The 144,179-nt window shown below is 48.0% G+C and overlaps 1 protein-coding gene across 1 annotated transcript; it reads left to right on the top strand.

Moving 5' to 3' along the window:
* Window positions 1–37,759: 37,759 nt before the first annotated feature.
* On the top strand, window positions 37,760–133,768 carry ndst1b (N-deacetylase/N-sulfotransferase (heparan glucosaminyl) 1b). Its single transcript, XM_078551199.1, has 13 exons — window positions 37,760–38,761; window positions 49,732–49,819; window positions 55,864–56,018; window positions 72,021–72,206; window positions 73,242–73,370; window positions 84,005–84,187; window positions 85,353–85,449; window positions 97,793–97,916; window positions 101,932–102,106; window positions 104,320–104,490; window positions 111,718–111,827; window positions 120,764–120,866; window positions 132,371–133,768. The coding sequence occupies exons 1-13, from the start codon at window positions 37,766–37,768 to the stop codon at window positions 132,488–132,490; spliced, it is 2,637 nt and encodes an 878-aa protein (XP_078407325.1). The 5' UTR covers window positions 37,760–37,765; the 3' UTR covers window positions 132,491–133,768.
* The last annotated feature ends 10,411 nt before the right edge of the window (window positions 133,769–144,179 follow it).

Raw genomic sequence — 144,179 nt, 5'->3', positions numbered from 1 at the left:
AGCTTAATTGACCTCGCTGCACCTGTCCCTGTTACATTAACCCCTGTTGTCATCGACTTACAAATGATTGATTGACTGGAAACAGCGAAACCCATTCTGTAGCATGATAATATCACAATAGGTCTCACTTTCAACCTGGACTTTCTAATGTGATAGTGTCGTTGTTGTTCACACAGTGATACTATTGTGCCAGATTTCAGTCAGGTGGGAGCCTCATATATTTATGCAAATCGCGGCCCCATTACACGAATAGCCATGGAGTCAACAAGGTGATGAAGACAGTGGCTTCTCCAGTATCAAGGGCCTGGTCAGACTGATCCCAGGAGGGCCCCACAGGAGGGCTGTACAGGGGAAGTGTTGGCTACCCCGACCTGGATGCTTTGAGTCTCTCCGCTCTAGCCCAGCGCCCCCACTCCTGAACCACTAAGCACCTTGGAGCACCCTCCCCACCCCTGCACTACCACTGCACCACAAGACCGTCTCCCATTAACTGCACCATTCCTTCCAAAACACTCAAAATTTCATATTACAACTGTTCTGCTCTATTAGGATTGCTTGTCGTGTGTGCTACAAGATAGTGAGATTGTGCCCCCAGTTTTAAACTCGTGCACCCCTTGTGTTGGTTGCCGTAAGTTGGGGGCAGAGTGTCACAGGAGGGGGTTCTGGCGAGGCAGATAGGAACACCTGGCAGGGCTGTGATTCTGGGAAGCTGGGGTGAGGGGTTGACGGGGTAGGGGACTGAGGGTATGTGAGATTGTGGGGAGAGGCTCGATGGGGTTTGGAGCGCTCCCATCACGGGCACAGCCATTTCAGCTAACCTTCGGCAGCTGGCTTTAGAGGAGGAGCCGGCAGCTCTGGTTTGCGGCAGCATCAGCCAAGCTTTCTCTGTGGAACATGTGGCGTTTTCACCGGAATCTGAACCAGGCGTTGGAGGCCAAGGATCAGCTGCAACCATCCAACTGGGACAGCCCTTGTTTGCTTCAATGCTAAGGTGCCTGCACATTGCAATCTGTCAGGTCGGTGCAGTACATGCAGTAAAGAATGTACAGGCCAACCTGACAGTTGCAACGTCCATGTATCCCTGCATCTGATTTTTCATTTTTTGTGAAGAAACGCCTGGAGATTTTTTCCGCTCAAATTTGGAAGGAATAATTTTTTAGCAATTGAACACGTGAAAAAAAAATCCGGTAATTTATTTGTAGAGATCAGCAAAAACGAATTTGAGTTATCGCTATTAAGTGATTTTTTTTAAAAAAATGACGTTTTTCTTATCTAATGTAGCTGCCAGTGTTTCTCCTGCGCCCACCTGAAGAAGCTGAGCTGCGGAGACATAAGTGGTCACCATTGCTCCTGTGTCAATCTGGGCAGTCGGTGTTAGGCAGCAGTTTGATTGTGGGTGTTTATGACAACCAAGTCAACCTTTGTCCTCACCTAGTTCCCCACACATTCTTGTCTTTACAGTTTTTAGGTAATAGGAGCAAAATCTGCAATTAATTTTCACTTTCCAAGCAAGGACAGTGTGAAAATAATTCCAATATCTGCCTCCCTTCATTTCAGTTAAAATCAGCTGAGTCAGCATTCAAACCTGGGATCTTCCTATTCCGGATTTTAAAAAATTCTTTCATGGGATGTGGGCATCACCGGCAAGGTCAGCATTTGTTGCTCTTGAACCGAGAGGCTTGCTGGGCCATTTCAGAGGGCAGTTAAGAGTCAACCACATCGCTGTGGATCTGGAGTCACGTGTAGGCCCAGACCGGGTAAGGATGGCAGATTTCCTTCCCTAAAGGAGCTTAGCGAACCAGATGGGTTTTCACAACAATCGATGACAGTTTCACGAGAATGATCCCAGGTTCACAAGAATGATCCCAGGAATGAAAGGCTTAACATATGAGGAACGTTTGAGGACTCTGGGTCTATACTCGATGGAGTTTAGAAGGATGAGGGGGGATTTGATTGAAACTTACAGAATACTGAAAGGCCTGGATAGAGTGGACGTGGGGAAGATGTTTCCATTAGTAGGAGAGACTAGGACCCGAGGGCACAGCCTCAGAGTAAAGGGAAGACCTTTTAGAACAGAGATGAGGAGAAACTTCTTTAGCCAGAGAGTGGTGAATCTATGGAATTCATTGCCACAGAAGGCTGTGGAGGCCGGGTCTTTGAGTGTATTTAAGACGGAGATAGATAGGTTCTTGATTGGTATGGGGATCAAAGGTTACGGGGAGGAGGCGGGAGAATGGGGTTGAGAAACTTATCAGCCAAGATTGAATGGCGGGGCAGACTCGATGGGCCGAATGGCCTAATTTCTGCTCCTATGTCTTATGGTCTTATGGTTTCATGGCATTATTACTGAGACCAGCTTTCAATGCTGGATTTTGTTTTACCTAAAATTTTATTAATCAATTGAATTCAAATTCCACCAGCTGCTCTGATCGGTGCAGGCGGTGGCGTAGTGGTATTGTCAGTGGGCTAGTACTCCAGAGACCCAGGGTTAAAGCTTTGGGGATCTAGGTTTGAAACCCCACCACGGTAGATGGTGAAAATTGAAACTACTGCCGATTGTTGTAAAATACGGGGTAGACCATTGAGGACTGAGATGAGGAGAAATTTCTTCACCCAGAGAGTGGTGAGCCTGTGGAATTCTTTACCACAGAGACCAAAACATTGTATGTTTTCAAGAAGGAGTTAGATATAGCCCTTGGGGCGAAAAGGATCAAAGGGTATGGGGAGAAAGCGGGAGCAGGCTATTGAGTTGGATGATCAGCCATGATCATAATGAATGGTGGAGCAGGCTCGAAGGACCGAATGGCCTACTCCTGCTCCTAATTTCTATATTTCTATGGTTCATTAATGTTCCTTTAAGAAGGAAATCTGCCGTCCTTACCTGGTCTGGCTTACATGTGACTCCAGACGCACAGCAATGTGGTTGACTCTTAAATGCCCTCTGAACAAGGGCAGTTCAGGATGGGCGATAAATGCTGGCCCAGCCAGTGATGCCCACATCCCATGACTGTACAAAAAGGATTCAAGCCCATGTTACCCGGGGTCTGGTCTTTTGGATTTTTAGTCCAGTGGCTTTAACAATATGCCACTATCTCCCCACCCTACATGATTCAGTGTCACAGCATCTCCTCACAGAAATTGGGAGTTCTGTGACATCTATTTTAATTATTATTTGTGCTTTTTAATGAGTTACAGGATTAATTCAGAAATGCCATATGAAATACATTGCTAGAGAACCCTGCTATGCCTTATTTGATTTACAAAGGTTCGTTGTAAGAAATTTGCAACTTTAATAATTATGGGATCCTTTTGTTTCTCTTGCCAACTTTCTTCCCTTTTCTTCCTGCCCTCGAGATGTTGTTTCCTGCCTGGGCGCTGGAGGGAATCTGCTCCCCTGTGGCAAGTGACCATTGTACCAATGTTGCTGGTGGGAATCCAGTGTGGGCTATTAAACAATGTCGCATGCAAACCTAATCGGACCCTCACGCCACACACATCTTTACAGAACAAATCACTGGATGTGATTGGGAATGGAAACCCTAGTCCCAGTTTTAATCTAATCCACCGAGCAGGCCGTGACCAGTTCAGTCGGATAGTCGTTTTACACACGACCTGATTGAATTCAATGGAGAGTAACATGAACCATATGTAAAAACAGTGTCTTACTCACACTCACTGTCTTTCACACCAGGCAGCTTTTATTAAAATATGGAGCTGTCGCTGGGATTATTGTTTTTCTTTCATTGCCTGTCCCAGAGGAGCTGAGGCAACTACCATCCTATGAATGGTTAATGTGGCGTCAAACTGGAACTGCACCATTTGATGTTCCTGCCCTTCATGAAACAACTGATCACTGGATTAATGCATCCGACAGAGAGCCTGAACTTTACATTTTCATTCAGCTTTTGAAAAAAAAAAATCTGCTGTGATCCAGACTATTCCTGGTCCCGCTATGAACCAGACTATTCCTGGTCCCGCTATGAACCAGACTATTCCTGGTCCCGCTATGAACCAGACTAGATCCTGGTCCCGCTATGAACCAGACTAGATCCTGGTCCTGCTATGAACCAGACTAGATCCTGGTCCTGCTATGAACCAGACTAGATCCTGGTCCCGCTATGAACCAGACTATTCCTGGTCGTGCTATGAACCAGACTAGATCCTGGTCCTGCTATGAACCAGACTAGATCCTGGTCCCGCTATGAACCAGACTAGATCCTGGTCCCGCTATGAACCAGACTAGATCCTGGTCCCGCTATGAACCAGACTAGATCCTGGTCCCGCTATGAACCAGACTAGATCCTGGTCCCGCTATGAACCAGACTAGATCCTGGTCCCGCTATGAACCAGACTAGATCCTGGTCCCGCTATGAACCAGACTAGATCCTGGTCCCACTATGAACCAGACTATTCCTGGTCCCGCTATGAACCAGACTATTCCTGGTCCTGCTATGAACCAGACTAGATCCTGGTCCCGCTATGAACCAGACTATTCCTGGTCCTGCTATGAACCAGACTAGATCCTGGTCCCGCTATGAACCAGACTATTCCTGGTCCTGCTATGAACCAGACTAGATCCTGGTCCCGCTATGAACCAGACTATTCCTGGTCCTGCTATGAACCAGACTAGATCCTGGTCCCGCTATGAACCAGACTAGATCCTGGTCCTGCTATGAACCAGACTAGATCCTGGTCCCGCTATGAACCAGACTAGATCCTGGTCCCACTATGAACCAGACTAGATCCTGGTCCCGCTATGAACCAGACTAGATCCTGGTCCCGCTATGAACCAGACTAGATCCTGGTCCCGCTATGAACCAGACTAGATCCTGGTCCCGCTATGAACCAGACTAGATCCTGGTCCCGCTATGAACCAGACTAGATCCTGGTCCCGCTATGAACCAGACTAGATCCTGGTCCCGCTATGAACCAGACTAGATCCTGGTCCTGCTATGAACCAGACTAGATCCTGGTCCCGCTATGAACCAGACTAGATCCTGGTCCTGCTATGAACCAGACTAGATCCTGGTCCTGCTGTGAACCAGACTAGATCCTGGTCCTGCTATGAACCAGACTAGATCCTGGTCCTGCTATGAACCAGACTAGATCCTGGTCCTGCTATGAACCAGACTAGATCCTGGTCCTGCTATGAACCAGGCTAGATCCTGGTCCTGCTATGAACCAGACTAGATCCTGGTCCTGCTATGAACCAGACTAGTTCCTGTACCTGCTATGAACCAGACTAGATCCTGGTCCTGCTATGAACCAGACTAGATCCTGGTCCTGCTGTGAACCAGACTAGATCCTGGTCCTGCTATGAACCAGACTAGATCCTGGTCCTGCTATGAACAAGACTAGATCCTGGTCCTGCTATGAACCAGGCTAGATCCTGGTCCTGCTATGAACCAGGCTAGATCCTGGTCCTGCTATGAACCAGGCTAGATCCTGGTCCTGCTATGATCCAGACTAGTTCCTGGACCTGCTATGATCCAGACTAGTTCCTGGACCTGCTATGATCCAGACTAGTTCCTGTAACCTGCTATGATCCAGACTAGTTCCTGTACCTGCTATGATCCAGACTAGTTCCTGGACCTGCTTTGAACCAGACTAGTTCCTGCACCTGCTATGATCCAGACTAGTTCCTGGACCTGCTATGATCCAGACTATTCCTGGACCTGCTATGAACCAGACTAGATCCTGATCCCGCTATGAACCAGACTAGATCCTGGTCCTGCTATGAACCAGACTAGTTCCTGGTCCCGCTATGAACCAGACTAGATCCTGGTCCCACTATGAACCAGACTAGATCCTGGTCCCGCTATGAACCAGACTAGATCCTGGTCCCGCTATGAACCAGACTAGATCCTGGTCCCGCTATGAACCAGACTAGATCCTGGTCCCGCTATGAACCAGAATAGATCCTGGTCCTGCTATGAACCAGACTAGATCCTGGTCCCGCTATGAACCAGACTATTCCTGGTCCTGCTATGAACCAGACTAGATCCTGGTCCCGCTATGAACCAGACTAGATCCTGGTCCCGCTATGAACCAGACTAGATCCTGGTCCTGCTATGAACCAGACTAGATCCTGGTCCCGCTATGAACCAGACTAGATCCTGGTCCCGCTATGAACCAGACTAGATCCTGGTCCTGCTGTGAACCAGACTAGATCCTGGTCCTGCTATGAACCAGACTAGATCCTGGTCCTGCTATGAACCAGACTAGATCCTGGTCCTGCTATGAACCAGACTAGATCCTGGTCCTGCTATGAACCAGGCTAGATCCTGGTCCTGCTATGAACCAGACTAGATCCTGGTCCTTCTATGAACCAGACTAGTTCCTGTACCTGCTATGAACCAGACTAGATCCTGGCCCTGCTGTGAACCAGACTAGATCCTGGTCCTGCTATGAACCAGACTAGATCCTGGTCCTGCTATGAACAAGACTAGATCCTGGTCCTGCTATGAACCAGGCTAGATCCTGGTCCTGCTATGAACCAGGCTAGATCCTGGTCCTGCTATGAACCAGGCTAGACCCTGGTCCTGCTATGATCCAGACTAGTTCCTGGACCTGCTATGATCCAGACTAGTTCCTGGACCTGCTATGATCCAGACTAGTTCCTGTAACCTGCTATGATCCAGACTAGTTCCTGTACCTGCTATGATCCAGACTAGTTCCTGGACCTGCTTTGAACCAGACTAGTTCCTGCACCTGCTATGATCCAGACTAGTTCCTGGACCTGCTATGATCCAGACTATTCCTGGACCTGCTTTGAACCAGACTAGTTCCTGCACCTGCTATGATCCAGACTAGTTCCTACACCTGCTATGATCCAGACAAGTTCCTGTACCTGCTATGATCCAGACTAGTTCCTGGACCTGCTTTGAACCAGACTAGTTCCTGGACCTGCTATGATCCAGACTAGCTCCTACACCTGCTGTGATCCAGACTAGTTCCTACACCTGCTATGATCCAGACTATTCCTGGACCTGCTATGATCCAGACTAGCTCCTGGACCTGCTATGATCCAGACTATTCCTGGACCTGCTATGATCCAGACTAGTTCCTGAACTTTTTCTCATTTTCAAACTGCAAGAAGACAGCTCCCATGGTGCTCCCTACAATCAGAGACTTAACTTTATGCAAATACCAGACCTTGAAAAGAGAGACATGTCGCTGAAGCTTTTCATCTTGCACTCATCACGACAATCACAAGAATGCCAAATTTCAAACAATCACAACAATTTATACCACAGGAGAACAGGGTGCTGATTGGTTGGCAAGTCGTCTCTGATTGGCTAAGGCAGTGCCATGGGGATTATTGAATGGCAAATAATGTGCCCTTGAGTGCTTGCCAGGCTGGAGGCCGAGAGGTTGTTTCTCCTGGCTGGGAGTCCAGAATTAGGAGCTCACAGTCTTAGGATAAAGGGTCGGCCATTTAGGACTGAGAGGAGGTGAAATTTTTTCACTAAGAGGGTTGTGAGTCTTTGGGATTCTCAACCCCAAATAAATGTGGTTTCTCAGTCATTGAATATATTCGAGGCTGAGATCAGTTTTTTTGGACACTAAAGGAATTAAGGAATATGGGGAGTGGGTGGGAATGTGAAGTTGAGGTGGAAGATCAGCCATGATCATATTGAATGGCAGAGCAGGCTCGAGGGGCTGTATTCCTGTTCCTGTTTCTTATTTTATGTTCTTAATTCCACCGGGTAGCCCATCGGAATTTCACTATATTTAAAGTGACTTCCGAAAATTGGTACAACTAGCCTTAGAAGGCAAAACTGTTCACGAACAGGAGTTATTAATAGCAACAATCAATAGGTGAAATATTCAAATCCATCCAAAATAGAGCAGCCTGGGGGCCAGTGCAGATCGGGTTAAATAGACGAACCAGTTGGTTGAGTTTCTGAAGAACATGAGAAGGTATTTTTTCAGGGAGGAATTAACAGTTTTGCTCCTCCCAGAACAGAGCGCACAGTATTTGCAGGAATCACATTAGTTTCCCATGTTTTGTCGCCAGGTGTTTGAGAAACTTCTTTTAACAAAGCCTTTGAAAGCCAACCCCTGGCTTTTGAAGCAGTCTGCCCAGTATATACATGGACGTAGGGCCTTAAACACAAAGGCCCGAGTTTGGCAGTTTTTGAAGAGGATTTGATGTCTTTGAGGTAGGGAACATCTCTCATTGCCTGTGACTAGACAATGCCTGGGGGGGTGTTCCCCCTCTGACCCCTTCAGTAACACTTGCTGGTCATGCTGTGTGATAGTGGCGTGTTACAGTTCACTCAGGGAGTCCAAGTTGCTGTAACATGTGCTTTTTCACATACATGTTGTACGTCTGGAGCTGTGATAGAGGCTTCAATTATTTTTCCATCACATGGCTGACCAGGAATCTCTCCCGCTCTTCCTGGAAGGGTCTATGGGTTGGCACTCAGCTGTTTGGCTAGGTTACGAACGCACCTTCCTTGTAGCCTTACAGGTGGGACTCGTACCAAGAACGTCTGGCTCGAGGCTATGGGCCAGGGGCTGGTAAATGGGGTTTGGTAGGTAGGTCGGTCAGGTCTTTCTCACCTGTCAGTGCAGACTCGATGGGCCGAAGGGCCTCTTCTGCACTGTGTTGATTCTGTGAAAGTCAGGGATGCCGCCCCACCCACAAGAACTGGTACCCAAACCACTTTTAACACCTGCTTTTTAAGTGAGTGCACAAACTTCTGCACAGCGGCATTTTCAAATTGACCTAAGCCAAGAGTCGCGACAAATAACAGAACCAATCGACAAAATAACTCCATTGGTGGGTCAAGACGATTTTACATTCACAGCCTTCAGTGGAGCCAGTAGTGTTGCCTTGTGGCTTTGCCTGGAATGAGTTTTTGTCCTTTTATATCCCAGCTTTTCCCACGTGGTAGTTTTCAGGTTTTGAGGGGCTGATACACCAGTCAGCGTGTGTTGCCCACCCTCCCAGCCACCCTCCTCCTGCTCCCTATGGTTGTGGGTGAATTAAAAGCAGGGGGGTGGACACTGTCAAGTGGTTTGCACCCCACCCCCCCAAGTGAATGACTTGTTTGTTAAATATTTATGCAGGTCTCCTGTGTTAACAGGAGTGAGGTTGTGTTTTTAACCCAGTTGCCTTTTTTATTGAGGAGCTGGGTGGTGTGGTACAGTTTGGGGGGGTGGGGGGGCGCTGGTGGTGGACAGTGTCCAAGGGGATTGGACAGGAGTCACCTCTCCTGTCTGTCTGTCTGTGTCTGTGTCTGGCAGGGTCTCAGTGAGAAAAGCCATCTCTCTCTCTCTCTCTGTCTCTCTCGCTCTTCGCCATGAATAATTCATTGGGATCGTGGGCCGGGCAGGAGGAGCCCGCTCTGTGCGAGAGTTGGACCCGTTCTTCCCCCAGATCCGGCAGAAAGTGCCTGGGGAATGTGCGGGGAAACAAGTTTGGGTTAGAGGCGCCGCACAGGAGCAGAGCTTTTGAGCTGCCTGTTTGAAGGTGTGTGTGTGGGTTGTGTGTGTGTGGGTGGGTGATGGTAGTGGGTGGGTGGGGTGGGTGGGTTGGTTGGTGGTGGGTTGGGTGGTGGTGGGTGGGTGGGTTGGTTGGTGGGTGGGTTGGTTGGTGGTGGGGGGCACCCACACACATTTGTAGCGGCAATCACTCGCTTATCAGAGGGGCTGAGGCTGCTTTTTTGTAACACAGTGTTAGATTGCTGCCAGCCTGTTTTTGGTTTGCCAAATGTTTTTTTTTTGCTTTTGTTGTGGTTTTTAAACTCCACTTGCATTTCTTACTTGACCAGGGCTTTGTGGTAGAATTTAGCTGCACCGTCTGTTTCCAGGGCACGCTTTCTAGTGCCAGTTGTCATTTCAACAGAGAGTGGCCCCTTTCAATCCGATTCCCTCCCCTTCCTCTCCCCTCCTGTCCTGACACTGAGGTGCAGTTTGACCTGAGAGATAATGCTTTGGGAATGGAGGGCAGACCCTGGAGAATCTGAACACTCTCCATCCCTGAAGGAGCATTGCAGCTGAACCCTGTGTGTTTTTAATTTTGCCCACACGTGCACAACTCATCCCAGCACAGAGGGGAGATGAAAGTACAGACTTTCTCCCTCTGATCACACTGGGGGTGGGGGCAAAGCATCTGCTAATGAGCCCTAGAGACCTGGTGTGGCAGCGGTTTTGGGGATTGTACAAGGGCAGCTCAGGTCCACAGGCTATCTCAATGCACAGTTGTTGCATAAGCACTTTCGGGGGTGGAGGTTGGAAGGATGATGTTCGACCTGACGCAGGGGGCAGGAGTTTCATACACAGTCCCATTTCAGAAACTTGCCCTATGCTGGGCACAATTTTTGTGACCGTATTTTAAATGGTCCTGTGAAGCGTGCACTCAAAACCCCTCTGTCAACCCAGAGGACGAAGCAAATACCTTACAAAGCAAAGTAGCACAGTCAGAAATGGTGACACTTGTACGTCAATTGAATTTCCCAATGCAACTTGCGGGGGTGGGGGTGGAGGAGGGAGGAGGGAGGGGTGTGGGGAGAAGAGAGAGAGAACATGATTTGTAAATACAATTCAGTGATTAAGGTTTTCTTGGAACACAATTATGCCTCCTTGTGTTCCATGTATTGAGGGAAGGGGAGTGTATGGTGATAATGTCCTTACCATGAGCAACAGCCTGTGCTGTCAGATAGGGCACAAGCTGACTGGCAGATGGTGAGGGCTCTGGGTAGTAGGTGCCTGTCGAACACCAGCACCCAGGACAGTGCTCTCGCTTATTACCAGTACAGCCCGCTGCAGCCGAGTTTACATTGTGACAGAAATAAGAACATATGAATTGGGAGCAGGAGTAGGCCACTCGGCTCCTCGAGCCTGCCCCGCCAGTCAGTAAGATCATGGCTGGTCTGACTGTGGCCTTAACGCCACTTTCCTGTCTGGCCCCCATAACATTTGACTCCCTTTTTTAAAAAAAATTCATTCATGGCTTGTGGGCGCCACTGGCTGGGCCAGCATTTATTGCCCATCCCTAGTTGCCCTTGAGAAGGTGGTGGTGAGCTGCCTCCTTGAACCGCTGCAGTCCATGTGGTGTAGGTACACCCACAGTGCTGTTAGGGAGGGAGTTCCAGGATTTTGACCCAGCGACAGTGAAGGAACGGTATATTTCCAAGTCAGGATGGTGAGGGGCTTGGAGGGGAACTTCCAGGTGGTGGTGTTCCCATTTATTGCGGATCACACAAAGATTGGCCGGGTGGTTAACAGTGAGGTTGAGTGCCTTGGGCTACAGGAAGATATAGATGGGATGGTCAAATGGGCAGATAAGTGGCAGATGGAATTTAACTCTGAAAAGTGTGAAGTGATACACTTTGGAAGGAGTAATTTAACATGGAAGTATTCAATGAACAGCATGAGACTAGAAAGCTCTGAGGAACAAAGGGACCTTGGAGTGTGTGTCCATAGATCTCTGAAGGCGGAGGGGCATGTTAGTGGGGTGGTGAAAAAGCCTTATGGGACATTTGCCGTTATAAATCGAGGCATAGTTTACAAAAGTAGGGAGGTCATGTTGGAGTTGTATAGAACCTTGGTGAGACCACAGCTGGAGTACTGTGTGCAGTTCTGGTCGCCACATTACAGGAAGGATGTGATTGCACTGGAGGGGGTGCAGAGGAGATTCACCAGGATGTTGCCTGGGATGAAACCGTTAAGTTATGAAGAGAAGTTGGATAGACTTGGGCTGTTTTCGTTGGAGCAGAGAAGACTGAGGGGTGACCTGATCGAGGTGTACAAGATTATAAGGGGCATGGACAGGGTGGATAGGGAGCAGCTGTTCCCCTTAGTTGAAGGGACAGTCATAAGGGGACATAAGTTCAAGGTGAGGGGCAGGACGTTTAGGGGGGATGTGAGGAAAAACTTTTTTACCCAGAGGGTGGTGATGGTCTGGAATGCGCTGCCTGGGAGGGTGGTGGAGGCGGGTTGCCTCACATCCTTTAAAAAGTACCTGGATGAGCACTTGGCACGTCATAACATTCAAGGCTATGGGCCAAGTGCTGGTAAATGGGATTAGGTAGGTAGGTCAGGTGTTTCTCACATGTCGGTGCAGATTCAATGGGCCGAAGGGCCTCTTCTACACTGTAATTCTGCGATTCTGTGATCTGCTGTCCTTGTCCTTCTAGATGGTAGTGGTTGTGGGTTTGGAAGGTGCTGCCTAAGGAGCCTTGGTGAATTCCTGCAGTGCATCTTGTAGATGGTACACACACTGCTGCTACTGTGCGTCAGTGGTGGAGGGAGTGAATGTTTGTGGACGGGGTGCCAATCAAGCGGGGCTGCTGTGTCCTGGATGGTGTCCAGCTCCTTAAGTGTTGTTGGAGCTGCACTCATCCAGGCTTGTCGATCAAAAATCTGTCCAACTCAGCCTTGAGTATATCCGATGACCTAGCCTCTACTGCACTGTGGGGTTAAGAACTCCAAACACTAAAGACTGTCTGAGAGAAAATAATTCTCCTCACCTCCATCTTAAATGACAGATCCCTTATTTTCGAACTGTTTCTGAAACCACCTCCCCCCCCCCACCCCCCCCCCACCCCCCCCCCACCCCCCCCCCCCCACCCCCACCACCCCGCCCCGCCCCGCAACCCCCAGGAGGGGGATACATCCTCTCAGCATCTACCCTGTCAAAACCCCCAGAACCTTATATGTTTCAATGAGATCACCATCATTCTTCTAAACTCCGATGTGTATGGGCCCAGCCTGCTCAACCTTTCCTCAAACACTTCAACTACAAGTGGCGGGTCTTGGATCCGGGTACAGTAAAGTCTGACAGATTATATATCATCAGACCAACGGAAAAAGATAAATAACTGTGTATCCACACGCTGGCAGATGTATAGTTAGAAAAAAAGAAAGACTTGCATTTATATAGCGCTTTTCACGACCACCGGACGTCTCAAAGGGCTTTACAGCCAAAGTACACTTGAAGTGTAGTCATTGTCGTAATGTGGAAAATACAGGGCAGAGTTTTACCCCCACCCCACCCACCAGCGGGATATCCGAAGTCAATGGACTTTTGAACAACTCGCTGCATCTTCTGGCCCACCCCCCCCCCACCACAACAGGGCCCTAAAATTCCGCCCACTGTGTTTGTCAGAGCCTGGTTGTGGAGGGGGGTGGGGGGGTGGGTCGAGGGGGTGGGGTGGGGCGGGAGGAGGAGGGGCAGGATATCAGAGCTGTGACGAGTGCTGCCTGCGCCTGCGCGAATTTTAAAAGATCGGATTCCGGGAAAAACGGCATCCGGGCAGCATTCGACCCGGAACACACGGAGGTGACTTCAAATATGGGCCTAATCCCGTAAAGTGAGGACGGTTGGCCACCTTGACCCGAGCAGGGATCAAAGTTCAGCCTTTCCTCTCCTGACTAATGGGGAAACAGTGCGTCCTTTATGGAGCCATGGCGATAGTATGGAAATGTTTTGGATTGTACAAGAATTAAAAAGAATTGGGCCTTAGTCCTGGTGTCGAACCCCTCTCATGTTGAAGGGTCTGTGTGGAGACTGGGGTCCACCTATTGGCGCCATTTAGCTGGACTCGGCTTCACGATTGGTGTTTGAAACCTTCTGACCGCTGTCGGAAATCAGCAAAGAGAAGGCCTCACAGCCTTTACCTGAGGCCTTTACCTCAGCTGCAGCTATGCCTATCTTGTCTTCTTCATGGACCTGCGCTCAGGAGACTGGTGGGGGTTGGGGGGGGGTGGGTGCGTGGCATCAGGTGGGTTCCAGTTTTGTGAGGTGGAGGGTATTTTGCCTGACTGGCAGCCAAATGGAGCAGGATAAACTGGATCGAAATTCATGGGGTCTGGCAGTCCGCTTCGCTCCAGGATCAGCTCAGGCTCCATTCCTGGATTTACAAGGGGCATAATTTTTCTGTTAGTGGGGGTTTCCCGCCCCTCCACTGGAGAAGTCAGCGGGGAACGCGTTTCTACCCATCAGGGCTGCTCTGCGGTCATTTAACCCCTCATGGAGTGTTAATTGGCTGGGGATGAGATTTCCATCCCTCCCTTGGGCAGAAGTGCTGCCTCAGAGAGCTGCTGGCCAAACCGATTGGCCGACAGATCTGTCCCCAGCAGTGCCACCGTGAGCAGTGGCCACTTCTGGAACTGCAAGCGCCAGGGCCCACGGGACAGAGGGAGGGAGGGGAGGGGAGGCCTTGTCAGTCGGGGGCTGAGGCGGGTGGGAGTCTTGATTTGAAGGTCTGGCGAGGATAGAGCACCTGGTGAACCCAGACCTTGGAGGGAGGAGGGGGGCGGAGAGTGCTCAATCTGAAAAGAGCGCCCGTAATTGAGGCTTCTCGCCCACCCAAGGCCCGAGCAGGATAACCTGTGGGACTTGCCCCATCCCTGGACCCTGCCATTGGCCTTAAAATTGACCCTAAATTGGCCACTTAAGAGCCTGAATTGGGGCATGTACCCCCTCGCCCCTGTAAAATTGCAGTCATCCGAGGAATGACTGCACCAACACCTCAAACCCCATGAAATCCTGTCCAAGGTCAGGGTTCATGCAAAGCCCCATGAGTGCACTAAAATGGAATGATGTTAGCAAAATTGACTTTTTTTTTAGAGTTTTTGTTTCATTGAAGAAGTGGGACATGAATAATTTAAAGAACAATACATCATCCAGAACAAAGCAGCCAATTCATTGCCACCTCATCCACCACCTTAAACGCTCACTCCCTCCACCACCAACGCACAGTGTGTACCATCTACAAGATGCACTACAGCGTTTCCCCCAGCCTCCTTGGAAAGCACTTTCCAAACCCGTGACCGCTGCCATCATGAAGGGCGAGGGCAGCAGACAGATGGGAACACCACCCACCTGCGTGTTCTCCTCCAAGTCACTCACCGTCCTGACTTGGAAATATATCGGCCGTTCCTTCACTGTCGCTGGGTCAAAATCCTGGAACTCCCTCTCTAACGGCACTAACTACACCACGTATTTTGCAGCGGTTCAAGAAGGCGGCTCACCGGCACCTTCTCAACAGCAGCCAGAGATGGCCAACAAATGATGGCCAAGCCAGTGATGCCCAGATCCTGTGAAAGAATAAAAAAAAAAATTCCTGTCATTTTATACAGATTATAACCTGTAGTCTGGGCATTGGACACAGTAAATGAGGAAGTTTATAATTTAACCACAGAAGGATCAAATTTATTTTCTGTGTAAGGCTGAAGAACAGAAATAAATGTGTTTGGGTTTTGTATTTGTATTATTAATTTCCCTATAGTGAAAGTTGCTATTGGATGCAGAGGGATCAGAGTAAAGTTTTCTACCCGATTCTGAATCCAACGTGACGGTGGAACGAACGTTACTCCACAGCCTAGGATAATCTGACGTATTGAGCTTCGTCTAGACATTATCAGCCCTGCCCCACGAGCTCAGCTCCCTCCACATGTCTCTCTGTAATGTGATCCTAATTAGCGGCAGTGAGTGATTTGGAGGAGCAAGAAGCTAGCGTTGGAAATAGAAACGTCACCTAACTGCACAGGAATGTCGCTCGATGGAGTCTCCCTGCTCTCACTGATTCCAAAACTGACCAGAGAGTGTAGCACAGGTGCTGGAAATCTGAAGTAAAGATAGAAAGTGTTGGATATACTCAGCAGACCAGGCAACGCCTGTGGAGAGAGAAACAAGAGTGTAACGTTTCAGGTAGATAACCTTTCATTGGAACGAAAATCTTAACCCTGGGTGCAAAAAGTGGAAAATCTTTTTCCTTTTCCTGCCGTGACATCTTGCAACTTGAGCCGCCCAAGAAATGACTCAGGTTCTTTTGTCTAATAATTGTGGTTCACGATCAGGTCGGCCAGAGGTCAGAATGAATTTCATTGAGCCCTTGGCGTAAAGGATTTTCATGTGCTAGGTTAATGTGTGAATACATTCAGATGCATTTTTTTGCCCTGTAACAATTTTGCTCTAGATCTGTTTAAAAGCTGACACCTGTGGGAGATAGTTGGGCAGTGTTGTAATCTACTGTCCCATCCGATTTCCTCACAAAGGTTTTTTTTTCCGCAGAATCGCTGAATTGTTCCAGTGCAGAAAGAGGCCATTCAGCCCATCCTGTCTGCACGGGCTCTCCGAATGAGCATTTCACCTCGTCCCTACCTCCTGCCTTCTCCCGTAACCCTGCACATTCTTCCTTTTTAGATAACAGTCTAATTCTCTTTTGAAAGCTCCGATCAAACCTGCCTCCTCCACACTCTCCGGCAGTGCATTTCACACCGTTACCACTCGCTGCCTGAAAAGTTTTTCCTCATGTCACTTCTTCTACCAATTACCTTAAATCTGTGCCCCCTCGTTCTCGATCCTTGCACCAAAGGGAACAGTTTCTCCCTATGTACTCTGTCCCAGACCCTTCATGATTTTGAACGCCTCTGTCAAATCTCCTTTCAGCCCTCTCTTCTCCAAGGAAAACAGTCCTGACTTCTCTAATCTATCTGCGTAACTGAAGTTCGTCACCCCTGGAACCATTCCCGGGAATCTTTTCTGCAGTCTCTCTAATGCCTTCACATCCTTCCTAAAGTGCGGCGCCCAAAACTGGGAGCAATACTCCAGCTGAGGCCAAACTAGTGACTTGTCCGAGCTCAGGATTAATTTTAGATTCAGTTTTAGTCAGCTCAGGCAAAGTGACTATCTTTCAGCTGGCTTTAAGAAATAGAGAGATGTTGGCAAGAACGAGGCCACTTGGCTAATCGTGCTTATGCTGGTGCTACCTCTGCATATAAATTCCCTGCATTACAGGGCTCCCTGCTCTAACCTCTTTCCCTACTCTAAAACTTTAGTTATTGGATGTGGGTGTCACAGACTAGGCCAGCATTTATTGTCCATCCCTAATAGCCCTTGTTCAGAGGGCAGTTAAGAGTCAACCACATTGCTGTGGATCTGGAGCCACATGTAGGCCAGACCAGGTAAGGACAGCAGATTTCCCTTTCCTAAAGGACATTAGTGAACCAGATGGGTTTTTACGACAATCAGCAATGGTTTCATGGTTATCATCACCTGTTGTGATGGGATTCGAACCTGGGTTCCCAGAGCCTTACCCTGGGTCTCTGGGATACTAATCCATTGACAATACTATGCCACCACCTCCCCTATATAGTCCAATCCAAAGTTCCTTCTGTTTACCTGTAACATTTAATATCCTTCCTTTTTCTGAAATGTCATGATTAGTTTTGCATAAATAACCCAATGACCCACTGCAGGAACTCCCCAAGGCACCTTAGGCCGCACCTTCCAAACCCACAACCACTACCACCTAGAAGGACAAGAGCAGCAGACACATGGGAACACCGCCACCTGGAAGTTCCCCTCCAAGCCATTCACCATCCTGACTTGGAAATATATCCGCCCATTCCTTCACTGTTGCTGGGTCAAAAACCTGGAACTCCCTCCCTAACAGCACTGTGGATGTACCTACACCACATGGACTGCAGCGGTTCATGAAGGCAGCTCACCACCACCTTCTCAAGGGCAACTAGGGATGAGCAATAAACGCTGGCCCAGCCAGAGACGCCCACACATCCCATGAATGAATTAAAAAAATGGAAAATAATTCTTGCCACTATGTGCCTCCTTATTCTAATACATAACTTTGACTAGCTGCCTTTTCACAGATTCCCCAACCAGTGAAGATATTCACTCACTGTTCCGATGCTCAACATATTGAACAGATCTTTCTTCACCTTTACCGTCCCCTGATGCTGCCAGTACAGTTTCCCGATTATCCCCTTTGTCTCATGACAGTATTCAGGGTTCCAGCTCCAGGTCTTGAGCACAAAAATCAAAGCTGACACTCCAGTGCAGTGCTGAGTGGGTATTGCACCGTTGAAGGTGCCGTTTTTTTTGGATGAGGCGTTAAACCGAGGCCCCACCTACCCGCTCGGGTGGATGTAAAAAATCCCGTGGCCACCATTTTCGAAGAAGGACAGGGGAGTTCCCCCTGGTGTCTTGGCCAATATGTACCCCTCAATCAACATCACAAAAACTGATTATTACATTGCTGTTGGTGGGAGCTTGCTGTGTGCAAATTGGCTGCTGCATTTCCTACAATACAATAGTTAGTTTATTGCTGGACTAGTAGTCCAGAGACCCGGGCTAATGCTCTGTGGACATGGGTTCGAATCCCACCACGGCAACTAGCGGAATTTGAATTCAATTAATAAGCCTGGAATTGAAAGCTAGTCTCAGTAATGGTGACCATGACAACAATCATTGATTGTTGTAAAAACCCACCCAAGTTCACTAATGTCCTTTAGGGAAGGAAATCTTACCTCTGAAGAAGAGCCATACGGGCTCGAAACGTTCACTCTGTTTCGCTCTCCACAGATGCTGCCAGACTTGCTGAGTTTTTCCAGCATTTTCTGCTTCTTTAAATCTTACCTGGCCTGGCCAACACGCGACTCCAGACCCACAGCAATGCGTTTCATTCTCAAATAGCCCCTGAAGTGGCAGTTCAAGGGCAATGAGGGATGGGCAACAAATGTTGGCCCTAAAGCTAATGATGCCCACATCCCATGAAAGAATAAAGAAATGAAACAGTGACAATGTTTCAAAAGTACTTTATTGGTAATAAAACACTGTGAGACGTCCCAACGTTGTGAAGAGTGCTTTGTAAACGCAAGTCTTTCTTTCTTTTTGACATAATTGGTCAATTAGTGAAACCCTTCCCTTCCTTGACCTCTCTATCTCAATTTCTGGTGATAGACTGTCCACCAATATCCATTACAAGCCTACTGACTCCCACAGCTACCTCGACTACAGCTCCTCACACCCTGCTTCCTGTAAGGACTCCATCCCATTCCCTCAGTTCCTTCGCCTCCGTCGCATCTGTTCTGATGATGCCACTTTCAAAAACAGTTCCTCTGACATGTCTTCCTTCTTCCTTAACCGAGGTTTTCCACCCACGGTGGTTGACAGGGCCCTCAACCGTGTCCGGCCCATCTCCTGCACATCCGGCCTCACACCTTCTCCTCCCTCCCAGAAACATGATAGGGTCCCCCTTGTCCTCACTTATCACCCCACCAGCCTCCGCATTCAAAGGATCATCCTCCGCCATTTCCGCCAACTCCAGCATGATGCCACCACCAAACATATCTTCCCTTCACCCCCCCCCGGCGGCATTCCGCAGAGATCATTCCCTCCGGGACACCCTGGTCCACTCCTCCATCACCCCCTACACCTCAACCCCCTCCCACGGCACCTTCCCATGCAACCGCAGAAGGTGCAACACCTGCCCCTTTACTTCCCCCCTCCTCATCGTCCAAGGGCCCAAACACTCTTTTCAAGTGAAGCAGCATTTCACTTGCACTTCCCTCAATTTAGCCTACTGCATTCGTTGCTCCCAATGTGGTTTCCTCTACATTGGAGACACCAAACGCAGACTGGGTGACCGCTTTGCAGAACACCTTCGGTCTGTCCGCAAGCATGACCCAGACCTCCCTGTCGCTTGCCATTTTAACACTCCACCCTGCTCTCATGCCCACATGTCCGTCCTTGGCCTGCTGCAATGTTCCAGTGAAGCTCAACGCAAACTGGAGGAACAGCACCTCATCTTCCGACTGGGCATTTTACAGCCTTCCGGGCTGAATATTGAATTCAACAACTTTAGATCATGAATTCTCTCCTCCATCCCCACCCCCTTTCCGATTTCCCCCCCCCCCCCACCACACTTTTTTTTTCCAATAATTTATATAGATTTTTCTTTTCCCACCTATTTCCATTATTTTTAAATGTATTTCCATCCATTGTTTTATCTTTGCCTTTTAGCCTATTTCGATTCCTTCACCCCACCCCACCCCCACTAGGGCTATCTGTACCTTGCTCGTCCTGCTTTCTACCCTTAATTAGCACATTCCTTAGATAATATCACCACCTTCAACACCTCTTTGTTCTTTTGTCTGTGACATCTTTTGGTTATCTCCACCTATCACTGGTCCTCTATCCAGCTCTACTTGTCCCACCCCCCCTTAAACCAGCTTATATTTCACCTCTCTTCTATTTTTACTTAGTCCTGTTGAAGGGTCGTACGGACTCGAAACGTTAACTGTGTTCCTCTCCGCGGATGCTGAGTTTTTTTCCAGGTATTTTTGTTTTTGTTTTGGATTTCCAGCATCCGCAGTTTTTTTTTTTGCTTTCATTCTACAAGGAAAATGTTGCTTTTGCTGTTAATAAAGTTGAATCCAGCAGAAAGCGGAATGGGAGTGTGAGGATTTACTGGACTGAGAAACGGAGAGGGGTTTGGAGATTTAGCTCAATTAGAGACAGGGTTTACCCTACACATTCCGCACAGTAAGTGGTGGGGGGAATATGGAGACGAGAAAGGTTCAAATCTTCAGTTCCCTCTCGTCAGCCACTTGTTTCCTCCGCTCCTTTCAGCCTATAACTGGCGGGTTAATCCAATCTTTGTGATTGAGCGGTTGACATTTGCTTTCTGCCAGCCGTCAGAGCAATAACTAAATCCTGGCCCGACTTGTAATTGACTGTTAATTGACAGAGACTGTTGACGCTTTAAGAACTCCCCATTGTTCGGTCTTAACCGGTCGGATTTGTAAATGTTTGTCCCCCTTCGCTGGGGCACTAGGGTTTTCTGCACATTCTTGTTCAAAGCAGCCATTTCCTCTTGAGTTGCTCTTTTGGCCAGGGCCGCACCTCAGCAGTTTTTCCATTTTACATCCTCAGCAGGGAACAGAGGCAGGCCACATACAGCCCTCAGTTGACTCCGACAGCAGTAAATATGTTTTTTTCCCCCTCTCTCTCTCTCTCTCTCGCTCCTTTGACCTTGTTGTGCTGGGTCAGTAGGGTCAGAAAATGGCAGGGTCACCGGGAACAAAACGGACCTTGCTGTAAAACGAACCTGACCAAATGTCCAGCCGTTACAGCTTTTCGGCGAAGGATATCATCCAGCGTGACACTGGGATTTGGTTCTCAGTCCATGCTGACTTTGGCTAACCCTCAACCCGGTAAAAAGTCGGGACACTGCAGTTGGGTTCAGCACCCAACGAGGGAATCAAAAAGAAAGGCTTGCGTTTATGTAGCGCCCTTCAGGTTCGCCGGACACCTCGAAGCGCTTTGCAACCAGTGAAGTTCCGCTTGAATTGCAGTCGCTGCTGTAACGTGGGAAACGCAGCGGCAAATGTTTCGCACAGCAGGATCCCACAAGCAGCAATGTGATAATAACCAAATAATCGGTTGACATGGTGCTGATTGAGGGGTAAATATGAGCCAGTTCACCAGGCTAACTCCCCTGCTCTTCTTTTGCATCCACCACAGCACGAAAAGAGGGCCTCAGTTAAACAGCTCGTCTGACATCTCCAACAGTGCAGCACTCCCTCTGTACCACATTGGAGTGTCAGCCTAGATTTTGGAACTCAAGCCTGGGAGTGGTGGTACTTTAACCCAGAACCTTCTGCCTGAGAGAAGAGAGGGCTACCAACTAAGCCACAGTTGACACAATGGAAGAGTCAGCTAGGATTTTCATACCTGATTGATAATCCAGTGCACTCTTCTACCATTTTTGTGTAAGGCTGAGATTATTTTTTAAATCATTTCCCGGGATGTGACAAGGACAACAATTTTTGCCCATGCCCTCGGGAAGGCAGTCCTGACCACTAATACAGAACATGCTGGGAAAACTCAGCAGGTCAGGCAGCATCAGTGGAGAGAGAGAGAGAGAGACAGAGTTAACATATCGAGTCTGTATGACTGTTCTCCACATAGTGCAAGAAGCCAGCCAATCCCATGCAGCAAACAGAAATTAGAGGAAACATTGGTCACAGGAGTGTGCTGATCAAGCGATTGCTCTGTCCTGAAAGAGCGCTGTTTATGGCGTACCACCCAGGAAATGCTTAGCATTCCATTACTCCGCTGACACTTTCATGCCATTCTCTGCAGAATTCAAATGACATCGTGCCAGCATTGCTGAGAGCATAATGGGTTATACAATCTTAGACCAGCTGTCTAGAGGTCATGGGTTCAAATCCCATCCCGACGAGCTGTGAGTTGAATAAATCTAGTGATGGTGTGGACAAGTTCCAGAAATACGGGCTGATGATCTTCAGCTAAATAGCCTATTGGCAACCCCCCATCCCCCCCCCAACCCCTGTTTAGACTCAACAAAGTTTTGCAGTGACTGTGGATTGTACAACAGAAAAAGTAAGTAAGAGAGAGAAACTTGGCTTGGCTGTGGAGGCTTGGGGGGTGGTGGGGGGAGGGAGAGAGAAAGTGTGATTCTAATTCCAGTAGAGAAATTCTGTTTCTGTAAGGGTTAATGGTCTCGGTTTGGACAGATGCTCATGATTCCTGTTGGTGGTTTAGAGGGAGATTCTTTCAATGGGAAAGCTAATCTCACCTTCAGTCTGCTCCAAACCTCTAAACCAGAGCATTGTGTTGTCCTACCAGCAGAGAAGTGATGCAGCTACTGTGCTGTCATGGAGACCAAGAAAAGAGTTCATTCTTGCCAATTTGTTGGCAAGGCTTGCATAGATTCGGTGAGCGTAGTCATATGATGCATTGTCAACACCGCAGGACTCTTTAAGACGCTAATTTTCTTCCCCCTTAACCACCACCCCCCCACCCCGACCCTCCACACACACACACTGCCAAGCTTGCATGTGTAGTGTTAAACCCTAGCCCTGCTGAGAATATAAAGCTTTGATCGAGATGTTGGATTGTTTGCTCTGTTTTGTGTCAGGCAAACCCAGTGTCACAGTTTCTACTGCTGTTTGAAGCGACAGTTATCATTTTTTGCCCAGTGACTGGGAAAACAGGAACCAAGTCCACAATGCAGACCCTTCCCCACCATCCCTAGGTGTCCCTGAGTGAAGAAGGTGGGGCGAGGAAACGCCAGGAAGTTCTGTCTTCATTAACTCTTTTTTTGCAAGATCCACGTGTGTGGACAGCTGGTGAAAGCTGAAAACCCGGAATTCGTCGGGTTTCGAACTCTGAAACTTAAATTCTGTCCCTCGCACCTGACTGAATGTCAGCCTGGATTATGTGCTCAAGGGTGGGATTCGAGCCCACGACCATCTGGCTCAGAGCTGAGAGACTGGACCAAGCACAATGCTGAGGAGTGCAACACATCAGCCATGTGTGAGCCAGACATGTTTTAGAGCTTTGGCTCCTGCAAGTCTGCATAAGACCCATCAGATTTCTGACCCTCCACCATCAGGTTCCTGTACTTTCCTGTACGTATTCACCTAACTATATAATCGTGAAGTGTGTGTTCTATGATGAGTGCTGTTACCTTTTAGGCAGTCAACTGTCTTTTGGACGTTAGGAGATCTATTCCTTAAGAAATGTGTCAACGTTTGCAGTAGATTCCCCACACAAAAAATTGAAACCTCCCAGATCAGATACAACATAGTTAACTGCAGAATCACTCTAACCTGATAATGTGCCTTTGTCCCAACCACAAATGAATGTCCTTCACCAAACATTGTGGATTTTTCCATGCCAATATTTCTCTTGGCCTCTTCATTTAGTGTTGGAGCAGTACTTGTGCTGAGCTCATACCAAGAACTAGGTGAGAGTGCCGAAACTAGTGAGATGCAGAATCCTTATTTTCATCAAACAGGATGCACTTATCACTTTAGGGCTTAGTACTGGAGGGCCAACAGCTAACACCAGTTTCCTAAGTTCCTAAGAAACTATCATTGATTGTCGCAAATACCCGCCCATCTGGTTCACCAATGTCCTTTAGAGAAGGAAATCAGCCGTCCTTACCCGGTCTGGGCCTACATCACTCCAGACCCACAGCAATGTGGTTGACTCTTAACTGCCAAGCCCCTCACCATCCTGACTTGGAAATATATCTCCGTTCCTTCACTGTCACGGGGTCAAAATCCTGGAACTCCCTTCCTAACAGCACTGTGGGTGTACCTACAGCGCATGAACTGCAGCGGTTCAAGAAGGCAGCTCACCACCACCTTCTCAAGGGTAACTAGGGAGGGGCAATAAATGCTGGCCCAGCCAGCGAAGCCCACATCCCGTGAATGAATAAAAAAAATGTAAAAAAAAGGGAAGGCCAACAAATTCTAGCCTTGCCAGCGATGACTACATCCCATGGAAGAATTTTTTAAAAACTACTGGAGAAAAGGATGCTGATTGGTTGGCAAGTCAACTCTGATTGGCTGAGGTGTTGCCATGGAGACAGCAACACGGAACATTGTTACTGATGGGAGCTTGCTGTGTGCAAATTGGCTGTTGTGTTTCCTATATTATAGCAGTAACTCCACTTTAAGTGGTACTTCACTGGTTGTAAAGCACTTTTAGATGTCCAGTGGTCATAAAAACCACTTAATAAATGCAAGTTTTTCTCTTTTATCTTTTATTTCTCATTAAAAATAGAATAAATATGTAGCAACTTGCAAGAGTATTGACATTTCCTTCGTGAGGTCAAAGAACAATTAAGCTGGTCGAGAATAATGCGTGATCTGTGTTTGCAACTGACAGCTGTAATAATTTTTCTTTTTTGCAAATGTGCCCACCGTTCCTGTCACATCGTCTTGACACATGGAGCAGCAAGTTCGCGCAAGCGAGGGCAATCTAAAGAACTTGGCGTCAGATTCTGTCCAATGAGATGGAGCCACAGTCTGACATGGATCCTCCATGTCAAACCGCTGCTCCCCCCCTTCCCATCCTGACACCCGCAACGAAAGAGAGTGTTGAACTTCTAGAGCGCCTTTCGTGACCTCGGGGTATCTCACAGCCAAAAAGTACTTGTGAGGTGTAGTCAACTGTCGTAGTGTAGGAAATGCAGCAGCCCATTTTGCGCACAGCAAGCTCCCACAAACAGCAACAGTGTTGGTGGCCAGATAATCTGCTTTTTGTGATGTTGGTTGAGGGATAAAGGTTGGCCCAGTACCGGAGACAGGCTGGGTACCTGATAGTCCTGCCTTCACCTCCAGCCAGGCTGCGGGGGACCATCTGTGGGCACACCCTCAAGTATTACCTTCAAGGGGGTGGAAAGATATGTCTCGCTTGACCATAAATATCCAAGCCGGCGGAGAAGGAATCAAACCCCAGCAAGAAGTCAAAGCCATCAGGAGAGATTGGGATGTGAGATCTGTTGCTGAAAAAAATCGATGAGAAGAAATGAAGCCAATGGCTTGGATAATATTATAACAAACATTGAACTCATCAACCCAGCAACGATTTACCTTCTCAATGGGGCAATTCCTCTGATTATTGATTCCTGATCTTGGACCCACCTTCATTAGGGTATGTCTGATCTTATGGGTTAGCATGTGAGTTGTATTGCCTGGTATCACATTGAAAAAAAAATATATAGCTTGCAATTATATAGCGTCTAGGGAGGTCCCAATGTGCATTACAGCCAACAAAGTCTTTGTGTTAAATGTCTTTTTTTTCATGGGAAGTGGGCATTGCTGGCAAGGCCAGCATTTGTTGCCCATCCCTAATTGCCCTTGAACTGAGTGGCTTGCTTGGCCATTTAAGAGTCAGCCACATTGCTGTGGGTCTGGAGTCACATGTAGGCCAGACCAGGTAAGGGTGGCAGATTTCCTTCCCTAAAGGGTATTAGTGATCCAGATGTATTTTTATGACAACCAATGATAGTTTTACAGTCACTATTACTGAAACTAGCTTTGTATTCCAGATTTTATTAATTGAATTTAAACTCTGCCATGGTGGGATTTAAACCCTTGTCTCCAGAACATAAGCCTAGATTAATCTGAATGACTAGTCCAGCAATATTCCCACTGTGCCACCATCCACTTCCTTACAGTGGTAATGTTGTAATTGTAATGTAGGAAACAGGGTAGCCAACCTGTGCACGTGACAGTCCCACAAAAGCAATGAGACAGTGACTAGATCATCCGTATAAGTGATGTTGGTTGAGGGGTAAATATTGGCCAGAACATTGGGGAGAACTCCCCTGCTCTTCTTTGAAATAGTGGCCAGAGGAACTTTGGCCTTGAGAGGGCAGATGGGAACTTGGTTTACTACCTCATCTGAGTGATAGTGCAGCACTCCCTCAGTGCTGCACTGGAAATGTCAGTGTAGATATCAGGTCCCCAATCATTACATGATACATTATCCCTCCAGTCACTGGGGCTTTAATTCACTTGAGATGAGAACATAAAGTCTAAGAGGTAAAACTTAGTTTGCAGAATGCTATCTCAGAGCAATGCTGCACTGACTACATCAGTTCCCTAGGGACAGAGCATGGTATGGTACTCTTGCCCCTGAATCACAAGCTTGATTCACTCCAGGGCTTGTCAAAAATCAATGTTGATACTCCAGTGGAGTACTGAGGGAGCACTGCACTGTTGGAGGTGCCATCTTTCAGATGAGATGTTAAACCAAGGCCTTATCTGCTTTCTCAGGTGGATGTCCAAGATCCCTTGGCACTATTTCGAAGCCGTTTCTAAGGGGAGTTCGCCCTGGTCAACTTCACGAAAAACAGATTATCTGGCCATTGTGGCGTTGCTGTTTGTGGGAGCTTGCTGTGCGCACTTGTGGCTGCCATGTTTCCTACATTGCAACAGGGACTACACTTTGAAAAGTGCATCATTGGTTGTAAAGCACTTTGTGATGCCTGGTGGTTGTGAAGGGCCCTATGTAAACATAAGTCTTTTATTTATATCATTGAGGAAACACACCCTGACCATGCAGATAGTGGGCAGCAACACTGCCTGCACTCACCCACCCACCCAGGGAATCTACATAGCACTGCTTGAAATTGGGTTTTAGGCAAATTAATATTTACCGCTAAAAATTTATTAAGCTAAAACAGTGTTGAGCGCTGGTTCCTGACTCTTTTTTTGGAAGATTGTGGTTCTATTTACCAAACAGCAGCTGGGATCCCTTTGTGTTAAAGAATTGGAGCCGTGTTTGCTGGCAGATTTCTGTCCCACAAGAATTACCTGTATCACCAACAGAGTCTTTAGCTGCCAGTAATTAATGAAGCTAACCGGCGCGAGCTTGGAATATTGATAGCCGGAGGATTTTTATGATGCTTCAGGGACTAAACCCTATCTGTCAGGAGCTGTACTTCACGGAGATGAGACTAACCCAGCAGGGCTGATGATACCTTCAGTGTGACATTTTGTAAGATAAATTGGTGCTGCTCCTAATTGCCATTCCGAGGTTCAAATGGTTGAGGAAGTATTCGAATAGGCTGCATATGATGTATAAAGCACTTCCTCCCATTGCACACTCACTCATGTGTTTACAGAAGCTGCACTTCCACTTATCAGAGGATTTGTATTTTAATGGTTTTGGGATGCTCTTATAGAAGTATAGGACTCTTCCCCACTTGACTCCCCACCTGAGTTTTAAGGCAGTGGTAATTTTTTAAAAATTCGTTCATAGGATATGAGTTAGGCCAGCATTTATTGCCCATCGCTAATTGCCCTTGACAAGGTGGTGGTGAGCCGCCTTCTTGAACCGCTGCAGTCCACGTGGTGTAGGGAAGGACATGTTGGAGTGATTTCAAAGGGAAATGCTTAAATTTAACAAAGCAGCTTTATCGTTATCTCCCAGAGGTTGTCTGAAGCCACTTCATGTGAGATGAACGACTTAATGTCTGGCCGTTCTTACGTAGACAAATGCAGTGACCTTTTTGGGCATAGCAACATACCACAAGGAGCAGTGCATGAGATCAAAAGGCAATTGCTGGCCTTGGGAGGTGGGATGTGTTAATGGAGGAATGTTACTCAGGCCTCTAGGAGAGCTCAATGCTCTTCAGACTTGTAGCAATTATGGTTTTATTTAGTGCGTAATGTACGTTTAAGGATAATACTTGTTAGGCAAGATCACACGAGCTGTAGTAACCAATAGGAGAGTAGCGCAGGTGACCTCAGCAGTCAGTGTAGAGATAGAAAACAAAAACAAAAATAGCTGGAAAAACTCAGCAGGTCTGACAGCATCTGCGGAGAGGAAGACAGTTAACGTTTCGAGTCCGTATGACTCTTCATCAGAACTAGGGAAAAATAGAAATGAGGTGAAATATAAGCTGGTTGAGGGGGGTGGGACAGGTAGAGCTGGATAGAGGGCCAGTGATAGGTGGAGGCAAAGAAGACATTGCCAAAGATGTCACAGACAAAAGGACAAAAGGGTGTTGACAGTGGTGATATTATCTAAAGGATGTGCTAATGGTGACATTAAGGGTAGAAAGCAGGATGAGCAAGTGACAGATGGCCCTAGTGGGGGAAGGGATCGAAATAGGCTAAAAGGTGGAGATAAAACAATGAATGGAAATAAATTTAAAAATAATAGAAATAGGTGGGAAAAGAAAAATATATTAAAAAATATGTTTAAAAAATTATAAATTATTGGTAAAAGGGGGATTAGAAAGGGGATGGGGAAGGAGGAGAGAGTTCATGATCTGAAGTTGTTGAACTCAATGTTAAATCCGGCAGGATGTAAAGTGCCTAGTCGGAAGATGAGGTGCTGTTCCTCCAGTTTGCGTTGAGCTTCACTGGAACATTGCAGCAGGCCAAGGACGGACATGTGGGCATGAGAGCAGAGTGGAGTGTTGAAGTGGCAAGCGACAGGGTGGTCTGGGTCATGCTTGCAGACAGACCGAAGGTGTTCCGCAAAGCGGTCACCCAGTCTGCGTTTGGTCTCCCCAATGTAGAGGAAACCGCATTGGGAGCAGCGAATGCAGTAGACTAAATTGAGGGAAGTGCAAGTGAAATGCTGCTTCACTTGAAAGGAGTGTTTGGGCCCTTGGGCGGTGAGGAGAGGGGAAGTAAAGGGACAGGTGTTGCACCTTCTGCGATTGCATGGGAAGGTGCCGTGGGAGGGGGTTGAAGTGTAGGGGGTGATGGAGGAGTGGACCAGGGTGTCCCGGAGGGAACGGTCCCTGATAGAGATGGAGTTGGAGTTGAAAGCACACGTGTAGTTGCTGCTGAATATATTGTAAATAAACTTAATGTTTATTAAGTTAATAAACTTAATGAAGTGTCTCTATCACTAATAGCACAATTCGGCCGCCCTGCAACAAAACTGTACCTTGGGATGGTTGGTGTGCACACCGCGACAGGCAGACAATGCCGAGGGTGACCAGACATCACCGTTCTGTCGGTCCCAAGTTTTCATTTCAACGCCCCAGCGCTGCTCGCTGTGGGCGGAGGATGTGAGGCGGGTGGTGCAGCTCCAGGTGAAAGTGCTGAGTGAGGGAGGCCGGCCGGGGGAGAGAGAAACAGCTCAGTGATGCACCGGAGTGAGGCACAATCACGCGGGCTCTCAGACCCCCCCCTTAACGGGAAGCTCGATATTACTGGCAGCTGCAGCCTTAGGTGCCAAAGGATGGCTGTGCGCCTGCAACCGCGCAGCTGTGCCGCAGAGCTGCACAAGAGAGTCAGCCTGAACTACGTTCCCAAATTCCTGAAGCGTGGAGTGAGAGTGCTGCCAAGTGAATCAGCCGGCTGGAAGCAAACACTGAGGTGCAGAAAATTGACATTCAACACTGCTGTCAAGCTGCCTGATGGTTTAGCTGGTGTGATCACTGCCCATTGGAACAAGGCTGTGTAAAGTGAGAAGATCCAATGTGTGGCCGGCGCTGTGTGCTAGTCAGAATTGAACTTGACGTTCCTGGGCTGTGGTCTGGCGCTATCAGTCAGGGTTCACACCCCTCCCTATGCTTTGACTCTTGCTGGGAATGTGTGAATGTCAATGAGAGACATGCTGGAGTTTGGACCTTGGCAGTCCTGCCCCTCCCCCATCATTATCCTGCTGACACTCGGCAATGAGCTCAAACATGAAAAATGACCAGCTCAGTGACCTTGTGGAGCCAGCACACGTCCTTGCTTTCTGAGAAGGAGGGCCGAAATTTGAGAGAAAAAAAAACATTTCTAAAAATATCATAACTTTCTGATCAAATGTCAGAGATTTTGCGCTGCAGCTGGTTAAAGTCACGCTGAATATAACCCCAATGATCTACTCAGTTTTCCAATTTATACTTGTCTTAACTGGTTATCCAGAGAAAGGGGATGGAAAATACAAAACCAAAACAAAAATACCTGGAAAAACTCAGCAGGTCTGGCAGCATCTGCGGATAGGAGCACAGTTAACGTTTCGAGTCCGAATGACCCTTCAACAGGACATAATGGCAATTGCTATACTGCCTGGCTGTCTGTCACCTTGCGCAGATTAGAAGGGAAGGACTGAAGTCAAACCAATCTATGTCGAATGCCCACAACAGCTGGCTCAATGAGAGCTCAATTCATCAATTTGTTATCTTCTGTCAATTAAACTTTTTAATGAACTAGTTATCGTCAATTAATTAGTACAGTTTAACTTCTAAATCTGGTAACCATCCCAACCTCTTGCATAGCCTAAAGCAGCGTTGAGCTCCTCTTGATTGCACAGGATTTGACTCCAAAATAACGGTGAGGCTAATGCACTCGCCGCTATTTATGTGTAAATGGTTCAACAACTTCGGGCAAATTGCAGATGCGCAGTGAAACTCAAATGCCCAAAGGTTCCTGTCCTTGTTTTTCTCTGCTATTAACTTTGTGAATGCAGCATCTCGATATCCGCCTCATCAGTGAACTGCACTGAATGGTGTGAAAAGGCTACACTTGTGCGGGTGGATACAAACTAAATTTGCCACAGAAAGTTAGCGGTGGTCTGGTGTGAGGTGAGGAGCTTGTCCTGAAGCCATTTATGGTCAACGCATGTTTAACTCGTCTGGGTTTGGATAGAGGGATTTTTTTAGTCTTCAGCGATTCTTTGAACAATGTGCCAAGGGCTCATTATTGCAAATCTCTCTGGCACTGAAAATGAACTATTACAAGTGGGGTCTCATTCCATCAGGTATTAATTGTCATTGGAGATTGTTGAAAAGGCCAAATTTATCATTTAAAGAAATTTTTTTTCTTTCTGTCTCTTTTGTTTCTCTTGCTCTTTCTCACTCCAATCTTCCTTTTTCTCTCTCTTTGGGCTAAACTTTCCAAGAAGGTCAGGATTGAAGATGGGCAGGTTCACAATTTGCTGTGGCCAGCTGTTGTGTCAGGTGTGATGCCACCCTGGCCTCCAAGCAGGTCATGAACGCAAACGGAAGATAGCCAATTTAGATCATATTAATGTAATTAGGGAGCCTATTAACACCCAGTTAATTAGCTCCTTCATTACATTAATATGATCTAAATTGGCAATCTGCAGCTTGCAGGCAGCCTAGATTGACCTGGAACGTAAAAGCAAAATACTGCGGATGCTGGAAACCTGAAACAAAAACAAAAATTGCTGGAAAAACCCGGACTCGAAACGTTAACTCTGTCTTTCACTCCACAGAGGCTGTCAGACCTGCCGAGTCTTTCCAGCAATTTTTGTTTCTGTTCCGAACCGGAACACGTCCAGGCCAACGTGGTGGGTTCAGGTCAGAGAAAGGTGGCCATGCACAAACCCCCCCCCACGAGCGACACCCTCCCCGCGCTCTTAATGGCCACCGGACCCAGAGCTGCAGCCACTGGCCATCCCGTGAAGGGGTTGTCACTCCGAGATCACAGGCTGTGGCCATTTTACAAACAAAAAAAGACTTACTTGGCCTTCTCTCTCTCTCCCTGTTCAGATCAACAGCTTCCACCTCAATGAGTGGGGCTGCCAATCTGTGAGTACTCAGGGTGGGCCCTAGGATCCTGCCTGCTGGCCGTGATTGGACAGCGAACCCACCCCCTGGCCTTTAATTGGCCATTCCTTTAAAAATTGTGGTGCAGGGTCAGGACCCAGAGCTGGTCCTGACATCAGGTTCCCACCACAAAATGAAAATTCAGCCCTTTACGTTTCTTTCTGCATCTGATTTGACATTGAGTTCACCCATTCTACTTCACACCTCCTACTCAAAGACAGCGCTGTTTATATTTCACAGCCTTTCAATGTGATCGGTTAAGGAGATGCATCGCTGCTCACCCTGTTCACTGAAGTCCCTGAGGGTTTTTCTCACTGCCCTGTACAACACTTTCAGAACACCGTCAAGCAAAACACTTAAAAACCTCAACTTGCAGAGTCGAGTCTAACTAGCGACAGATACTATTAGGTGCCCAGCCGCAGCAAATTATGGCCCTTTGTCCCAATGCACCTCTGAGCACAGCTACAGAGAAGTGTCTGTCTTGAGAGCTGCCTGTATTCCTAGCAGTGTTGATTTGAGCTTGAGGGAAGAGGTTTTGTCTCTTTTATGACCGGTACATATCTCTTATTTAACATTCAAATTGGTGGCATAGCGGTAATGTCACTCAGCTAGTAATCCAGAGACCCAGGCATATGCTCCAGAGACACGCGTGCAAATCCCAATTTAAATTCAATAACTCTGGAATTGAAAGCTATTCTCAGTAATGGTGGCCATGAAACTATCATCAATTGTTGTGAAAACCCATCTGGTTTACTAATGTCCCTTTAGGGAAGGAAATCTGCCGTCCCTAACCTGGTCTGGCCTGGATGTGATTCCAGACCCACAGCAATGTGGTTGACTCTTAAATGCCCTCTGAAGGATGAACAAAAACTCACCTCTGTTTCCATCCCACCTTCCCACCACTGTTCAAACCGAGCCCCGTGCCTTTATAACATCGTGTCCTGGTTCACAAGGAAAGCAGACGCACAGGACCTGCAAGTTCCCCTACAAGTTGCATAACCTGGAACTATAATCGCCATTCCTTCACTGTCGCTGAGTCAAAATCCTGGAACTCCCCCCTCCCTAACAGCACTGTGGATTTACCTACATCATATGGACTGCAGCGGCTCAAGAAGGCAACTCCTCGCCACCTTCTCTAGGGACAATTGGGGATGGGCAACAAACGCTGACCTTACCATTGACGCACACATCCCAAAGAAATACTCCCAATAATGCTCTGATTGCCACGTCCAGTGTCTTCACTGCCCAAAGCCCTACCATAACCCATGTCCTCACCAAGCACCACGGGCTTCTTGTGTGCCCAGTGAATTGATTTTAAGAACTTTTGTTTAGAATATTACTGAAAAGAGAGACGTTTTGCCATCTTTTCTCATCAGGCTAAACACAAGAATGTTTGACATTTGTCAATCGGAACAATTTATATACTAAAATAGAAATAAAATACTGTGGAAATCTGAAATAAAAATGCTGGAAGAACTCAGCACGTCGGGCAGTGTTGGTGGGGAGAGAAACAGACTTAACGTTCCGAGTCCAATATGCCAATATTTCCCCATTGCTTTCTCCATGGCAACACCTCGGTCAATCAAGTCGACTTACCAACCCTTTTCCCCTGTAATATAGATTGTTGTGATTGTTTAAAATTTGGCATTCTTGTGTTTGTCCTGATGAGTGCAAGATGAAAAGCTTCAGTAACATGTCTCTCTTTTCAATAATATTCAAGCTCTGTATGACCAAACAGTGTTTTTTTCCAAATCCCTCCATGTCCTCACTCCAGTTATTTTGCAAGCATACACTCAGCAAGCACCCTCTCCTCTCTCTCCATCTGTGGCATTCTGTCCGCTGTTATGCCCCTACACTCTGGGAACTCTCTAAATCCTCCCTACCCTGCTTTCAAAAGCTTTCTAAAAGTCCCTCTGTTCAAACTCTGTCCCTCGACAGCACCTTCCAAAGCCGCGACCTCTACCATCTAGAAGGGCAAGGGCAGCAGACACATGGGAACACCACCACCTGGAAGTTCCCCTCCAAGTCGCTCACTATCCTGACTTGGAAATATATCGGCCATTCCTTCACTGTCGCTGGGTCAAAATCCTGGAACTCCATCCCTAACACCACTGTGGGTGTACCTACACCACATGGACTGCAGCGGATCAAGCTCACCACCACCTTCTCAAGGACAATTAAGGATGGGCAATAAATGCTGGCCCAGCCAACGACGCCTATGTCCCATGAAAGAATAAAAGAAAACAAACCTTCAGTGATATCCCCACTTTCTTTTAACGCGTCTGTTCCGCCAAGTCATTTGAAAGTTTTATTTGAAGAATTGTGGAACAAATAAGAAACCTTGATAAATGCACCATAAATTTAAATTTCTGCCACTTAAAGCATCTAATACAGTCGCTCGCCTCTCCGCAAAATTAATTTTGCATGAAAGCGCTGGTAGCTTTGGGTGATGCAAAGTATTAATTGTGGGAAGGTTTATGGATTGACAGGATTTGTGCCTCAGGATTAAACGTTGGGATGCAGAGGACCCGGGATGCTGGTGGGGTTTCTTTGCCACTCGTGGGAATGGAGCGGAAGGATTTATGAGCGAAATAACAAAGGTGTTGTTTGCGATTCCGCAACGCAGAACGGAATCTCATCCTGTCGAAAGCACAGGATGGAGAGCCAGGATCGTTCACCCACTGCAGAGTGTTTTCCCAGCAAAAAATGGTCCTTTGAAATATAACAGACTTGATTATCCTCAGGGAGGATAAGAAATCTGCATTTTCCAGTTGCCGCATGTGCTGTGTCAGCTGAAGAGGTAATATCAGAGCCGGAGCTAACCCCAGCTTTCCTGGGAAGGAATTAATGCTCTTTATGTCGTCTGCAGACGCTTCTAATCATTTACAACACAAAAACAGAATTACCTGGAAAAACTCAGCAGGTCTGGCAGCATTGGTGGAGAAGAAATCAGTTAACGTTTCGAGTCTTCACGACCCTTCAAGGGTCGTGAAGACTCGAAACGTTAACTGATTTCTTCTCCACCGATGCTGCCAGACCCTCTGAGTTTTTCCAGGTAATTCTGTTTTTGTTTTGGATTTCCAGCATCCGCAGTAGCTTTTAGCTTCTAATCATTTCACTGACAGCGCCGCAGCTCCCTCATTCATCTTAAATTATTATTGCGCATTTATCCCTCCAGACTAAAGTTCAGTTTAACTCAGGATTGTCTAATTGGCGTCAGAGGCTAGTTTGGCCGGTTAAATAAGCAAAAGCAAAAAAAAAAAGCTGCGGATGCTGGAAATCCAAAACGAAAACAGAAACAGAAATACTTGGAAAAACTAGTTCTGTTGAAGGGTCATGAGGACTCGAAACGTCGACTGCGCCCTTCTCCGCCGATGCTGCCAGACCTGCTGAGTTTTTCCAGGTATTTCTGTTTCTGTTTTTGTTTCAGTTAAATAAGTGTTTCCCCCCCTGGCACTGGAGCCAATGCAGGACAGGGGTTCGTCTCGCCTGCTCCGTCCGTCTCAGCGTTCCTCTTGGAAGGAGTTTTATTAAAGGGAATGGCGGAGTGATCGTCCGAGAGATGCATCGTCCTGCAGCCCACAGCAAACCTGAAAGTGCCTTCCTTGCAGCTCTCGTCATGACCTAGCCAGGCGATTGGAACCAGCCCAGGAGATGACGTGGACCAAGATTTACCTATAAGGACACTTAACCATCTACAGTACCAGTTAGGAACAGGCCCAAATTCCTCTTGGATCGGCACCTGGCCACCACACCACATGGGGATGTATCCTGGAGGCTCATCGTCCTCTGGGGGAATGAAGAACTGCCCGATGTATTCCCACTCTCACTCAGTTTAAACCTGTGTCATGTGATCTTCCCCCCCTTGATAACCCACCAACAGGGACTCCAACTAATCCTTTAATTACTTTATAGGCCTCTATCAGATCAACTCTAAATCTACACCGCTCTGAAGGACATAAACCAAGTTTCTTGAGGCTATCCAAGTAGCTGAGGTTCTTCAAGCTAGGGATCATTCTTGTATTTCTCCTCTGCGCCATTAACAAGGACACTCAGTGTGTCAGGGGACCTAAATTGCAGAGGCACAGGATTCCAGAGGCAGGCTGACCAGCAACCTGTAGAAGTGTCAAACGTTGTCCTTTCCATTTATACTAAATGGTTCTATTATCACAGCCCAATATCTTGTTCGTTTTAGCTACAGTTTCTCTACATTGGTTATGGGCCTTCAGCGAGACCCTCCTTCTCTCCCGACCTTATTGTGCATGTAAATGACACATATATTCTCTGTTGCCTGTATGTTTATCTGGAGCAAGAGCCACTTGCCAAGGTGTGGCCCACTTCCCTGAGCACAGAGAAATCTCTTTGGATTTGCCTGCGCTCCTCCACTCTCTTAATATCCTCGAACAGATTTTGCTGTCATCGGTGAGCATTTGTACCATATCCCAAAAACTACCGCCCAGATAAAGATTGCGAAGAGCAGCGTAACCGAGGACTGATCCCTGGGTTGGGGTGGGGGGGGGAAAGGGGGAACACCACTAGCAATACAATATCTGATTACTGCTTCCGAATGACACACAGAAGCAAAGTTAGAATTTGCTTTTGGTCAAGCTGTTTAATAAATAGAGCTTTTTAAACCGTGTTTAACAGTTTGCTCTGCTCTGTTCTAAATATGTCAGTAACCAAGAAAACTTACGTGATTAATTCTGTGGTGCGGACAGATCTGTTAGAGTGAAATAAGCGGGGCAGAAGAACAGAATTGCACAGAATACAATGACCTAATTAAAAAAACAGACCCACTCTACGCTGTACCTTAGCTGCCCTGTACAGTGTATATGTTTGAAAACAAAAATAGCTCATCGACGGGAAACGAGTTAACTCCTTGGTTTAACTGGGTCATTTTTTTTACAAACCGCTGTGCATCCCAATAAATAATGATAATAATGAGATTTGGCTCCCACACGGAGGACCCTGTGGACTGGGACAGATGTGGTGGCAAAAAGCCTCCCATTGACACCTGGGCCAGGTACTTACTGAGAGGCTGTCAGCGCCTGTAGAGTCCAACCCACAAACAATTAACACGTTGATAATGGATGGAGGGAATGATTGAGAGTGAGAATTCTCATTTCCTCAGCATCGTTATCAAGAAATGTGTAAATGCACGTCCTCCTTTTGTGTAGCTACAAAGAAATAAACAGGATGTTTGTTCTTTAACTGGAAAACCCTTAACATTAACCTAAACTGTGCAAAGTGTGAAGTACTGTGGATGGCTGGAAACCCAAATTGTGACTAACTGATATTTGAGCATTGCTGAAAAAAAAGAGACATGTCGGAGCTTTTTGTCCTGCACTCCTCAGGACACTTCACAGGAGTTCCAATATAGGGGGGAAAACAAGGATTTATCCTGTACGTGACTGGTTGGCAAGTGGACTCTGATTGGTAGCGGCGTTGCCATGGAAAACACATCAGTGATGGTGACTGATTTAACCGCCAAGCATTGTTTGTAATTTAAGCCAGTCCGTTTGACCCTAATTGGTCAAGGCATTGCTCTGAGGAATGAGTCAGAGAATGGCTGTCACTCTTTTTTTTTATATAGCTGAAACAGGGGCAATGTGTGACTTTCTGTCTGCAAAGGTCAGGGTCCTGTGTGTTAGTATATGTAGTTTCCTGTACTTGGAAATGCACCACACTGCGAGCCCGAATGACAGTCCTAAACTGGTTGCTTTTTCTCAGCAGTGTTCAAGTCCTGTGCCAACGAATGCCTGACTAGCTGATATCTTGTGTGACTGATATCTTGTCTTCCTTCGTTTCAGGGTGACCGTTTTCATTTCTTCCCGCTGTGAAATATCTCACCGATGGTTGAGATTTGGAACTCCCACCGTGGTTCACCCTCAGCCGAGAGGGTCCGGCTCCAGGCTCAATGGGCGCAGCTGAAGGTTCGGCCTGAGGGAGCGGCGGGAGCAGGCACTCGCGCGTATCAGCTCCGTGGCAACCTGAGGAAACCTCGTGCTCCCGGCTTTTGAGTGACCACAGATGATTTGCGATGGTGACATGAAACGCAAGAAAGGGCAAGAGGGAAGATTTTTATTTTCTTAATTAAGGCAAAAAAAAACAAACAATTGCGCTGTTTTAAATCTGAGAGTAGGGAGGGGGCATAAAGCATGAATTTGCTGAGCCGGTTCCGCCGAGTGTTTCGACAGCTTACACTGCAGGGCGTGCTGCTGTTGCTCTTTGCCTTCTGTATGTTGACTGTGTTTATTTCAGCCTATTACCTGTACATTGGCACGAAGCAAGAAACTGAGCCTTCAAGCGAAGCACAGCATCCGGATTGCGATGATTCCCGAGTCACTCCATCCAGGCTATTCCCAACGAAACCCGTGAAGCCTGTGGACGTCTCGCGGACTGACCCCGTAGTCCTGGTCTTTGTTGAAAGCATGTACACCCAGCTGGGCCAGGAGATCGTGGCGATTCTGGAGTCCAGCCGGTTCAAGTACCACACAGAAATCGCCCCCGGCAAGGGCGATATGCCCACCTTAACAGACGAGGACCGAGGCCGCTTTATCCTCGTTATATATGAGAACATTTTAAAGTACGTGAACCTGGACGCTTGGAATAGGGAGCTGCTGGATAAATATTGCATTGAGTACAGCGTTGGGATCATCGGGTTCTTCAAGGCAAATGAAAATAGTTTGCTAAGCGCCCAGCTGAAAGGTTTCCCTCTGTACCTCCATTCTAACCTGGGCCTCAAAGACTGCAGCATAAACCCCAAGTCACCGCTTCTCTACATCACGAAAGCGAAGGAGATCGAGAAGGGCTTCCTGCCGGGAGACGACTGGACGGTTTTCCAGTCCAACCATTCGACTTACGAACCTGTCCTGCTCGCCAAGACCAAGTCCGCCGAGAATATCCCTCACATGGAGGTGGATGCCGCTCTCCACACGACAGTGGTCCAGGACCTGGGGCTCCACGATGGCATCCAGCGAGTGCTGTTTGGAAACAACATGAACTTTTGGCTCCACAAGCTAGTCTTTGTGGACGCCGTCTCGTTTCTAACCGGGAAGAGACTTTCTCTCTCGCTGGACAGGTACATTTTGGTGGACATCGATGACATCTTCGTTGGGAAGGAGGGGACCAGGATGAAAGCGGAGGATGTGAAGGTGAGCACTTGTTTCATTACAAAGTAAACCCACAAATCAGCTTCCTAGCAACGGTTCAAGCCCTTATATCACGATGCATTGAGGCCTGGGGTGATGCTTTCTGACCTTTCACCTCTGGATTTTGGGTTCCGATCTGGCTCGGAATGATAGAACTAAATCCTTTCTGCTGATCCAAGGGCCTTTGGTGAAACATCACAACATCTCAACCCGGTTCCTGGAAGACATTGAGCCAAAGGCACAAAACTGCCTCAGATCTGAACTAAATTGGTAATCTTGCTCAGGCTATAGATCTTGAGTGTTTGATGCTATCCCTAAGGGGAGGAATTTTAACACCCCCCACCACCCCCCAAAAAAAACATGTGTTTGGGTTGGCTGAAATGTGAAAATTAGAAAATTTCAATCCGTCCACCTGGAGTTTGAACAGAGCCGGGGACCACAGGTCAGTTACCAACCCCTTCCCCGGAGGTGAGCTGGTCATTTAAATATTATAATGATGCCGTGTCCCTCAGATTTAACCTATTTCCCAGGTTTAACCCAGGATGACCAGGTTTCCTGGCAGCTAAAGGGAGATGAGGACTGCTTCGTGGGAGAGATAAATGTCTTTACAGCACGGCTTGTGGGCCAAGCGTGGCAGGAGTGTTTCCTCCCAGCCCACCGAACCTCCTTCACCGTCTGTCATCAGAACCTCCTGCCCGGGAATCCCAGATCGGGGCCCTGACCTTCCCCTCACCCCCCCGTGGGGTCAGAATTGAGAACCTTCCCCTCAAATCCTTGCCAAAGCTATGAAACTGCGCCCCCCACCCCCATGCTCCCTTTAGCCCACTTGCCGGCTCCTTACCTGGTTTCTACCCTGAACACAGTGTGCTCGGAGTGAACACAGTTGAACACAGCTCAACGGTGACCGGCTAATGCGTGATCCAAGTTTGGAATCTGTGCATCAAATCAGACGGTCTGGCTGTTTGATGTCACAGTCTGACCGGTTGGCAAGTTCCTGGCACCCACGCACACCACATACCTTCGCAGGTGCCTTTCCACCTCGTGGCACTGCATGGGAAGCGTTGCACGCCTCACTCAGAGGGCCTCGGGCTCCCATAGCAACAGAAGCCTCGGCCATACTAAGTAGCCCAATTACAAGGTCATAGAATCTACAGCACAGAAACAGGCGGTTCAGCCCAAATGGCCCTGGAGAGGGTCCAGAGGAGGTTCACGAGAATGATCCCAGGAATGAAAGGCTTAACATATGAGGAACGTTTGAGGACTCTGGGTCTATACTCGATAGAGTTTAGAAGGATGAGGGGGGATCTGATTGAAACTTACAGAATACTGAAAGGCCTGGATAGAGTGGACGTGGGGAAGATGTTTCCATTAGTAGGAGAGACTAGGACCCGAGGGCACAGCCTCAGAGTAAAGGGAAGACCTTTTAGAACAGAGATGAGGAGAAACTTCTTTAGCCAGAGAGTGGTGAATCTATGGAATTCATTGCCACAGAAGGCTGTGGAGGCCAGGTCATTGAGTGTATTTAAGACGGAGATAGATAGGTTCTTGATTGGTATGGGGATCAAAGGTTACGGGGAGAAGGCAGGAGAATGGGGTTGAGAAACTTATCAGCCATGATTGAATGGCGGAGCAGACTCACTGGGCCGAAAGGCCTAATTTCTGCTCCTATGTCTTATGGTCTTATCAATGCCAGAGTTTATGCTCCACACGGGCCTCCTTCAAAGTGTTTTCCACTCCAATAAATATTGGCGCCATGTTGTAAATCGGCAAATATTCGATTTCCCCATACTAACACCAGTAGATTCGGCAGGTGAGGGGGTGGTGGCAAGACATCTTAGCCCAATATATTATAAAATCAATACAGAGGCAGTGAAGAAAGTGCAAAAAAGATTCATAAGGATAGTACCAGGAGTGAAAGGATAAACTTATCAGGAAAGGCTGAACCAGGCTGGGGCTCTCTTCTCAAGAAAAGAGATGGCTGAGAGGTGACCTGCACAAGATCTTTAAGGTTTTTAAAGACTCTGATAAGATAAGGTTAGAGAAAATGTTTCTACTTGTGGGGATGTCACAAACTAGAGAATATTGCTGAGAAAAGATATTTTGTCGAAGCTTTTCGTCTTGCACTCATCAGGACAATCGCAAGAATGCCAACGTTAGGGGAATCAACAACTTGATACTGTGTGAGAAGAGAGTTCTGATTGGTTGGCAAGTGGACTCTGATTGGTAGAGGTGTTGCCATGGAGAATGCATCAGTTAATGTTGACTGACAGTCAACTGCCATTAACTGGTGCATTTTCCTTAGCAATGCCAATCAGAGTCTACTTGCCAACCAATCAGAACTCTCTTCTCACACAGTATAAAGTTGCTGCTTCCCCTGACATTGGTATTCTTACATTGTCCTGATGAGTGCAAGACGGAAAGCTTCGACAAAATGTCTTTTCTCAGCAATACTTAAGTTCTGTACTACCAAACAACTACAAGCTAGAGATTATAAATCTAAGATCATCACTAATAGATTTAATGGGGAATTCAGAGGGAACTCCTTTACGCCAGACAGAGATTGAGGTGAGTAACATGTAAGAAAAAGTTAGATAAGCCATTGAGGGAGAAAGGAATAAAAGGTTATGCTGAACGGGAGTGATGAGGTAGAGATGGGAGGAGGCTCGTGTGGAGCATAAACTCCGGAATCTATCTCTTGGGCTGAATGGTCTGTTTCTGTGCTGTACATTCTATCGCCAAGTAATTGGGCTCCAAAATGTGGTGGGGTTGCTGAGCAATCTTAGGAAGCTGTGCTGAGAATTGTAAAGTCTGGAAGTTGCTCGTGATCTTGGTGTACATGAGGTAAAAGTACTCTCCGGTTCCTTGCATCAAGGGGTATGGGGAGGGAGCGGGGGTTTGGCGTTGAGATGGAGGATCAGCCATGATCATATTGAATGGCGGAGCAGGCTCGAAGGGCCAAATGACCTACTCCTGCTCCTATTTTTTATGTTTCTATGTTGCACTGCAAGTGAAAATTACCGGAGACGAGCAGTATGCTTTTGTGACGTTGTGAATTGAACATGAGGGTTATGGACTATGGGCTATGGACTAAGGACAGTAGGACTAATTGGATAGACCTTTCAAAGAGCTGGCCCAGGCACAATGGACCTCCTTCTGTGCCAGTAATGCAATCGATAGCAGAGTGTGGGAATGCTTTGTATGGTTACCAGGGTCTGTATTTTCCCACGGTTTTTGGGAGCCCAACTTTGGAACCATCTCCAGGTCGCGACCCCGGACCTTGCAGTACCACATCTCATGGCTTAATTTTACGAGAGGCAACCAATCAGTAGCAGCGGGCTGCACACGGGCATGGGGCGGCCAACCAGAGGGGCCAAAGGGACAGCAGGCTGGCTGCCACACTGAGAAAGGTGAGTGCCACTCAGGCAGACAGAGAGCGAGAGGGCGCCGTAAGATAGAGACAGTCACCTAATGGTAGAAACGCAATCCTATAAATAGCGGGCAGAACCATTTCGGGGATCAGTCCATGGGCAATGCCTCCAAATGATGGTGTTTGCCTGCAGGTGTGCTGCATAAGACCTTTCTGCCCTCCTTAAACATGAGTCTGCAAACTTAGATGATAGTGCTCCAAGCTCCTGCTGTGTTCTCACACCTGTTGTGTATTTTATCAATTTGGTTTGCCCCAAAACAATGCAGAGATGATAATGGTTTCTAAATGAGCAGGAACATTATTGACAAATTTTTATACAATGCTTTAAAATGTCTACACCATGCTTCAGATCTTAGCTTCTAGTAGCACCTGTGTGTCTGCTTACTTTTCCTCTGAGTAATCACCCAGGCTTAACCAATCAAACACAGTGAGCATAAATCAGTTACCAGACTCACATAATCAAAAACAGAACAATTGAAGACCACATCCTCCAGTGAGGAGATGGGGTGCAGATATAGCGAGGGTCCCGTTTGCCTTCTGCAAACTATCTTCCTGCTATGGAATCGCCAGTTAATTGCCATAGAGATCAAGGCTGATGATCCAGTGCCGTACCAAGGGAGTGCTGCACTGTCGGAGATACTGACTTTCGGATGAGGTGTTAAACTGAGGCCCTATCTGCCTGCCCGTGTGGATGCAAAAGATCCCATGACACTATTTCAAAGAAGAGCAGGGGGAGTTATCCCTGGTGAATATTTACCTCTCAATCGACATCACATCGTTGTCACATTGCTGTTTGTGGGAGCTTGCTGTGCGCATATTGGCTGCTGTGTTAGTGACGATGCTTCAATAAGTGCTACATCAGCTGTGAAGGGCTTTGAGATGCCCAGCAGCCATGAAAGGCGCTTTAGACGTGCAGGTCTTTCTTTCCCTGTTTACTCATTGGCCTTAACTGGCATCCCGGCATCCACACACCCAGCCCACCCGCAGGAAAAGGGGGCCGGAGACGGGATCTCATCGGGGAAGCTGGGTAACGTGCTTTTCCAAGATTGTCGCGGCTTCTTGCCTCGAACCCCTCCCCTGCCCAAAAGGAAATTTCACCCCACCAGAATATGAAAAGCGGTGGGGGGGGTGGGTGTATAATCATTGACAGGTAAAAGTGCCTGTGTGACTGAAGTTCGAACATGAGATGGGAGTGTCGAGAAGGATGTAGATTGGGGAACAGAGGCTAATGCCTCCCCACAACCCAAGAGCCAATCCTGGGGGATTTTATCTTTTGTGTGAGGAAGGTTTAAGTCCACTTGCTCAGAGTGTGGTCTGCTGCTATTCCAGGTGAACTCTCCTCCATTACTCTCTCAAGCAAGAATAAGTTTCTCTATGTAACTGCCGTCTTACAAAAAGAAATCCATAATTCATTTTTAAGAAACTGGAAAAAGCATGTCCTCTGTACTCTCCAGTTCGAAGGGTTTACTCTGGGTTTTCAGCACCGATGCTGTAATAACAGATAGTACTGTACGCTGCTTAGGACTGAGGGCTGACAGTAGCTCAAGTGCTGTTCTACCATCTGCCTGAGGTTCTGGATTCAAAGTTCAGGAACCAGGAGAAGAACATTTTAGTTGACAAGATCTGCCGAGTGTAAGATCCATTTCACGCTATAGCCTGGATCCTGGAAAGGGCTGTACATTGTGTTCCAAAGTGCAGCAGATTCGACAAAGTGCCTCCAATTTAAAGTAACCAGCACAGGCGTTTTCAATGTAGAATCTGGCGTTTTTTTTTGTTGTTGAATTGCGTTTTCATTTTAATAATTAACAATTATAAGTTTCCAAAACCTCCTTTAATGCCACCAAGTAGCAATAAAGCTCAATCATTTTATTTTTGAAAAATATACTTTATTCATAAAATATCTGGAAGAACATTCCAAAACATTTCAAAATCACCATCACATAAGTACAATCAGATTCAACTTTTCCACATGGATCCCAAGGTGCATCAATACAATCAATGAATGTTACAATCATTTCAATATGGTCAATGCATACAATCAGACAATGGTATTGGAGTTATCCACATACATCATGTTGCACTCTGAGGTGCTTCAATACAATTATAATACAATTAGTATTCACTGCAGACGTACATTGTGAGCCGTACAGCCCGAGGGGCTCTCAGCAGTTCCCAGCCCCTCGGTGCACTATGGCAGAAAGGTCTTAGACAGCGACCTTTCCCCATTGCGCCTTTTTTTTTTTGTAAAAATATACTTTATTCATAAAAATCTTCAATCACATTCAAAACCATTTCAAAAACAACATTACAAGGGTACAATCCAGGTTAAACTTTTACAAAATGTATCACCAGGTGCATCAGTACAAACAATATTACAGTCATTTACAGCCTTTCATTTTGATCTGTACAGCCCGAGGGGCTCTAAACAGTTCCCAGTCTCTCGGTGCGCTGTGGTAGAAAGGTCTTAGACAGCGACCCTTCCCCATTGCGCCTTTGCGGCAGCTGCCCCAAGCTTTAGTGCGTCCCTCAGCACGTAGTCCTGGACTTTGGATTGTGCCAGTCCGCAACAATCGGTCGGGGACAAATCTTTGTGCTGGAAGACCAACAAGTTTCGGGCAGACCAAAGCGCGTCTTTCACCGAGTTGATGATCCTCCAGCTGCAGTTGATGTTTGTCTCGGTGTGTGTCCCTGGGAACAGCCCGTAGAGCACAGAGTCCTGTGTCACAGAACTGCTCGGGATGAACCTCGACAGCAACCACTGCATCTCTCTCCAGACTTTCTTTGCAAAGGCACAATCCACAAGGAGGTGAACAACGGTCTCTTCCCCACCACAGCCACCTCGAGGGCATCGTGCAGAGGGGGTGAGACTCCTGGCGTGTAGGAAGGATCTGACGGGGAGGGCCTTTCTCACCACCAGCCAAGCTACGTCTTGGTGCTTGTTGGAAAGTTCTGGCGATGAGGCATTCTGCCAAATGACTTTGACAGTCTGCTCGGGGAACCATCCCACAGGGTCCACCCTCTCCTTATCCCTCAGGGCCTCTAGGACGTTACGTGCTGACCACTGCCTGATGGACTTGTGGTCAAAGGTGTTTTTCTGCATAAATTTTTCCACCAGGGACAGGTGGTACGGCACGGTCCAACTACTTGGAGCGTTCCGCGGCAGCGTGGCCAGACCCATCCTTCGCAACACCGGGGACAGGTAGAACCTCAGCACGTAGTGACACTTGGTGTTTGCGTACTGAGGGTCTACGCACCGCTTGATGCAGCCGCACACAAAGGTGGCCATCAGTATGAGGGCGATGTTGGGCACGTTTTTTCCCCCTTTATCTAGAGGCTTGTACATCGCGTCCCTGCAGACACGATCCATTTTCGACCTCCAGATAAAGCGGAAGATGGCTCGAGTGATCGCCATCGCGCAGGAGTGTGGAATGGGCCAGACCTGCGCCACGTACAGCAACAGCGAGAGTACCTCACACCTGATGACCAGGTTCTTACCCGCAATGGAGAGGGAGCGTCGCTCCCACATGCCCAGTTTCCTTTTCACCATAGCCACTCGCTCCTTCCAGTTTCTAACGCATGCCCCGGTCCCTCCGAACCATATCCCCAGCACCTTCAGGCCGTCAGCCCTGACAGTGAAGGGGACAAAGGATCGGTCAGCCCACTTCCCAAAGAACATGGCCTCGCTCTTCCCACGATTTACCTTGGCTCCCGAGGCCAGTTCGAACTGGTCGCAGACGTGCATCAGTCTGCGCACCGACAGCGGATCCGAGCAGAAGACGGCGACGTCGTCCATGTACAGGGAGGCTTTTACCTGAGTGCCTCCACTGCCTGGGATCGTCACTCCTCTTATGCCCGGATCCTTCCTGATGGACTCGGCAAAGGGTTCTATGCAGCACACAAAAAGGACAGGCGAGAGAGGGCAGCCCTGCCTGACTCCAGATTTAATTGGAAAGCTATCTGTTTCCCACCCATTGATTGAGACTGCGCTACTGATGTTAGTGTAGAGCAGTTGGATCCAATTTCGAATTCCCTCCCCAAAGCCCATTTTGGAGAGCACATCCCCCATGTAGGTGTGCGATATTCTGTCAAAGGCCTTCTCCTGATCCAAGCTGATGAGGCAGGTATCCACACCCCTGTCCTGTACATAGGCAATCGTATCCCTGAGCAGCGCCAGGCTGTCAGAGATCTTCCTGCCTGGCACAGAGCAGGTCTGGTCAGGGTGAATCACCAATTCCAGAGCGGATTTGACCCGGTTGGCGATGACCTTGGACAGAATCTTATAGTCCATATTCAACAGTGAAATGGGTCGCCAATTTCTAATTTCCTCCCTTTCCCCCTTCTGCTTGTAGATGAGGGTGATGATGCCTTTCCTCATGGATTCTGACATGCTGCCGGCCAGGAGCATACTCTCGTACACTTCTAGCAGGTCTGGGCCGATCAAGTCCCACAGAGCCGAATACCACTCCGCCGGCAGGCCGTCGCTTCCGGGGGTTTTACTCTTCTCGAAGGACTCGAGGGCCTTAGTCAGTTCGTCAGGAGTTAGCGGTTTGTCTAGGCTCTCCCGCGTACTGTGGTCTAGGACCTCCGTGATAGAGGACAGGAAGGACTGGGAGGCCGTGCTGTCCGTGGGCTTCACGTCATACAGTCCGGCATAAAAGGATTTGCTGATCCTCAGAATGTCGGACCGTGATGACTTTACTGAGCCGTCTTCTTCCTTCAGGCTGCTGATCACAGAGCGCTCTCTGTGTACCTTTTGGAAGAAGAAACGTGAGCACGTCTCATCCTGCTCCACGGAGCGGACTCTGGAACGGAAGATGATCTTGGAGGCCTCCGAGGCAAAGTGCGAGGCTTGCTGGCCCTTCACCTCTTGGAGCTCCTCCTTGACATCGACCCCCATCGACCGCAGCCGGAGCAGATTCTGCATCTTTTCCTGGAGTCGGGACATTTCCCTCTGTTCCTTTCTAGCTTTCTGGGTGCCTTTGAGGATGAAAAACCTCTTGATGCTTCCCTTGATCACTTCCCACCAGTGTGTCAGGGACTCAAAGAGGGGTTTCACGGTTCTCCAACCTTTGTAATCCCTCTTGAGCTCCTCAATGTTCTCTGGGGTCAGCAGTTGCACATTTAGCTTCCATGCCCCCCTGCCCACCCTCAGGTCTTCCTCCAAGTGGCAGTCCGCCAGTAGGAGGCAGTGGTCAGAGAAGAACACCGGCTTGACGTCGGTGGATCTGACTGTGAATGCACGGGACACAAACAGGAAGTCTATCCTGGAACGAATGGACCCGTCTGGCCGCGACCAGGTGTATCTACGCTGCGCTCCGTCTGCAGGGTTGCTGAAGACGTCGTGCAGCTCCCCCATTGCGCCTTTGCAGCAATAAAGCTCAATAAATTGTGACAAATAGCAGTGTTGCTAGTGATATTCAGCACAAGGTATTGTCTGGTGCACAGTTTATTCCATGTGACCCTTGACATGTTTCCTCTTTGTCTATTTACTTGAAACCTGCGTACTAATTAAGCAAAAAAAGAAAGACTTGCATTTCTAAATCGCGTCTCACAACCGTAAAACGTCCAAAGCGCTTTACAGGATCACAGAATGGTGATAGGATAGAAGGAGGCCACTTGGCCAATGCCAGGTTGTTCCACTCAACTGCCTTTTCCCCACAGCCCTGCAGCTTTTTCTCTTAAGGTGCTTATCCGATTCCCTTTCGAAAGCCATGATTGCCGCTGCCTCCTCCACACTCTCAGACGGCGCATTCCAGATCCTGACCACTCGCTGCGTGAAAAATGTTTCTCCTCATGTCGCCATTGCTTCTTTTGCTGATCACCTTAAGTTGGGTGTCCTCTGTTTCTCGACGGGAACTGTTTCTCCCCCTATCTAACCTGTCCAGACCCCTCAGGATTTTTGAACACCGCTAACAAATCTCCCCTCAACCTTCTCTTCTCCGAGGAGAACAGTCCCAGTTTCTCCAACCTATCCACGTAACTGAAGCCCCTCGTCCCTGGAACCATTCTCATGAATTTTTTCTGCGCTCTCTCTCCAATGGATTCACATCTTTCCTAAGGTGTGGTGCCCAGAATTGGACACAAAACTCCAGCTGAGGCTGAACCAGTGTTTTTTTTACAGGCTCATCGTAACTTCCTTGCTTTCGTACTCAGTGTGACTGTCTATAAAGTCCAGGATCTCGTTTTTAAACTTTCTCAATCTGCCCTTTCACCTTCAACGAATTGTGCGCTTGTATCTCACTGCTGTACCTGTAATAGGTTATATGTTGTCTCGTGAGGAGGCCTAAAGGCTTGTACAGTTGAGCAATAACTTATTTATTAATAACCCATAACAATATACATATATATAGGATACAGTCCTAACTAGGTGCTATCTTCATGCCGACTTCTACCAGACATACTGTACACTCTGCTACTCCCATGCGACTCCCTACATCATCATGTAGGCAGTGCTGTTTCCCCAGTCCCACATTAGCCCTTGCAGTCCCACATTAACCCTTGCAGTCCCACATTAACCCATGCAGTCCCGGTCACCCTATTACTACAGTACTCTCTTTAGAATTGTACCCGTTATTTTATATTGTCTCTCTGTGTTCTTCCTACCAAAATGAATCGCTGCACACCTCTCTGCCACTTGTCTGCACATTTCACCAGCCTGTCTATGTCCCCTTGAATCCTATCACTATCCTCCTCACAGTTCACAGTACTTCCAAGTTTTGTGGCATTGGCAAATTTTAAAATTGTGCCCTGTACACCCAAGTTTAATTCATTAATCTAGATCAAGAAAAGCAATGGTTGTCGTGCCAACCCCACTGTGTATCTGCCTTCAGTCTGAAAAAACGACCGCTCAGTACTACCCTCAGTGTCCTGTCACTCAGCCAGCTCTGTATCCACGCTGTCAGTGTCCCTTTTATTCCATGGGATCTAAATTTGCAGACAAGCTGATTATGGATAGGGGGATAATGAAGGAAAATGGTGTCAAAGTAGAAGGTCAGCCAGGATCTCATTGAATGGTGGAGCGGACTCGAAGGGCTGAATGGCCCACTCCTGTTCCTATTTCTTATGTTCTTATGTTACACTTTGTTATTTTTTTTAAAAGTTCATTCGTGGGATGTGGGCATCGCTAGCTAGGCCAGCGATGGAAGTCCATGTACATCACATTAACCGCATGACCCTCATCAACCCTCACCGATACCTCATCAAAAAACTCAATGAGGTTCGTTAAACACAATTTGCCCTTAAAACCAACATTGATAGGGTTGAAGAGCCATATGTGAGAAAAAGCATGTGTTTCCTGAACTGGGGGTTCTCGACTGCTGTGTGCTGCAGTCGGCAATATCTTTTATTTCCTTTTTTTTAAAAAATGCACATAGCCTGTATTCTCGCTGTAAGACGGGGCTTATAGATGTGTTGTAGAGGCACAGATGCTCAGTGTTCAGTTGGGGAAGACCATGCCAGTGCCTGGAACTCATTCTGTACCTTGCTACGTTTAGTTACTGAACTTAAATTCTCTCTGACCGACTCATTCTTACTATGTTCTTTACAGGCTTTGCTTGAAACCCAGAAGCAATTGCGAGTCCATGTTCCAAACTTCACCTTCAACCTGGGCTTCTCCGGAAAGTTCTACTACACTGGTGGGTCACTTTTTCTCCTCCTTGCCCAGACTGTTGGATACTAATTGCCTCAAAATAAAGGAGCGTTGGTAATCGTCACTAAGCAGCACCTGAATCCAGACTGACAGGCGTGGGCAGTGTTAGTCAGTCCATTTGCTTCAATATTTTATTGAACCTGACAAGTGTTTAAGAGCATAAAAGAAGAACATAAGAAATAGGAGCGGGAGTAGACCGTGTGGCCCCTCGAGCCTGCTCTGCTATTCAATAAAATCATGCCTGATTATACTTTTATACTTCAAACTAATGCACTGCCTGACCGCTTAATTGTTAAAAAGTAGATCTCTGCTTTAACCCCTGGTATGTATTAAGTTAGTGAATGGTGGATCTTTGCTGGAGCCCTTCTGACTTAGAATAAAACATCCAAAGTTTCCCATTCAGAGGAACAAGAGGCCATTCAGCCCCTCAAACCCTATTCCACCATTCAGTTAGATCATGGTTGATATATGGAATTACCATCTACTCACCTTGGTTTGGTAACCCTTAATCCCCTTTCCCAACAAAAATCTTATCAATCTCAGCTTTGAGATCTGCGGTTGACCCTGAGTATCAATGGATTTTACCAGGGAGAGTCCTCTCCCCTCTGTCCTCTCCCTCCCAATATTTTCAAATTGGTCTCATCAAAGACAAAGATTGTCCCCTATTTATATGTGCTCAAAGTACTTAATTAAACAATGCCCTTCACCTGTGTATCCTAACAATACAATGAACATTTGTTAAACACCTCACTTATATTGTCTTTCTTAATCTTGTATATTCAAGGGAATAGAAGTCAAGTCCACCCCCATAAGTTAACCCTTTTAGCCCAGGTATCACACCCAATCATTATCTGATGACTCCCGCAGTATATTCTACACTGTTTGGATGTGGACGTGATTCAGTTGGCTGTCATGCCCCCTTAAGTGAAGAAGCAAGTTGGCATTGATGCACTGAAGCATGGCATCTTAGGTGCGATGCTGGAGGGCATCTGGTCTGTGTGGAACTGTACCCTGCAGGAAGAAGTAAATAAAGAGCTCCCTACCCTCTACCCAACCCCCTGCCTCCACCTCACCATTGACATATTGGACAGCAAGGGACTGTTTAAGTATCCAGTGCCTCTTTATAAATCATAGAATGGTTACAGCACAGAAGGAGGCCATTCAGCCCATCGTGTCTGTGCCGGCTCTCTGCAAGAGCAACTCATCCAGTGCCACCCCCCTCCCTTAGAATTGTTTTAAAGATACTGGCAAAAGACAGTGTAGGCCACCTTGTAGAATGAGAGAAGGCTGCTTTTAGCTTTGTACGCTAACTCAGTTGCAGTGGGGGGGAATTTAAATCTCGCCCGCTGGCTGAAGAGTTGGCAAAAGCCCCACGTTGCCTCTTTTCAGGAAGGCCCAATGCATTAAGTGCCAATCAGGCACTTAACTGGGCAGTGGGATTAAGGGTCCCAATGGCGGAAGTTCAACCCTGGCCAATCAGAGGCTGGCAGCTCCTTGTGGCTCGGCAGCGCCACCAGCTAAAGGGTGGCTGCTGCCGGTAGTACACCCTCCAGAGGCCCAGGATCGCTGAGGAACCCAGGCCACAGGTGAGCGATGGCGAGAGGGGCTGGGGTTCACGGCAGGGGGTGGGGGGGGTGGGGTGGAGTTGGATGGAAAGAGTAGGGGGGGGTGGCTGTCATTGGGCCCTCCCTTCCTGAAGCCAGATGGGGCACCGAGTGCCTTTGAATGAGGGATCCCCTCATGGTAGCTCACAAAACAACCCCGACCGGCTTTGCTTATCGGGCTTCCCGCCTGGCAACTGCCCTGCCCACCGCTGGGTGAGTACCAGCAGGGTAAAACCCTTAAGTGAGCCTTCGCATCATGGACTTAAGAGGCGCAAAGGCGGCAGGGACCCCACCTGCCACCCTCCTGCCCAATTTAAATGCCGCACCCACCAAGGCTACCCATGGGGGAGGGCATTAAATTCCTCCCCGTATACCCATGATTGTTGATGCCTACAATTGACACTCACCTCAGGAAGTCCTGCTCAGCCTTTTCTTTGGTGCATTCCTCTTCTGCTGAAACTTTGGCTGAGATTCACCTCCCCAAATGTTGTCAGCCGCCTAATACCTCTCTGCTGTCTGCTCCATGTGTGAACCTGGAGGGTGAGTATTGTAAGTTATTTCATTGTGAAGGACATCCTTAACTAGCCCTGATCCTGTCCGCACAACATTCACACAAGCCTGCTCTCCAGGAAGAATCACTTACTGAATAGTGATGGACAGTAGATCCTCAGTTATTTTTTTTTAACCTCCCTGGTCCAGGGTAGGTGATACTAACTATCACTGACCACACCTAGAGCAAAGCTTGAATCTAGCTTTATTAGGGTCAAAATGGTAGTTTGTCAATGGGTTACATTTTTCCCTTTACGCCACCTCAATCCTTCCATCCTGTCTCTATGCCTTCTTCCATTTCTCTGTGCCTTCAACTGCCAAGGCCCTTGGCTCTACAATACTCTCCCAAAATCTTTCTGTCTCTCCAACTCTCTCCTCATTTGAAGACACTCATTAAAACTTACCTCTTTCACCAAACTCTTGGACACCTGTTCTATTTCCTATGTGTGTATTGCTGAAAAGAGAAGCTTTTCGTCTTGCACTCATCCAGGCAAATGCAAGAATGCCAAATTTCAAGCTATCACAACAATTTATACAACAGGATCAGAGTCAACCTTTTGAAATTTGGTATTCTTGTGTTTGTCCTGATGAGTGCAAGATGAAAAGCTTCGACAACATGCCTCTCTTTTCAGCAAGATTCCAGTTCTGTACTACCAAACGTCCTCCTGTATGGTTCAGTCTCAAATTTTGTTTGATAATCGTTCCTGTGAAGCGCTATGGGATGTTTTACCACATTAAAGGTGCTATATAAATGCACATTGTTGGTGTTATATGTTGTCACAACTCACGATCACAACATCTTTACCGGCAATGTGAACAATCCTTACATTGAATGGTTGAAACAATAGACTTCATCTAAACAGTCTTGCATTTTGAGTTTTAAACTTTTCAATTAATGCCAGTGGATTATGGTCAGTGTAGATTAGTGGTTCTTTGTTATTGTGTTGGACATAAACTTCAAATCGTTAAAGAGATAACAACAATGCTATAGAGTACTTCCTCTGATATTGATTTAGTTTCTTCGAAAAGTACCCCACCGGCTTCCCTATCCCGAATCGATCATCTTATAATAGGACTTCACCTACCCCCCCAAAGTCACTAGCATCAATTGCCATTTTAAAACATTTGGTAAAGTCAGGGGCGGCCAACACTGGTTCATTTATTAAGACTGCCTTCAGCTTTTCAAAGGCTGCTTGGCATTCTGCTGACCATACCGCTTTTGCCTGTTTTCTTAACAAATTGGTGAAAGGTACAGCTATTGCGCTGAAGTTAGGCACAAATCTCCTATAAAATCCACACATTCCCAAAAACCTCATAATTTCTTGTTTGGTTTTAGGAATGGGAAATTCTATTAGGGCATTCACTTTTGCTGTTAGCAACACTTGCCCTTGTCCTACGATGTGACCTAGGTAAGTTAACCTTGCTTTTGCAAATCTGCTTTTGGCCAGATTTATGACTAAGCCAGTCAACTGCAATTGCTTAAACAGGTCCTCTAATTGCTTTATATGTTCTTCCCACGTGTTACTATATATTATGACATTGTCTAGATAAACCACACAGTTAGGTACTACAGCTATGGCTTGATTCATAAATCTCTGGGATGTAGCCAGGGCGTTTTTAAACCCAGACACATGATTAGACATTGATACAACCCACTTGGTGTAACAACGGCAGATATTTCTTTAGCCCTTGATGTTAATGGCACTTGCCAGCACCCCTTCAATAGATCAATTTTAGAAAGGAATGAGGCACTGCCAAACTTATCGATACAATCTTCTAACCGAGGCATTGGGTAAGAATCTGTCCTCATTACTACATTCAGCTTCCGTCAATACATTCACTTTCCTGTAGTTAATACAAAATCTAGTGGATCCATCTGGCTTAGGAGCCAATACTACTGGTGAACTCCAGCCACTTTGACTAGGCTCAATCAATTGATTGTCCAGCATATGTTGGATCTCTGCTTCTAACTGAGCTCGTCTTTCTGGGCTCAACCTATAATGATATTATTTTATCAACACTGGGTCTCCTACTTTCGGGATCCCTTGTAAAATCGTCAGGGACATCTCTTCCACTCTCCCAGGGAAAGCTTTAGCAGTTTCCAGTGCCATCTTATTTTTAACAGCACAAACCCGGTGTTTCCTTTTAGCTTTTATTACTTACTAAGTCTACATCCAAATTGTCATTGCCTTTTGTTCCGAAATATCCCAGACCCGAGCCCCAAAGTTTGTCATGACTCACCGGGAATAGTGCGCTATAATATCAAGCTCCACTGTTCCCCGAGCCGTGATGAATGTGATAAGTTTGACCAAACCACCAGATTTCCCCAATTCCACCTAACTGTTTAATTTAGGTTAACAGAATATGAGTACCAGGTTTGTAAACTTAATGGGCAACATTTTCCCCCATCCGGGTGGTTGGGGGGTGGGAAGTACAGGAGCGGGTGCAGGCGGGCGAGCTTCCGATCGGCACCCCCGGTTGGGGGCGCACCGCCATTTTATGTGGGTGAGCCAATTAAGGCCCACCCAGCGTCACGCCGTCCACTCCCTGTGCGGGCGAGGCGGGGGGAGATTCCCTCAGCCGGGAGTGCACTCTTTCGCGCATGCGTGTGAAAGAGCGCACAGATCTCCCTGAGGCAAAGTGCTGCCTCAGGGAGATGGGCTCCGATTTAAAACTTTCAATAAAGGTGATAAAAAAAAATTCCCTGCCATGTCCCCTCATGTGACACTGTCACATGAGTTGGGACATGTCCATAACTTTTATTTAAACATTTAATAAAAATTTAAATACCCTCATGGAACCTCATCCCGCCCGTGGATGAGGTTTCATGTTTTTTCCGAAGCCCGTCAGGGCTCCCGGCCTGTCCGCCAACCTTAAGTTTGGACGGGCAGGTCCATCAATCATGTTAATTAGTTTTTTAACGGCCTTAATAGGCCGTTGACAGTTTGGCAGTCGCACAGCCTGAAAATCTAAATGACGCGGGGGTGACATCGGAACGCATGCCCGACGTATCCCCACATCATTTTACGCATCGGTGAGCAGGCCCCGCTTCCACTTGCCGACCAGAAGATGCTGCCCAATAAGTAAATAACTGTTTATTGAACAAATTGTCTTTAACTAGTGGCAAAAGAACGGAATATGAACGACTAATTTCGATATCTATAACCTAAAGTCTACCCCTTCTTAAATCCTGAAACGCACACATACAAGACACATAAGACACACAAAAACCTCGATTTTGAGGGTGGGATTAAACAGTTCAATAGCACCAAATCCAGAGTACAGGATTCGATGGGTTGATTTTGATCGATGCCTTCCAAATCCCTTTCAGTTCTTGTTGATGACACAAGGTGGGTCTTCCAGCACTTTCAGTCTTTATTTCACTGGCTGAGCACTTGCCTTTCACTGTCTGTAACAGTGATTTTCCCCTATGCCTCTTGACAGGGGTTTTCAGAGAGAGAGCAGGTTATAGAGATATGAGAAGAAAAAGCCAGCTAGCTATTATTGTGGAATTACTGGAATCTTCCTCACACAGGGGAAAGAGGCTTTAGGCCTTGTTTCTTTCCGGTTAGGAGCTATTCTGCTGCATTGCTCTCACACAAAACCTGGTCACCTGGTCAGGAGCCAATTAAAACGTTGTTGCCAGGCAGCTCCCTTGGTCCAGGACTCCTTTCCAACACCGTCCTGTCTTTCATGGTATACTCTGTTCCAGGATTGCAACATTGTATACATTTCTCATCCTGTTCCAGTGGACATGTCTTTCAACCTGCAGCCATTGTAATTTTAATCCACAATCCAACAGAAGTAAAAGATATATTTCTTGCAACGTACTAATTTTGCAAGTGACCTTGTTAATTATTCATGGCTTTTCTTTCAGGAACTAATGAGGAAGACCAAGGAGACAGCCTTCTACTGGCCAATGTGGATGAGTTTTGGTGGTTTCCGCACATGTGGAGTCATATGCAGCCGCACCTCTTCCACAACCAGTCTGTTCTGGCAGAGCAAATGCTCCTCAACAAACAGTTTGCACTGGTGAGTTGGAACAGGTACAATTTTTATTTCTTTAGTGGCCCTGAACGTGTATTTTATAAAATTTAAAAATGTCGATGTAGATGAGGAAGGTCACTTGTTCCATTCCGGCTCCTCCATACTGAAAGACCACACAGTTTGTTCCCTCTTACGTCCCAACTATTCTTTACGTGATTCCAAAGTATTTTGTCTCTGTCACTCTCCCTGGAAGTCCATGCCAACTTTCGATCACTGTTTCATGAAGGTCAAGTTCAATATTGGTCCTAAATTTGTCTTTCGCTTATCTTAAATGTGTCCCTTATTCTGTTTGTTTGCGATTTAATTTAAAGTAATATTTTGTCTGTGCCATTCACAGTCTTGAGACCGCTTGTCAGTCTCCTCCTTCAAAGGCTTGAGAGCCTCAAATCTCCCCAGTCTTTTCTCCGACCTCTAAAGTTAGGGACCATCCTTATTGCTGTTACCACCACCGCCTTCAAGACTTGAATGTTGCTCTTGTGTAGAAGTGACCAAAAAACACTGACGACTGAAGCACATCTCTGTGCCCAAACTCTGGAGCTTGCAGGCTGCTGGTTTGATTGTGGAGTCCTGGTGTCCCTCTCCAAGTTGTTTTCCTTACTCTCCAAAGATATGGGCTGGATTATACACTGAGGGGGAGCTCCCCACAGCCCAGCATAAATGTTGGGGACAAGCCCACCTCCACTCAGACAGCTCTCCCTGCTTTAATTTTTCGGGTGACGGCGAGACTTCTGCCCGTGTCCAGGACCAGGTTCCACCTCATAGAGCTACTGGCCAATCGGAGGCTGGCAGCTCTGCACACCAGCAGCGCCAGGAGGAGCGATGGCCGCTACTGGTACGGCATGTAGATCAAGGAGGTGGCGTTCAGCGATGGACCCGCCACTCACCACCCTGCCTTGGAAATATATCGGCCGTTCCTTCACTGTCGCTGGGGCAAAATCCTGGAACTCCCTCCCTAACAGCACTGTGGATGTACCTACACCACATGGACTGCAGCGGTTCAAGGAGGCAGCTCACCACCACCTCCTCAAGGGCAGTTAGGGACGGGCAACAAATGCTGGCCCAGCCGCTAACACTCATGTCCAGTGAATGAATAAATTTTTAAAAATCAGGTACGTCCGGCATCTTGCTGTGACCAGGCTGTCACGTCCTGTTGAGATGGGGACTGGCAGGAGGCATGTTACCCAGGACAGGGGGAGAGGGTGGCTGTTGGGAGGCAAGGCTACAGGGAGGTGCCCCTGATTGGCACCGGGGGCCCAGAAAGAGGCACCCCATCCCCTTTAACTGGCCAGCAGGCGGCAGGGTTAAATCTGCTGGGTTTGCGTGTTGAGTGCCGGCATCTCCCGCTGCCTGTTAAACCAGAGCGGCAGTGGGATCAGGTCCTTAATTAGGCATTAATTGCCTCAATTGCATTAAGGGCCTCAATTGCATTAAGGGCCTCAATTGGGCTCCAGCCTGGTGACCCACCTGACGTGTCTCCCGCCGCTGGTAAGATCGGGGCTGGGCAGGCCGCCGATGGCAAGGGGCCCTCATTTATGGGTCCACCTACCTGCTTTCGCACCCGAGGGCGACCAGTAAAAATTCAGCCCACGCGTTCTAAAGTCGAGCTTGTGAAACAGAGAGAACTGTTGAGGGTAATGCGAGCGGTCGTTCTGAAAACAAAAAAGTCTATCTTGGTTTGAGAGATGTCATTGTGATTCTAAGCTAGGGAAGCAGTACAATCGAATCTTGTGCTCAGTGAAGTATCTGTGATGCACGGTGTTTTCTTTCAGTGCCTCGTGTCTCTTTCCGTGTGCTAACATCTTTAAGAGAAGCTGTTCCTACATGAGAAAGATGTTTGAATGCATGTTCTCTTCCAAACAGCAGTTAAGCCTCTATTATTGTAGATCCACAGGGCTCCACGTTACATTCTCAGAATGTTGATGTGAAAATTCCTGAATTAGGATCAGATCCAACACTGAAAAGGTCACGTTAAAGAATCTAGGAGGTTTAATACAGCCCTTTGCCCACTCATCGCTACTCCTCTGCTTCCCTTACTCTCCTGCCACTGCACCCCAGGCTTAAACCCTCCATGAATAAGCCCAAAAATATCCTCTTGTTTCTTGGCATTCTCTAAAGGACCCACCAAGGAACTTGTTGCTGGCTCTTTGCAATTAGCAACCCAAAGTGCACCATCCGTCTCTCTTACTGCCCTCGCTGTCCTGTTGGCCAACTAGGGGCTAGCCTCACTAACCTCTCTCCCACCCCACTCATGCCAAACCACCAATGCATACACCCACACACCGCCACCTCATCCCTCCCCACCCACTCCTTGTTATTCTCTTCTCCTATACTGTAAGAACACAAGGAATAGGAGCAGTAGTAGACCATCCATCCATTGAGCCTGCTCCGCCATTCAATGCGATCATGGCTGAACCTCTGCCTCATTTCTACTTTCTCGTCCATTCCCCTTTGATTCTCTGAAAGGCCGAAAATCTGTCTATCCCAGCCTTATATGCATCCAATGATGGAGCATCCATAACCCTCTGCGGTAAAGCATTCCAAAGACTCACAGCTCTTTTGAGTCACGGAAAGATTTACAGCACAGATGGAGGCCATTCGGCCCATTAAGTGCATGCCAGCTCCCCACTGAGCCATCCAGTCAGTCCCATTCCCTTGCTCTACCCCTGTATCCCTACAAGTTTATTTTCTTCAGGTGCCCATCCAATCTCCTTTTGAAATCATTGATTGTTTCCACTTAGAAACATAGAAACTAGGAGCAGGAGTAGGCCATTCGGCCCTTCGAGCCTGCTCCACCATTCATTATGATCATGGCTGATCATCCAACTCAATAGCCTGCTCCCGCTTTCTCCCCATTCCCTTTGATCCCTTTCGCCCCAAGAGTTATATCTAACTCCTTCTTGAAAACATACAATGTTTTGGTTTCAACTATTTTCTGTGGTAGCGAATTCCACAGGCTCACCACTCTCTGGGTGAAGAAATTTCTCCTCATCTCAGCCCTAAATGGTCTACCCCATATCCTCAGACTCTGACCCCTGGTTCTGGACTCCCCCACCATCGGGAACATCCTTCCTGCATCTACCCTGTCTAGTCCTGTTAGAATTTTATAGGTTTTTATGAGATCCCCCCTCATTCTTCTGAACTACAGCTAATATAATCCTAATCGACTCAATCTCTCCTCCTATGTCAGTCCCACCATCCCAGGAATCAGTCGGGTAAACCTTTGCTGCACTCCCTCTATAGCAAGAACATCCTTCCTCAGGTAAGGAGACCAAAACTGCACACAATATTCCAGGTGCGGTCTCACCAAGGCCCTGTACAATTGCAGCAAGGCATCCCTGTTCCTGTACTCGAATCCTCTCACTATGAAGGCCAACATACCATTTGCCTTCTTTACCACCTGCTGCACCTGCATGCTTACCTTCAGCGACTGGTGTACAAGGAATCTTCCACCACCTGTGTGAGCAGCGAGTTCCAGGCAAGAAATGAAGAAATTTCTCCTTATCTCAGTCCTAAATGCGTGGCCCCTTATCCTGAGACTGTGCCCCCTTGTTCTAGATTCTATAGCTAGGGGAAACAACCTCTCAGTATCTAACCTGCCAAGCCCCTTCAGAACCCAGGAACCAATCTAGTGAACCTTCACTGTACCGCCTCCAATGCAAGTATATCCTTTCTTAAATGTGGAGACCAAAATTGCACACAGTATTCCAGATGTGGTCTTATAAAAACCCTGTACAATTGTAGCAAGACTGCTGTATTCTTGTATTCCACTACCCTTGCAATAAAGGCCAACATGCCATTAGTCTTCCTAACTGCTTGCGTACTTGCATGCTAACTTTCTGTGTTCCTTGTATGAGTAGATGCTAACCTCCTTGGATATCAATATTTATAAGTTTAATAATGATAAATAATATTCGGCTTTTCTATTCTTCTTACCAAAATGAATAATCTCACACTTCCCCACTACAGCTGTCACCGTGAAGCCCCTCTCCCCTCCAAACTCATCCTACAGCAAGTATGAAGAGTGCATGCACTTGTTTGTCCCTCTGAGCTGGGTGGCGAATGGCAGGCATTAGGGAAGGGTTGTGTGATCGACCATGTGGAAGGGTCACTGAGGCCATGGGGGCAAAATGCACCGCAATCGTAGTCAGGGAAGACGTCATTTGTGACCTGTGTTAGGACCTCTTTGGAGCTGTCAGCCATCATTTAACGCGACGCAGATCAGGGAGTGAAAGGATTTAAGAGATACGCCCTTGCTGTTGCCTGCTTCCCATGAAACCTCAGTTGATTAAATCTGTCTGGTTCCGCTAACCGTGTGAATTATTTGTACGACAGTGACTGCGCCATTAATTCTGCGTGTGCTCTCAGTGCATTCTTTTCTTTTTTGTTAGTACAGATAGCCGCCTATCCCTGTACGACGGCAGTTAGATAGGTGCTTGCTGAGTGTTTACTACAGTGTTCTTTAGAACTGCAGGAATTGATATTATAATTACTGGATTATACGGATGTTGCACAGGCTGTTCTGTAAGCAGCCAGTGCCTTGAGTTTCTAAGACTATATCAGACCAGACTATAACCAGGCTTTGGGAAGGTTTGCTTTTCCCTTCTATCCCCACCCCCTCCAGACACATTATTTCCCTCACTGCCCCCCCCATTGCCACAAATACGACTAGACTTTTATAAAGACCTGCGAGCTCATTAACAAGTCTGGTTAGATTCAGTTATCTGCAGAGATCTGTCATCGTTCCACAGGTGAGAAAATAGCAGGTTACCAAACTGCGGCTCCTGCAAAATTGGTGCCAAATTGCCTCTGCTGTGCGCTAAGATCTAAATCAAGGCAAAAAGTCTTTTCAAAGTGAAAACCCAATGTGGCTTGACGCATAATAATCTCTCCATATGTCCTTGTGTTTTCCTGCTAATGGCGAGGGATTTGTGAATTAAAAACGCACTGAGGGGTAGGAATTGGGCCGCATTGTGTCAGTTTTACAGGTGTAAAATGGTCCCGGCAGAGCCTAAATTTGGGAACCAATATGGGGAAGGTGGTTGCATAGTTGTATTGTCATTGGACTAGTACTCCAGAGACCCAGGGTAATGCTCTGGGGACCCAGGTACAAATCCTACCTATCGGCAGATGGTAAAATTTGAACTCAGTAAAAAATCTGGAATTAGAGGTCTGATGATGACCATGAAACCATTGTCGATTGTTGTAAAAACCCATCTGGTTCACCAATGTCCTAATGTCTTAAATGGCCAAGTAAGTCTTCTCACAATTAGGGATGGGCAACAAATGCTGGCCCGGCCGGTGACGCCCACATCCCGTGAACGAATGATTTTTTTAATGATGGTACGTCCAACTGTGAGCTGGGTCAGGCCAGTTTTACAGATGTCCCTAGCAGTACTTGGTCCCTTACATGACGGGCCTAATGGTTTAGAATCAATTCGTAATCGGATGAGTGGGGCAGATCTGTCCTGCTCAGAGTACTCCAGCAAACGGTGCCACCAACTAAACAACAATTGCTTCTTTTGTTTAATTCTTTCAAATCTTTAACTTAACACCTACCTGAGGAGTTAGGAGTAGCTGGAATGTTTCCCCAGCTCCACATTCACTCTTCCTTCTCCGGGCAGTGAGGGATGGGCTATCAAGGCTGTAACTAGCCTTGGGCATTGTGCCAGTGGTACAAACCGCAACGACCTCCACGTTCCAAAAATGGATAAAGGTTCTAAGGGCAGAATGTTCAGCTCGATGTGCGGGTGTGTGCCCAACCCGCTCAGGTGTAAACATAGCGCGATACTTTGATCGGCGGCGCGTGTGAAAGTCAGAGGCCCGCCCGTCGACAACTAAGAGGGCAATTAAGCCCATCAAAGATCCAATTGTCCCCAATTTTCCACAGTCCGTCCAACCTTACGGTTGGCGGACGGGTGAATATGCCGGACAGGCTTTCCATTTTTGATGAAACCTCATCCAAGGGCGAGATGAGGTTTCCATTATTAAATTTTTTAAAATTTAAATATAAGGACAGGATTTTCATCATGTATATACATTCAGGTGACTGATTCTGATGCATGGACATTATTTTCCGGATTTTAAAATCTTTATTTCTTGCTTTCAGATTCTTCAGTTGCCTGAGGCAGCCCTCTGCCTTCAGGGAGCTTTCATTCCGCGCTCCCCTGCGCCCGCTCTTACGTCAGTGCCCGCCCTCCTCCCACCCCCCACCTTGGGCAGCGCTAAACGTTTTCAGCGCATGTCCCACGCTCACTGGCCGTTAATCGGCCAGCCAGCGTGAAATCGCGGTCGGGGGCCAATCGGGTGCGGTGGTCTGTTCCCCGATCGCTCCCAGGCCTAAAAATCCTGCCCTAAGTTTCTAATAACACACTGAGGGGTAGGAATTGGGCCGCGTGGTGTCAGTCTTACAGATGTAAAATGTGCCCAGCAGAGCCTAAATCTGGGGACCAGTATGGCTGACGCGGTGGCATTGTGGTATTGTCACTGGACTAGTACTCCAGAGACCCCCCAGGGTAATGCTCTGGCGACCTGGGTTAGAATCATTATAGTCAATCCCTATTCTGCTTTATCCAGAAACCCACACTACGGATGGGTGTATCCCTGGAGGTTCCAGCACATGACTTCTCACCATGAACCATCCCTTCCCCCACTCGCTCCCCTCATTAGTCCGTCCCCTACTGCCATCCCAAGGCCAACTGGGGAGAGAATAAACTCTGTTACCCAATTTTGTTTTATATATATATATAATTTTTCATGGGATGTGGGCATCGCTGGCAAGGCCAGCATTTATTGCCCATCCCTAATTGTCCTTGAACTGAATGGCTTGTTCCGTCCAGTTCAGAGGGGCAGTTAAGAGGCAACCACGTTACTGTGGGCCTGGAGTCACATGTAGGCCAGACCAGGTAAGGACGGCAGATTTCCTTTCCCTACAGGACATTAGTGAACCAGATGAGTTTTTACAACAATCGACAATAGTTTCCTGGCCATTATTACTGAGACTAGCTTTATATTCTAGATTAATTCAAAATTCCACCAGCTGCCTTGGTGGGATTTGAACCCATGTCCCCGAAGCGTTAGCCTGGGTCTCTGGGTTACTAGTCCAGCAACATTAAAACCATCTCACCCAATTAGGTCAGTCTCAACCGTTGGTGAAACAACTTTTCCCCCCTCCCCAAATATTTTTATATCCTAATTAATTAAAGTGTTGAAAGAAAGTGGGGCAAGGAAACAGAGTCTTGTTTAGATGCTTTTAATATTTTTCTCCCGGGTGTTGCTCACTGCAGCGTCCTGCAGACCAATCTTCCGATTCCCGGTGACTCCAGGGGTGTCCTGCAGGATTGGCAACCTGGACTCCGCACCAGAGGTCAGTGTACAGCAACGTGGAGCAGGAGCACTGGCCCCAGCGTTGCTGAAGTTTTGTGAGAATGCATCAACGAGTGCCGCGCTTGAGCAAGTTAACTCGGCACCAGGCTTTTTCATCTGCCTACATGGAGCGCAGTTTATGGGAGGAAAGCCAGCGTGTGCTGTGAATGTCATTAACAGCACTCAGGTGTGATGCATCATGAAACCACACTGAAACCACAGGGCAATGCACAGGCCTGCTGGGTGTTGTGTGTTCAGTGCCTAAGTTTCTCTCGACAGTTTTGCTGTGATTTCTGCTGTGGACCTCCTGTGGCCCTTTAACTGATGACTTGAGCAAGTCCTGTCGCTGCCTTTGGCAATAGAGAAGCAGTTTATTTTAGGATGCAGCTTTCTCTCTTTACTTTGAATTGTCCTCTGGTGCAAAGGGCCCTAAGATCATATGTAGTAAATTCATTGGGGGCACGAATTCATTTTCATTCCCCCCTAGAACCATAGAAAAGTTACAGCTCAGAAGGAGGCCATTCGGCCCATCTTGTCCATGCCAGCCCGAGGACACCCAGGTGCCCTTTCTAATCCCACCTTCCTGCACCCGGCCCATAGCCCTGCAGCTTACAGCACTTGAGGTGCAGACCCAGGTACTTTTTAAAAGAGTTCAAAGTTTCTGCCTCTACTTGGGCAGTGAATTCCAGACACCCACTACCCTCTGTGTAAAAAAGTTCTTCCTCATGTCCCCCCCTACACTTTCTGCCACTTATCTTGAATATATGTCCGCTGGTTCTAGAATTCTCCACCAAGGGAAACAATTTTATCCTGTCCACTCTATCTATTCCACTCATAATTTTGTACACCTCAATCAAGTCACCTCTCAGCCTTCTTTGTTCTAAGGAAAATAACCCCAACCTATCCAATCTCTCCTCGTAGCTACACTTTTCTAACCCTGGCAACATTCTTGTAAACCTCCTCTGCACTCTCTCCAGAGCTATTACATCCTTCCTGTAATGTGGTGACCAGAACTACACACAATACTCCAGTTGTGGCCTCACCAGTTTTTTATACAATTCCAACATTATATCCTTACTTTTATATTCTATACCTCTGCCAATGAAGGAGAGCATTCCATATGCCTTCTTTACAACCTTGTCTACTTGAACTGCTGCTTTCAGGGACCTGTGTACTTGTACGCCAAGATCTCTCACTTCATCTACCCCTCTTAGTATATTCCCATTTATTGTGTAATCCCTGTAACTGTTTGACCTCCCTAAATGTATGACCTCACACTTCTCTATGTTAAAATCCATCTGCCACTTTACCGCCCACTCCACCAACCCATCTATATTGTTTTGGAGATTATGGCTATCCTCTACACTATCCACCACTCGGCCAATCTTTGTGCCATCTGCATATTTCCCAATCGTGCCCCCCACGTTCACGTCCAAATCGTTAATATATAACACAAACAGCAAGGGTCCCAACACCGAGCCCTGTGGAACAACACTTGAGACAATTTTCCATTCCCAAGGGCATCCATCGACCATTACCCTTTGTTTCCTGTTACAAAGCCAACCTTTTATCCAGTTTGCAAGTCCACAGCTACACCTGCCGAAAACAGGTACTTTGGATGTTTTTTTTCTAACGTAAGATAACTGGGACAGTTTGCTAGTTATGGGCACAGTATAGTCGTTAACTCCTTAGGCAGCCCCTCGGGATGGAGGCTGACTTGTTTCCACTCTGGTTGGAAGAGTTCTGAAATGTCTGATAAATCTGGTCTGCAGACTCTGCCACATGGGGCAGGTGGTGCTTGGAGGGTGGGGTAGATGGGGTATTTGGAGGTTAGTGCACTCCCTCCAACGTCTAGACTTCACCTTTACACATTTCCAACAAAGTCTCTCGATGTGCTCACTGCCTTCCTGAATGAGCCTTCACCATTTTGGTTGGTCACAGGCCAGGGTCTCCCACTTTTGATGCTTTGAGGACATCCCTACAGTGTTTCCACTGTCCTCCTGGGAGCCCACTGCCGTGACCGAGCTTCAAGTAGAGCAGTTGCTTCAGGAGTCCAGTGTCAGGCACACGGGCAACATGTCCCACCCAGCAGAACTGGCTTTGAGTGCTGGGCGAGTTGGCTTGGGAGAGGACGCTGCTGTCGGACCCCCCTTTCTCGTCACCGGATTCGGAGGATCATGTGAAAGCCCCGCTGGTGGTAATTCTCCAGTGCTTTGAGGTGCCTCTGTAGGCTGTTCAAGCCCCTGAAACATATAGGAGCACAGGGAATACTGCTGCCCAGTAAACCAGGATCTATAGTTGATATGCTCTTTATCTTGGCTCCTCTCTTGTTGAGGAAGCCATTTACAAATGGTATTGACCTGCCCGTGCAATATGACACTACTTTACTGCGACAATACATTAAACGACCTGGATAACATCACTGTGCGGAGTGAAGCACTGGTTGGATTATCTACTGGCTGCAATGGTTGTTGAGCTTGCATGCAGACAGATTGACCAGAGGGATCGGTCACAATGGTACCATATTCGCATTGACAAATATTTCTTCACGGGTCCTTTAATAGGGTTTAAACAGACTTAAGAATCAAGTACGATCTGGAATAACACGGTTGCAGTCCTGTTGAATCCTTGGCAATGTGTTGTGTTAGATGCAGCTAGAAATGCTTGTATTTATGTGGCACCCGCACAGCAATCAGGAATTTGCTGTCCAAGGAACAAGTCCAAGCACGCAAGCCACATTCCTTTTTAGTTGTCTGTACGCACGGTCACACTTCAATCTTAAAGGAACCACCAGGTGCAACAAACTCAGACCACACACAGCAAACAGGTGTTAGAGGGAACATTGCCCCTTCTCGCGTTTCTCTATATTTCACATACAGTGAATTACTCTGAGGTGCAGCAGCCAGGTTACACACAGTGAAATCTTGCAAAAAAAAAATGGGATTTTTTTTAAAAACCCCTTTGTGGTCTGAGTATTTGAGGGAGAATGCAAAGACCGAGCAGAACTCCCTGTTTTTTCTCTGCATAGCACCATGAGACCTTTAACGTCCACCCAACCATCAGAACGGACCACAGGATCTTGCTTTCGTGCTTTTAGATCTGAGACGAAATTAATTAACACTTGGGAAATGATAGTCTCATTAATGAACGTCAGTAAAGATTTATTAAAGGCAAATCGTGTTTGACTAACCTATGTGATGACTTTTACGCTTTGAGAAAAGTCTGTGGGCAGCATTTTCCCCTCCATCGTGGGGGGGGTTGTGTGGGAGCAGGCGCGAGTGGGCGGGTTCCCCAACAGGGGAACATTTTACGCGGGCGGGCCAATTAAGGCCCGCCCAGCGTGACGTCCGCCCTGAAGCGCTGTGAGCTCCCGATGCGGGTGGGGGTGGGGCGGGGATTCCCTGAGCCGGGAGTGCTGCCCCTTTAAGAACGCACAGATCTCCCTGAGGCAAAGTGCTGCCTCAGGTACATCAGTGTTACTTTTAAAATGGGAAAAAAAATTAAGGACGCGTCCCCTCATGTGAAACTGTCACATGAGGTGGGACATGTCCATTACTTTTGTTAAAAAATTTTTGTGAAATTTTAAATCTTACGTGAAACCTCATCCTGGCCGTGGATGAGGTTTCGTACATTATCCGAAGGCCACCTGGCCTCCTCGCCTGTCCGCCAACCTTAAGGTTGGACGGGCAGGCCCATTAAGTTCATTAATTAGTTTTATTAATGGCCATAATAGGCTGTTGACAGTTCGGCGGGCAGGCCGCCAATGTCACCCCGCATCATTTTACGCACCCGCTCACCGTCTGGAAAATGCTGCCCTGTATTTTCCTTTTGTGAGGTGTCCCTTTAAGTCCAAAGTGAAACTGAGACAATTCTGGAAGGGGGAGGTAAGGGATTTGGATATTTGAACTTCTTGAGTATGACACAATTTCAGGGAAGTTAAACCTTGGCTGAAGTTGCTATGGAGACAAAAACTAATTGTAGGGGGTGTCAGGTTCCAGCCTGTTTTGTGGCAGCGGGTCTGGGCAGACACAATTCAGAACACAGAATTTGTGTGAGCAGAAGCAAGCAAAGCTCTCTAAGAATAGATCAGCTTTCTGCTTAGCAGTAAGAAGAAAATACAACTCCACATGCTCGTGGCTGCTTCACCAAAAGGACTGAATCCTGAAAGTGGTGTGAATGGTTCAGGCATGGTAAAGAGCTGACCATTTGTGTCAGAGGACCATACTGTGAACTGGGTGTGTTCATTGGTCTGTTGAACAGGAACTCTTGAAAGCTATACCATCAAGACTGTCATGACCTGAATGAGAGAGGACTCATAGTCGTGCCCCTGGCCAATGTTAACCATATCTGGGGATCCTGGATAGAATACAACCTGTGGAAGTGACTCGAGTGCAAGATCCCACATACCAAAGGGCAAGTTGGAAAGACTCTGAGATTGCACGTGGTGGCGCATTTGCTCAGGAAGTGATGCGAGTGCTTGTAGCTATGTGAGGCACATCTTTTGTTGCATCAACTATCTAAAGTGAAATTTATCTTTATATTTGAAATATCATGCTTGAATATGTTGATTTTAGCTGCTTTGTTACAGTAAAAGTTTCAAAAAGTGAAATTTTGTCCAGCGGTCTCATTTCCGTTGGCGTTGTGGGAATTCTTTTGAAAGCTATCGGTCTCCACAGGAATTATAAGACTCGATTAAGTTCTTCGATGAAGTAACAGAGAGGGCTGATGAGAGCGGTGCAATAGAAGTTGTGTAGATGGGCTTTTAGAAGGTGTTTGACAAAGTGCCACCTAATAGACGAATAAGAAAACTTAAAAAACCTCCGGGACAGTGGCGGCACGGTTACAAAATTGGCAAAAGGTCGGAAAACACAGCAACGGTGAAACAGTTGTTTTTAAGACTGGAGGGAAATGGTTGGGGTTCTCAGGGGTCAATATTAGGACCGTTGCTCTGTCTACTCCAGACCAGCTCAGCTAAAAAGCTACTGACTCAGAGACAAGGGACTGGATTTTCGTTCCCAAAGTGGGGTAGCTTGGGTTGACATATTTCCTGGTTCAGGGAAAAATCTCCAAAATGGTGCAATTTTTGCAAAGGGGAGGGGAGCAGGTGCAGGATGGGTGGCACCCCGCACTGCAGGTGAGACCCTTACTACAGCAAAAATGGGGTCAGTGTGAATGCAGCACTAAGTTCAAATGGCCCCACTGAGTTTAGGTTTCCCAACCGTGTGAGGGACGCTCCATCCCCTCCCCCGCCCACCCCCCCTCCCCCGCTGTCAGGAATGGGTCCCAGCCGCCATTTTCAAAGGGCCGCGGAGTCCTGGAGACGCCATGAAAATCCAGCCCAAGAATCCCGCCGGCTGAGGGTGTAAAACTTAATAATCAACTGAGACGCTGGCGTTTGATTCGTAGATTTGTGGTCATTTACCTCCCAAAGGGAACGAAATAGGTCGGAGCAGGTTCATATAGAAGCAAAAATACTGCGGATGCTGGAAATTTGATATAAAAACGGAAAGTGCTGGAAAAACTCTGCGGATCTGGAAGCCCCGGTGGAGAGAGATGCGGAGTTGGTGTTTCAGGTCGATGGCCTTTCGTCAGGGCAGGGCGAATTCATGTTGGCCGAGGACTGGATATTGTCCAGAAGATATAATAATGTCAATAATGTTATTGGAAATTATTTTAAAGTAGAATTTAGTGGTGCCTGTGTCCAAGTGCGTACGTGTGTGTGTGTGTGTCTTAATTGGATTAAAGCCAGCTGGTCGAGAGGTTTTGATGTATAGAAGAGAAGTAGGTCTGAAATGGTAATTAGATAAACATAAGGAAATAGAAGGTGAGGTGTAAAGGGGGCAATTTGCATTTTTAAATAGACCATTCAGAAGAGCGGGTGAAATATTACACCTAACCAGGTGAGGCTCAGAAACAATGGCCAGCATTTTCCCCTCGGCGATTTGGGGGTGGGGCCCACTCGCCGAGGGGAAAATGACGCAGGATGACGTCGGGAGGAATCCCCGACCTCATCCGGGCCCCTTTAAATTTTTAGGAAGGCGGGCGGACAATGAAATCAGCTGTCCGCCCGCCGACCTGTCAATGGCCAATTGAGGCCATTGACAGGCTAGTTTAGATAATTAAAGACCTGCCCATCCAAGCTTAAGGCTGGCGGGCAGGCCAGGAGCCCCAGCAGGCTCCAAATTGTTCATGAAACCTCATCTACTGGCGGGATGAGGCTTCATGTCCGTTTTTTTAAAAATGTAATCAATTTTAAGTTTATTATTAACATGTCCCATCTCGTGTGACATTGTCACATGAGGGGGACATGTTAATAATTTTAATATTTTTCTATAAACTATATAAACTATAGAGTTTACTTACCTCTCACGAATCTCCCTGAGACAGGACTTTGCCTCAGGGAGCAGTGCGCTCTTTGACAGATGGGGATTCCCTCCCCCCACCCCGCACAGGAAGCGCATAGCGCTTCCCGTCGGGCAGGCCACTGGGCGGGCCTTAATTGGTCCGCCCACTCAAAATGGCGGCGGGCCCCGCCCAATTCGGTGGCGGGAGTCGGCTGTCCGCCCGTCACCGAGCCAGTGGGGCCCTCACGCCATCCGAGGGCAAAGTTCTGCCCAATGTGTTTATTTTTTCCCAAAGCTTACTAGTAAAGTGGGTATTATGAAAGGGTTTTATTGTTAGAAGGTTTAAAGTTTTAAAAAAAAACCTAGTGACATTGAGAATTTGCATTCAAAGAGGAAAATATGTATAATGGAAGAGAAGGCTGTTGGTAAAAGGAGGAGGTGTTCTAAGATCTAAAGCCTCCAGCTTGTAAGCCTCAAGTCTGTCTGCAAGTACCCAGAGCTGAAAGAAATTAATTTTGAATGTGACTGTCTAGGGCGTGCTTTGCCAAGGGTCAATTTAAATCTATGAGTTTTACTGTTGTCTTAATGGGGGTGTAACTGAGAGTCAGATTAATTAGAGGATTTTTGTAGTTATATGTCTGTGCTTACAAACTCCTTGTATTAATAAATGTTTCATTTAATTTTACAAAAAAAAACCCTTGAGACTCAGTGGTCTTATTACTATTGAATTCAAAGCCTGCATCTTAAAACATAAAATTTGCAAAAATAGGTTATGACAGTTGTTTCAAGTTTCCCTCTAGGATTTGAAAAACTCAGTCTTTACCGTCAGTTGTGTCATAATAATATATTGGGCTAAATGACTTTTCCTCCTCTCATGCTTCATTCGAGGATCTTCCAAGGCTGTGTTTTTGTCCATTAGTTATTCATCAACAAACCTCCAGTGTAGGAACATCCATATAAATAGTTCTTCATATCTTTCTGCTGTGAAATATTAAAAGCGAAACCCGCTGGACAACTGACAGCTTCTACCTCATCCATTTGCTGTCACCATGGCCTTAGTGGGGCCATTGACATTGTCTTGCTTCTTCGCTGGCTTTCTTCAATCCTCCCTCAGTCCACATCTCACCATTATTCACCCGTCCAATTTTTCTTCTTCCTCTTCTGTTTTTACCCTCAATTTCTCCTTCAAGTGTTGCTGGGACAAGGCTGTTGGGTCTTTGTTTCCAATGCCTGTACCTGGCTAGCTTTCTCTCTCTAACTGTACTTAGCAACCATTGTGATTCCTGAGCTTTTACTCTTGATCTAACGCTGTTATTTGTCTTTCTGCCCCCAGCTGATTCTGAGCATCCTCCACCATATCCACATTTCAAAAGCTGCTCTCCTCCTCTCACCCACTTTGTTCAGAGTCCAACTCTCGTTTCCGTAGAGCGGCCACACTCCACACTAGTGACTGGACTAAATGTTTTTTTTTCAGTTTCATGCTGATGCTTGATAGAACAGATTGTATCTCATCAGCAGAATATTCACAGCAATTTGATAAAGCATTGTTTGCATTTTCCTGCATGGTGGGGTAGTGATAATGTCACTGGATTAGTAATCCAAGAGGCCCAGGCTAATGCTCTGGGGGCATGGGTTCAAATCTCACCATGACAACTGATGGAATTTAAATTCAATTAATAAATCTGGAATATGAAGCTAGCCTCAATGATGGTGACCATGAAACCATCATGGATTGTTGTTAAAAACCCATCCAGTTCACTAATGCCGTTTAGGGAAGGAAATCTGCCATCTTTACCTGGTCTGGCGGACATGTGACTCTTAAATGGCTTTACAAGCCACTCAGTTCAAGGGGCAATTAGGGATGGGCAACAAAGGCTGGTCTTGCCAGCGACACCCACACCCCACGAAAGAATACATTTTTAAAAGTTCTATTGGTGGGTCAGGTATCTGTGAAGCCATGTGATTGGAGTGGGCAGCACCAAGATGTTACATAAAGGATGAGAGGCAGCTCACCACCACCTTCTCAAGAGCAACTGGGGATGGGCAATAAATGCTGGCCTAGCCAGCGATGCCCACATCCCGTAAATGAATTAAAAAAAAGATAAGCGTGGGTACCCTGGGGACAACAGAACAGCCAGTTGGAGAATATCGTTGTCAGAGTCCAAGGTGTATCTGGAGGAGTAAAGGGACTTTCAGTTAAAAAGTAAGGAAGATAGATTCATAATCTTTGTTTCATTTGGCTGTCCAATTACAAACCGAGGATTCTATTTCTCTCGCACAGGAGCATGGTATTCCTATCGACATGGGCTATGCAGTGGCACCTCATCATTCTGGTGTTTACCCAGTTCACATCCAGCTGTATGAAGCATGGAAGCAGGTCTGGGGGATGAAAGTAACAAGTACGGAGGAGTATCCACACTTGAAACCAGCAAGATTCCGACGAGGGTTCAATCACAACGGCATCATGGTAAGAGGCCACTGAAGTGAAAGGTTTTAACCCCCTGTCCCACCTCTCCAATCGTTCACTCTTACAAGGATCGTCTGTACCTGGACATTACAGCTTTGATTTTAACTCCCCCCCCGCCACCCTCCCTTCAACTTCTCCCATTTCCCCCATTGGACACTTGGGGACTGGGCAGTTAAAATGGAGAGAGGAGAGTACTCAATCCTTCATTAAATTGCAAGCAACAAGGGCACCCACTCCAGGACTGCGGGATGCTCTTTAACTGTGCAGGCCGGGCTCCCAAGGTGTAATTGGAACCTGAGCCTTGAGAGTGGGAGCAGAGGTGACTCCTCCAGCGGCTCAGACCTGCTGGGAGCAGGAGCCAAGGCCTGAAGAAGCCCGGTAAAGTTGGTACCATGTATACCAGGGAGGAACAGGAGTGCTGGGATATGGACGAAACACTGCTGTCTCCCAGTATCTTACCCAAGGGACTATCCCATGTGAGCTCTGAGAGTGGACTTATAAACTGCAAGACCGGTCAACTGCCAGCAATCGGAAAGGTAGCAAATGAGGCTGGGGGGGGCGGCGTGTGGGGTGGTGGGGAGAGGCCTGGGATCTCCCTGTGTAGCTCGGAACCCCACTGACAGGTTCACTCACCCACTGAGCCATTGTGATGCTCTGAGATGGAACCCCTAATGTGAAGCGGGATTATTGCCAGTCATCGACAGTTTCTTAGAATGAGGTTGTCCGTGCAGGCCTACCTCTCCCAGCCTCATTTACATCGACAGTTCCCCTGTCCCCTGTTTATTAGAGTCGAGTTGCCAGATCTGAATATCTGAATTTTTATTTTTACCAAAAACCCTCAAGGGATTCCTGTCAGAGGGGCCCCACTGGTGCGGCTCTGCAATTGTCACTAATAAACTTAACAATATGGTGGTGGCTCCCTGTGCTATAAGCTGATCTGTGCCACTGTACCAGTTTCCCTAGAAGTGTTGACAGCGCTGTCCCCAGGAGACTCTTTGAGGCTGACATTGTTTTGTCTTCTTCCTCTCTCTGAAGGTTCTGCCTCGTCAGACTTGTGGCCTTTTCACACATACTATATTCTACAACGAGTATCCTGGAGGACCCAAAGAGTTGGATAAGATTATTAATGGCGGAGAGCTGTTCCTCACTGTCCTCCTTAACCCTGTGAGTACTTGAATTACAATTCTTTCCTTAGTCAAAATCCAGTAATTGGTGAAGTAAGGGACTAATTATGGGAGATTAGCTTGATTGACAGGGTTTCCAACATCAGCAAAATATTTGTGAAATAACGTCAAAGGCTGAGATATATTTATAAAAGCTGATGTCAATGAACTTCATCATGAAGCTGTTGGATCATTGTAAAAAAAACCCAATTGGTTCACAAATGCCCTTTAGGGAAGGTGATCTGCCGTCTTTATCCCCTTTGGGCCTAGACGTGACTCCACATCAACAGGCTTGACTCTTAATCACGTTCCGAACAGGCAGTTATGTTACTATGAGCCTTCCTGCATCACCCTTTGTTACAGTCCCAACTGATGTTCATAGCGGACAAGTCAGATCCCAGAGTGAAATAGATCCTAACTTTCATTTTAGAAACCGTGGAGGAAAGTTACTGAACAAACTCACAGGAATCTGCTGATGAACTTTGAACACAAAGATTAAAATATTTATTGAAACAAGAAAAATGAACTGTATCACACCAGACAAAAAGATTGGAAAGTGCACAAGAAGATTATTCAATTTCCCCATACTCCTTTACCCAGCAAAATCTTTATTGACACGTAAACCAGTGAAGAGTTACCACCAGCTTGACACAAAGGCTACTTGCTTGGGACTGGCACATTTGCAAATGGTTTTCTTCCAGTAAATTCTTACGCATTCATTTGATGCTTCTCACCAAACTTGTATCTCTCCCCCAGACACCCGAAAATAGCCGCAGTTTCATCTCATTGTTTCAGTAGCAACGCTGTTAAGCTGATCACGTTACTGAGTCCTATAACTGACTACACAGTTAACTACTGCCCCATTAGCCTTGTAATTTCTCTTCTCAGAGAGCTGAGAAACTGTCTTCCCTCTCTGACACACACCGACTGAACTGCCTCTCAGCTCCTGTCCTTCTCTGCGTCCGTGTCACCTGACAACAGCAAGGCTTTTCTACTTTGCTTTTGAACCCCTGAACTCTCAACCCCCTCAAACCATCTCTTAAACCTCAGGGGTTGTAAAACCCCTTTAAAAATGTATGTATATAAGTGAACCCAAAAGACTGACCTTTCAGCTACAGGTCCATCCAGACTTCTAGGCACCAAGGTTCATAAACCAAATTTACATGAAACTGGAACCACTCCACTTTCCTTAACACGAAAATATATATATAAATTCAACGTGAAAATTATACATTGTTCATCGCACCTTTCAGGCAATGCTTTCCAGGTCAGAACAACTTGCTGCATAAAGAAATTAAAATTTCTTCATCGCCGTTAATATTTTTTGCCAAACACCTGAAACCAGTATCTTCTAGTTGCCAACCCTATCCACAGTATTAACGGCACAGAAACAGGCCATTCAACCGACATATCCATGCTGGTGTTTAAGCTCCACACAAGCGGCACTTGCTTAGCAATAATCTGCTCACTGACGCTCAGTTTAGGTTCTGCCAGAATCACTCAGCTCCTGACCTCATTATAGCCTTGGTTCAAACATGGATATAAGAGCTGAACTCCAGAGGTGAGGTGAGAATGACTGCCCTTGACCTCAAGGCAGCATTTGACCGAGTGTGGCCCTAACAAAACTGTACTCAATGGGAATCGGGGGAAAACTCTCCACTGGTTGGAGTCATACCTAGCACAGTGGGAGATGGTTGTGGTCGTTGGAGGTCAATCATCTCAATTCCAGCACATCACTGCAGGAGTTCCTCAGGGTAATGTCCTAGACCCAACCATCTTCAGCTGCTTCATCAATGACCTTCCTTCCATCGTAAGATCAGAAGTGGGGATGTTCACTGATGATTGCACAATGTTCAGTACCATTCACGACTCCTCAGATACTGAAGCAGTCCATGTCCAAATGCAACCAGACCTGGACAATATCCAGGCTTGGGCTGGCAAGTGGCAAGTAACATTAGCACCACACAAGTGCCAGGCAATGACCATTTCCAATAGGGGAGAATCCAACCATGGCCCCTTAACATTCAATGGCATTACCATCGCTGAATCCTCCACTATCAACATCCTGGGGATTACCATTGACCAGAAGCAGAACTGGACTAGGCATATAAATACTTTGGCTACAAGAGCAGATCGGAGGCTAGGAATTCTGCTAGGAATTCTGCGGTGAGTAACTCACCTCCGGGCTCCCCAAAGCCTGTTTATCATCTACAAAGCAGGAGTCAGGAGTATGATGGAATAATCTCTACTTGCCTGGATGAGTGCAGCTCAACAACAATCAAGAAGCTTGACACCATCTAGGACAAAGCAGCCCACTTGATTGGCACCCCTTCCACAAACATTCACTCTCTCCACCACCGCTGAACAATGTGTACCATCTGCAAAATGCAATGCGGAAACTCACCAAGGCTCCTTAGGCAACATCTTCCAAATCCACAACTGCTACCGTTTAGAAGGACAAGGGCAGCAGATAGATGGGAACACCACCACCTGGAAGTTCCCCTCCAAGCCACTCACCATCCTGATTTGGAAATATATCGCCATTCCTTCATCGTCGCTGGGTCAAAATTCTGGAACTCCCTCCCTAACAGCACTGTGGGTGTACCTACACCATAGGGACTACCGAGGTTCAAGAAGGCAGCTCACCACTACCACCTCAAGGGAAATCAGGGATGGGCAATAAATGCTGGCCTAGCCAGCGATGCCCACATCCTGTAAACAAATTTTTAAAAATTCTCCTCCCGCTCCCGCTCACCCTATTAGCGTATCCTTCTATTCCTGCCTCCCTCATGTGTTTATCTCGCTCCCCTTGAATGTATCTGCATTGTTCATCTCAATTACTCCCTGTATTCACGAGTTCCCCATTCTCAGCACTCTCTGGGTAAAGGACTTTTTCCTGAATTTCCTATTGAATTTATTACTGACTGTCAGTAAAAACAGTTTCTCCTTGTATACACGATCAAAACTATACAAATCTCATCACTTAATATTCTGAAATCTCTAACTGAAGTTTCCCCATCCATGGTACCATTCTCATAAACCTAAAGGACTCCTGGAATGTTAATGCTGGGTTAACTATATTATCAAGGTTATGAAGAGCATTGATCGATTAAGCATCTTGAGCAGATTTAAAGAAAGACTTTGGGCTGAATTTTGCCATCGGTGAGCAGGGGGCGGGGCCCGCTCGTCGACACATAAAATGTCGCGAGATGATGTCAGGGGGAACCCCCGACATCATCCTGCTCCATTTAAATTTTCAGGAAGGTGGGGGCACAGCCAAATCAGCTGCGGGCCCGCTGACCTATCAATGGCCAATTGAGGCCATTGACAGGATCATTGAAACAATTAAAGGACCTGCCCATCCGACCTTAAGGTTGGCGGGCAGGCCAAGAGCCCCGGCGGCAAATAGAGAAAACATGAAACCTCATCCACCAGCGGGATGAAGTTTCATGCAGGGTTTTAAACGTTTTAGTGTAAATTATGAACATGTCCCATCTTATTGTCACATGAGGGGGACATGTTAAGGAATTTTTTTTTCTATTTTTAATATTTTTTAAATTGTCAGCGATCTCCCTGAGGCTGCACTTAGCCTCAGTGAGATGTGCGCTCATTCATGCGCATGCGTGAAAGAGCGCTCTCTCGCTTTTGGGGAATCCCCCCTGCCCACACAGGGAGCGCATAGCGCTTCCCACCGGACGCCACGCTGGGCGGGCCTTAATTGGCCCACCCACGTAAAATAGGGCCTGCTTCTCCGGCAGGGATTGGCTCCCCGCCCGCCCGCCCGACAGGCAGAAAATTCTGCCTTTGGTGTTGCAATGCAGCAGTCCCTTATAACATAGACCAAGATGCTTCATGGACTCCCAGGCCAGCTGTATTTTCTGCTTCCATGGGGTGTCCATGTTCCATGTTTATGAAGCATGTCCGACGTTGCAGCCTCTTTTTAGTTATTTGAAGAGGCTGCTCCTCAACCTTGGGGTGCACATCAGCCCCCTGCTCCTGATCTCGGGTCGCCCTGTGGGGAGGAGGGGGTGCAGGGAGGGAGGAGGACCTCCTCGTCCGCCTGCTCCTCGGCCTGGCCAAAGTGGCCATTAACAGGTCCAGGTTGAGGGAGTCATCTGGCCCGACTGCCTGCCCCTTTTCTGCAGCCATGTTCATGCCTGGACGGCCCTGGGGAGAGGGTATGCGGTGTCCATTGGTGCACTTGAGGCCTCCGTGACCGACGGGCACCGCGGGGGCTGGGATACTCCATCAGCCCCGGAAGTAAAATTTTTATTTAATCATCCACGAGTCATAATGCTCACTCGGGGAGCCGATAGAGACACGAGGGGTCGAATGGCCTCCTTCTGCAACATAACAATTCTGCGATGTAAGTTTCTTTTACATTTATCTCCTTTTGGGGTTACAGTGCCCCTTTAAGGGGCTATCACTTTAATCACATTTACTATTTTTTTCCCCTTTGCTAGTTTTCTTTAAAGTTTTGTTTCCTGTTCCAGGTGCCCTTTTAAGGGGTGGTCCATTATTTTAATTAGTTACTGTTGCTGAAAAAGAGTCTGAAGTCTTCCCCTTTTAAAAGGTTGTTCATTTGTTTAATTGTTTATTTGATTTTTGTTCTTTCAAAAGAGCATAAGGGACATTTAAAGGGGTCGATCTTTAGTTAATTGGTTTAATGGTTCGTTGTGTGTCAGAACAGTCTAAAGAAAGACTTATGGGACACTGGGTGTTAGTAGGTAGGAGGCAAACGTAGGTAAAGCTGCGTTCTGTAAATAAACCAACTATCAATTTGTGTCTAGTTCTATACTTCACCATCTGGCTTGGGATCTAATTAAGACGGAGAACCCCTGAAGTTTAAATGGAGTTGTGTGTGTCTCCATTTGAAATAAAAAGCAAGCTTAGACGTATTGAGGATTCACACCTCAGTCCTGTACAGATGGATAGGCAGCCACATATAGAGAGAGCTAACCGTATGATGAACCAGAGAGATCCCCACTTTATTCTAGGCATGGAAAGGAAGGTCGGGTCACAATAAACTGACAGTCGCAATGATTCGAATGTTATTTCAACTGCAGGTTGGGAGAGTTACATTGAAGTCTAAGTACAAAGCTCTGACAGACAGTGATTCACACTCTATCCCAACCGCAGATGGGGAGATAAACAGGGAGTTCTAATTCTGGTGCTCCCAACAAGCAGCCATGGTTGCAGCTACAGATGGAGCAATGTAAAATGAGAGCTAATTGCAGTGCCTGAACAGGAGGATGTTCACAGCTTTGTGCCAAGTACAGCCGGAGGGGGCAAGGTGGGGGGGGCGGGTGAGGAGACGGCAGAGTGAGGTCTAATTGCAGTTCTCCAAGAGGCGCCAAGGTTCACACCTTATTCCAGAGACAGCTGGGGAACATTCATCAATCTCGCACCAGAAATCCTGTGACTTGCATATCAACTGAAGTTCACAGCAGGAAGTTCCTTCTATTGTCACTGGATCATGAAACATACCCCGAGCAGAAGCCCCTACTTCAAATTTGCACAGCTGTATTTTTAATAAAATCTAAATTCATCCCATTTTGCCAGTGAGTTGAAATGCGTTCCTCCAAACATTATCTTAGACAAAGAGTTTTTCTGTATGCAGCATGCACCCAGGGTGATCAACTCTCGGTGGGAGGGGGCAAGCTAAGGGAGACTAAGGCATGAGGGACCGTAGGAGCAAGGTGGTAGTGCTGGTGAGACTGTGGAGGGGGGGAGGAGTGGGGGGGAAGGGGGGCATTGCCAAGACCACGGTGCTGTGCGTGTGCAAAACTCAAAGATCTCCCAAACACAAACAAAAAGAAACTCACAATAAGTCTTTTTAAGACGCAAAGACCCTGGTATGAAGGGCACAGGCCCGAATTATGTTTAAAATCCGGCCTAGTTGGTCACCCTGGATGCACTCCAATGACCATGTTCCTGTTGCGCATCCTCTAATTTGTTGTGTATATTTTATATATCTGATTTACCTCAGAGCAATGCAGAGATGACCCTAGTTCCAAGTCTACAATCGTTTTATTTATAGTGCGTTAAAATATCTCAGCGGCCACAGGATTTCTACACACATAAATAAAAACAGGAAGTACTCGAAAAACTCTTTTAGGTCCCTTTGAAGAAGAATCATTTTGGACCTGAAACGTTAACTCTGTTTCTCTCTCCACATACGCTGCCAGACCTGCTGAGTTTTTCCGGCGCTTTCTTTTTTTATTTCAGATTTCCAGCGTCCGCAGTATTTTGCTTTTATTTTAGTTTCTGCACACATTGTTCACAGCTCTGGCTTCTCAGGCCTTGCTGGAAGCTTCTGCTTACTTCAGATGTCAGAGGCTGTACCCAGGCTTAAACAGTCAAGCACGGTTAACATAGATCAACCAAGAGACTAATGTAATCAAACACAGATCAATTAAACTGTTGAACACTATACAGTTCCTGAATCTAGTGTGATCCCTAGACTGTGGCTGCCTGACTCGAGAAAGGCAATACTGTGCCATTGCGCCAAGCTATCAAACGCCAAAAATAACTCGCTCAAGTATCATTGGTTGAGTGTCATCCGGCTGTCTGTCGCCATCTATGATTGGAGTTTGATCTGGAAGTAAAGCTGTCTGCCAAGCTACAGCTGAGCACAGCATGCCTTCCAACTCCCTGTTGTGTGAGAATGTTCAGTTATTCTAGAGAATTCCTGCCAGTAACTATTGGCTGGATTTTACCACCCATCTGAGAATGGGTTGGAATGCAGGGAGGCCTGTAAAATAGCCTGGAAAAGTGGGAGGGAGCGGAGACCCCTGTTGTTTTCCTGCCGCCATGCCATCTTACCAGTGGCCACCCCAGAGGCCATTTGAGTCACTGACGTGGCCAATAAAAGGCCCCTTCCCACATTTTGATGGCGTTTTACCAGTGCCGGCTATGCCCACTGCTGCGTGAGGAGTCCGCCTGGTGAACCCTAGCAGATTCCCAGCCAGCTCTGGGGTGGGGGGGTGCAGTGATGTGGGTAGGTGCCCTCCTATTGGGGCCCTCTTTGACCGGGGCCCTCTTTGACCGGGGACCCCGGGCAGCAATGACTGTCGCTGTGATAAAGGTGTCATCTGCCCTGTGGCAACCTCCTTTCATCCCAACCTCCACCCTATCCACTCCTCACCAGGGCCTGTATGACTGCTCCCAATGCCCTGAGTTTCCACTTATCTGGGTCGGAAAAGCACTACCCTTCCATGGTGTCCTCTTCAACCAGATGCAACTCCCATCAGTGGCCACTTCTCCCAGTGGCGCTGCTGAGCTGCCAGCGCTCTGATTGGCCAGAAGCTCCTGGGGTGGGGTGGCCACCCTAAAAGGGGATGGCAGCCCTGATGACAACCAATCAGTTGCCACCCTGTATATGGAATTCACCAAGGCTCCTTAGACAGCACCTTCCAAACCCACAACCACTAACAACCAGAAGGACAAGGGCAGCAGGTAGATGGGAACACCACCACCTGGAAGTTCTCCTCCAAGTCACTCACCATCCTGACTTAGGAATATATCACCGTTCCTTCACTGTCGCTGGGTCAAAATCCTGGAACTCCCTCCCTAACAGCACTGTGGGTGTACCTACACCACATGGGCTACAGCGGTTCAAGAAGGCAGCTCACCACCACCTTCTCAAGGGCAACTAGGGATGGGCAATAAATGCTGGCCCAGCCAGCGAAGCCCATATCCCGTGAATGAATAATTTTTTTAAAATGCGGCTCCAGGTCCCTCAGACAGCTGAGGAAGGGTTACCCCTCCCCCACTTGTCATTGGGACCCTTGCTGGCCTATGTGTGTGATTGTTAACTCCTTCATGACTACGAGGGAAACGCTGAGATTGTTACCAGTTATAACAAAGAAGATTAAGGGGTGGTTTGGTGTGAGTGTGTAAAATTGATGAAGAGATTGGACAGAGTGGTTCAAAACAGACTGCTTCTGCTGATTAAGGGGTGTAGACCTAGGGGCTTTGGTATAAGAATAAACATAAGAGATTTAGGACAGAGAGTAAGAGAAACTTTTTTTACACAGGATTGTGAGGCTATGGAATTCACTATAATGTGAATTAGTAACCCACTACAATGACAGACTAGAGAGTGAGTGAGTGAAGTAGGGGTCTCATAGACTTATAGATGTTTACAGCACAGAAGGAGGCCATTTGGCCCATTGTGTCCATGCCAGTCAACTGACTACACTAATCCCATTTTCCAGTGCTTGGCCCATAGCCCTGGAGGCTATGGCAATGCAAGTGAATATTTAAATACTTCTTAAATGTTACAAGAGTTTCTGACTCAACCACCCAGTGAGTTCGAGACTCCCACCACCCTCTGGCTGAAAAAATTTCTCCTCAGCTCCCCTCTTAGCCTTCTGCCTCTTACCTTAAATCTATGCCCCCTGGCTATTGACCCCTCTACTAAAGGAAAAAGCGCCTTCCTATCCACCCTATCTATGCCCCTCATAATCTTATACATCTCTATCAGGTCCCCTCTCAACCTTCGCTGCTCCAAGGAAAACAACCCCAACCTATCCAAACTTTCCTCATAGCTCAGACCCTCCAGCCCAGGCAGCGTCCTGGGAATTCTCCTCTGCACCCTCTCCAGTGCAATCACATCCTTCCTACAATGTGGTGACCAGAACTGCACTCAGTACTCCAGCTGTGGGCCTAACCAGCATTTTATACCGTTTCAGCATAACCTCCCTGCTCTTGTATTCTACGCCTCGGCTAATAAAGGCACGTACCCCATATGCCTTCTTAACCACCTTATCTACCTGTTCCACTACCCTCAGGGGTTTGTGGATATGCACACCAAGGTCCCTCTGATCTTCAGTACTTTCCAGGGTCCTACCATTCACAGTGTCATCCCTTTCCTTGTCAGCCCTCCCCAAGTGCAATACCTCACACTTTTCCAGGTTGATTTCTGTTTGTCACTGCTCTGCCCACCATGAGCTGAATATTGTGGAGATGGCAGGAGTCTCATCGCTGGAGCCAAAAGCGGGCACTGGCCCCGTTTCAATGTGTACTGGGACCCGGGGAGACGTATTGCCAGGAGCTGCCACTACAATGGCCATCCGATGAAGGACAGCGACCCACCACGACCCCCCTTCCCCCTGCCACACCGCGCGCCCCCCCCTCCCCCCCCACCCCCCAACTACACCCCAGCAAAGGGCTGCCATCCAATCAGAGGGCTGAGATCTCAGCAGCACCCCTGCTAGTGCTGGCTGTTGCTGGGCCTGCAGATGGAGGATGAGAGGGCACCCCAGTGGCTGTGCTCCCTCATGGAGGGGGTGAGTGGGCTTGATGACCACCCCCCACCACCACCCCCCCCTCCACCCCACAACCCTTGGAACTTGCTGGGAGGCAGGTTTCACCTGGTGGTCTCCCCAAACAGAGTCAGGTCCTCCCAGTGGGAGCGAATGGCCATGGGGGCGGGGACATGCCCTTAATTAGCCATTTCATTGGCTCAGTTCGATTCTTGGGGTTGGGGGGAGGGGGGAAATCGGTGGTGGAGGGGTGGGGGTGCGGGGGGTGTTGGGGGTGGGGGGGGGGGGGGGGGGTCAGGTGGAGGCCAATCTTCCAACATTCCTGCCACTGTCAAAATAGTATGGTGGTGGAAATTCACCACCCCACCCCCCCATGCCTTCCCACATCATTTTGCCACCCTTTCTGTCTCTGAAGGGTGAGAAATTCTGGCCCACGAACGCATTTAACAAGGGGTCGGAGGGATGACCGATGGGAAAAGGGGATATGGGAAGAGGGCAGGCACCAAGGGTACCAGCTCTTGTAGAAAACCAACACCAACACGGGCTGGGTTGGGCCAAACCCGTCTTGTAATTTTGATGTAATTTTACGGGAGCTGCTCCTGGGAGAAACTGCCCCTACGCTCCAACTACGTTTCACGTCAGGAAGAGTCTTTGGATTTAAGAATTATTAGGCACAGGTTAAAGGTCGCAGGTCCACCTTTTGATCAGTCAGAAGCCCACTGTTGTCAGATGATTAAATCCGTCACTTGCCATTGCTCGGGGAAAGTGTCAGTCGTTGAGAGCATTCTGCTACTTTTCACCTCCCCCCACCCCCAACCCACCCCCACCCCCACCCCCCCGCACCACAGCTGTCAGTTTAAATTTGTTCTGATTCGCAACTCACATTCTTCAGTCCCTGAGGGGAATGTTCCTGTCAGTATAACCCCCTCCTAAGGTGGGTAGTGTTACAGAAGCTGAACCGGGACCACAGTACGGTGAGAGGGGGGAAAAAAAAGCTGCGAGTTCCACATTCCTGGTGGCCTATTATATTGAGAGGGTAACACTAAACTACAGTGTTCTCTCTCTCTCTCTCTCTATTTCAGTTGTGGCTTATAGCAGTGAGCTACGTTGGAACAAAAGCTCATTGAGCTCAGCTTTTTTTTTAATTCCAGGTTTTGCCTTTTCCCGCTTTTGTGACGGGGGGGTGGGGTTGACTCGTTTGTGACACGTGTATCGGTTGGGGACCGCCTAGGGCTAGCTTTTCAGCACCCTCCCCCCTTCCCCCAATCCCATCCCCCAATCCCGTCAGGGTCAGGGTCAGAGATAGAGTGGCGTCTAAAAGTGGCCCTGCCGGCTATTGATCAAACCCTTTTCCCTCACCTTCCAGATTAGCATCTTTATGACGCATCTGTCAAACTATGGGAACGACCGCCTGGGTCTGTACACCTTTAAGAACCTGATCAGCTTTGTGCAGTGCTGGACAAACCTAAAGCTGCAGACGCTCCCGCCTGTGCAACTCGCTCAGAAATACTTCCAGCTCTTCCCCGAGGAGAGGGACCCCCTCTGGCAGGTTAGTAACTGCTGCGCTGAAACTATGGGCATCGCGTCAAGACTGTGTGGGAGGAAGGAAATACTTTAACTTTGCAGACAAGCTACAATTCACTCGAGCGGATGTTTTCCATGTCATGTTTTTCCTCTCCTCTGCTTTCCTCTCCTCCCCTAAAGGTGCTGGTTCTGCTTTGCTTCAGTTCCATGGGCACCTTGTTCCAATTACCCTCCTCCCCTTTCTCTAGGGTTACCAACCCTCCGGGATTGGCCGGAGTCTCCCCGAATTGAAGATCAATCTCCAGGACACTGCTGTGTGCAAACCCTGGAGAAAGGTCATCGGGACATCGAAACAGATTGTTGCTTTTTGTCGTTTTCTTTGAACATTTCTCTTTACCAGATATAAAAATATTGAAAATGGGGGGGAAGAAAAATTAAGGCTGTTTGGCTGACAGTCAAGCATCATCCGATTGGGTAATGAGTCTTTTTGCTTTCCAATGGGTGTTGGAAGGGTGTATGTCAAGAGGATAGATACTAATGGCTGGAGCGTGGGGGCATGTCATGTGATGAAACCTCCAGGAATACATTTAGTCACAGTTGGCAACCCTACCTATGTCTATAATCTCCTACAACCCTCCGAGGGGTGGTGATTTAATCCAGTTTCACATCCCTATGTCTTATCCACTCTGGTTTGCAATACCTGTATTGCTGAGTGGCACGTTATTGATTTCTGTGCACTCATTAGAGAATATCACTGACTTAATACTGCAACTTGGATCCCTGTTCAAGGGTTGAAAGCAGGAGGAGTCAGTTTATATACAGTCCATTATGTTGAGGGTAAAGGGGGTGGGGAGGCAGGGGGTGGACACTGTGACTCATGGTGTTCCTAATCGCCTATTCTGGATTCTGCATTGTCACCCCCCTCCCTCCAACCTCTGGTCTCCCATTGCCCTCTCTCCAGCTGCTGACCTCCTCCCACATCCTTTCACTGATGTGATGCTGGGAACACAGTTAGCCCGTATTAAATTCAGATTTCCCTGGAGAGCCCCAGTGGACAGACATTAGAGTCACAGATGCTTTTATTTCCACCTTTTTTGGGGGGGTTGGGGGGTTGAGGTGGGGGTGGAGCTAGCGCGCAGTGTGCTCACATTACACACAGGGATAAGAATGTCGTGTCTGCTCCTTTTCAGGATCCTTGCGAAGATAGGAGACACAAAGACATCTGGTCAAAAGAAAAGACATGTGATAGACTTCCGAAACTACTTATTATAGGACCCCAAAAGTCAGGTAATAGTATAAACCCAAGGTCCAGGAGTTCTTAATATTAACTTTTCTCTTTCCTTGTTGTATAAAAATTTATAATTCTTGAGTACTGCAGAAAAGGAGACGTGCTGTTGAATCATTCCATCTTGCACCCATTAGGACAGATGCAAGAATACCAAATTTCAAAGGGAACAACAATTTATACTGCATGAGAAAAGGATGCTGATTAGTTATTATAATTCGCCTCACACCACACGTCAATTCATGACCAAGAGGGACTGATCTGGTTACTGGAAGGCACACGGCACCCAATAGCCCTGAAGGCCCATGCTTGGTCAGTGCTCTTGTGTACCCTCACCCACTCCTCAATATTGCTTTGGGGGGGAGGCCATAGGCATGGGCTGAAATTTTCTGGTCCGCGGCGGGCCGGCCAAAATTCCACTGACCTTCGGCGGGACCAGAAGGTCCCCGCGGTGGGCGGGGTCGGAAAATCCCGGCCATTGTCTCGAGACAAAATCCTGCTTTGCATCCATTTTCGGTTGCGTGGTGACACACATCATGTCCTCAAATGTACATTAGTTAGAAAGTAATCAGTGCAGTCCTTTCAATCCTGGCACTGAGATTTCAAACCAGCCTAGACGAATGTGATGAAAGACTCCTGGGTCCGTTGGACGTAAAAACACGACGTGCAATGAGTTGTACCGCCTCCTTCTGGTTTGTTGCAGGCCGGAATCAGTTAAAAAGAACTGCTTTCAGTTGGGCCCAAACCAGCGTTTCCTGGTTTTGCTCGGAGAGGTCCTATTGGGTGGTTGGCGTGGGGCAGATTTCCACTGCTGCAGCTATGCAACTTTTCTGTGAGACCTGGGGACCAAAGCAGGCTGTTGGGGCGGGAAATTCACTGCGTGACGTAGCAGTTCCCAGTCTGGCTGCCAAAAGTTTGGGGGTCAGCCATAGAACCATTGAAATGTTACGGTGCAGGGAGAGGCCATTCAGCCCTTCACGTCTGTGCTGGCCAAAATGAGAGAAAAAAGAAACCAGCCGCTCATTTTAATCCAGCACCTGCTCTGTACCTTTGCAGGTTCCAGCACTTCAGATGCAGATCCAGGTACTTTTTAAATGAGCTGAGCGTTTCAGCCTCAACCACTAATTTAGGCAGCGAATTCCAGACACCCACCACCCTCTGGGTGAAAAAGCTTTTCCTCATGTTCCCTCTAATCTTTCTATCAATCACTTTAAATCTATGCCGCCTGGTAATCGACCCCTCAGCTAGGGGAAACAAGTCCTTCCTGTCTACTCTGTCTAGTCCCCTCATAATTTTGTACACCTCAATTAGGTCACCCCCTTAGCCCCCTCAGTTCTAAGGAAAACAACCCTAGCCTATCCAATCTCTCCTCATTGCTGCAATTTTCAAATCCTGGCAACATTCTTATAAATCTCCTCTGCACTCTCTGCAGAGCAATTATGTCCTTCCTGTAATGTGGTGACCAGAGCTGTACACAAAATTCCAGCTGTGGCCTAACCAGCGTTTTATACAGTCCCATCATCACATCCCTGCTTTTGTATTCAATACCTTACCAAATAAAGGAAAACATTCCATTTGCTTTCTTGACCGCTTTGTCCGCCTGTTCTGCCACAGTCAAGGTCTCCTTCCTCAACTCCTCTGAATAACTTCCTGTTTATTGAGTATTCCTTTGCTTCGTTTGCACTCCCCAAATGCATTCCTTCACACTTTTCCGGAATCAGCTACATGGCCAATTTTTGTGTCATCTGCAAAATTCCCAATCATGATTCCCACATTTAAGTCTAAATCATTAATATGTACAACAAACAGCAAGGTCGCTGGCACTGAGCCCTGTGGAACACCGTTGGAAACCATTTTCCATTCACAAAAACATCCATCGACCATTACCCTTTGTTTCCTGTCACTGAACTAATTTTGGATCCAACCTGCCACCCTCCCCTGTATCTCATGAGATCTCATTTTCCTGACCAGTCTGTCATGTGGGACCTTATCAAAAGCCTCAATGAAATCCATGTAGACAACATCCACTGCACTACCCTCATCAATCTTTCCTGTTACTTCTTCAAAAAATTCTATTAAGTTAGTGTGACACGATCTTCCCCTAACAAAACCATGCTGACTATCCCTGATCAATCTGTGCCTTTCTAAGTGACAGTTTATCCTGTCTCTCAGAATTGTTTCCAATAATTTGCCCGCCACTGAAGTCAGACTGACCGGCCTATAATTTTCTGGCCTAACCCTCACACTCCTTTTAAATAATGGTACAACGTTCACAGACCTCCAATCCTCTGGGACCTCGCCTGTATCTAGTGAGGGTTGGAAAATGATCCTCAGAGCATCCGTTATTTCTTCCCTTGCTTCCTTCAGCAGCCTGGGATACAATCCATCTGGCCCTGGTGATTTATCCACCTTCAAGGATGCCAGTCCCTCCAGTACTTCCTCTCTCACTATGCTTATTGTATCTAATATTCCACACTCCTCCTCTTTAACTAGAATGTCTGCATCATCCCTCAAAGTAGTCATTGAGAACCCTGCCCACGTCTTCTGCATCAACCCACAAGCCCTGTACATCTCTGATAGGCCCTACCCTTTCTTTAGTTATTCTCTTGCTCTTAATGTACTGGTAAAACATCTTAGGATTTTCTTTGATTTTACCTGCCAATATTTTTTCATATCCTCTCTTTGCTTTCCTAATTTCCATTTTTACTTCACGCCTGTACGTTCTATACTCCTCTAGGCTTTCTACAGTATTCAGTCTTTTGTGACTGTCATAAGCTTTCTTTTTCTGCTTTGTCTTGGCCTGTATGCTTCTGGATAACCAGGGGGCTCTAGATTTGGCAGTACCATCCTCTTTCTTTGTGGGGACATGTCTACACTGTGTAGAATCTCATCTTTGAATGCCTCCCACTGATTTGACACAGTTTGTCCTTCTTAATAGCTGTATCCAATCACTCTCGCCAGCTCACCTCTCAGTTTTGTAAAATTTGTCTTCCCCCAGTTTAGAACTTTTACTCCTGTTCTATCTTTGTCATTTTCCACAATGATGCTAAATCTAACGGTATTATGGGCACTATCTCCAAAATGGTTCCCCCACTGCTACTTCATCCATTTGCCCAGCTTCATTTCCTAAGACTAAATCTAGAATTGCACCCGCTCTCATTGGGTTTGTTATGTGCTGGCTCAAAGGTTCTCTTGAGTGCAGTTCACACTGCTCATGTCCCAATTGATATCAGAGTATTTGAAGTCCCCAGCGATTACTGCCCTGTGGTTTTTGCACTCCGAAATCTGTCTACATATTTGCTCTTCTAATCCCACCCCACTATTTGGGGGTCTATAGTAGGCTCCTAGCAGTGTGGTAGCACGCTCCCCTCTGAGTCACAGGGTTCTGGGTTCAAGTCCCGCTCCAGAGCTTGAGCACAAAAATTTAGGCTGATGCTCCAGTGCAGCACTGAGGGAGCACCGCACTGTTGGATGAGCTGTCTTCAGATCAGATGTTAAACCGAGGCCCCTTCTGCCTGCTCGGGTGCATTTAAAAGACCCTTTGGCCAGTGTTTTGAAGAAGAGCAGGGGAGTTATCCCTGGTGTCCTGGGCCAGTATTCAACCCTCATTCATCACCACTAAAACAGATGGTCTGGCCATTATCACAGTGCTGTTTGGGAGAGTTTGCTGTGCACATCTTGACTGACATAATTCCTGCATTGCAAAAGTTTCTACACTTCAAAAAGTACTTCATTGGTTGCAAAGCGCTTTGAGACATGCGATGGTTACAAAAAGCACAATCCCCCGACTACCACCCCACTCCCTCCCCTCCCCCCGACTTCTACCCCCCGACTGCCACCCCCATACCCCCCGATTACCACCCCACTCCTTCCCCTCCCCCCGACTACCCATCTGACTATCACCCCCACACCCTCCCCGACTACCAACCCACTCCCTCCCCTCCCCCCGACTTCTACCCCCCCCGACTACCACCCCACTACCCCCCCTCCCCCCGACTACTACCCACCCAACTCCCACCTCCACACCCCCCGACTACCAACCCACTCCTTCTCCTCCCCCCGACTTCTACCCCCCGACTACCACCCCACACCCCCCCAATTACCACCCCACTCCTTCCCCTCCCCCCGACTACCCATCTGACTATCACCCCCACACCCCCCCGACTACCACCCCACTCCTTCCCCTCCCCCCGACTTCTACCCCCCTACTCCCACCTCCACACCCCCCGATTACCACCCCACTCCCTCCCCTCCCCCCGTCTTCTACCCCCCCGACTACCACCCCACTCCTTCCCCTCCCCCCGACTACTACCCCCCCCCCCGACTACCACCTCCACACCCCCCGATTACCAACCCACTCCCTCCCCTCCCCCCCGACTTCTACCCCCCCGACTACCACCCCACTCCTTCCCCTCCCCCCGACTACTACCCCCCCCGACTACCACCCTCACACCCCCCCGAGTACCACCCCACTCCCTCCCCTCCCCCCATCTTCTACCCCCCCCCCCCGACTACCACCCCCACACCCCCCCGATTACCACCCCTGACCAACCAACCTCCTATCTAACCGACCCACTCCCTACTACCCGAACCACCCCCCAACCCCTGTCTATGATCACCCCACCAACTACCTGGCCCCCGCACCCCCCATCTACCCGAGACCCCCACTCCTGACCCCTTCCCCCCCTCCCCAAACCTCCCTGCTGACCCATCGTACCGTTACCTTCCCTCCTGTCAAAGCAGCTGGGACCTTGAAGCTCACTTGCTTTACAGCACCTCGCGCTGTAAGAAAGGGTGCGTGGCCTCACTCCCCCTGACACTGCTGCCCTGCACTACCAGCATTCCGGAGCTGCAGCGCTGCACCTTTCTCCCCAGGGCCCAGGATGGGGGTCAAGGCCGAGAAACGTGCAGCCCCAGAGCTGGGTAAGTGAGAAGGAGGCGGGGGCAGCAATCCGGCAGGGGATTGGCAGACCTCGGAGGCTCTGGACCAATAAAAGCAAAACACTGCAGATGCTGGAGATCTGAAATAGAAACAGAAGATGCTGGAAAAGCTCAGCAGGGCCTGGCGGCGCCTGTGGAGAGAGAAACATGGTCAATGTTTCGAGTCCGTGTGACTCTACCTCAGAGCTGGAGCGATGTAGAAATGTGATGGGTTTTAAGCTGTTGTAAAAGGGGGAGGGGCAGATGGAGAGAAGTAGCAGGTCAGGGACAGGTTGGAGGACAGGAGAGATGAACTGACAAAGATGTCAGGCAACAGAAGACATTGGGCCGTGCAGCTTCCGAAGGTGGAGTGGCAATCGAGCTGGATTGCCACTCCGCTTGCCGTTACTTACCTGGAAGTCCCAACTGCTCCTATCTCACCTGACCTTCCATCTCGGGCCGGGGGAGAAAGGTGCAGCCCAGAGGGTTCCCAAGGCCTTCGGCCTAGGGCTGCTGCACCCCCCTTTTACAGCACCAGCTGCCGTAAAGCAGGTAAGTTTTTGGGGCAGACGCTGAGAAGCCAGGGAGAAGGTAAGTTTATAAGTTAAGTGGGGATGGGTTGCGGGGGAGGGGATTAGGTGGCCATGGGCAGTGGCGGGGTGGGGGTGGACAGTAGGGGATGGTCAGTGGGTAAGGGGTTTGGGTGGTCATTTGGTCAGTAGGGCATCGTCAGGGGGGGTGGTCAGGTGGTCAGTGAGGGGCTGGTCAATGGGTCATGGTTGGGTGGTCAGTAGAGGGGTGCGCATTGTGGTGTGGGAAGGGCAGCCAGGGGGATGGGGAGGGCAGTCAGAGGGGGTGGGGAAGGCAGTTGGGGGTGTAGTCCAGGGGTGGGGAGAGCAGTTGCGGGTGTAGTCCAGGGGTGGGGAGGGCAGTTGGGGGTTTGGGTGTATTCAGAGAGGTGGACATGTATTTGGGGGCGGTGGGAGTGTAGTCGGTTGGTGCCGCAGGGGGTTGGGGGGCTTCCATGGGTGATTGGGGGGTAGTCGAGTATTGGGAGTGTACCGGGGTGGAGGTGAGGGTAGTCAGGGTGTCTCATGGGGGCTCAGGGGTGTCGTGGGTTACTTGGTGGGGGCAGTCCCATGGCCCGTGGGGGTCGGGAGTGAGTCCAATGGCCCATGGAGGGGGAGTCGGGAGGGTGACAAGGGGGTACTCGGTATGGGAGGGGGGGTATTGTGGAGTAGTGGGGGGAGTTATGTGTCCCATGCCCTGTGTCCTGTAGTGGGTGGGAGTGCTGGGGGGAGTTCCATGGGGGGTTCGGGGTGGGTCAGTGCTATCAGAAGCTAGAAACGGTTTTAATTCCTCTAACTTCTTCTGGGTAACTGTTGCTATAACAGAGCCGGAACCATCCGAACTTCGTGATATGAATCACATTTTCGGATGGTGTCTAGTGCAGGGCAGTTGCCCTTGGGAAGTTTGAACTTCCCGGGCAGTTGCCCTGACGTTGGAACTTCTGGGGTGAGTGGGGTTGGGTGGGTGGTTTCCCCTGTGTATCTTTACGGTACCCCCCACCCCAGATACACTGCCTGGAGCTCGGAAGTTATTGGGCCAGTAAGTAGCATTGTCCATGTTATGTAGACTGCAGACTGACTGGCTTCACTGCACACACTGGGCATCCAGCTCGCAGCGCAGCTCAGAATTACATTACAAACCCCAGTGTCGGGGCGCTAATCACTCTAAACCAGCTCCGCTGGGCGCGACATGTCACCCGTACCCCCGCCGCCAGACTTGAATCATCTGCTCTACTCAGAACTCAGTCGTGGCGGGAGACTCCCAGGAGGACAGCGGAAACGCTTCAGGGATGTCCTCAAAGCATTCCCCCTGAAGAGGTCTGACATCCCTGTCGACTCACGGGGAGACCCTGGCCTGTGACCGACCGAAATGGAGACGGCTCATTGGCGATGGCGTCAAACACGTCGAGGGACTTTGTCGGGAGCGTTCAGAGGCGAAATCGAGGAGTTGGAGGGAGCGTGCAGACCTCCAAACAACCCATCGGCCCAACCCTTAAAGCACGTGGCAAAGTCTGCACATGGCGCCATCTCAGAACCCGTCGGACCAGACTGGAAGCAAGTGGCCCTCGATCCTGAGGGGCTGCCTACGAAGAGGAGAACGATCCTGGTCGAACCAGGTCCCTGATGAGTGTGAACAAATAGAAATGTCAAAATGTTCCCCCACAGTGAGAGAGTTTCTGGGTGTTAGCAGCTCTAGACGGAGAGTGGACAGTGAGAGTGGACAGTGAGAGTGGACAGTGAGTGTGGGCAGTGAGAGTGGACAGTGAGAGTGGACAGTGAGTGTGGGCAGTGAGAGTGGACAGTGAGAGTGGACAGTGAGTGTGGGCAGTGAGAGTGGACAGTGAGAGTGGACAGTGAGTGTGGGCAGTGAGAGTGGACAGTGAGAGTGGACAGTGAGAGTGGACAGTGAGTGTGGGCAGTGAGAGTGGACAGTGAGAGTGGACAGTGAGAGTGGACAGTGAGTGTGGGCAGTGAGTGTGGGCAGTGAGAGTGGACAGTGAGAGTGGACAGTGAGAGTGGACAGTGAGTGTGGGCAGTGAGAGTGGACAGTGAGAGTGGACAGTGAGAGTGGACAGTGAGTGTGGGCAGTGAGAGTGGACAGTGAGAGTGGACAGTGAGAGTGGACAGTGAGTGTGGGCAGTGAGTGTGGGCAGTGAGAGTGGACAGTGAGTGTGGGCAGTGCCATGGAGCCTGATCCATTCGTATCGCAAAGCCAACGCGTGCCGACTTTTCCAGCAGTGATCATTAGACAGTGACTTGAAATGTGAGCTCTGGAATGTGGTTAAATGCCTTTTCTCTCTCTCTCTCTCTCGTGGCTGCCCCAGCTGAGTTACATTAACTCAGCATGGATTGGGAATCAAACCGTCGGACTTTGATCCTTTGCTCGGGTTATTGGGGAAATCATATCTTCTTCAGTTTGAAAAGGAAAGGCTGCATTTTTTTCCCCACTTGCCAGCAATTGGGGCGTTTCCCTCTCGCAGCTCGGCTTGGCTGAAACACCGCAGTGCAGGATCGAACCTGAGGGACAGCTGTGAGCAGCTGGATTTCCCTATCGGGGCCTGTGCATTTATTAATGAATGTCAGACTGGGCATTAGCGCTCTGGAAATATGTGCTCCTCCCTTTCCCAGCTGTTTGTGGAATTCTAGCCTCGACAGATGTGAAAAGCCACTCTTGGAGGTGGCTTCATAATGTTGTGGGGTGAGTTAATTTATGCCGCCCAGCAGTAACTATCATAGATACTAATCACCATTCGTCCCTTCACTGCAGCATCCCAGTTAAATCAGTAAGTGAACTCAGTGAGAATTTATATTAAAGGGCACATTTCGTGCTTGCTGGAATTAACAGGTCACAAAATTACACGTCCTCAGCTTACGATTTTCTTCTATCTTTCAATTTGAATGAACGTGAAATTGCAGGTTGGGGAGTGCACCATAACCCAGTACACACACACCCAGTACCTATTAAGAACGCCGTGAGTGGAAATATCTTCTCATCAATGCCTTTAAAACGTAGCAAACTACCCCACCCCCCCACCTTGGCGTCACAGCTTGGACCCATCACTGAGCAGAAGTAGGGGATTAGAGAGGTGACCTCAGAGAGGTAAATATTAAAGTGGTCACAGAGAGATAAGTACTAAAGCGGCTTTTTGAAGAGAGAATTCAAGTGCGGGGCCAAGATGGTTGGAGGCTCTACAGATCATGGTAAAGTTGTTGGGGGGGGCACGGGGAGCGGGGAGGGTGGGGGTGGTTACACAGCAGGCCAGTATTGGAAGAGCAGAAGGTGCAATCTGGTCTGGGGAAGGCTGCACAGTTGAGGCAGAGGAAAGCTTGAGAGGGATTTGAGAGAAGAATGTGGATTTTGAAGTTGATGAACAGAGAGATAATCGAGCCAGGACAGGGGTGGTAGGTGAACGAGGTTTTGGGATTTAACACAGATGGCTAGTTCCAGATAAGTTATGGTATAAATAGACTGGACCTGAGAGAGACTGAGAAAACCTGGGGCATGAGGTAATTATCTAGAAATCTGCCTTCTAAAGTCTGGCCACAGTTAATGATCCTTTCCTTTTTCTTAATTCTTCCATTGGATGTGGGTGTTGCTGGCAAGACCAGCATTTATTGCCCATCCCTTGAGAAGGTGGTGGTGAGCTGCCTTCTTGAACCGTTGCTGTCCATGTGGTGTAGGTACACCCATAGTGCTGTTAGGGAGGGAATTCCAGGATTTTGATCCAGCGACAGTGAAGGAACGGCCGATATATTTCCAAGTCAGGGTGATGAGTGGCTGGGAGGGGAACATCTAGGTGGTGGTGACGTTCCCATGTGTCTCTGCTGCCCTTGTCCTTTTAGATGGTAGAGGCCGCAGGTTTGGAAGGTGCTGTCGAAGGAGCCTTGGTGAGCTTCTGCAGTGCAGCTTGTCGATGGTACACACTGCTGCCACTGTGCGTCGGTGGTGGAGGGAGTGAATGTTGAAGGTGGTGGATCAAGTCAAGTTATAAGTGCAAGAAGTCATTGTCCTGTTACTGTAATAATATCGAGTGCACATCTTCCATCCTGAAAATTTCAGTGATCAAATCAAGCATTCAGTACAAAAGTGCATTAACCCATCTTTGTTGTGAGAGCTTGTAACCATTGTCTGTTTATTTATAAAAACAGCTTAAAATAATTAACTTTCAATCAATTGTTCCCTCAATCTGTTAGTATCCAGCTTATCAAGATTGATGTGAAGAGGAAGGAACAGATATAATATCTCAGCACTGGCAGGATTCCTTTTAATTTTTGTTTTTGACTCCATGCCTGTTGCCAGGCAGATTGGGAGGCTGGCTGACTGTTGGATGGGTAAACCTGGGGCACCAGGCCACAGAGCAGGGGTTTGGACATCGGGGGGAGTCTGGGCAGTCAATGGAGGGGAAATTGATGGGGGTGGGGGTTTGGGGTGTGATTGCAGGAGTGGAAGCAAGTAAACCTGGGGGGCTGGGGGGAAAACAATCGAGCTCCTCCTGGACCACAAGCCGCGCTGTAAATAAACCTAACTCTTCCAGGCAGCTGTTCTCACCTCCCTTCAGCTGACGGGTTTCCTGAAGCCCGGGAAATAACTGCTGGTCAGTGTTAAATATGGAGCCCAAATAAAATCATGGACACTCCGTTTCATTAAAATATTTTCATGACAGACTCACTCCAGAAAGCAGGTCAGTAACCACCTCTGTTAAAGCTTCAAGCAGAGACGGGTATCCCATTTTTAAACCCCTCTCCTTTCACCATTCCTTCGGGGTTAGAGTTACTACCCCTTCACTCTGTCACAGAACCGTTAAAAGTAAAGCACAATTCTGAAAGTGGCCTATTGTGAAAATGACGATGTGCAAAGAGTCAGGTCTATCAGGCCACCCTTTGTGTTCTGCCAATGGGAGCTCCGAACTCAACTTCCATGTGTGAGCCACCTGCTCAGGAATAGTGTCTAAGGTATTTTCCGATGCCCTCCTCATGGATTTAACCTGCGGAGTATTTTCTCCAAGGCGGGCCTTAACCAAGAGCAGGGTGAGGTAACATCCATCGGACACAGATATCACACCCCGCTTCCTGTAAGGACTCCATCCCATTCTCTCTGTTCCTTCGCCTCTGTCGCATCTGTTCTGATGATGCCACTTTCAAAAACAGTCCCTCTGACTTGTCCCCCCTTCTTCCTTAACCGAGGTTTTCCACCCACAGTGGTTGACAGGGCCCTCAACCGTGACCGGCCCATCTCCCGCACATCCGCCCTCACACCTTCTTCTCCCTCCCAGGACCATGATAGGGTCCTCCTTGTCCTCACTTATCACCCCACCAGCCTCCGCATTCAAAGGACCATCCTCCGCCATTTCCGCCAACTCCAGCATGATGACACCACCAAACACATCTTCCCTTCACCCCCCCTGACGGCATTCCGTAGGGATCGTTCCCTCTGGGACACCCTGGTCCACTCCTCCATCACCCCCTACACCTCAACACCCTCCCACAGCACCTTCCCATTCAACCGCAGAAGGTGCAACACCTGCCCCTTTACTTCCCCTCTCCTCACCGTCCAAGGGCCCAAACACTCCTTTCAAGTGAAGCAGCATTTCACTTGCACTTCCCTCAATTTAGTCTACTGCATTCGTTGCTCCCAATACGGTTTCCTCTACATTGGAGAGACCAAACACAGACTGGGTGACCGCTTTGCAGAACACCTTCGGTCTGTCCGCAAGCATTACCCAGACCTCCCTGTCGCTTGCCATTTTAACACTCCACCCTGCTCTCATGCCCACATGTCCGTCCTTGGCCTACTGCATTGTTCCAGTGAAGCTCAACGCAAACTGGAGGAACAGCACCTCATCTTCCGACTAGGCACTTTACAGCCTTCCGGACTGAATATTGAGTTCAACAATTTTAGATCATGAACTCTCTCCTCCATCCCCACCCCCTTTCCGATTCCCCCCCCCCCTCTTTTTTTCCAATAATTTATATAGATTTTTCTTTTCCCACCTATTTCCATTATTTTTAAATGTATTTCCATCCATTGTTTTATCTCTACCTTTTAGCCTTTTTTGATTCCTTCACCCCACCCCACCCCCACTAGGGCTATCTGTACCTTGCTCGTCCTGCTTTCTACCCTTAATTAGCACATTCTTTAGATAATATCACCACCTTCAACACCTCTTTGTCCCTTTGTCTGTGACATCTTTTGGTTATCTCCACCTATCACTGGCCCTCTATCCAGCTCTACTTGTCCCACCACCCGCCTTAAACCAGCTTATATTTCACCTCTCTTCTATTTTTACTTAGTTCTGTTGGGTCATTCAGACTCGAAACGTTAACTGTGTTCCTCTCCACAGATGCTGCCAGACCCGCTGAGTTTTTCCAGGTATTTTTGTTTTTGTTTTGGATTTCCAGCATCCGCAGTTTTTTTGCTTTTACCCCCATTATTCAGAACCAGCAACCCGATCTCCGCTTGAACTCAATCCTTCTGACTCTGCTACCTGAAGCCAAAGGCTTGCTCCATCCAAACTGAGCAAAAGAGAAGGGGACAGAGATGCTGGAAGTTCAAAAGAAAAAATAATGCAGGAAACACGCAGGAGATCAGGGAGAGAGCAGAGGGTGTGGTGCCTTAGCCTTTAGACAGTGAGCTAGCAACATCTAGTTTATTGAAAATGTGAATATGTGGGTGGCGCTCTGTTGGCCTTCACACTGGTTGAGTATTTTGCTTGGATCAGGAACTGCAATGAAAGTAGCTGAGGAGACATGGGAATTGTGCTTTGAATCACAACTGCCCCCATTTAGTTACACGTTTGCATGAAGCTACACCATGTCACCGTCGGTAACAACAATCTCTCTCTCTCTCTCTCCCCAGGTACCACAGCTCTCTACCTTTTCCTCACTATGCACCCAGATGTCACCAGTAATTCTCCAAACCCAGACAGCTTTGAGGAGTTGCAGTTCTTTAATGGTCCGAACTATCACAAGGGCATTGACTGGTAAGGCAGCAAAGGAAACGTCCGGCTAGACAGGCTGCACTGTGCGCGCTCAGCCACAGCAAGAGTGTGCCTTACACTCCCGTCCACCCTGAGTCACATTAAAAACGCAACCTTGTCTTTGGTTATGAAACTTGACTTGAAAATAACTGGATGTGTATATTTTGGAACGCTTTTTTTAAAAATTTGAGCCAAGCTAGACAGAAAGAAATCCAAAGGCATTTCCTCACAAAAATGGTTGAGAGTCTGCAGAGAATACAAATCCAAAAGACTATAAACGTAGGGATGTTTAAAAGGGAGACACACACTTACTTGTTAAATAAGGGGATTAAAGAAAGGGCAAATAGTTACGAATGAGAATACGGATCGACAAAATGGCATAACAAGCTCGAAGGGCCAAATGGCCTACTCCTGTTCCTGCGCAGTGGTTTTTCAGATATATTGCCAGCCCTTTCGGACTAAAAGCTACAAGATATATCGGGTGTGACTGCTGGAGATCATTACGCTGCACTGACCAACAAGGGGTCTGAGAGCATCCAGGTTGCCAAACCAATCAATGCGGAGACAACATTGCTGATATTCTGTGCATTTTCCTTGGCCCCAGCTGTTCCCTCGCCCCAAACATTAATGGCAGAAAGTTCAGTCTGCTACATCTTGTGGGTCTCCCTATAAACCTCCCCACCTTTTTAAAAAAAAAACTCCAACTCTTTGGCCAATTTCGCCCCTTCTGGTGAATCCCTTCCAGCTCCGTGTCCCAGCCTATTTGCGAAACATTTTGGGATATTCCTATGTGCTGTAGAGTTGCAAATTATTACTTGCTTGAGGTTACACCGCATTTTTATTTATTTGTTCACGGGATGTGGGCTTCGCTGGCTGGGCCAGCATTTATTGCCCATCCCTCGATGCCCTTGAGAAGGTGGTGGTGAGCTGCCTTCTTGAACCGCTGCAGTCCATGTAGTGTAGGTACATCCACAGTGCTGTTAGGGAGGGAGTTCCAGCATTTTGACCCAGCGACAGTGAAGGAACGACGATATATTTCCAAGCCAGGATGGTGAGCAACTTGGAGGGGAACTTCCAAGTGGTGGTGTTCCCGTTTATCTACTGCCTTGGTCCTTCTAGATGGCAGAGGTTTTGGGTTTGGAAGGTGCTGTCGAAGCAGCCTTGATGAGATGCTGCAGTGCTAGTCGGCTGCAAACAATAAGCTCATGTGGTAGTATTTCCCTACCTTGTGTTGTATACTCATAAGGTATTTAGGTCCCCTTGTATTATACATACAGAAAATGCTGCAAATATACAGCGGGTCCATCAATCTGAAAAAAAGATAGTTAATGTTTTTCTAAGAAGAAACCAGGAGCAGGTTGACCTCTTGAGACTGATCTGCCATTCAGAAAGGTCATGGCTGATCTTTTACTCAACTCCACTATTGCTTAATTCCCTTGGAGTCCAAAGAATCTATCGATCTCAGTCCTGAATATACTCAATGACTGAGCATCCTGAGGTAGGGATTCCAAAGAAATTTCACCTCATCTCTCTGTGGGCACAGTTTTCCCGGTGGGTTTCAGGACTCCGCAGTCAGACTCAAAAGGGGGTCAGAAACGTGCGCTGTGCGAGAAACAGTCACCAACCTGTGATTTTCACCAAATTCACAGGATCACAGAATTTTAACAGCACCAAAGGAGGCCATTCGGCCCGTCGTGTCTGCACCAGGCTCTCCAAATGAGCATTGTGACCTAGTGCCATTGCCCTGCCTTTTCCCCGTACCCCTGCACCTTGTTTCTATTCAAATAATCATCTAATGCCCTCTTGAATGCCTCAATTGAACCTGCCTCCACCACACTTCCAGACAGTGCATTCCAGACCCGAATCACTCGTTGTGTGAAAAAGTTTTTCTCAGGTCACATTTGCTTCTTTTGCAAATCACTTTAAATCTGTGCCCTCTCGTTCCTGATCTTTTTTACAAGTGGGAACAACTTCTCCCTATCTACTCTGTCCAGCCCCCTCATGATTTTGAACATCTCTATCAAATCTCCTCTTAGCCGTCTTCTCTCCAAGGAGAACAGTCCCAACCTCTCCAATCTATCCTCATAGCTGAAGTTTCTCATCCCTGGAACCATTCTTGTAAACCTCTTCTGCACTCTCTCCAATGTGTTTACATCCTTCCTATAATGTGGCACCCAGAACTGTACACAATATTCCAGCTGCAGTCCACAAGTATCTTTTATAAATTCAGCATAATCTCTCAATCTTGTACTCTATGCCCCTATTAATAAAGCCCAGGATACTATATGCTTTATTAACTGCTCTCTCCACCTGTCCTGCCACCTTCAATGATCTATGCACATGTATACCCAGGTATTTCTGCTCCTGCACCCCCTTCAAAATTTCACCCCTTATTTTATGTTGTCTGTCCATTTTCTTCCAACCAATATGCATCACCTCACACTTCTCCACATTGAACTTCATCTGCCACCTATCTGCCCACTCCACCAACTTGTCTATGTCCTCTTGAAATTCTACACTGTCCTCCTCGCAGTTTACAACACTCCCAAGCTTTGTATCATCCACAAACTTTGAAATTGTCGCCTGCACACCAAGATCTGGATCATTAATATATATCAGAAAAAGCAAGGGTCCCAGTACCAACCCCTGGGGAACCCCACTACAAACCTTCCTCCAGCCTGAAAAATACCCATTGGCCATTACTCTCTGCTTCCTATTTTCAGCCAATTTTGTATCCACGTTGTTACTGTCCCTTTTATTCCATGAGCAATAACTTTTCTCACAAGTCTGTTGTGTGGCGCTGTGTCAAATGCCTTTTGAAAGTCCATGTACACCACATCAACAACAGTACCCTCATCAACTCTCTTTGTTACCTCTACAAAAAAACTCCAGCAAGTTAGTTAAACACGATTCCCCCTTCAGAAATCCATGCTGGATTTCCCGTATCCCGTATCCCATATTTTTCCATGTGACCACTAATTCTATCCCGAATTATTGTTCCTAGAGTCTTGCCCACCACTGAAGGTAAACTGACTGGCCTGTAATTGCTGGGCTTATCTAATTGGCCAATTAGAGGCCAGAGGACAGGCTCGCTGTCCAATTAAGGACGGTGAGTGGGCTATCAAAACTGGGGTGCCAATAGGAGACCCTCTAGCCCGGAAGGTCTTAAGGTCCAGGAAAATTGCAGGTTAGTGAATAAGAACCTAAGAAATAGAAGTCAGAGTAGGTAATTTGCCCCACCCCCCCACCCCTACCGACCCTGCTCCATTCATTAAGTTCATAGCTGATTTGATTGTGGCATTAACTTTTTCGTTATTCATTCATGGGATGTGGGTGTCACTGGCTAAGCCAGCATTTATTGCCCATCCCTAATTGCCCTTGAGAAGGGGGGGAGTTCAAGGATTTTGACCCAGCAACGGTGAAGGAACGACGATATATTTCCAAGTTAGTGGTTTGGATGGGAACTTCCAAGTGGTGGTGCTCCCATGTGTTTGCTGCCCTTGTCCTTGTGCTTCTAGTGGTCGTGGGTTTGGAAGGTGCTGTCTAAGGCTGTCTTGGTGAATTCCTGCAGTGTATCTTCTGGACGGTACACACTGCTGCCACTGTGCATCAGTGGTGGAGGGAGTGAATGTTTGTGGATGGGGTGCCAATCAAGCGGACATCTTTGTCATGGATGGTGTCCAGCTTCTTGAGCATTGTTGGATCTGCACTCCACTTCCCTGTCTGCTCACCACCCCGCCCCCGACTCATTTGTAGATCAAAAATCTATCTAACTTGGCCATGAGTATATTCAACAATCGAGCTTGAACACACAAGGGGATTTCCTGGCCTTATTTAGAGTCAGGGATGACAAATGATTAGTCAGATGTTACGGGAGATCTGTACATCAGCTGAGTCGAAGAGAACAAGAGAGAATTGAAGAGAAAGGGAGAATGCAATGGCTCCTTAAGGCTATGACACATCAGACGCCTCTCTACTTTCCTAATGTGACCGTTTCCCATTTTCTCCCTCCGTACAGGTACATGGATTTTTTCCCTGTTCCTTCTAACACCAGCTCGGATTTCCTCTTTGAGAAGAGCGCGAATTACTTTGATTCCGAGGTGACCCCGAAACGAGCAGCGACCCTGCTTCCGAAGGTTAAAGTCATCACCATCCTCATCAGCCCCGCGGATCGAGCGTACTCCTGGTACCAGGTACCCGCCGCTTCACCGCTCCGAGTGCACAGAGCCGAAAATAAACCTTGAGAAACAAACACAAAAAAAAATACCAGAAAAAGTCGTTTGGCAGCACAGAACTTGAGTACTGCTGAAAAAAAAGATCCGAGAGACTAGAAGTGGATATTGTAGGGAGAGTTTATATTCCAAACACACACAGGGAAAGAGATTGTGGGTTGAGGCACAAACTTTGGATTTTCACCATAGTGTGTGGGCGAGCACGGAGGCTAGCGGGCGAGAAATTTAACGCCAGTTTGCCAGTGCCATCCTACCCCCAGAGGTGGACTTGGGTTGGCAGGTAGCCGATTAAGGATGCTTAATGGCTTTTTTTCCTTTATTCTTCCACGGAATGTGAGCCAGCCCATACCTAATTGCCCTTGAATTGAGGTCATCTCAAAGGGCAGCTAAGAGTCAATCACATTGCTGTGGGTCTGGAGTTACATGTAGGCCCAGACCAGGTAAGGATGGCAGATCTCCCCCCGCTCTCTTGAACCAGATGGGTTTTTAACAACAAGCACCACGGTCACCAATACCGAGACGAGCATTCACTTCCGGATTTTATTAATTGAATTTAAATTCCACCAGCTGCCGTGGTGGGATTGTGAACCCACGTCCTCTGGATCGCTAGTTCAGTGACATTATCACTAGGCCACCATCTCCCTCACGAAGGCCAATTGCCAAAGGCCGACTGGAATTTTCCAACTGGTCCCATCGGATCCCTGAGGCATCGGGCTTAGCTGCCTGGGAGCTGGTCTTGCAGTGGTGGGTCAGTGAGGCCAGCGCTGCAGACAGGCTGCAGCCGGAGGCTGCTCTGTGGGTGGGTTTCCCCCCTTCACAATGGTGGCTTGGTTGCTGAGGCCATTTTTAATTTAAAATGTACAGAAAAGGCACATCAAAATGGAAGTGTCCTCTCTCTCTCTCTCTCTTACTTGGGCTGCCGGCTACATCTCCTTCCATGCTGGAGGGCCTGCTATTGGCCTGGTGACTGCTTCCCCCACAGTACAGAGCTGTGACCCCCCACCCCTCCACCATTAAACCCCAGCATTGGGGTCCCGACCCAAAAGGAAAAATCCTGCCTGTTGTACGTTTTATATATCTCACAGAGTCAGAGTCACACAGTGCAGAAGAGGCCCTTCGGCCCATCGAGTCTGCACCGACACGTGAGGAAACACCTGACCTACCTACCTAATCCCATTTACCAGCACTTGGCCCAAAGCCTTGAATGTTATGACGTGCCAAGTGCTCATCCAAGTACTCTCGGAGCAATGCAGAGATGACACTAGTTTCTAAGTGAGCAACAGGTTTATTTACAAGAGTTTTAAAATATCTCTTCAATCACAAAATGTCTGCACTCACGCTTAGAGCTCAGCTTCTAGTAGCTTCTTTGGGGTCTGTTTACTTTGCTATGGGGCCGCACCCAGGCTTAACCAATCAAGTCCAATAAGTTACCAGACTCACATAATCAAACACAGAACAGTTGAACACTACACTGCCCCAACTGAAAAAGAAAAATCTGCCCACGTCATCACTCAAGACTTGAGTGGTTGGGTGGGTGACGGTAAAGGTGATATAAGAAAGGGTTGTTAAATGTGACCAGGACAGTTTGACCTTGTGGAGGGCAAATGCTGAGATGGGCCAATGGTGGGGACCAGTGGCCTGTTTCCATGTTGTGGAGTCAATGTAGGTTACACACTGCTTTCTTCATCTGTGTTCAGATCTATCCCGATCTACCCCTGGCGAGAGCAAATTCTCTTCTGCCTGCCGCCTACGAGGGTCCAATTTGAAACGAGTGCAAGCTCACCGGTAGAAATGGTCCGTGCCATTTGGATTGGCGAGGAGGGAATTGTAAATGCCACTGAGTTTTGGAAGAGCGTGTGTGTGTGTCTGTGTGTGTGTGTGCATGCACAGGCAGGGAGATGTTGGATGAGAGCGATGTCGCTTAGCTGTGATGTTCTCCGCAGTGAATGGTTCTCCAACACTGACTGACATTTTTAACTATGGGCAAGACACCAAGTGGATGTTAAGCTGAGACCTTCAGGAAATGGAAGGGGTGGGGAAAGTGCATGTTTATTGGATGTCTTCTCCTAATACCCTGTATGATACTCTACCTAAACAAGGGCAGAGGAGGGGGTGGGGTGGTTTCCCCTCTTAGCTGGAAATAAGTATTTGTTTTTTTGTGTGTTTTTTTGCAGCACCAGCGGGCCCACGATGATCCCGTGGCCTTGAAGTACAGTTTCTATGAGGTAATCACTGCCAGGGCGGACGTGGTGCCAAAGCTGAGAGCTCTCCGGAACCGGTGTCTCCTTCCTGGTTGGTACGCGATGCACATCGAGCACTGGCTTAACCACTACCACGCCAACCAGGCAAGTTCTCTCCACTGCGAGCGGGGGTGGGGTGGGGGTGGGGGGGGAGTGGGTACACGGGAAGCGAGATCGTGGCCAGGACGGAGACAAGCGGCCTGGCTAGGTGGCTGGGCCCCCATGGGCGAGGTCACCGTGCTGGTGGCGATCTCCAGGGACGAGGGCCTCAGGGTCTCCGTTATTTCACGGTATAAAAAGAGTACCTCACGTTTTAACGTCACTCTATCGAAAAGCATTACTTTAGATATCACTGTTTTATGCTGTGAACTCTTCAGTCACACGTTCCCTGTAGATTAGTAGGGCGAGCGTTTCGTGCCTGATATTTATTCAGCCCGCCTGTGGAAGGGAAGAGAAGAGAATCACGAGGGCAGAACCCGACACTGCTGCGCAGAAGAAGGATTTTCTGTCGCAGTTATTTAACTAGAGATCGGGCAGGAAGAGGTCCTCTCTGAATCGTAGGAGCCTCAGGGTCTGTGATTGAGGTTGCCCCAGTGATAATGGACCCGGGAAGTCCCTGGCTTAAAAACCCCGAAACGTGAAGCTCCTTTTTGATGTTTGCTCAGGAGTGGGAGGATTTTTCACTTTGCAGCTGAGATGAAGGGATGTAGAATCATAAGAATGATACAGCACAGGAGGAGGCCATTCGTCCCATTGTGTCCGTGCCAGCTCTTTGAAACAGCGACCGGATTAGTCCCAGTCCCTCACTCTTTCTCTGTAGCCCTGCACACGTTGTGCTTTTCTAGTATTTATCCAGTTTCTTTTTGAAGTATTAAAATCTGCTTCTACCACCTTTTAGGCAGTGCATTCCAAAAGACAATTCACTGCGTATTTTTTTTTCCCTTGTGTCCCCTCTGGTTCTTTCGCCAATCACCTTAAATCTCTGTCCTCTGCTCAGCGAACATTCTGTCACTGGAAACCACGCCTTATTTACTGCATCAAAACCCTTCATGACTAAATCTCCTTTACCCTTCCTTGCTCTGAGACCAACCCCAGGACTCTCCAGACTCTCAAGACTGCAGGCTCTTGAGTGGACAGCGATCGTTATGTCATAAGGTTTAGGTTGGCTCTAGAAAAGGACAAAGAGCAACCTAGAGCAAAAATAATTAACGGGGGGAAAGCCAATTTCGCTGGTGTTGGCAGGAAAAACGGTGGCTGAGTGATGGGCTACCTTCAAGGAAGAGATAGTTCGGGCTCAGTCAAAGTATACCCCCTCAAAGGGGAAAGGTGGGGCAAACAAATGTCCCTGGATGACAAAAGAGATAGAGATTAAGGTGAAGAAGAAAAAGTGTGCTTATGTTGGATGTCAGGTGGACAATGGAGAACCAGGCCGAATATACAAGGGTCAGAGGGGAGGTGAAAAAGCAAATAAGAGAAGCAAAGAGGGAGCATGAAAAGAGACTGGCAGCTAACATAAAAGGGAATCCCAAAGTATTCCATAGGAATATAAATAGTAAAAGGATGATAAAAGGAGTAGGGATGATTAGGGACCAAAAAGGGGTGTTACGCATGGAGGCAGAGGGCCTGGCTGGGGTGCTAAATGAGTTCTTTGCATCTGTCTTTACCAAGGAAGAAGTTTCTGGTGAAAGAGGAGGTCATTTGTACACTGGAAGGATTTAAAATTGATAAGGAGGAGGCATTAGATCGGCTGTCTATACTTAAAAGCTGATAAGGCACCAGGACAGGATGAGATGCACCCAAGGATACTGAGGGAAGTGAGAGTGGAAATCGTGGAGGCACTGGCCTTAATTTTCCAGGTCTTTGTTAGACCCGGGGGTGGTGCCAGAGGGCTGGAGAATTGCGAAAATAAGCCCAGTTGCAACAAGCCAGTCAGTTTAACATCAGTGGTGAGGAAATTTCTAGAAAGAATGGGCTGCATTTTACAGCCCCTTACCAGGCATGTTTTCAGTGGGTTGTTGGGATCGGGGTTGTGGAGGGGGGGTGGGTTGGGGGGTTGGTGGGGGGGGGGGGTCAGGTAAGCACATAAAATATGCTAGGGGGGCTAGTCCATCGCCTTCCCGCCCACCCTCGAGCTGACGCCATAATGCACTAGGTGGGCAGGTGCCAGAATTGGCAGCCCACCTCTGCCATATTTAAATAAATAATTAAAGGCCAATTAGGGTTTGTTAACAAGCCTATTGATTGGGATATTACGCTTCACAAGCCTGGTTTGGCTGATGTGGGCAGGCGGGCGGGAATGAGCAGGCTGATTTTTGTGGCCTAAGTGAAAAATGGCGGGAAGGAAGGGGAGCGCCTCATTCTGGGGGTGCCCTGTGTGCATCGGGGGAATCCCACCCCCCACACCAAGATGTCACCTCCCCTTTCTTACTCGCCGCCTGCCCACTAAGACCCCAGCACCTCCCCCCCATCCCCACCTCTCCATCCCTTCCCTGGGCTCTCAGGTCCTTCCTCGCCCTAGAAGCCCGGGGCTTACCTTCCTGCGGCAGCCACCGCTCTCCTTTGTGCTCCTTCCTGCATTCCCGGCCCAGCCCACGACTGGGTTCTGCGGCTGCCGGGTCTGCTAGAGATTCAATCAGATTGACTGTCATCTCTCAAAGGGTGGGACACCTCCCACTGAGGGGCGGAAGTCCCACTCTCAACTAGATTAGTCCACCCTTGGCATGTTATAGCTGCAGGGTGGCTTCTTTATGGCGTGTTGGCTGCCGCTGACTTTCCAGGGTGGGTGGGTGGGGGCCGGGGGGTGAGCAATTTATCTGACGCATGTGTCACTCAGATTGCTCAATTGAATTGAGGAAATAGTTTTTGAAAAACAAAGATTTGTACGGTGGTACTCTTGACCTAAAAGGTTGTCCTTGTTGTGGTCTGTAGTATTGCTGGAAAAAAAAAGAAATGCTGTCAATTCTTTTCATCTTGCACTCAGGACAGATACAAGAATGACAAATTTCAGAGGGAGCAACGATTTGTACTGCATGAGAAAAGGGTGCTGACTGCTTGGCAAGTTGGTTGAGGCATTGCCATGGAGAATGCACCTCCACACTTTTGTTTAATTCAAAAAAAGTGCAATGCCTGAACATGTTCCTTTTGTCTGCAGAGGACAGGTCCCTGTGTGTCGATACTTGCAGCTTCTAGCAAGTGAGCCACATTGTGAACCCGACTGATGGTCTTAAATTGGGTATTGAAATGTGTAATTCTTAGCACATTCGGGATTGTTCAGCAAGTGCCATCTAGTCACGTAATCACTCATGTTAGACTTTGTTTTGAGTTTTACAAACACAGGCTGATTCAGCACAGTCAGTACTCTGCCTATTGCTAACAGTCAAAGGGACGTGGTGTTTGATACCATCCGCCAGTTGTTGGAACATAACAGCCTATGTACCTGGCATCGTTCTTACACCACATTACTCACTTGTGTGATGGGCAGAACGTCTTTTTGGCTTGACGGCAGCATCCTGTTACTGGAAAATACCACTCGTGTTGCAAAAGCATAGTAGCAGTGTGAAATGGCTAGCTTCACCTATTGCTCAAATTTTTGAGAGATTTTATCCTTCCAGGGCAATGTGAGGTAGACTGGGCACTTTTCAGGTCCAAAAGTGGCAGCTTTAAGCTCATTCATGAATATGCATGAAAATCAGTGAGTGTGCTAAGAATTACACTAACACCCAATTAAGATTATCAGTCGGGCTTGCAATGTGGCTCACTTACACTTGCTAGAACCTACATATATTCATACGCAGGGACTTGTCCTCTACAGACAAAAGGAACATGTCCAGGCATTGCACCCTTTTTAATTAAACAAAAGCATAGGGGACAATAGCTTCCTGGTACATTCTCCATAACAACCCCTACACGGACTAATCAGAATTGACTTGCCAACCAATCAGCACCCTTTTCTCATGCAGTATAAATTGTTGTTCCCTTTGAAATTTGGCATTCTTGCATCTGTCCTAATGAGTGCAAGATGAAAAGCTTTGACAGCATGTCTCTTTTTTCAGTAATACTCAAATTCTGTGCTACCAGATGACTATTGGTCTGTAGTAGTTTGGGAGTAACAATTTGTCATCTAGTGCATGTTGTTGAGTCATTATGGCACAGAAGGTGGCCATTTGGCCTATCAGGTCCATGCTGGCTCTCTGTAGAGTAATCCAGTCAGCCCCATTACCCCACCCAATCCCCGTAGCCCTGCAAGTTTATTTCTCTCAAGTCCCATTGATTTCCTTCTGAAATCATTGCTCATCTCTGCTTCCAGCACCCTTGTGGGCAGCGAGTTCCAGGTGATTACCACTCACCGTGTAATAAAGTTCTTCCTGACATTCCCCCAGTATCTCTTGCACAAAACCTTAAATCTGTGTCCCCCTAGTCTTTGTACCAGCTGCTAATGGGAACAGCTTTTCTTTGTCCACCTTATCCAAATCTGTCGAAACCTCGTACACCTTTATCAAAACTCCACTCAATTTCTTAGCTCCAATGAGAACAGCCTCAGCCCCTCCAAACTAGCCTTGGAACTAAAATCCCTCATCGCCGGAACCAATCTGGTAAATCTCCCCTGCACTCTCTCAAAGACCCTCACACCCTTCTTGCAGTGTGATGGCCGGGACTGAACACAGTATTCTGGTTGTCGCTTTACCAGAGCTTTGCAAAGATTCAGCATAAATTCTCTGCTCTTGGACTCAATAATGCATAAGGATATATCTGTTAAAGGTGGAAAATTAGAGGATACAGGGGGAAGAAAACTTGCCTTGAGATCATGGGAAGTAAGATTTAAGTCCAGACACAGCTAACAGTGTGTCATAAGGAATAACCCAGGGAGATGATGGAGTAGTGGTAATATCAGCGGATGAGTAATCCAGAGGCCCAGGCTAATACTCTGGGGACATGGGTTCAAATCCCTCTATGGCATTTAAATTCAATGACTTTTAAAGTCTGGAATTGAAAGCGAGTCTTCGAAATGGTGACTGTGATGTTGTTAAAAACCCATTAATAGGGAAATCTGCAGTCCTTAGATAAAAGCAAAATACTGCAGATGCTGGAAATCTGAAACAAAAATGGAAAATGCTGTAAAAAACTCAGCAGGTCTAACAGCATCTGTGGAGAGAAAAACAGAGTTAAAGTTTTGAGTCCGTATGGCTCTTCTTCAAACCTATCTTCTTCTGCTGCCCTTACCTGGTCTGCTCTATGTGTACCACATCAGATCCACAGCAATGTAGTTGACTCTTAACTGACCTCCCAGTTCAAGCGCAGTTAGGGATGGGCAACAAAGGCTGCTCTTGCCAGTGATGCCCACATCCCATAGAAGAGTAGACATCATTGTTAATGTTAAGACAGGGCCAGTGAGTACATCTCACCAGTTCATTAAGGACAAGGCTGTGTAAGTTATGGAAACATTTATAACCACAAGCACGTTGACTTTATTCATTAAACTTTTCTGTCTAATGTTGTGAACCTGTCGGCTGAATAACGAGTCTAACCGGAAATTAATCTCACCAATTAATATCAATCTCCACCCCTGACTTCAACTTGTAAGTTTAGATTCAGCACTTGCCCCAATGCTTTCACATCTTTCCTAAAATATGGTGCCCAGAACTGGATGCAATATTTCAGCTGAGGTCTAATGAGTGTATTATACAGGTTCAACTTGCTTTTGTACTCTGTGCCCCTATTAATAAACCCTAGGATACTGTCTGCTTTACTAACCGCGCACTCAAATTGACCTGTCACCTTCAATGACTTATGCACTGAGACACCCAGGCCCCTCTGCTCCTGCACCCTCTTTAGAATTGTACCCTGTATTTTATATTGTCTCTCCGTGTTCTTCCTACCAAAATGAATAATCACCTTACATTTCTCCACATTGAACTTCATCTGCCATCTGCTGGCCCATTCCACTAACTTGTCTACGTTGCTTTGAAGTTCTACCCTGTCCTCCTCACAGTTCACAATTCTTCCAAGTTTTGTATCGCCTTCAGATTTTGAAATTGTGCCCGGTACACCAAGGTCTAGATCATTAATATATCTCAGGAAGAGCCGGGGTCCCCATACTGACCCCTGGGGAACTCCAGTGCAAACCTTCTTCCAGTCCAAAAAGTATCCATTAACTACTAATGTCTGTTTCCTGTCACTCAGTCAATTTCTTACCCATGTTGCCGCTGCCATTTTATTCCATCAGCTATAACTTTGCTCACAAGTCTGTTGTGCAGCTCTGTATCAAATGCTTTTTGCTAGTCACCACATCAACAGCGTTGCCCTCATCAACCCTCTCTGTGACCTCTTCAAAAAGCAATTAGTTAAACACGTTTTTTCCTTATTAAACCCGCGCTGGCTTTCTTTACTTAACCTGCAAGTGTCCACGTCACTGTTAATTTTGCCCCTAACGATGGCTGCATTTTATGATGTAGCGGGGGAATGGATCACCCACCCCCTTCCCCCCCCACCACCACCCCACCCCCCCTCCCCCCAGAAGTAAAATCAGTGTGGAGCCGGCCCACTCCATGCCGGCCCACCCCCGCAACCATAACACGTTTGTGGTGGGGGGGGAGCTTAACAGGGCCAGTGTGGGACTTCTGCCCCTCCCTGGGGAGGAGGTCACACTCTCAGTCGCTACCAGCCAATCTGTTTGGCTGGCAACTCCATCAGCCCTGGCAGTGCCAAGAGCCCCTTGTGGACGCTGCTGGGACTGCAACAAGACAAACAAGGCCCAGAGACCCCCGGAACCAGTCAGTCCGGGGTCTTGGGAGGGGAGGTTTCGGCTGGTCTGGGAGGGGGACAGTTTAAGGCCGCGGCAGGTTAGGGAGAAAAGGGGGTTCAATCTTAGTGGGGTCACCCCCCTCCCCGCCAAGTTCACAAAGGGCAGCCCCTGAAGCTCGAACCTCCCCCATCCCCCTCCCTCCACGACTTCCTTCCGGACCTTTGAAACTTGTATTTTTTAAAGATTGGTCTGCCCGCATGTCCTATATTTTATGGCACGAGCAAGGTATTACCGGGGTCAATTGGCCTGGAAACAACCCTAATTGACCCTCGATTACCTATTTAAATATGGCGGGTGGGCTGCTGACTTTGGCGCCTGCCCAGCCCCCACCCTGTACTTTGGGGGTGAGCTCGGGGGGGGGGGGATGGGAAGGTGGTGGGGTGGGCACCCTCTTGCCCCACCCCCCACCACCCCTACGCCTGGTGGGGGCACGTAAAATGCAGCCCGAGAACGGGCAAGGTTATTGGGTCCTGTGCCAGAGCCTTGTGATGTCCCCCTCCAGTCACGTAATTCTCGCTTTCACCTCTCAGATCCTTGTCCTCGACGGTCAGCTTCTCCGAACAGAACCAGCAGCCACGATGGAAAAGGTGCAGAAATTCCTGGGGCTTCGAAATGTTGTTGATTATCACAAGTTGCTGATGTGAGTAGCGTTTTAACTTGTTTTCCACTGAAAGTAACCCCTTGGGCCTCGAGGGTAAAACCTCAACCCGCACACACGGCGGACAGGAGAAGGGTCGGGGGCGTCGAACAGTAAACCCGCCAGGAGCGCCGGCCCAACCCGCCACTCGCAACCACCACCGTTTGTCATTGTCTTTTGACATCGGAGCATCACCAGGTTGACTTCGTCAACCCCGACAGGCTTAGAAGGATGGTTAAATCACACTGCCACAGTGCAATTAGAACCCAGTTTGAGGTCAGTGGCTGCCACCTGCGATGCCCCGGGGGTGGTGGGGGGAAGGAGACTTGGGCAGTGAAAGGGAGGCGAGAATTGCTGGGCCCCTCCAAGGTAAGTGACTCAGCAAACTCTGTGGGCCGGGAAGAGCAGGAACACTCCCTCCAGGCCTCTCTCGGAAGGCTTGGGCCTTGCCAATCTAGGGCTGCCACAGCTGTGATTAAATGTACCCCTGGGGGTTTTATTAAATGACTTGCAGCACATTCCAGTCATTAGTCGACCAACACATTCCTCCTTGTGACGCACGGCCTTCCCACACCAATTGGAAAGCAAAAAGACTCATTACCCAATTGGATGATGCCTGACTGTCAGCCAAACAGTCTTTTTTACCCCCTGTTTTCAATATTTTTATATCTGGCAAAGAGAAATGTCCAAAGAAAAAGACCAAAAAAAAAAACACCAATCTTTTTTAATGTCCCGATGATTTTTCTCTAGGGTTGCACACACTGGTGTCCTGGAGACTCCAGACCAATCCTGGAGGGAGTGGTAATCTCACCCCGAGCTTCAAGCTCCATCCCTCCCGATCGCGCTCCCTTCCCCCTTCCTCCCGAGTGCCATAACCTCAGAGAACCCGCCGGTCGTGGCCTCCTGAAGCTGGTGTGTCCCTCTCCCCTGCTGCCCAGGCTGCCCGTTTGGACAATCAGGTTCCGCCCTTAAGATCTGAAAGCCTGTAAGATTATGGCAATAACTACTGGCGATTTCTGTATTTATTTTCCCAACTAGGCATGGAACTTCTTTAAGATGCGGGGGTGGGGCGCGAGGCGGGGGCGAGGGGTGTTGGGGAAGGTGATTTAGGTGTATTGAACAATAAGAAACTAGAGAGCTGTACCAATGACGGCTGGTCCGGTAGCAGCAAGCACCTGATATAGGGCGGATGTGGGGAAGAACCTGTTTTACGCAGTGAGTGGGAACGACCTGGCACTTGCTGCCCACGAGGGTGGCGGAAGAGGAGACTGACCAACCCAGGAAATCGGCAGGGCCCATGAAGGAGCTATACTCTCAGGGCTACGTGGGTAGAGAAGGGGGAATGGGACTGACTGGATTGCCCTCCAGAGAGCCGGCATGGACTCGATGGGCTGAATGGCTTCCCCCTGTGGCTGTGTGACCTTGCTTAACGACTCAGCCCCAAGCGGCTGGGATTGATAGGTAACCAGTTGCTGGCTGATGTGGTAGGGAAGAGGATGAAGCTAAATGGTGCAGTGGAGGCGGGTGGGCAATAAACGCCAGTGACGCCCACATCCCATGAGTGAATAAATTAGTTATTCACAGTCCTTCCACTGATTCGAAGTTTGGATCCACTTAATTACTTCAGGAGCTAAATACCCCACCTTATACACAGGCTCCCGGCCCTCTCTGCATCTGGCACTGGGGTTGGCTTAGGTGCTTTGTAAGCCTCTGATCTCCAGGCCCAGTTTTTACCCAGACGTGGGTGCCTGATGTCGGAGGGTCACATGTGGAGTGTGATGTAGCATGCCAGAGCGGGCATGATAGTGGGGGCAGCGGAGTCGGGAGGGGTGGGGGGAGAGGGGAAGCCGGCCAGCAATACCCACATTGAAGTCGCAGCCTTAGGGAAAATAGTCTCCGATTAAGTTGTGTCAGGGGAGGGTCCAACACTGGAATCCCACCCGCCAACGGCAGGATGTCCGTTAGGCCCATTAATTAATGAGCCGCTGGAATTCAGTGGTGGCTCAGGGATTTAATGGGGGCCCTCATGCGTCTGTTGGGCCTCCCAAAGGCCACCCAGCAAACCCTCAGGAGGGCGGGATCCCTCATTGTCAGGCAGCTGGCATCAGGAAGGTGCGGGGGGGAGCTGCTGAAAGCCCTTGCCTCCCACCACCTTGCACCTCTCTCTCTGGCGACCCTCCCTGAGACCCCCATCCCGCCTCACTCACCTGTGTCCAAGGATCCAGCGGCGATTTCAGGCCAGGCCCTGGCGCATTACCAGCTGCAGCCAGCACTGCTGGTGGTGGCGCTGCTGGCAAAGGAGAGCTGCCGGCCTCCGATTGGTCAGCGGCTCTCGAGGGCAGGATTTCCACCCCACTAGGGGCTTTGACAGCATGCAAGGCTCTACACTGGCCAGTTAAGTGCACTTAAATTAAGTCAGGCCACCCCCACAGAAGTGATGCTGGGCTCCCACGGGTTCTCCAACCAGGCGGGGGTTGGGGGAACCCCCCCATCGCTAGCACTAAATCCCGGTCTTCGAGTCAGTAAGGCACAGAAGGAGGCCACTCAGCCCACCGAGTCTATGACAGTTCTCTGTAGAGCAGCCCGGTCAGTCCCATTCCCTCACTCTATCCCTGCAAGTTTATTTCTCTCAATTGCCCATCCAATTTCCTTTTTTGAGATCATTGATTGTCTCCACTTCTGTCACCCTCGTAGTCACCGAATTCCACGATCTTCACTGACCCTCTGATGTGCTGGTTCCTGATTTTGTCCTTTCTCATTACTCCCACTGTTCTAGAGTTTAGGGCCCAGGCAGCTGAAGGCATGGCTGCCAATGGCAGAGCGATGAAAATTGGGGATACTCAACAGGCCAGAATTGGGGGAGCTCAGAGACCCTGGAGGGTTGAGGGACCGGAGGAAATAAGGAGAGGCCAGGCCATCGAGGGATTTGAAAACAAGGATGAGAATTTTAAAATCGGGGCACTGCTTAACCAGGAGTAGGTTAGTGAGCATGGGTGATGGGTGAACGGGATTTGGTGCGAGTTAGGGCACAGAAAGCAGAGTTTTGGATGAGCTCAAGTTTGCGGATTGTTAAACATGTGGGGCCCCTGAAGAGTGTAAGAGATTAGTCGAGTAAGGCATGAATGAGGGTTTCAGCAGCAGATGAGCTGAGACAGGGGCGGAGTCGGGCGATGTTAAGGAGGTGGAAAAGGCGGTCTTAGCGCTGGCACAAATATGAAGCCGGAAACTCATCTTGGGATCAAATGTGACACTAAGGGTGCAAGTGGTCTGGTTCAGCCTGAGACAGTTGCTAGGGAGAGGACTGGAGTTGGTAGCGAGAGAATGGAGTTTGTAGCGGGGACTGAAGACATTGGCTTCAGGCTTCCCAATACATAACTGGACAAAGTATCTGCTCCTCCATTACTGGACGTTGGACAAGCAGCTTGACAGTTCAAAGTCAATGAAGGGGGTCAAGAGAGGTGATGGTGAGATAGAGCTGGATGACATCAGCGTAGATATGTAAACTGGTGTATTTTTGGCTGATATCTCAAAGGGGAAGCAAGTAGATAAGAACACCAGCGCTGACGATGCTGGAATGGGAAGGAAAGCCATCGGTGGCAATTCTTTGACTGGGATTAAATAGATAAGAATGGAACCAGGTGAAAGTAGTCCCGCCCAGCTTGGCGACAGTGGAGAGGCGCTGGAGGAAGACGGTGTGGTCAACCGTGCCAAAGGAAGTGAGGGAATGGGACTGACTGGGTTACTCTACAGAGAGCTGGCATGGACTCAGTGGGCTGAATGGCCTCCTTCTGTGCCTTAATGACGCGATGACCGGGATTTAGTCAAGAAGGACGAGGTTTGATAGTTTGGCGCAGTCACATAGGATGTCATTTGTGACTTTGATTGGAGCTGTTTCCGGACTGTGGTGGGGGCGGAATCCTGATTGGAGGAATTCAGACATGGAGTTCTGGGAAAGATGGGCACGGATTTGGAAGGCGACAACACAGTCAAGGACTTTAGAGAGAAAAGGGAGATGGGGCAGCAGTTTGCAAGGATGGAGAGGTCCAGAACTTTTTTTTTTTGAGAACGGGGATGATGACAGCAGACTTGAAGGAGAGAAATCACATCCTGCTCATTGACCTTGAGAAACGACACCTCCATTTTTATACGCTGAAGGCCCCCTGAGGGTGATAGAAGTGGAGACAATCAACGATTTCAAAAGGAAATTGGATGGGCAATTGAGGGAAATAAACTTGCAGGGATGAAGTGAGGGACTAGGACTGACTGGGTTACTCTACAGAGAGCTGGCATGGACTCAGTGGGCTGAATGGCCTCCTTCTGTGTCTTAATGACTCGATGACCGGGATTTAGTGCTAGTGATGGGGGTTCCCCCAACCTCTGACCGGTTGGAGAACCCGTGGGAGCCCAGCATCACTTCTGTGGGGGTGGCCCGACTTAATTTAAGTGCGAAAGCCTATCCACCATCTACAAGGGACAGGTCAGGAGCGTGATGGAATATTCCCCACTTACCTGGCTGAGTGCAGCTCCCACAACATTCAGGAAGCTGGACATCGTCCAGGACAAAGCAGCCCCGCTTGATTGGCATCCCTTCCACAAACATTCACTCCCTCCACCACCAACACACAGTAGCAGCAGTGTTTACCATCTACAAGATGCCCTGCAGGAATTCACCAAGGCTCCTTAGACAGCACCTTCCAAACCCACGACCACTACCATCTAGAAGGACAAGGGCAGCAGATACATGGGAACACCACCACCTGGAAGTTCCCCTCCAAGCCACTCACCATCCTGACTTGGAAATATATCGGCCGTTCCTTCATTGTCACTGGGTCAAAATCTTGAAACTCCCTCCCTAACAGCGCTGTGGGTGTATCTACAGGTTATGCAGCGGTTCAAGAAGGCAACTCACCATCACCTTGTAAAGGGCAACTGGGGATGGGCAATAAATGCTGGCCCAGCCAGCGAAGCCCACATCCCATAAATGAATTTTTTAAAAGTTCTCACACAATTGTGATCAAGTATATACTGAACAACACCTCCCCCTTTTGGCCTGTCTTCATTTTATCCACAGACACACACACACAACACACCAAATAAAACAGGCTGTTCCCTGGGTTAAGTCATGGAAAACAGTGGATGTCAGGGAGAGCTGTGTGGAAATAGGTCACATTGTCACAAGAACAACTCAATGGAAACAAGTACCTGCGTTGAGAGAAGGATCTGTAATGTCCCATTCTGATGCTGTAGTATCTGTAACTGTTGTCAGACAGGAATCTGCTTAGGGCTGTTCCCAGTCTGCTGACAGGAGAGTAGAAGGTGCAGGGTGACCCACATTAACGTGTGTAACCATGGTGACAGCACTGGGAGAGTGAAACCCTCTTTAATGGAGGAGTCTGGGAGGCTCCCCTCCTTGCCTTTTGGCAGGCCTTAGTCTTAGCTGATGCCTAAAAGCAAACCTAGGAATCTTCCTCGGGGCCCTTCTGCCACCTATAGATCACGATTTGTGTCACTTTCCCGGAGGTGGGGGAAGAGTCCCTGCTGCTCGGGTTTTGTGCAGTCAATGCACTGAGCTCCTATTTCATGGCAGTAAAATCCACTGGGGCCATAATGAAGTCACCCCGACTCGGGATAATGGGGTGCGATCACACTGGGCAGAGATCCCAACCTGCTGTGAAGAGGAGGCTCCAGCGCTTGCCCACAACCGTCCTTGAAGACTGCGCTAAGCCTCGCGGCTCCTGCATGGACACGATGGGCTGAATAGTCTCCTTCTTCACCTTGATGATGACTCTATGATTTATTGTGGGATGTTATATGAGCTATAAGTAAGTGCTCCACCACGGCTTTCTCTAATGATAAATGCTGCAGCAGGTTTTGATATGTGTTATATCCGAGATGGGAGGTGTGCACTGTCTGTCTCCACTCCCACTACTCCACGGGTCACAATATATATGTGATTTTTCCAGCTAGTTATACGGTCAAATATGTGCTTGATCACTGAATCTCAGAATGACCAGGTTTCTTCAATAAACAACAAAATGATTCATTTGTTATAAAATCAGTCTTGTCAAGTAGAAAGTAAAACATTATTAACATACGATATGAAATATGAAAGTATAATAATCATTCTTTCCAAATACCCTCACACACTCACACACACACACATTATCATACACACACTCACATTCTCACACACAAACACACACACTCTCTCACACTCTCACACACACACACACTCTCTCACATCTACACACACACACTCTCCCATTCTCACACACACTCTCCCATTCTCACACACACACACACTCACATTCTCACACACACACACACTCTCTCACACACACTCCCACATTCACGCACACACATTCACATTCTCACACACACACACACACACACTCACATTCTCACACACATTCTCACACACACACACTCTCACACACACTCCCACATTCACACACACATTCTTACATTCTCTCACACACACACTCTCTCACATCCACACACGCACACTCTCACAATCTCACACACACATTCCCACATCCACACACACACACTCACACACTCTCACATTCTCACACACACACTCCCACATCCACACACACACACACTCTCACACTCACATTCTCACAAACACACACTCTCTCACACACACACTCCTACATTCACACACACTCTCTCTCACACTCACACACACACACACACTCTCTCTCACATTCACACACACACACACACACTCTCTCACATTCACACACACACACTCTCACATTCTCACATACACTCCCACATCCACACACACACTCTCACATTCTCACACACACACACTCACATTCTCACACACACTCACACACACACACACACACACTCTCTCACATTCACACACATACACACTCCCACATCCACACACACACACTCCCACATCCACACACACACTCTCACACACACACACTCACATTCTCACACACACTCATTCTCACACACACACACTCTCTCACACACACTCCCACATTCTCACACACACACACTCTCTCACATCCACACACACACACTCTCACATTCTCACACACACACACTCCCACATCCACATACACACTCTCACATTCTCACACACACATTCTCACAAACACACACTCTCTCACACACACACTCCCACATTCACACTCACACACACACACACACACACACACACTTTCTCACATTCACACACACACTCTCACATTCTCACACATACACTCCCACATCCACACACACACTCTCACATTCTCACACACACACACTAACATTCTCACACACACTCACATTCTCACACACACACTCTCACATTCTCACACACACACTCTCACACACACACACACACTCTCTCACATTCTCACACACACACTCTCACACACACACACACACTCTCTCACATTCTCACACACACACTCTCACACACACACACACTCTCACATTCTCATGCACACACTCTCTCTCACACACACACTCTCACATTCTCACACACACACTCTCACACACACACACACACTCTCACATTCTCACACACATGCTCACACACACACTCTCACATTCTCACACACACACTCTCTCTCACACACACACTCACATTCTCACACACACACACACACACACACACACTCTCTCACACACACACACTCACACACACACACACACTCTCTCACATTCTCACACATACACACACACGCACACGAAAAAAAAATAAAATAAAATAGAGGAATTCTGCGAAAAGGTTAAAAGTCCATGGTTCTAGGGGAAAAGATAAATGATGGAGTCCTCGAAATGGTGTCCGAGTTATACGGCTGGTCTCTCGGCGCTGGTCTGCGGAAGAATCAATGACTCTTGCACTACTTTTCAGGCGGACTTCACAGATAACTTGCAGTCAGTTGATTTCAGAACGTGGGGCGACTCCAGAGCAACTGCTTTGGGCTGGGTCTGGAGCTTCCAGAGCTTCTTTATCTCAACAGTTAATCCTTCTTGTTTTCTCTCCAAAGCAAAACCAGCTGACCAGGGAGGTGGTGGTGGTGTTTGTGGTGGCAGTGGCGATGGGGTAGTGGTATTGTCGCTGGGCTAGTATTCTGGCAACCCAGGTTCAAATCCCACCATAGCAAACGGTGAAATTTGAATTCAGTAAAAATCTGGAATTAGGAGGCTGATTGTTTGTAATAAACCTCCTAATATCCTTTAGGGGAAGGAAACCTGCTGTCCTTACCTGGTCTGTATGTGACTCCAGACCCACACCAATGTAGTTGACTCTTAAATGCCCCCTGAATTAGGGATAAATGCTGGCCTTGTGAGCAATGCCCACATCCCATGAACAAATATTTTAAAAAATGTTTTCTCAAAGCCACTGGGGTCAAAAGGTATAATTACCTTTTCTTGTAAAATGCTGTCTTTTCCAGGAACAGCTTGAACCAGAGCCCTTGCATTAACCTTTTAAAGGACAGTGTCTTTAAAAAAAAAAACACAATTCCTTTCAGAATGCTCTTAGTCCTCGGAAATGAGCCAATTTCCAAGGTTAAAGCATGGCTGATGTATTTTTGCAGTTATGTCCCTGGAATAATAAATGTTCAAATCCCACTCTGGCAGTTTGAAGAATTTGAATTGTTTGAAAAGATACCTGGGAGTATCTTGGTCTCAGTGAGAAAGAAGTGACCATGAAGCTGTCGAGCTGCCATTAAAAACCCATCTAGTTGACCCATCTGCTGGCCTTACCCGTCCTGGGCCTCTCTGTGGCTCCAGTCCCACCCCAATGTGGTTAATTCTTAACTGCCCCTGAGTGGCCTAGCAGGCCTCTCAGTTGACAGGGCAACTGGCACAGGGCACTAAATGCCGGCCTTGCCACCAATGCCCAATATACCAGGGATGTTGGGGAAAATGATCCATATTTCGGCAAGTCCTATTGACACACGTTGTTTTCTCACTTTCAGATTTGATCCGAAGAAAGGTTTCTGGTGTCAGCTGCTGGATGGCAATAAAGCAAAGTGCCTGGGGAAGAGCAAAGGCCGGAGATACCCGGAGATGGACACAGACGTATGTACCCCGTGGTCCCAATGTAGTGACCTGTAGCCAAGCACCAATCAAGTGCTGTGTGAGGTGAACCCTGGGGGAGGCTGTTTCTAGATCTGTATTTGTGATATGGCAGCAAGGCCTCACTGTTAACGATGGAGACAAGCAGATCTCCAACCTTTTTGGAGCTAAGTGTTCAGCCAGGGTTGTTTCAGTTGAATTCTGATGACCCTTCCTTTTTACCATTTTACTCGGTCAGAAGTCTGAACATTGTGACTTCACTCTCCCCGCCTGTTCTGTTCCGTGTGAGAGAAGTCTGTGAATTTAAGATGGTGACCACTCAAATCACTTTGGCTTTCATGTGTACTTATCATTTAACAGTGTCAGCCTGACAGCGCCTCTTGGGCAGAATCTTACCGCACCATCGAGTGTCCAGATGGCAGGAGTGGACGTGAGTGAGACTTCCCCTTGGAGGCCGGTCAGCTGGCAGCCGGCCAATTAACTATGCCCAGTGGAGGGGCCCGTCCAATCATACGGAGGGCGCAGGCAGGAAGCCACCGACCCCACCATTACCCGATGGTGGTCACAAAGGTCCAGGCGCCATATTTAAACAGCACCTAGTCAGGCGTCTACTCCCTGCAACATCAGTCTGGCTGTCTGAGAAAAAGATGTTGAACTTGAGCTACCACCCTCTCCCCGCCTTCCATACTTGGATCCCTGGAGCAGGAACATAGAAATAGGAGTAGGCCATTCGACCCTTTGAACCTGCTCTGCCATTCAATAAGATCATGGCTGATGTGGTTGTGGTCTCAACTCCACTATCCTGTCTGTCCACCCTCCCCCCATAACCCTTGACTCCTTTGTCTATCAAAAATCTGTCTAACTCAGCCATGAATCAATTGAATGACCCAGCCTTTCTGGGGAACAGAATTCCAGAGACTAATGACCATCTGAGAGGAAAAAAACTCCTCATCTCTGTCTTAAAAGGGAAATCTCTTATTCTTACACTGTGTTGTCTAATTCTAGTCTCTCCCACAAGTGGAAACATCCTCCCGGAATCCACCCTGTCAAGTCCCCTCAGGATCTTATATGTTTCAATAAGATCACCTCTCATTCTTCTAAACTCCAATGGGGTATAGGCCCAACCTGTTCAACCTTTTCTTCATAAGATAAACCCTTCATCCCAAGAAGGAGTCGCGTGACCCTTCTCTGAACTGCTTCTAATGCAATTATATATTTTTTCTAAACAAGAGACCAAAACTGCGTACAGTACTCCAGGGTCTCACCAAGGCCCTGTACAGCTGCAGTAAAACTTCTCTACTTTTATATTCCATTCTCTTTGGAACAATCGACAACATTCCATTTGCCTTCCTAATCACTTGCTGTACCCGGATACTAACGTTTTGCGATTCATATACCAGGAAACCCAGATCCCTCTGCACCTCAGAGTCCTGCAATCTCTTTCCATTTAAATAATATGCTGTTTTTCCTTTCTTCTGCCAAAGTGGACAAGTTCATATTTTCCCACATTATACTCCATCTGCCAAACTTACACGCACTCACTTAACCTGCCCGTATCCCTTTCCAGACTCTCTACCTCCTCTTGACAACTTACTTTCCTACCTGTCTTGGTACCATAGGCAAATTTGATGTACATTGTTAAGAGTTGAGGCCCCATCGCTGATCCCTGTGGCACTGCCCTAATTACAGCTTGCCAACCTGAAAAAGGCCCCTTTATTCCTACTTTCTGCTTCCTGTTAACTAACCAATTCTTTATCCATGCTAATGTGTTACCCCCTACACCATGTGCTCTTATCTTGTGTAGTAACCTTTGATGTGGCACCTTATCAAATACCCTTTGGAAATCCAAGTACACCACATCTACAGGTTCCCCTTGATCCACTCCCTCAAAGAAATCTAATAAATTAGTTAACCATGATTTCCCTCTCATAAGATCAGACTCCACCTGATCAAATTATGATTTTCTAAGAATCCTGCCCAAACCTCTTTAATAATGGATTCTAGCAATTTCCCGATGACAGATGTTAGGTTAAGTGGCCTGTAGTTTCCTGCTTTCCGTCTCCCTCCTTTCTTGAATAACAGTGTCACATTAGCTATTTTCCAATCCACTGGGACCCTTGAAGAATCTAAGGATTTTTTGGAAGATTATAACCAATGCATCTACTATCTCTGCAGCCACTTCTTTTAAGACCCTAGGATGTAGGCCGTCTGGTCCTGGGGACTTGTCAGCCTTTAGGTCTAATAGCTTTCTCAGCACCTTTTCCCTAGTGACTAAGTTCCTCTCTCCCAGTCACCTTTTGATTTTTCAAGTCTCTTTGCAAAGTTTTCTAAGTCTTCTACAGTGAAGACAGACATAAAATTCCTGTTCAACGCCTCCACCATTTCCTTATTTTCCATCTTAAATTCCCCAGGCTCATTCTCTAGTGGACCAACACTAGCTTTAGCTACTCATTTCTCATTTAAACACTTGTAGAAACTCTTACTAACTGTTTTTATTTTACTAGCTAGCTTTCTCTCTTCCTCAACTTGCTCCCTCTTTACTTTTTTTCGCCATTCTTTGTTGGTTCTTAAAATCCGATCAATCTTCTGACCTACCACTGATTGTGCAGATTTGATACACTCTGTAACTTCTCTATTGAGCCAGGGATGATGCATCCTTCTCAGTGCTGAGATAGGTTATCTAGTGGGAGCTCAATAATTGAGCCCACCATACCCTGGGCTGAGAGGGATACAGCCAGGCTTACCTTTCCTGATCATATCCAGTGATCCCTGCTAGAAATTGCACGTGCAAGGATCAGACCCAGATACCACTGGGGCACCGCACACCCCCACCCCACCCACAACTATCTGTCTACCTGTACCACCTAGCTCAAAAACACCCACTCATCCAGGCTTGCATTCAATAAATGTCTGCTTGGCTGAGATGTCAAAATACTCTGGGCAGAATCATCCCAGATTCGCACAAAGTGCGGTAGCGGGCAGGTAAAAAAGTCATTTCACCATCCGGCCGCAATGGCGGGTTTTCATGCAAACATACGAAATAGGAGCAGAAGTAGGCCATTCGTCCCCTCGAGCCTCCTCCGCCATGCAATAAGATCACAGCTGATCTGTTTGTGTTTTGAGTTTCTACATTCTCATCCACCCCTAATAACCTTTGATTCCCTCGCCTAACCAGAATCTATCTACTTCAGCCTTAAAAATATTCAGTGACCCCGCCTCCACTGCCTTCCGAGGCAGAGAGTTCCAAAGTCTCACAACCCTCTGAGAGAAAATAATTCTCCTCATCTCTGTCCTAAAAGGGTGACCCCTAATTTTAAATCAGTGCCCCCCTAGTTCCGGACTCACCCACAAGAGGAAACACCCTTTCCACATCCACCTTGTCAAGGCCGTTCAGGATCTTATATACTTCAATCAAATCACCCATCACTCTTCTAAACTCTAGTGGAAACAAGCCCAGTCTGTCCAACCTTTCCTCATAAGACAACCCGCTCATTCCAGGTATCAATCCAGTAAACCTGGTCTGAATCACCTCCAATGCATTTACATAAATAAGGAGGCCAAAACTGCACACAGTATTCGAGGTGTGGTCTCACCAGTGCCCTGTATAACTGAAGCATAACATCCTTACTTTTATGTTCAAGACTTTTCGTAATAAAGGATAGCATTCCATTAGCCTTCTTAATTACTTGCTGTACCTGCATACTAACTTTTTGCGACTCATACTAGAACACCTAGATCCCTCTGCACCTCTGAATTCTGCAGTCATTCTCCATTTAAGTAATACTCTGCTCTTTTATTCTTCCTGCCAAAGTGAACAACTTCACATTTTCCCACATTATACTCCATATGCCAGATTTTTGCCCACTCACTCAACTTAACTATATCCATCTACAAACTCCTTGGGCAGGATTTTCCCCCCATTGGGGGTGAAGTTGAAGTGCGGGCACGCACAGGCGCGCCTCTGATCGGCGCCCCCAGTTGGGAGCGCACCGCCATTTTACATGAGCGGGCCAATTAAGGCCCGCCCAGCGTGACATCCGCACGGAAACACTATGCACTCCCTGTGCGGGCTGGGGTGGAATCCCTAAACCCGAGAGTGCGCTCTTCCGCGCATGCACACAAAAGAGCGCACTCATCTCCCTGAGGCTAAGTGCTGCCTCAGGGAGATTGTCTGTATTATAGAAATTATTAAAAATAGAAGAAAAAAAAAATCCCTGACATGTTTAAATTTTTTAAAACCTATATGAAACCTCATCCCGCCCGTGGATGAGGTTTCATGCTTTTTCTGAAGCCCACCAGGGCTCCCGGCCTGCCCGCCAACCTTAAGGTTGGACGGGCAGGTCCATTAATTACTTCAATGACTCTTTGTCAATGGCCTCAATTGGCCATTGACAGGTCGGCGGGCGCACAGCTGATTTTGCTGAGCCCCCGCCTATCTGAAATTTAAATGGGGCGCGTGTCATTTTACGTCCTGCCCCCACCCCCCACCCCTCCCCCCCACTCGCTAGCAGGAAAATCCTGCCCCTTATGTCTTCTTAACAACATACTTTCCTACCTATCTTTGTGTCGTCTGCAAATTTAGCCACCATGTCTTCGCTCTCCTCATATAAGTTCTTGATGTAAATTGTAAAAAGTAAAAAGTTGAGGCCCAGCTCAGACCCCTGTAGGACGCCACTACTCACATCCTGCCAATCAGATTGGGACCCATTTATGCATACTCTCTGTTTGCTGCCAGCCAATCCTCTACCCATGCTAATATGTTACCCACTACACCATGAGCTTTTATTTTCTGTAATAACCTATGATGTGGCATCAGGTGCTTTCTGGAAATCCAAGTACAGTATGTCTACAGGCTCCTCTTTACCCACAGCACATGTTACACCTTCAAAGAAGTCTAACTGGTTAAACATGATTTCATTTTCATAAAACCATGCTCTTCCTGATTACCTTGTTTTTTCCTAAGCACCCAGCTATAACCTCTTTAATGATTGACTCTAACACCTTCCTCATGACAAATGTCAAGCTAACTGGCCTATAGTTTCCTGTTTTCTGCTTCCCTCCCTTCTTGAATAGAGGGGTTATATTTGCTATTTTCTAGAACCTTGCCAGAATCTAGGGAATTTTTGAAAATCAACACCAACACATCTACTACCTCATTAGCCGCCTCTTTTAAGACCCTAGGATGAAGTCCATCTGGACCCAGAGACTTGTCAGCCCACAGCTCCATCAGTTTGTTCAATACCACTTCCCCAGTGATTGTAATTTCACCAAACTCCTCTCTCCCTTCCACCTCCTGATTCACAGCTATTACTGGAATGTTTTTTGTATCCTCTATAGTGAAGACAAAGCAAAATATTTGTTCATTTTAACTGCCATTTCCTTATTATCTACTATTAACTCCCCATTCTTACTCTCCAGAGGACCAACACTCACCTTACCTACTCTTTTCTTGTTTAAATACCTGTTGAAACTCTTGATATCCGTTTTTATATTTCTAGCTAGCTTCATCTCATACTCTAATTTCTTTCTCCTGATTAACCTTTTAGTCATTCTCTGCCATTCTTTATATTCTGACCAATCATCTGACCTGCCACTCATCTTTGTGTAATTATATGCTTTTTCATTAAGTTTAATTCTTTCCCTAACTTCTTTAGTTAACCACAAATGGTGGGTTGTCCCTTTAGAATTTTTCTTTATAATAGGAATAAACTTATTCTGAATATTCTGAAATATCCCCTTAAATGTCTGTCACTGCTCCTCGATTGATCTATTCCCTAGCCTAGTTCCCCAATTCACTTCAGCTAGCTCAGCTTTCATCCCCACATAGTTGCTCTTATTTAAGTTTAAAACACTAGTCTTAGACCCACTCTTCTCCCTTTCATACTGGATATAAAAGTCAATCATATTGTGGTGACTGCTATCTGCTGCCTTTACTCTGAGGCCATTAATTAATCCTGTCACATTACACAATACCAAGTCTACTATAACCTGCTCTCTGGTTGGTTCCAGAACATGCTGCTCTAAGAAACTATCTTGAAAGCATTCTATGAACTCCTCATTCAAGCTACTACTGCCAATCTGATTTTTCCAGTTTATATGTAGATTAACGTACCCATGATTATTGCCATCCCTTTATCTCGAGCACCCAATAATTCTCCTTGTATACTTTGTCCTACACTGTGGTTACTGTTAGGGGGACTGTCGGCTACTCCCCCTAGTGACTTCTTTTCCCTACTATTCCTCATCTCCATCCAAACCGATTCTACACCCTGATCTCCTGAGCCAAGGTCACCTCTAACTATTGCACAAATGCCACCCTTGACAGTGCATTCCAGGCGCGCCCCCTCTCATTAGTAATGTATTCCCGGGAAACAGGCCGGATCGCTGGCAGGGTGGCCTCTGATTTGCCCGCCCTGCCATCACCTCAGGCCTTCAGTAATTTATTTAAAGGGCGCCCCTACACAGAGCTGGCACTCCCCAAGGCCTCGGAAGCTGCTGCAAAGTCATGGCTGCAAAAGGGAGGAAACATGCTGCCCCTAAATTTAGCGACACCTCCCTCGGGCGTGTACTGGAAGCAGTGGAGGCCCGTCATGAAGTCCTCTACCCCCACTCTGGGTGAAGACCACCAAGCAAGGACACCAATCCAGCATGGGAGGCGGAGGCAGCGGTGGTCAGTGCCAACTCCTCGCAAAAGAGGACAGCCACCCGGTGCCGAAACAGGATGAAAGATCTCCATTCCGCCAAGTCACTAGTCTCATCACTTTCAACTCACACATTCACAAACCTATAAAACGTCCACAGGGATCTCACTCACTGCCAGTTCAAGAGACATCACCATTCGCACTCTCACACACACCATCATCTGCCCTACGGGTCATGTCCTCATCCCGTCCATGGCACCACTCACCACCCACATCTGCCAGGCATCCTGCTCATCTGGCCTGGCAGGCATCTTGTTTACACTGTCTTCATCTGTATTCATGCAGGGCAAGCTGGCACACAAGAGGGAGAGGTCGCAGACTGGTGCAGGAATGCCTGACATCAAGGTCCTCGCAGACTTTGAAAATAGAGTCATCCAGCTGGCCGGCGAGGATCTGGACCATTCCTGTGCTGATGGTGAGGTCGACGCTGCTCTACCAAGTGAGGATCCAGCAGTGCCACATCCATCAACCATTCTGTGAGTGAGTTCCCCTGTTCTGCAGTCCCCTGCCAGGCACTAATTCTCTCTCCTCGCTTTCAGAGGCACATCTGGGAAACAGCCGAGGGGGTTCACGAGCCAGGTCCTCAAATCAAGCCCCGAAGAAACCTCGGAAGAAGAACCTGATGACACTCTAATTGAAGACCCGTCACAGCGCTCACCCACACCCTCCACCAGCACAGAGACACACACCTCGGTCGGACCTAGTTCTAGAGTAGCCTTGGGATCACAATCTGGTGAGAACACTGTCTGATCCAGAGCAGGCAGAGGCAGGGACCTCCCAGGTTTCCAATACTCGGAGGACGGCTGGAGGCCAGAAATCTGCTGAGTCCGAGTCAGATGAGGGGCCTTTGGACTCGACTGGTCATAACACAGTTGCTGGAGCTGCAAAGGCAAGCTCAGGAACATCAGGAAGGGATGTCCGCTGTACTCCTCAGATTGCAAGGCACAATGGAGGAGTCCATCCGCCTTCAGGCTGAGGTGATTGCGCCGGTATGCCAATGCACCGAGGTCAACACTGGCAGGATGGTGGTTGCCATGGAGACCTTGGTCCAGGACATTAGTCCTGCACTGCTGCATGGGCTGAACTCCATCACTGACACTGTAGTTGCCACCAACAATATCAACGCAAGAAGGGTGCGGGGTAGCTCGATCTCACTCCAGCTACCCCTTCTGCTCAAGGAGTCAGCCAGGGGCCATCGTGCACCCATAGGGAGGAGGATCAGCAGGTGGACCCCCTGGGGCTATCCACCCAGGTGACTCTGGAGTGTCCGGCCCATCCAAATCCCCTCTTCCTGTGACCTCAGCAGCTCCAGCTCCACAGGCTGAGGAGGGTGCCACTGCCACACAGCAGGAGCCCGAAAGCAGGCCAGGGCCATCCGGGTCTCGGCCATCCAGAGGACGTTCATCAAGATCATCACAGACAGGGCGTAGCAGTCAGCAGGCTGCCTCCACCTCTGCTGTGAATGTCAGGGGAGCACCAAGACGTAGCGGCAGGGTTAGGAAGACTAAGAAGATGTAGTTGCACAGCCTGGGCATGGGTGTTAATCATTTGTACATAATGTTCACTATTGTCAATAAACTCCCAAGAATGACTCCCTGCCTATGGCTCCTTGTTCTGATGAGCAGTGTTCGTGTCACTCAGATGTGAAACTTTTCTGCACAAGATAAAGGCAGGTGTCTCAGTCCAGGGCCTCTTCCCTGTGCCGTGGGTAACCTTCAGACCAAAGTGATGGTCTGGCTTCACACTCACTGGACACGTTACTGATGCCTGCACCTCGATGGTGCTTGTCATTGCTGCCAGAATGTCGTGGGCAGGTGTCACAGAGTTTCATCATTCTCTCTGTGTGCTCTTAGCCCCCTTAATGTGGGATTGGCCCCCATCTCTTCAGCACCTGTGACCAGTGACGCTGTGCTCCTGAAGGGCTCAGGTGCTGAAGGCAAATAAAGGGTCAGGTGCATTTAAAGTTTCAGGGCTGTGTCTCTATGATATGACCCTGATCACAAAGCGCAAGTGAGCTGCCCTCAGCCAGACAGGAGTCAGACATTCACAGAGGCAATGTGAAGATCTCTGGAGTGTCCTCGTTGCATATTGTCATCATCCTCCTGGAATCGAATGACTGTTAGGGCCTCTGCTGAGTCTCCATGACATGAGTCTGAGCACTGAGGGTATGTGCGCTGCCATCACCCACATAGGAGTCAAACATTCACAGATGCAAAGTGAGGATGTCAGGACTGTCCTCACTGCATCTCGTCATCATCCTCCACAAATATTGCGGCTTTGAGGCCCTCCTGAGCATGACTGCCTCATTTGACCAGAGTGATGGCCTCATCGCCGGCATCCTCGCCTTCAGGGACCTCATCATTCTCGTCCCCTGCTTCAACATCCTCCTCATTGGAGGAGACGTGCAGCTCTTCCATCTCCCCCTCAGCCAGGTCCTCCCCACGATGCAGCGCCAGGTTGTGGAGCGCAAAGCAAGCAACAATGATGCGCAATACCCTCTTGGGACTGTATTGTAGTGCTCCACCGGACCTGTGGAGGCACCAGAACCTCAATTCCAAAAGCTACATCCTCTGTGGGTAGCCCTTATCCCCGAGGAGCCAACCCTGCAACCTGTCTGGACTCTGGAAGATATCAGAGTCATGGACACTCCCTGGGAATCTTGCGCAGACCTGCAGGATGCGTTTGTGGTGGTTGCACACCAGCTGAACATTCAGCGAGTGGAACCCCGTGCAGTTGAGGTAGTTAACTGCTTGTTGCCATGGAGATCTAAGCGCCTGTGAGTGCGGTCAATAGCGCCCTGCACCTGTGGAAAACCCGAGATCTGCACAAATCCCAGCGCTCTTGTTTCCTGGATTTCCTAATCCCAGGCGAAATGCAGAAGTTCCGTGTCTTCACGAAGACAGCATCCGTGACCTCCTGGATACACTTGTGCATTGAGGCTTGAGAGATCCCACACAGGTCACCTGTGGAGCCCTGGAAGGAGTCACTGGTGTAGAAATTGAGCACCACTGTCACTTTCATGGCCACTGACAGTGGATGCCCTCCATGTCCCTGTGCTGCCAAATCCTGCAGTAGGTGGCATATATGACTGACCAGTTCCCTAGACATGTGCAGTCTTCAGTGACACTAGTTCTCAGTCATCTGTAGGAATAAAAGGCACCGTCTGTAGACCCTGAGTCTAGTGAGGCACCTCTGAGCGAGAGCTCACTGTGGATCCGCAGCTGTGTGTGTACCAGGCCCTGCTGCACCTTCATCTTGAGGGAGGTGCTCCTCTCGTTGCTGAGTCAGGCACCTCTGCTGCTCTGTTCTTCGTGTCTGGTCTCTGTAAACCATGAGGCATACCGCTAAATCACCAAGGCTCCACGATCCTGATGTTCTCCTCCTGCAGGATCAAAGAGAGAGACACATGGGTTTCCATAGGTGTACTAAGAACCTCCCTTGGTTAAGTCTAAAGGTCCCTTCACACATGCAGGAAAGTGCTGGCCATCACATGGATGGCCAGTGTGTAGTGTGCTCATTGGCTGTCCGAAACCCCACCCACCTCCACCCCACTCCACTTGACCGATTGGCAGCAGCTTTGGCCACTGGACTGCACGCTGTGCTTTCAGCTCAGGCACAGACATTCTCCTGACCTGCACTGCAAGGCTGCACTGTTAGCTTGAACCATCAGGGAGACTGGTCCAAACTTGACATTGCAAGGGGGCTGTGAGCACCTCCACCAGTGACTGTGCCATGGTCGCCTTTCGCAAGGGGATTCTACAACTTGCCCAGTCGGCCAAATGTTCTGCTGCCCCCTAAAACACACATTAATTTGCAGTCTGCGCCCGAGGGGTGAAAAGTTCTAGAGCATTTGGTGGCACTTTCATGCTTTTGTGTTGCTTGAGTTCAGAGGCTCCGACTGCAACAGTCTCAGCTGCGCAAGAATGCTCACTTCTGACCAATTTTTCCAAGTGTGTGGCCGCTTCCCTAACTCCCCCCACCCACCCACCACCCACCCCGCCATGTGCTTGGGTACTACCTTCAGCCTGTGCTGCCTTTCCCCCAACCACCACAACCGCGCCCCCCGCCGCCGGCACTACAGCCCTGGCACCGCACTTAAAGCCAACCGGGAAAAAGGTGACTGGCCTGTGCCACCTCGATGTCCTATGGGCGATGCTGGCGAACGCTGCGCAAGGTTGTGTGCACTCACCCCCCCCCTCCCCGAGTTGCCCTCGCAGTTCAGGAGGCCGCACTCCTTTTAGAGAATGTCGTGATGCGCACCATTCTGAAGTCACACCGACATGGTCGATAAGTTTTACCTGGGAGGGATGACTCCAGCGAGCAGGGCTGATAATGGGATGCTAAATTATTGAAATTAGGTTCCCGACAATGCGACAGTGGAAACGCAGCCCGCCATTGATGGGTGGAGCGGACCATTGCAAACTGATTTCACGACGATGTGAATTTTTGGCCTTCTCGCCAAATCATCGTTCCCACCCACCGTGATGCCTGACGCCAACAGGGCCGGAAAATTCCGGCATCCGTGTCCGTGAGCCTAGTAGATGTCACGGCTTTAAAGGGAGTAGGGGGAAAGGATGATTGAGTTGGAGGAACAACACACTTTTTTGGAACTTATAAGTGTTTTTTTTTTGTCAGTTATTGGCTGGACAGGCACAAGATCTCCTAGCTTCAGTGGGATTGTTTTCATTCACCATTCTGTTGTGTTGAGGGGCAGCCACGTTGCCATGTTTACCAGTGCAGTATTGATTGCAGTTCCAAGGCTTGTATGATGTTAACCAGTCATTGTGCTTCTTTTTCCTTCCACAGTCAAGAGTCTTTTTAAGAGAATACTATAGGGATTCCAACATTGAGCTTTCGAAGCTGCTGTATAAACTGGGACAGACTCTCCCCACATGGTTGAGAGAAGAGCTCCAGAACAACAGGTAGCTGTCCGACCTGCGACAAAGGGTGAACTCGTGCATTCATGCTTCAAACCGTTCCCTTAAGAGATCAAGACAGCATTTCAGTCTCATCATCATTCATTCGCTAACGGCCTGGTTGATTCCTCGTCCTACTGAGTACTGATTGGGTCTCCAGGGACCATTGAAGCATTCAACGTTGCTGATGGTTTATTAGGCCTGCGGGGAGGCCGGTGCTTATGATCTAAGTGCCGACTGGATGCTTGTGAAGATCATTGTATATTTTCATCTCTCTGCTGTGGGTGGCTTCTCCAGGAGGACCAGAAGGGAGTGAAAGCTGTAAGCAATAATTGGTTCCTCAAAACATGGCTGGAGTTCAGTCTAGACCTACGTTCGTTCCTCCTGAGGTGTTGCTGCATAGAACCGTTATTCAGTTTCAATTAACTCTCAGGAGAGGTCCGTTGAACTCTCCCTCAGAACAGTCACAGTGAAGAGTATGTTGGAAGGGAGATCCTGGCAAGAACTCTGCTCTTCACCTGACCTGCAACAATTCGCTCAGAAAGATGTCGCCTTAAGTGAGTTGCTTTTGACTGGTTCCCTAAGGAGCTTACTGTGTTGAAGGGTGTACCAGATTTTCTTCAGGAAACAACTCTTTAAGTCTCTAAACACAGACTCTGCACAACAGCGCGATGCTGGTGGCCAAGGCTGGCAACCAGATGAACGCTAATCACAACTCCTTCTGTCAAAGGCCAGCAAATAAGACAGTCGTTTGTGTACAATAGGACCAGAGTCACATAAAAAAAAACCATTTCAAAATGACCACTATTTCCTTAATCTCATTGTAATACTTTGCAGCTGAAGTTTAAGGTAGCAGAATTCCGCTTCCTCCCTCCAGATTAAATTTATAAAGGGGCATCATTGCTTTTCTACAGAAACTGGTTTACAGAAAGCCGTTCAGAAATGATTCAAGATCAGTGACCACATGGCAGTCACAGGGCACTGCTGCCGTTCAATTACTGTGAACGCAGTTCAGTTCCCCAAAATTTAAGTATGTTGATGAATGGCGTGTGGTGTATTTAATGTAATGATGTCATGTTTAAAGAGCTCTGCACTCTTGGAAAAAAAAACCTGACGCGTTTCACGATTTCCCTCGCCTCTCGCTGGTGTTCCAAATGTAGCATCACAATGGGTTGGTTCAACCTCTTCATGGTTTTGAGTTTGAAATACTTGTCTTTTTTTTAGAAGCCTTTGCCCTATTCAAACACAAGTACATTTGAGCCATTGCATAGAGATGAAGCGTCACCTAGAATCTCCATCTTCATGAAAACATTGCACGGAAAGTTCCACATGATACTGAAGGTGGATGAGCCCTCCATTTTGTACAACTTATCAATTATTCTAAACCAGGTCAATGAGCTGGAAGAGGCTCTGCAGAACATTTAATATAGAGGCTTCTCAATTGGGACCAAATAGATTCTGGTAGGGAGGTATGATATGCTAATGTCAACCATTGCTCCTTTGAATTTGGCCAAGAACATTTTCAGTGTCTTTGGCTGATGTGGGTCGGAGACGAACCATCTCCATTTGGTCTTGTAAAATACAGTTGAGCTTCCATAATTAACATAATGACAGGTGGACAATCCTTGGTCATGGATACAACAATGCCCTCAGAATAAGAATAAAGTGAGCCACTCTTGGGCTGTGAGGTTACCTGGTGTTAGACAGAAGATTGAGATGAGAGGATTCTGCAATGTTAGCAGGCTTTATCCCATGTTTAAAAAAACCCAAGCGGTTAGTGGGGATACAGATATTTGAGGTGCAGATAATGGAGGTTCTCCTGTGGATTTTGCAAGATGGGGCTCTGTACCAGCCAAAGCTACCTGATAGGAGATTAAGTTGCTTTACAAAGGATTGTATCCGAGGATATGCTCCGGGAATGGATTTCTTTCTCCACAGTTTCCCTTTTAATGATTTGAAACCAATGTTTCAGTTCGAAACGTTCAGCCGCTTCTTGGCAATAAATAATCTGGCCTGTCCCCCATTTCCTCCTGATGAAAAGTCAGCTGCATCTGAGAAAGCGAGACCCCTTTCACCGCACTCCTCATCTGGGAGTGGATCTCTGTTTAAATAGTGTATATTACAAACTTTCCAGCATTGAGCATTACATGGAAATGTGAAGTTTACATCTGTTTGTACTTTTGGAAGACCATTATTACGGTAATTTATTAACTTAAAAGTGTTTAAATCTGTAAATTTAAATACCCTGTAATTTACTCACCAACTATAAGGTTAACACTCTCACCATTGGAATCTGAAACGGTGTGACTGAAGTTTGGACAGCATTTTGATTCCATTTACATGGGACAGAACACTTCTTGTGCATTTAATTTATCATCATGGTTTACACTAGTTTACTGCAGTTTGCTACAGCCTTGCCTCGGGGTCCTACTGGGGGGGCCACCGGCTTCCATTTTGTCTGCTTGGTGACCGTGTTGTGGTTTTTCTCGCAGCCGGGAGGGGAGAGAGTCGGTGGGTGGGGCTGCAGGCTCTCTCAATGCACTTTTAACAACAATCGGCTGAGGTGGGTTGCCAGTGATCCACTCCCCACCACCATCCCACCCCCACCTCCCAATCCCCTCCCAGCCATGATGAAGAGCGATAAGGATAAGCCCGAGGATCCTGAGGGCCCAGCCTACGATGATGTGCTTGGGGCCCTGTAGGTCCTTCCTCTTATCCCCAGTCCCCTAACCGGCTCTCAGTGTGAGTTCTGTTTGAGCACCCTCCACCCAGTCTTCGTCCACTCAATCGAAAGCCGCAGCGGAACTCCAGGCAAAACGGACGGTGGTGGTTTTCACGCTCCCCCAGGGTGGGGCCCTTCAGTTCCCACTGGACAGTCGACCCCAGAAGACCAACCAGGAAAGTGCCAGGACCCCCTCACCTGCAGCTGGCGGAAGCACATGCCCGGCTTGTTGGGTACCTTACTCACCGCACTGTCACTGTGACTCATGCGCCTGTGTGGAACACCCTGTCCGGGGGGGGCACGAAACCTCATGTTCAGCAGCGCGACGATCCAGAGAAACAATCGCGCCCGCCCTCGGCCAGATCGACACCTTATATTTTGAGAACCTGCAAAGCAAAAAGGTCAGGGCTCCTGGGATATAAAAGGGCGAGGGCATTTCTGTATTCTTTGTTAATAGTGTACAATTCCTGGGTGCATTTTTAGTTTCCCCGGCCTGGACCTGAGTACTCGAGTCCTGGGCCTTCTCATGTATGGTTTATAAAGCACACTGACCAAGTGGCCACTGTATAAATTTAAATGGTCGTGGTTCGGTTTTGTTAAATTGTGCATATAACTTGGAATTGGTGTTCTCTCATTCATGCTGCTGGTCACCGATCTTGAAAAGTGTTTTTATATATAAATATATTAAAAAAATATGGGGGTTTTTATTTGTAAAATTGTCAGTATTGCATTCCCTGCTGTCACATCAAGTTGTAAAATGGAGGCATTGTAGATAAAAAAAAAACACGTATCCTTCTGAAACTTTTGTCCTTTGTGTTTCGAGGTTGTTATTTTTCCAGCTTCCGTGTAATCATACTCCGGGTCTACACCTCTGTAGTGCCTTTTGCATACAGCGGAGCAGGCCATATAACACAGCTCCTGTAAAATAAAGAGACTCCTCACATTTCTGTCGCGCCTTCTGTAGGACTTCAAGATGTCCCAAAGTCCTTTTCAGCCAATGAAGTGTTTTTGATGTGCAGTCACTGTTGCAATGAAGGAAACTGCTCACACCCTGTTTTTACACCGCAAGCTCCCACAAACAGCAAGGTGACAACGACCAGATCGTTTGTTTTAAAAATTGTGGATTGCGGGATAAATATTGGACTGGGGCGCAGGGGAGAACTCTGCTTGTAGATAATCGAAATGTTATGGCACATAGGCCATTCAGCCCATCACATCTGTGGCAGCTGATAAAGAGCTATCCAGCTTAATCCCACTTTCCAACTCTTGGTCTGTAGCTCTTTAGGTTACAGCACGTCAAACACATATATTAGGTCATTTTTTCATGTGACGCGTGTTTCTGTCTCTACCACTCGCTTTCAGCAGCGAGTCCCAGAACCCCACCACCCTCTAGGTGAAAAGAAATTCTCAACTCCCCTCTAATCTTTCCCCTAATTACTTTACATCCATGTCCCCTGGTTATTGATCTCTCTGCTCAATGGAATAAGTCCTTCCAACCCACTCTAGGCCCTTCATAATTTTATACTCTTCAATTAAATCTCCTTTCAGTCCACTGGCAACATCCTCAGAAATCTCTGTACCTTCTCCAGTGTGATCATACCTTCAAAATAGTCCGACTGAATAGTTTACATACACCTGAAAGGGCAGACGGGCCTCATCACTTGCTGAAAGGGAGTGCGGCACTCCCTCAGTCATGCATTGCCAACCTAGATTTTGTGCTTAAGGCTCTGGAGTGGGGCTTGAATCCACAGCTTTCAGACTCAAAGACCAGAATCCAACCACTAGGCCACACTGTGCAAGCAAACGCTCTGATCGTACGATGCACCTTAGCAACGAACACAGATGCAAAATTATAGATCATTTTCCAACACTGATCTAATTAAAATGCACAAAGTTCTTGAGGGGCTTAACGGAGTAGACGCTGAGAACATAAGACATAGGAGCAGAAATTAGGCCATTCGGCCCATCGAGTCTGCTCCGCCATTCAATCATGGCTGATAAGTTTCTCAACCCCATTCTCCCGCCTTCTCCCCATAACCTTTGATCCCCTTACCAATCAAGAACCTATCTATCTCCGTCTTAAATACACTCAATGACCTGGCCTCCACAGCCTTCTGTGGCAATGAATTCCATAAATTCACCACTCTCTGGCTAAAGAAGTTTCTCCTCATCTCTGTTCTAAAAGGTCTTCCCTTTACTCTGAGGCTGTGCCCTCGGGTCCTAGTCTCTCCTACTAATGGAAACATCTTCCCCACGTCCACTCTATCCAGGCCTTTCAGTATTCTGTAAGTTTCAATCAGATCCCCCCTCATCCTTCTAAACTCCACCGAGTACAGACCCAGAGTCCTCAAACGTTCCTCATATGTTAAGCCTTTCATTCCTCGGATCATTCTTGTGAACCTCCTCTGGATCCTCTCCAGGGCCAGCACATCCTTCCTGAGATACGGGGCCCAAAATTGCTCACAATATTCTAAATGTGGTCTGACCAGAGCCTTATAAAGCCTCAGCAGCACATCCCTGCTTTTATATTCTAGTCCTCACGAAATAAATGCCAACATTGCATTTGCCTTCCTAACTACCGACTCAACCTGCAAGTTAACCTTAAGAGAATCCAGGACTAGGACTCCCAAGTCCCTTTGCACTCCAGATTTCTGAATTCTCTCCCCATTTAGAAAATAGTCTATGCCTCTATTCTTCCTACCAAAGATGTGACAGGGGAGTCTAGAACACCGGGTCACAGTCTCAGAATAAGGGGTAGGACTGAGATAAGGAGACATTTCCTCGCTCAAAAGGTTGTGAATCTTCGGAATTCTCTGCTCCAGAAGGTTTAGATGCTGAATTGTGCAAAGACAGTAGTAGTAATGTTGCTGGATGAATAATCCAGAGGCCCAAGCTATACGCTTGGGCACATGGGTTCAAATCCCACCTTGGCAGTTGGTGGAATTTGAATTCAATTAATAAATCTGGAATATAAAGCTAATCTCAGTAATTGTAACCATGGCCAGAATTTTTACCTCAATGAGCGGGAGGGCAGCCGAACTCCACCGCCGAAACGGGGCCGGCCGCCATTGTGAGTGGGCGGGCCACCCAGATAGCGCTTCCTGTTGGGGGGGGATTCCCCATCTGTCAAAGTGCGGTCTTTTGGGCATGGGCACGAAAGAGCGCACTGCTCCCTGAGACTAAGTGCTGTCTCAGGGAGAGCACTGACAGTATAAAAATCTTCAAAAATAGAAAATTATTAACATGTCCCCCTCATTTGACAATGTCACACGAGATGGGACATGTTAATAAGAAGCACATAAACTTTATTGAAGTTTTTAAAAACGGACATGAAACCTCATCCCGCCAGTGGATGAGGTTTCATGTTTTTTTCAGAGGCCCACTGGGGCTCCTGGCCTGCCCACCAGCCTTAAGGTTGGACGGGCAGGGCTTTCAATGAGCTTAATGACCCTGTCAATGGCCTCAATTGGCCATTGACAGGTCGGCGGATGGACAGCTGATTTCGCTGTCCGCCCGCTTTCCTCAATATTTAAATGGATTGAATGACATCGGGGGTTCCTCCCAATGTCATCCCGAGTCATTTTCCCCTTGGTGAGCAGGCCCCGCCCCCAAATCGCCGACGGGAAAATTCTGCCCCATTAAACTATCACTGATTGTCATTAAAAACCCATCTGGCTCACGAATGTCCTTTAGGGAAGGAAATCTACCGTCCTTACCTGGCCTGGGCCTACACACGACTCCAGACCCACAGCAATGTGGTGGACTCTTAACTGCCCTCTCAAACGGCCGAGCGAGCCACTCAATTCAAGGGCAATTAGGGATGGGCAACAAATGCTGGCCCTGCCAGCGATGCCCACATCGCATGAAATAAAAACGAAAAAAAAATTGTACATATTCAAGGCGGAGGCTGGTAAGTTCTTGGACGCGATGGGCAGAATGGTACGTCCTGCGGGTAGACGTGTGCCCAATCTGGTCCAGCATAAAAATGCACAACATGATGTCGGGCGAGCATCCAGAGGTCATCGCGCACTCATGCGCTATTCCGCTCAGTGGGCGAGTGCAAAAGTCGGCAGTGCGCCCGCTGACAATTAAGGGGGCAATTAAGCCCATTAATGGCGCAATGGACTCCGACTTCGTGGCCCCGCCCAACCTTATGGGTTGGCGGACGGGCAAATCGGACAGGCTGGCTTTACATTTTTCATCAAACCTCATCCACGGGCGGGATGAAATCTCCATTAAGAAATAAAATAAAAATAAATGTCTGTGGACGGCTTTTTTTATGAGGTATATTTTCAAGGTGCTTGATTGTGAGGTGCGGACATTTTTTGCAGTTTTTTGAACCTTGATTTAATCATCTGAAGGTCGGCAGCTCTCTGCCTTCAGGGAGCTCTCTCGCAGCGCTCACCCGCACCACTGATTGGCCGGCCGGCGTGAAATCGCGGCCGGGAGCCGATTGCGGTTGGGGGTCTGTTTCCCGGCCACTCCCAGGCCCGCCGATCACACACACCCACCGAGGGTAAAATTCAGGCCTAAGGGAATCAAGGGATATGGGCTCGTGCAGGAAGGGGGTGTTGAGGTGGAAGGATCAGCCATAGTATTGCTGAATGGCAGAACAGACTTGAAGGGCTGAATGGTTGACCCCAGCTCCTATTTCTTGTGTTCCTCGGACTGAGTTTAATCATCATTTCAGCTGAATTTCACTCCACATCACAGGGGACGCTATAATCAGCTCTTGACACACGTCATTCCAAACCGCAGATTACTCAATAGTATCACAGTGACAGGCCAATTGAACCAACAGGGGCCTGTGCTGGTGTTAATGCTCCACGAGATGTTCCTCTCACCTTTATCTCAACCCTATCAGCATATCAATCAAATGGGTTGAGTAAATATATATAAAAAAACAGTTACCAGTGGCAGGAAGATCGATGACCAGAGGTTGGAGGTTTCAGATGATTAGCAAAACAGTCAGAAATAACAGGAGAAAACATTTTTCACATGCAGTGTGTTGTGATCTGGAACACTGCCTGAATGTGGGGTGGAAGCAGATTCAATCGGAACTTTCAAAAGGGCATTAGACAAATAGTTGTCGGGTGGGGGAGGGGGTGTGTAATTTACGGGGATGGGGGGGAAGAGGGGGTTGCGGAGTGTGGGAGTAATTGGATAGCTTTCCCAAAGAACCAGTGCAGGCACAATGGGCCAAACAGCCTCCTCCTGTCCTGTGAGATTCTGTTGTGCTCTGCATTTCCTGCTTATTCTGTTCCAATTTCATATTTCGAACATCTCGGGCCGCATTTTTGTGAGGGAGATGGGTACTGGGAGTCTGGAAAGTTCCCACCTCCTCCAAACGTTTGTTAAGGAGGCCCCTACTTGCCATATTTTCATTCCAGGAAGGGGGGGTGGGGTCAAGTTGGGCCCACTGCCTCCCTAGAGAGGGCCAAAGCAGCAATGGAGGGGGACAGATGGTGAGGCCAGTGGACTTGAATGCCCACCTCCGTTTACTGGGATTTTGGCCCAGCCTTAATAATGAATGTCAGGACCTCAAATCCTCACCCGCTACCCAACCCGCATGCACCCCATGCCGTCTCATTCCCCCACGCTCCCTCATATGTTCCATCCCCCCCTCCTATATCCTATGCCACCCCCCAACCCACCCCACCCAAGCATTCATAATGAGGCCATCTGGGAAAAAAATGTCTTGTTATGAATGCCTGGCTGAGCTCCAAGAATGACTAATCAGTTTAGCTCAGCAGGCCATATTTACACAGTTTGAAGGGAAGTGCAAACTTTGATTTACATCTCTAGTACCTTGTAATAAGTTATGATTTCCTTGATGTGGTTTTTCAATGTTTGTGTGTTTATTTACATAAGTAAGAGGCTTGAAGTAGACCAAAGCTTTTTTGAAATTAAGACTATCAATGGTTTTGTTTCATCGGGTCTCTTACCTTCTCTTAAAGTTGTCAACGTATTTCAATGGGAACGTTGGATCGCTGTTTCGCGGTTGCTGGCTTGAAACTAGGGGCTCCCCTCTGTTTCACAACTTCTCTGAGAAGGCATGAACTAGGTCCACTAACAGAACGGGTCTGACTCCATCAAAATTGCAGTGGGCTTTGAAATGTCCATCTCCACAATTGAACCAGCAAAAGGTGCTTGCTGGCTGCCTAGAAGCACCATTATCCTGCGCTGGCGAAAATTGACCGGAATGGGAGTGGAAGTCCCGGGAACGGGTTCCACCCACCATTTTTTTTAATCCCTCCAGACTCGATCAAACTAAGCAAAAATCTGTGTTTATGGATAACACCTGTATGCTCTCCTGCAGTGTTGTCAATCACCTGAGGGGATTCACCAGGAATTTTCCAATGTATTTTTTTCCCTTATTGTTCTCAGGCTTTTTTTTTGGGCCTCCCCCAGGAGATGAGAGAGCTGGGAAGGAAGAGGAAGGGAAGCCCAGGAGGCTTACCCAGCAGCTGAACATTTCCTTCCCATCGATTCTATATGTTCACAATATTTACAACTTTCCTGCTGAGTAAATACACCAAGGGCAGAATTTTCTGCCTGTCGGGCGGGCGGACCCGACCCAATCTCCGGTGGGCAGGAAGCCGATCCCCGCCGGAGAAGCGGGCCGTACCGCCATTTTATGTGGGTGGGCCAATTAAGGCCCACCCAGCGTGGCGTCCAGCGGGAAGCGCTATGCGCTCCCTGTGTGGGCAGGGGGTTTTCCCAAAAGCGGGAGCGCGCTCTTTCGCACATGCGCACGACAGAGTGCACATCTCCCTGAGGCTAAGTGCAGCCTCAGGGAGATTGTTTCTACTTTGAAAAATATTAAAAATCGAAAAAAAAAGTTCCCTAACATGTCCCCCTCATGTGACAATGAGATGGGACATGTTCATCATTTACACAATAACTTTATTAAACTTTTTAAAACCCTGCATGAAACCTCATCCCGCCGCTGGATGAGGTTTCGTGTTTTCTCTATTGCCCGCCAGGGCTCCTGGCCGACCCGCCAACCTTAAGGTTGGACGGGCTGGTCCTTTAATTGTTTCAATGATCCTGTCAATGGCCTCAATTGGCCGTTGACAGGTCGGTGGGCGGACAGCTGATTTTGCTGCGCCCCCGCTTTCCTGAAAATTTAAATGGGGCAGGATAACATCAGGGGTTTCGTCTGACGTCATCCCACGTCATTTTACACGTTGGCGAGTAGGCCCCGCCCCGTGCTCGCCGACGGCAAAATTCTGCCCCATGTCACACAGCACTACGCTACAGAATAATACAGCACCAGTGGAGGCCATTAGGCCCATTGTGCCGAGCTATCAAATTAGGGGTCAAAGGGCTTTTAAAATTTTGTTCATGGGATGTGGGCATCGCTGGTTAGGCCGGCGCTTGTTGCTCAACCCTAACTGACCTTGAGAACTGAGTGGCTTTTCAGAGGGGCATTGTGAGAGTCAACAACATTGCTGTGGGCCTGGAGTCACATGTAGGCCCAGACCAGGTAAGGGCATTAGTGAACCTGATGAGTTTTTACAACAATCAGCAATGGAATGGTTTCATGGTCTTCATTAGACTTTTAATTCCAGATGTTTTTTTTTTAAATTATTGAATTTCACCATCTGCTGTGGTGGGATTGGAACCCAGGTCCTCAGAGCATTACCCTGGGTCTCTGGATTACTAGTCCAGTGACAATACCACTACGCCACCACCTTTGCTGGCAGAATAATCTCACCTGGGACTGATGGTGAGGTGTCCGACAATTGTGTCCAGACACAAGGCAAAATGAGATGGGCTTCAGCTCCCTAGACTTCTATAGCTCCTTTGGTGGTCTAGTGGTTAGGATGTGATGCTTTCACCACTGTGGCCCAGGTTCCACTCCCACCCAGGGAATGAGTCTTCTCTGCCTCTGGAGGTGGGAGAGGGGGGGTCACTGAATGTTTTTAAGGCGGAGGTAGATCGATTCCTGTTAGGCAAGGGAATCAAAGGCTATCGGGGGTAGATGGGAATGTGGAATTCAAACACAAACAGATCAGCAGTAATCTTATTGAATGGCAGAGCAGGCTCGAGAGGCTGAATGGCCTACTCCTGATCCTTGTTCACATGTTGTTGTACGAGACAAATACATGCACATCAGCTGAAGACAAGACTGAGCTTGACTATGACAGGCGCCTTGGTTAAATACCCTGGGGGCATTTGCCCATGATGAGCCCAGGAAGCTCCCCCCGAACCCCGCAATCATATTTCAGCAAGCCTCATCACCATCGCAAGAAGAATAGGCATTATTGGCAGCAGAGAGCGAGGAAGTTATGTTAAATATTTATAAACCTCAGGTTGGGCCTCAGCTGGTGCATCATGTGTTCAATTCTGGGCACCACACTTTGGGAAGGGCCTCGAGGCCTTGGAGAGGATGCGGAGGAGATTTACTAGAATCATACCAGATATGAGGGACTTCGGTGAGATTGGAGAAACTGGGGCTGTGTGAAAATCTGTAATATTCTTGGTTAACTTAATGGTACTTTAAGCGCAAGGAGTGGCTGAGGCTTCTGAAAGCGTTTGAACCGGGCCGGAGTGGGGAGGCATTGGGAGTTCCGCAGTCGCACAGGAATGGTCAAATCTCGGCAGCGTGCATTACAGAGGCAAAATGGGGTTTCTTAAAGTGACATGGAACTGTGGAATGATGTAAAACTATTATTTTGTCAAATGCAGGATATCCCTGCTAAGTGCCTTAACAATTCTTCACAGAGAACCCTTGCCTAATTAAAGTGTTTCAGTCGGATGCAAAGTTAGAACCTTAGTGAGACGTTGGGTAGAAGTCAACGGACAGAATTTAATGGGGGCCAGCGGGAATGTAAACCGCGGCAGACGGTAACCGGCAGAAGTCAAACTCTTGCTCCCGACTGCAGGTTGAGTCATCGATGTTTCAGCAGTGGGTCGGGACTCACGCCGTCCAGAGGCAGGGACATCTTTCCCCCAACGTTTGCATGCTGTG

Source organism: Cetorhinus maximus, chromosome 10 (assembly GCF_964194155.1).
Source record: "Cetorhinus maximus chromosome 10, sCetMax3.hap1.1, whole genome shotgun sequence".
NCBI lineage: Eukaryota > Metazoa > Chordata > Chondrichthyes > Lamniformes > Cetorhinidae > Cetorhinus > Cetorhinus maximus.
The sequence above is the reverse complement of the archived record's forward strand: the minus strand, read 5'-3'. Positions and strand labels throughout refer to the sequence as shown.

Coding starts and splice junctions, on each gene's coding strand:
- ndst1b (XM_078551199.1), top strand. CDS start 37,766: ATGAATTTGCTGAGCCGGTTCCGCCGAGTGTTTCGACAGCTTACACTG. Junction 49,820..55,863: donor CGGAAAGTTCTACTACACTG/GTGGGTCACTTT, acceptor CTTTTCTTTCAG/GAACTAATGAGGAAGACCAA. Junction 56,019..72,020: donor TCAACAAACAGTTTGCACTG/GTGAGTTGGAAC, acceptor TCTCTCGCACAG/GAGCATGGTATTCCTATCGA.